Source organism: Gopherus flavomarginatus, chromosome 8 (genome assembly GCF_025201925.1).
Source record: "Gopherus flavomarginatus isolate rGopFla2 chromosome 8, rGopFla2.mat.asm, whole genome shotgun sequence".
In the NCBI taxonomy this organism is placed as follows: domain Eukaryota; kingdom Metazoa; phylum Chordata; order Testudines; family Testudinidae; genus Gopherus; species Gopherus flavomarginatus.
Genome location: NC_066624.1, coordinates 46,762,534 through 46,899,549, shown reverse-complemented (window position 1 = coordinate 46,899,549; position 137,016 = coordinate 46,762,534). Strand labels below are relative to the sequence as shown.

At 47.6% G+C, this 137,016-nt stretch overlaps 1 protein-coding gene, 1 long non-coding RNA gene, 1 other non-coding gene and 1 pseudogene across 8 annotated transcripts; 2 read left to right on the top strand and 2 right to left on the bottom strand.

Annotated features, from left to right (window-relative positions):
- Positions 1-32,068: 32,068 nt before the first annotated feature.
- On the bottom strand, positions 32,069-121,987 carry LOC127056901 (zinc finger protein 3-like; annotated as a pseudogene).
- Positions 45,105-58,865, bottom strand: LOC127056420 (uncharacterized). Of its 3 annotated transcripts, XM_050964235.1 has the most exons (5): positions 58,793-58,865; positions 58,647-58,701; positions 58,512-58,565; positions 58,097-58,195; positions 45,105-45,579 (listed from the first exon to the last, which is right to left on the bottom strand). In XM_050964235.1, exons 1-5 carry the CDS (start codon positions 58,808-58,810, stop codon positions 45,557-45,559), a joined length of 249 nt encoding a protein of 82 aa, XP_050820192.1. In that variant the 5' UTR covers positions 58,811-58,865; the 3' UTR covers positions 45,105-45,556. The 3 variants fall into 3 exon arrangements, with proteins under 3 accessions (XP_050820192.1, XP_050820190.1, XP_050820191.1); XM_050964233.1 differs by lacking the exon at positions 45,105-45,579 and having other exon boundaries at positions 56,513-58,195; XM_050964234.1 differs by lacking the exons at positions 45,105-45,579; positions 58,512-58,565 and having other exon boundaries at positions 56,513-58,195.
- Positions 59,450-62,022, top strand: LOC127056428 (uncharacterized). Of its 4 annotated transcripts, none has more exons than XR_007775806.1 (3): positions 59,450-59,464; positions 61,407-61,531; positions 61,880-62,022. It is a non-coding gene; the product is annotated as an uncharacterized LOC127056428 (long non-coding RNA). The 4 variants fall into 4 exon arrangements; XR_007775809.1 differs by lacking the exon at positions 59,450-59,464 and adding an exon at positions 59,914-59,928; XR_007775808.1 differs by lacking the exon at positions 59,450-59,464 and adding an exon at positions 60,377-60,391.
- Positions 109,139-109,211, top strand: TRNAK-UUU (transfer RNA lysine (anticodon UUU)). The gene has a single exon. It is a non-coding gene; the product is annotated as a tRNA-Lys (tRNA).
- Positions 121,988-137,016: the final 15,029 nt, after the last annotated feature.

The window sequence follows — 137,016 nt, the reverse complement described above, 5'->3', positions numbered from 1 at the left end:
CCCCTGCAGCAGCAGCTCCTAGGTGGGTGGGGCCAGGGGGTCTCCATGCGCTTCTGCCTTCAGGCGCTGCCCCCAGAGCTCCCATTGGCTGCAGTTCCTGGACAATGGGAGCTGTGGAGTTGGTACTCGGTGCAGAGGCAGCACATGGAGACACTCCCCCCGCCCCAGGGGATGCTGGGACATGCCAGCCACTTCTGGGAGCGGCATGCAGGGACGGAGGCAGAGTGGGCAGGGAGCCACCTAAGTGCTGCTGGCACATCTCTGCACACCCATGGGGGGAGGGGAGCAGAGGGCCTCCATGTGCTGCTTGGGGTAGGGGCAGAGCACAGAGCTGCCTCCCCTCCCGGGTCTCTTACAGGAGTGGGTGGGTGGGATCTTTTGGCCTGCAAAGTGCAGCAGGTCGGACTAGATGACCACACTGGTCCCTTCTGACCTTAAAGGCTCTGAGTCTAACAGGGAGAGGGAAGTAAAGGAAAAATTTTTAAAAAATAAACCAAACATTGTAATACCAGGATGACTCCAACTGCTCATTGTATAGTTCTGCCCCTTTTTTCCTCTGCTGGGTGTTTAATGACCTGCTGGGATTTGGGACACTGATTCTCTCATTCAATTGCTAAACTGATACAATGTGACTGAAATTAAACCAATTCCCAGGGGAGAAAGCATCACCTGATTGCATGGGCTGGGAATCCAACCCCAATCCACTCCTTGGAAGGCAGCTATGCGCACCACTATACCACCAAACATCTGCAAAAAGAACTTCTCCTATATGCCACTTATGCTTGTCAAATGAGGTTAGACCAGCATTGAGGAGATTTTCTACCTGATAAAGTATACTGGATTCTCATCACTGAAAAAAGAACACCTCCATCTTCACTTGGGTTTGAACCTCAGCCTTTCAATTAGCCACCAAAGTTGTTAATCACAGGGTATGTCTACACTACAGGATTATTCCGATTTTACAGAAACCGTTTTTTGAAAACAGATTGTATAAAGTCAAGGGCATGCACCCACACTAAGCACATTAATTCGGCAGTGTGCGTCCATGTACTAAGGCTAGCATCAATTTCCAGAGCGTTGCACTGTGGGTAACTATCCCATAGTTCTCACAGTCTCCCCTGCCCATTGGAATTCTGGGTTGAGATCTCAATGCCTGATGGGGCATAAACAGTGTCATGGGTGATTCTGGGTAAATGTGGTCACTCAGTCCTTCCTCCGTGAAAGCAATGGCAGGCAATCATTTCACGCCCTTTTCCCTGGATTGCCTGGGCAGACGTCATAGTACGGCAACCATGGAGCCCGTTCAGCCTTTTTTCACTGTCAGCGTATATCTACTGGATGGTACTGACAGTCGCAGTACTGCAACGCTACACAGCAGCATCCCTTTGCTTTTTACAAGTTAGCAAAGATGGTTACCAGCCCTACTGTATCATCTGCTGCTTTGCAAGTTGGCAATGACAGTTACCAGTTATACTGTACCGTCTGCTGCTGTCATTGGTGCTCCTGGCTGGCCTCAGTGATGTCAGCTGGGGGTGCATGGACAAAAATGGGAATGACTCCCCAGGTCGTTCCCTTCTTTAAGTTTTGTCTAATGGAGAGTCAGTTCTGTCTAGACTATCAGCCAAGCCCAGAGAGGCAAATGGCCACTCCGGGTCACAGCCCCAGAGATCCCACAGAAATGATGAGCTGCATGTCATTCTAGCCTCACTCATTGCTTCCCTTCCTCCCCTACCCCTCCTGGGCTACCATGGCAGTTATCCTCCCATTTGTGTGATGAAGTAATAAAGAATGCAGGAATTTCAAACAACACTGACTTTATTGCTTCTGCAAGCAGAGATCAAAGGGGGGAGGGGAGCGCAGCCTCCAGCTGCTAGGATAGTCCAGGCAGGACTGAATGTCCATTAGACAAAGCTTAAAGAAGAGAATGAGCTGGGAGTCATTCCCATTTTTGCCCAGGCACTTCTGGCCGACCTCACTGTGGCCAGCCAGGAGCACTCACGGGATGACAATGACAGATACCAGTCCTACTGTCGTGTCTGCCGTCTGCAAGGGAAGGGAAGGGAAGGGGATGCTGCTGTGTAGCGCTGTAGCACCATGTCTGCCAGCAGCATCCAGTAGACATACGGTGACATTGGAAAAAGGCAAGAAAGGATTTTTTTTTCTCTTTCCTTTCACGAGTGGAGGGAGGCAACGACATATACCCTGAACCACCCACGACAATGTTTTTGACCCTTCAGGCTTTGGGAGCTCAGACAAGAATTCAAACGGTTTTCGGAGAGTGCAGGAACTGTGGGATAGCTACAGTCGTCTGTCGCCCCTCCCACCGTGAGCATTCATTTTATTCTTTGGCTTTCTGGTACGCTTGTCTCAGTTCCTTAAGTTTCAGCACTGCATTGAGTCCCTGTTGTGGCCTCTGTCCATCATAGCCTTGGAGATTTTTTTCAAATGTTTTGGCATTTCGTCTTTTGGAACGGAGTTCTGATAGAACAGATTCATCTCCCCATACAGAGATCAGCTTCAGTATCTCCAGTACGGTCCATGCTGGAGCTCTTTTTTGATTCTAGGACTGTATGGACACCTGTACTGATCAGCACTCTACGCTGGGCAAACAGGAAATGAAATTCAAAATTCAAAAAGTTCGCAGGGCTTTTTCTGTATACCTAGCCAGTGCATCCAAGTTCAGATTGCTGTCCAGAGGGGTCACAATGGTGCACTGTGGGATAGTGCCCGGAGACCAATACCATCAAATTGCAGCCACATTAACCCTAATCCGACATAGCTATACCGATTTCAGCACTACTCATCATCAGGGAAGAGTACAGATACCGGTATTAAGAGCCCGTTATACTGATATAAAGGGCTTCGTTGTGTGGACGGGTGCAGGGTTAATGCGATTTAATGCTGCTAAATTGGATATAAATTCGTAGTGTTGACCACGCCAGAGATAGCAGCAGGTTTCCCCTATTGTTTCCTGCTCTTGTTTTCTTGACTAGTTTCTCTTCTGCACCAACTTACACTTTTACTTGGTGAGCCTGGCTAGTTCAGTTGGTAGCACAGCAGACTGATAATCTGAGGGTCCAGAGTTCAAGTTCCTAGTCAGGTGATAAACTGCTCACTATATCTTTAAAAATCTGTCTTTCTGGAGTCGTCTTTTATCTTGTTTTTCTCTTCAGGATTTTGCCTTTCCTAAGAAGGGCCTTTGTGGGGGTGGGGATTGAAGGGGCAACTTCCTGACATCCCCCCTGTCCTCACAGCCTGGAGGAATAAAGGCCTCTGAGCATATAGCATGTTTCTCCCCTGCACACATACACACAGAATATCCCTAAGGAATTAGAATTGCCTGCTGCCTTCTCCATTCTGCTGGATCCCCAAATGAGGATACTCTTCAGCCTAAACCCATATCCCCTCTATTCCCAATGCCCCCTCAGACCCAACCCTCAGTTCCTCCTATGCTCACTGCTCCTCACTCCCAACCAGAGCCTGCTCCTTTTCACCCTTCTCCTCTGCCCCAATCCACAGCCCCCTCCTATTCCCAGTGCCTCTCAATCCCAACCCACAGCCCCCTCCTATTCCCAGTGCCCCTCAATCCCAACCCGCAGCCCCCTCCTATTCCCAGTGCTCCTCAGACCCAGCCCACAGCTCCTTCCTTCCCTCCAGCAGCAGGTGCTTCAGACCCCCTCAGGAAGATTTTCTTGCAAGGTTTCATGTATGAGTCTTCATGTGGATTTTACAGTATGTTGGAAACATGTTGGGTTGCTTGCCAAAATGATCACTTTTGGCTGGTGTTGGATTCCCAGTCTCCTTGTTTTTGGGACAGGAGAAATAAAGGGTTGTTGTCCTTGTTGTGTGAATCGAGGGCAGCAGAACTGTGCTTGGCAGACCCCGATGGAGGGACTCACCCTCAATTCAATAGCACTCGCTAGGCAGGGGACATTGGTTCCAAAGCCAAGTGGGCTGGGGTCTGAGTCCTCATAGTAAAATTTAGGTATTAGACCAACTTTAGGACAGGGTGGCTGTGGAGGGGCGAGTGAGTCCCTAGACAACATAGTGAGTACGGTGCCTTCTTATTTTCCCGCTTTTCCACCCAGGATGGCAGATGAACTCTACAGAGGCACCTCTGGGCTTGCACTGACTAAGGACAACAGCTGTGAGTGGGGTGCAGAGAGGGAATGGCTCATGTTAAATGACTTTTGGTTGCTGGACTTACGAACCGTAGGGAAAAGGACAATGCCCAGCTTATTTGTGGGTGGATCTTTTCCTCGTGGTTTAGGTTTATGTGTTGGGGCTGCTGACATGACTTCTGCTAACCCTGGGCTTGCATTGCAATGTAGATATACCCTGAGAGTGCAGCTATACTGAGATAAAATCCCTGTGGCTCGGCTGGCCTGGATGATCTGATTTGGGCTCCTGGGGCTCAGGTTGTGAGGCTAAAAGCTGCAGTGTAGACATTTGGGCTCAGACTGGAGCCCAGGCTTGGAGACCCTCACCCCTCGTGGGGTCTCGGAGGCTGGGCTCAAGCGCAAGTGTCTACATTGTAATTTTATTACCCTGCAACACAAGCCCCACAAGCCTGAATCAGCTGACCCAGGGTTTGAGAATAGTGACTTGGGTGTGTTAATGGCAGTGTAGACGTAATGCTAGGCTATGTCCACAGTGTAATGAAACACCCAGAGCTGCCCCATGCCAGCTCAGGCTCCTGGGGCTTGGGCCGTGGGGTGGTAAATTTGCAGTGTAGACGTCTCGGCTCAGGCTCAATACCGGGGTCTGGGACCCCACAAGGTTGGGAGGGAGTTTTGCAAGCCAAAAAGGTAAAACGGCAGTGGAGTATTACCGTGGACTCAATGGCATTTCTCCACTGGTCTCTCTGCTTTGGGACAGGGACAATGACATGTCCTGCTGCATTTGTTATTTCAAAGGATGGTTTAGGATTTTCATTCTCAGACACTGGGCACAAAGCAGGACTCAATCCTCGATGCAAACTAAACGAGCTGCTCACAGATTCTGGCAGCCACAATGAGCATTTGGTGTGAGAGCTCAGATCTGCCCCTGTCCTAGAGGGAGGAGGTAATCTGCAAGGGGACTGGACCACTAAACTATCAGCTCCTAACTCCCAAACTTTCAGTAACTCTATTATCAGTGTCTGTGAGCATAATTTAAACCATAAGAAAAACCACACTGGGCTAGACCAAAGGCCCATCTAGCTCTGAATCTTGTTTTCTGACAGTAGCCAATACCGGGTGCCCTAAAAGCTACTCCCCAAGGCATTACTGGGAGTTGAACCCAGGATCCCCTGCTTATAAGGTAAGTGTTTTAACCAGCTGAGCCATGGTACCTGCATGGAGCTGAAACACAGTGTCTGACCACACCTGACTCACTGACATCTCCACCAGGCCCTGACAAGCTTTGTTTGTGTTTGGATTCTGCAAAGCAGAGGAGCAGATGAGGTTTTCCTTCCAAGCTGTGCGTGTGTGTGTGAATCTTTGGCCAGGTCTGCACTACAAAGTTATTTTAGCATCATCACATTGCTGAGGTGCGTGAAAAACACACAAGGCTCCCTCGGTCACCACCTTTTGGCTGGTGCACACACTGCAATGCCACGTCTGGCCACAAAACTGCCCTGTTTTGGTTACAAAATAAAACCACCTCGACGAGAGGCCTAGAGCTTTTTGCAGCAAACTTAAAGTGACAGAGTGCCAGTTTAGATGCTGCCGTTCATTATATAACCATAACTGGCCTCCAGCAGTATCCCACAATGCCATCTGTGAGCTCACCTGCCCTGCATTCTGCTACAGAGCCATGGGGCCCTCCCCTTTCATAGCTCCAGAAAGTTCTGACAGCTGAGCCTGCTGCTCTGCTCCGGCAGCCAGGAGCAAATCTCTGCCATGGATGCTGCTCATTCCCACCCTGCAAACATAGAGCAGGTGGGAGGAGCTTCCTTACAGTGGGGGCGGCGAAGCATTGGCATCTGAACTCTGACACCCCCATGACACCCCTTCCCTCGAGAAGGCTCTTACCTTCTAAACAGGGATGACTGTTTTCTAGTAAAATCACTAAAAGGGAAGGAGAAAACTTGAAAGAGGTTCCTCCTGGCGCTCACGTCCGTGAACCCGAATACTCTCTCAGTCCTCAAAGAAAGACCTGGAGAAGGAGACTTGCTGAAGCGAAGCAAAGCCACAGGGGTCTCTGAGAATTCCCTGGCCCCTTGCCCCGTCCTGCCTGGCTGATGTCAGCATCTCTCTGTGAGGTCACCATCTCCCCACCGCCTTGGACCAATAGTCTGAGGTCCTGCAAAAGGCCTTTATGATGTAACTGCCACACCCCTCCCTTTCTGTGCCAATGTCCTGCTCCTGGCCAGGCACTTTGGAGGTCTGAGCTACTCCCTACTCAAGGCAAGAAGTGTCTTCGGTGCCGCCTACCCCTGATCCATGTGTTAAAGCATTGAATACCTTATTTTTTACTGCATTTGTAGCTCATATCATGATTTCAATGCACAATCTGGACGCATGATTTTCTCGATCATATTAGACAATACATTTTCATGCTAGGATGTGTAAATCTGTATTTATTCATGCCATATATAAGAAAATAAAACAAATTCATTTCCTCTAAGCATATGGAAACTTTTTAATTTTCACAGTAACTGAAAAGTACAAACACCTAGAAATGGAACTGTCACCAGCACAGGATTGGCCAGTATTAAATAGTGTTACAGTAGGAGACAGCATTAGGATGTTAACCCCAGGCCTTTTGTTCAAAGGTTGTGTCTCTCGCCTTTCCCCCATGAACTGAAGTGCAGCATTCAATAGATCCAGAGACTAGCTGATGACATTTCTGAGTGCTAAAATAGCAAGCGCTGTCCTTCCTGCATTGGCCAGTGGTGACTGGAGAGCTGGTTTGTTGAAAATAAGCTTCAAGGTGAGAAGCAGCAGCCCAAAAGAGCTACCTACCGGTGCTAAAGTAGCTCAGTTGGGAGAGTGTTAGACTGAAGCTCTAAAGATCTGTGGTTCAATCCCAGGCGTCAGCAACCTCTTCCATCACTCTCGGTGTAGCTGTGGGCTGTTTCCTGACAACACAGCAGTCCCTTTACTTGATGCACGTTCTTTCTCTCAGGCTATGCAGCAGGAAAAGGCAGCATTGGCTTCTGCAGCCAGTTGGCCTTCCTGAACTTACTTTCTTCTCTTGCTCTTTCTCAGAAAGGGGAAGAAAAAGCAGCTCCCCCTCAAGCTGGAGTCACACGGGCGATGTAAGGACAACTTGCTGAGTGCCAGCTCCAGTCCTCTGCTCTGCCAGCTGACCCATCGAAGAGCTGCCGCCATTTTCTCCAGGTTCTCCCCTCAGTGTGTGCCAGGATGAGCACCACCAAAGTGCAGGGAATTTGAGGGCGGGGCAGGACAGGGCAGCGCACTGTGATGGAGTTTCTGTAGCGTGGTGGTTCTCACATTTGCCTAATCTGCAAAAGGGCCTCAGCCTAAAAACCAGGCAGAAACATAGTGGCTTCCTTTTCCCAGCTCCCCTTGCTGTCCAGCAAGGCCTCCTCCTTCTGCCACTGGCCTGTTCCTGGGATAACCCCAACCCCCGCACGATAGAGGGTGGTGATATCAGTGGAGAAAATACCTTGGCGTCAGCCTGGGGAAGCTGGAGGAATTAGGCCAGTCGAATCCATGGAAGTGCACTTGGCTGCTGGGAGGTAGAATCTTGTTTCTACCTCTTGGCATCCCAGGGGTGGCTACTTGCAGCCCAGGAAAAGATGTGGGGTTCTGGGTGGAAGGAAAACAAGTTAAGGGTTAATGTCTCTTTTACCTGTAAAGGGTTAACAAACAGGGACCCAAGCACCTGACCAGAGGACCAATCAGAAGAGAAGATACTTTCAAATCTCGTGTGGAGGGAAGCCTTTCTTTGTGGGTTTTGGGTTTGGCTTTGTTCTCTTTGGGTCCTGGACGGGGCTAGAGGTGCAACCAGGTTTCTGCCAATCTCCCTGCTACAGTCTCTTATCTATTCAGAACTGTAAGTAAGAAAAGGCGGCCATAGTCTTTTAATTTGTTTTTTTTCCATTTGCATATGTGTACTTGCTGGAATAGCTTAAATTGTGTTTCTGCTGGAGAAAGATTCTTGCTATTGTTTATAAGTTGAAAGACTCTGTAACTTTTTACCATCTAAAATGCAGAGATAAACCTTTTACTTTTTTTCTTTCTTTTTTATTAAAAGTTTTGCTTTTTAAGACCTGTTTGATATTTTTTTCCCAGTTGAGGCTCTAGGGAATTGAGTCTGTATATTCCAGGGAATTGGTGGGGAGAAGGGAAGGATAAATTTCCTCTTTGTGTTAGATTCACACAGCTTGAATCTGTATTGCCTCTGGGTGAGGGGGAAGCAGGGAGGGAAAGGTAAATTTCCTCTTTGTGTTAGATTCACGGAACTTGAATCTGTATTGCCTCTGGGAGAAGGGGAGAGAGAAACTTGATCTCTCTGTGTTGTGTTTCAAGGAATTGAATCACGGTATCTCCTCGTGTACCCAGGCAGGAAAGATCTGGGAGGAGGTAAAGAGGTGGGAGGGAATGGTTTATTTCCCTTTGTTGTGAGACTCAAGGAATCTGGGTCGTGGGGTCCCCTGGGAAGGTTTTGGGGGGACCAGAGAGTATCAGGCCCTAGAAATTCCTGATTGGTGGCAGCGCTACAGAATCTAAGCTGGTAATTACGCTTAGAGGACTTTATGCTAGTGCCCATATCGTGGACGCTAAGGTCCAGATTTGGGAATTATACTATGACACGAGTGGGCTGCTTTCTGGCAAGATGGTTTTCTGTTTTAGGCTTGGGAGAAGCCTGCGAGAGGAGTTGTTCCAGTGAGAACCGCTGCTCCTTTCTTGCCGACCTGGGGGTGCCAGTGACAGCTTGTGAGGGGGCAGGTGCTGGCTTGAGTGAATGGGATACAGGAAACCCCAGCCTGCCCCTCCAGGTCAAGTCCACTGCTTGGCTCCTGCGTTGTGACATCCAGATTTAAATCTTCCCAGCATGTGCTGTGGCTCGTGTATTAAGCCTTCCTGGTGGGCCTGGTCCTTGCCAAAGTAGCTCAGCTGGGAGTGCATCGGATTGAAGATCTAAAGGTTTCTGGTTTAATGCCAGGCGTTAGCACCCCCTTCACCCTGGGTGTATTGTGCTGGGCTTTCTTCTGGGTGTGCAGCTGTGCCCTGAACTCACCAGTGTTCCTAATTTCAGAGGCAACACTTGCAGAGGGCGTGTGTGGGGTCATGTGCCCCACCTGGGTTAGCTATCGCCTGCTGCATTATGTGGTGCTGCCAGGCCCCCTCCCTGCAAAGCAGCTGCTGCAGGGGTGAATGGAGAGAGGCTGCCTTTTCTGCTTCCTCTCCCTGCACTGTTCACAGCTGGGGGGGCTGTTGATTGCAAGGGGATGGGGCTGAACCTTGACATTGTGCCCCCCCCTCTTCAGGAGACACCAGTCTTCTGCACCTGGTTGGAAGCTCCGCAGCCAGAGGAAAAAGTGGTTTTCTGCACCAGAGCTGCCAGCTCTTACTTTCTTTCTCATGACGGGGAGGAAAAACAAATCTCTTTTTCAAAGCCCAGTCCTGCCATTGACCGAGGTCTGACTTTCTAAGTTCCTGCTAGAGTGGGGGATTTAGAGTTAGTGGGGTCCTGTGCACATAAAGTGCATTCAACAACCCCCCTTCCTCTGAGCTCTGCTATGTCTCCAGTAGCTGCTGTCCCCTGGTAGCAGGGAAGGACGTTTCTACCCATCCAGGAGATCCCAGCCTTGGACCAAAGGCAATTTCAGGCTTCTCCTCTCTCCTTTCTTGGAATCAAGTTCAGGTTTTTACCAGGAGTTAAAGCAGCCTGAAGCTGCAGAGTCTGGATCAAGGTCACAAGTTCCCAGTGTCTCTGTGGAAGGGAATTTGTTAAATCCCAGATGGGTGGAGTTAAATCAGTTCTCAACCTGAGTCCTTAGGTCTAAATCCTTAGGATATTGTCCCATCATGGGGCCATTTCCCACCTCTCTTTCATACCGAAGCACAATTTTCTTTGCACAGACACAGGAACAGCAGGATCTTTCTCTGTCCCTTCTGCAAAGCAGGTGGCCAAATTCCATGGAAACAATGGCCAAGCAGGGGGTCCTGGGCACATCCAACCCTGGCCGTGAGACGTTCCCTCCCCTCTTTCTTTATACTGCTGTTGTCATTTCATGGAATGTCTGGGATGGGGAAAAGCTGAGTTCACTCCAGCTGGAGGGAAAAAGACCCCTGAAAATCTCAGGCCCTCAGGGAAAACCCAACTTCTGCTACCAGGGTCACTGAGGTGCTGGGGATTTGCGTAGGAAAGGGACTGTCTGAATTTTCAAGGTGGGGAATGAATAACAAACTACAAGATCCACCTCATTAACCACCGACATAGGCTAATCCTGCTGCAGACAGAGAGGAAACTGGGAGCTATTCTTTGTTGTGCAACCATGGAAACACTGACCCAATTGCACTGCAGTGAATGTGCTGGGAAAAACCGTATTTTACAGGCAGGTGGAAATAATGGATCCTAGAAACACCTGGAGTCCCCCACACTGCGTCTGCCACCAGGGTTGGGTGTAGAGCTGCTCACAGAGTCCCGCACCAACATTACTTTCTAGCAGGGGATTGCAGCACCACTCACCCACCCAGAGCTGAAAGTAAGCCGGTCCAGTCTGGTATGGTGTACTGGCAAGAGCCAGTACGCCGTGTTGGACCACACTGGCATCCATGGCGGGCATTGAAAGGGCTCTGGACTGCCCACGGCCAGGGCTCAGAAGGCCAGGCTGGGGCCAGGATTTAAAGGGCTCGGGGCTCCCCTCAGCGGCAGGAGCTCTGGACCCTTTAAATCCCTGCCCCAGTCCCGCAAAGCTTGAGGTTCTCCTGGTGGCTGGATCCCTAGGCCCTTTAATTTGCCCCATGAGCCCCGGGGGGCTCCCAGCCCCCTCTTCAACTAGGAGCCTCTGGTTGATTTAAAGGCTCTGGGTCTCCCAGCCACAGCTGGTGCCCCAGGGCCTTTAACTCTTGAGATGCCACGCCTCTTCTGGATGAGGCCACGCCCCCTCAGGACTCCCGCAGTACCGGTAAGTCCTGTAAGTTACTCTCACCCCTGCACCCAGCCAATGCAGTATGAAGGCTGAGTCTTGTATCGCTGCACCCTGAGTCCAGGGTATGCAGTCTCTCTCCTCCTCTGCTGTATAGAATCCGGCCCTGCCGCAAAGTGTTTCCCATGAACCACCAACCTCCAGGACAGCAGGTTTGGCTCTCAGAGCAAAAACCAGAGCAAGGTGGGGTTGTAGCTCAGTGGTAAAGCACATGCTTTGCATGTATGAAGCCCTGGGTTCAATCCCCCACATCTCCAGGTTTCTTTTTCATCCTGCTGCTTTGCTCATGCTCAGAGGGGATGTGGCCCACCAGGCTCCTTGCCCGAGCTTCAATCCTGCTCACTGAGGGGCAAGGGACAATTGTATGGAAGGTCCTGGGGGAGTTTCTGCTCCTAAGTCACCTCGGTATGTTTAAGATTCCCACCCGCTGTGCTGCTTGGGACAATGGTAGATGAGAAGGGCGAATCCTCCAGCACTGGAGGGAAAGGTCCCATCTGCACAGCCCGAGAGGCAAGGAAACAGAGGGGCTGTCAGTGCTCAGAGAGGAGAGAGGTCAGTGATTTACACCCACCAGGGGACACTGACTTTTTGAGGCGGGTGCAGCTGGCTTGAGATGGTGCTGATGATGGATAGAAAAAAGGCTGGAGTCAGTGACAGATGGGACCACAGAACGGGAAGGGGAATGGCAGCCCCACAGAAGGTCCTGGGTGCTCAGATGCCCCAGTTATTGCACCCTGGCCTGTCCTAGAGAGAGAAAAGACCCAGAGGGACTCAGCCCCCCTACAGTGATCCCGTGGACAAGAACCTGGCTGGGAGTGGGGTGGTTTCCCTCTGGGCAAAGGGGAGCTGAAATCCCTCAGTGTCCTGGAATTTACGCAATGAAAGCTTCAAACCCTGCACGGGTGTGGGCTGAGGTGCATCAGCAGAAGGTTGGGTTGGACAGAGCTGGCAGGTTTGTATAATTTTTGGTGGTTCCCAGAATGGGACCAAGTCCTGCCCCACCCCACACCTGTGTGAGGCTCTGGGAGGGAGTTTGGGTGTGGGAGGGAGGTGTTGGGCTCTGGGAAAGACTTTGAGTGCAGGGTCTGGGCTCAGTCAGAGGGTTGGGGTGCAGGAGTGGGTATGGTGGGCAGCGTCTTGGAGGGAGTTTGGGTGCGGATATGGGGTTTGAGTTGGAGCAGGGTGTGAGGGGTGCAGGAGAGGGTGAGGGGTGCAGCATTTACCTCAAGCATTTCCCAAAAGCAAAGTGCACCTCTCTCTGGAAGCAGCCTCTAACCAGGAGGGCTGGGAGTGTCTCTGTGCACCACTGCCAGCAGACTCCACCCCACAGGTCCCATTGCCACAGTAGGCAGAGTTGGCACCCGGGGAGACCCCCCCCCACACACACCTCAGGGGCTACAGTGACGTGCCAGATGCTTCTGGGGGTGGCGTGCTACACGGAGCGAGGGTGAGCAGGAAACTGCCTTAGCCCCCTTGTGCAGGTGGTGGTGGCGGCGGCAGGGATCTCTGGGCCCTTTTAATTTCCCACAGGCAGCAGGCAGAACCAGAGGGGACACTCCCAAGGCCAAATATTGCTTTGCACAATGATAAATCTTGGAAGAGGACAGAAATGAAATGGCAGCAGAACCTAAGGAATGAAAAGACTCCGGATTCTTGTGTGTGCACTGACGCTGAAGAGAAACTGTAATTTGACTCGCTTTGTGTCTGCGGCCGGTAAAATATCAAGGTAAAATCATTCCAGTGATTGTGACACCGGGTTTGAGGAGGCTTTGGTCTTATTAAAATGTAACTAGCATGATAGGTCCTGTCTTGATCATGGGTGGGAAGATGTTCTTTTTCAGGGATCTCAGACAAGAACTGGGCCACAACACCGGGTTTGTTTAGGCCACAAAAACGGAGGCAGGAACCTCTTCTCTCCTGCTGGCAAAGAACCTCAGGTACCGAAAAGACAGGGACTCACATCCCTGAATGGGCTATTAAAAAGTTAGGGCCCGACCATTTCTTCTTTCCACAGACTAGACACTTTAGCAAACTTTAGAATTCCTTGGTGCTAAACACTGTGAAACTCCCCTTTCTCCATCACAGAGGGCTTTAACACCCGTTATATCACTCAGGCTCACAATTACCCAGAGTTCGAGAACTGTCCCTGTTCCCATTGGACAGACGGGGAGGAGCCTGAGGTACAGAGAAGGGAAGTGACGTACCCAAGGGCATACACAGAAAGGTGGTGGCAGAGCCAGAAAGAGAAGCCAGCGGTCCTGACTCCTGTTCTAACAGACAAACACTCCCTCTCCTCCTTAGAGGTAGGGATAGAGCCCAGGAATCGAGATGGTGAGGAAATTTCATTGAAACCATTTCTGTCAGAAAATCCCATTCAGACTAAATCAGTTTGTTTCTCAAAATCATAACAAGTGGGATGAAAGTTCTTTGCAAAAGTATTTTGTTGCAAAACAAAAGCATCTCCTCTTTGTCACAGTGTGTTAAATTGTCTCCTCGCACACAAAGAGGAGACACTTAGATCTCAAACTTTAGATAAGATGCTTCAGGCTCAGCTACGTCGTTGCTGCTTTTAACAATTTCAAAATAAAAACATACAAATCAAATAGACTATTTCAGCTATTCTTTAATGTGTTAATCTGCTCTGAGTAAATGTGATAGGACACCTTATATTATGCACTATTCCTAGTGACACTCTCCAATGGATCCCCATCCTCCACCCACCGTGAGGTAGGTAGAAGCAGATCATTACTATCCCTACTTGAAAGATGGAGAAGCTCAGGCTGAGAAAGAGAATTGACTTGTCTCAGGTCACACAGCCAGTCAGGCTGGGCTGGGGCGGCAGGAGGTGCGGGTGGTGGGGGCAGAGCCCAGGGCTGAGGCGGCAGGAGTGTGTGTGGGTGGGGGAGCACTGGAGGGGGGGAGAGGAGAGCCCAGAGCTGGGGCAGGACGGGGTGTGTGCGGGGGGAGAGCCCAGGGCTGGGACAGCAGGGGGATGCGGTTGGGGGGAGGCCCAGAGCTGGAGTGTCGGGGGTTCAGCTGGGGAGGGAAAGCCCAGGGCTTGGGCAGCAGGGGAGTGGGGGGGGCAGGGATGGGGTGGGGGCAGCCAAAACTTTTTTTTTTTGTTTTGGGCAGCAAAAGACCTAGAACCAGCCCTGCCTCCATGCACTATGAGGTAGGTAGGAGCGGATCATTATTATCCCTACTTGAAAGAGGGAGAAGCTCAGGCTGAGAAAGGAGAATTGACTTGTCTTAGGTCACACAGGCAGTCGGTGGCAGAGTTGGGAATAGGACACAAGAGCCCTAATTTTCAAAATAACCATCGGATCTTGAATTTCAGACATTGAATGACCTGAAAAAAGTGGTCTCAGATGAGCTCCAGACCAACAATAGTGACAGTAATTATTCAGCAAGTATTTGAGGAGAACTGCAATGTTAGAGAGAATCATGAACTGCTCAGAGACCATTAATGCAGAGAAGCAGCAAAATTCATCAAACATAGAACTGGTTCTGACTTATTTCCTTGGTCTTAAAAGAGAACAACAAGGATCTGGGTCTCCTCCCTGTCAATAACCCCCTGCTCAGCCAATCAGGGTAGAGACTGAGGATGGGAGGCTGAGGATGAGCCCAGAGAGCCCGAAGAATGGCCCAGGTGACTTCTGGGGATCACTGACCAAGCACTATTTCAGCCCCACATTTTTCGGTGAAAATCCCACAGTGGGAGCTACAGAGCACTGCCCCACAACACACACACACACACACACACAAGCATACCTCCTGGTGTTGGGAGGGGAATAGGAAAAAGGAGAAAAGAAGCAAGAGAAGAAGAGAAACGAGGGAGGGAGGGTGGATGGAGGAAAAGGTGAAACAAAAAGGACAAACCCTTATGTCCCCACTGATTCTAAGGGACAAAATCTCAGCTGTAGAATAAAATTCTGCCTCCTTAAGCTTGTGTTTTCCATGCCTAGAATTCAACTCTCACCAGATGGATCAGGCTGAACAGGTTTCAAACCTCCAGGAGGCTCTTACCTTCTAAACAGGGATGGTTGTTTTCTAGTAAAATCACTACAAGAGAAGGAGAAAACCCGAAAGAGGTTCCTCCTGGCGCTCACGTCAGTGACCCCGAATACTCTCTCAGTCCTCAAAGACAGACCTGGAGAAGGAGACTTGCTGAAGCAAAGCCACAGGGGTCTCTGAGGTTTCCCTGGCCCCTCGCCACTCTCCTGCCTGGATGATGTCAGAATCTCTCTGTGAGGTCACCACCTCCCCACCAATAGTCTTTGACCAATAATGTGAGGTCCTGTAAAAGGCCTTTGTGATGTCACTGCTACACCCCTCCCTTGCTGTGCCAATGTCCTGCCCCTGGCCAGGCACTTTGGAGGTTTGAGCTACTCCCTGTGAATCACCACACTCAAGGAGCGTTCGTTCTAGGAAGCAAGTTGGCTAGACAGTAAAACATCAGACGCTGCTCCCAATGCTACACTCAGTTTTTCAGAAATTGGTCGATTTTATGTCCAGAAGAGACCTTCAGAACATTTAATCATATAATCATAGAATATCAGGGTTGGAAGGGACCTCAGGAGGTATCTAGTCCAATCCACTGCTCAAGGCAGGACCAATCCCCAACTAAATCTTACCAGCCAGTGCTCTGTCAAGCCTGACCTTAAAAACCTCTAAGGAAGAAGATTTCACCACCTCCCTAGGTAACCCATTCCAGTCCTTCACCACCCTCCTTGTCAAAATTTTTTTTCCTAATATTCCACCTAAACCTTCCTCGTTGCAACTTGAGACCATTACTCCTTGTTCTGTCATCAGGTACCATAGAGAACAGTCTTGATCCATCCTCTTTGGAACCCCCTTTCAGGTACTTGAAAGCAGCTATCAAATCCCCCCTCAGTCTTCTCTTCTGCAGACTAAACAAGCCCAGTTTCCTCAACCTCTCCTCATAAGTCATGTGCTCCAGATTTCTAATCATTTTTGTTGCCCTTTGCTGGAATCTTTCCAAGGATTCCACATCTTTCGTGTAGTGTTGGGCCCAAAACTGGACACCGTACTCCAGACGGGGCTTCACCAATGTCGAATAGAGGGGAATGATCACATCCATCGATCTGCTGGCAATGCCTCTACTTATACAACGCAAAAAGCCGTTAGCCTTCTTGGCAACAAGGGCACACTGTTGACTCATAGCCAGCTTCTCGTCTACTGTAATCTCTAGGTCCTTTTCTGTAGAACCGCTTCCTAACCATTCGGTCCCTAGTCTGTAACAGCAAATGGGATTCTTCTGTCCTAAGTGCAGGATTCTGCACTTGTCCTCGTTGAACCTCATCAGGTTTCTTTTGCCCCAGTCCTCTAATTTGTCTATGTCCCTCTGTATCCTAACCCTACCCTCCAGCGTATCAACCACTCCTCCCAGTTTAGTGTCATCTGCAAACTTGATGAGGGTGCAGTCCACGCCATTCTCCAGATCATTAATGAAGATATTGAACAAAACTGGCCCCAGGAGCAACCCTTGGGGCACTCCGTTTGAAACTGGCTGCCAACTAGACATGGAGCCTTTGATCACTGCCCATTGAGTCTGACGATCTAGCCAGCTTTCTAACCACCTTACAGTCCATTCATCCAGCCCATACTTTAACTTGCTGGCAAGAATACTGTGGGAGACCACATCAAAAGCTTTGCTAAAGTCAAGGAATAACACATCCACTGCTTTCCCCTCATCCACAGACCCAGTTATCTCCTCATAGAAGGCAATTAGGTTAGTCAGGTATGACTTGCCCTTGGTGAATCCATGCTGACTGTTCCTGATCACTTTCCTCTCCTCTAAGTGCTTCAGAAGTGATTTCTTGAGGACCTGCTCCATGATTTTTCCAGGGATTGAGGTGAGACTGTCTGGCCTGTAGTTCCCTAAATCCTCCTTCTTCCCTTTTTTAAAGATGGGCACTACAGTAGCCTTTTTTCAGTCATCTGGGACCACCCCCGATCGCCATGAGTTTTCATAGATAATGGGTAATGGCTCTGCAATCACATCCGCCAACTCCTTTAGCACCCTCGGATGCAGCGCATCCAACCCCATGGACATGTGCTGGTCTCCAGTTTTTCTAAATAGTCTCGAACCATTTCTTTCTCCACAGAGGGCTGGTCACCTTCTCCCCACACTGTGCTGCCCAGTGCAGCAGTCTGGGAGCTGACCTTGTTTGTGAAGACAGAGACAAAAAAAGCATTGAGTACATTAGCTTTTTCCACATCCTCTGTCCACTAAGTTACCTCCTTCATTCAGTAAGAGCCCCACATTTTCCTTGACTTTCTTCATGTTACAAACATACCTGAAGAAACCCTTCTTCTTAATCTTAACATCTCTTGCTAGCTGCAACTCCGAGTGTGATTTGGCCTTCCTGACTTCACTCCTGCATGCCTGAGCAATATTTTTATACTCCTCTCTGATCATTTGTCCAATCTTCTACTTTTTGTAAGCTTCTCTTTAGCGTTTAAGATCAGCAAGGATTTCACTGTTAAGCCAAGCTGGCCGCCTGCCATATTTACTATTCTTTCTACACATCAGGATGGTTTTTTCCTGCAACCTCAAGAAGGATTCTTTAATCCTTTAGAGGATTTGAACTGATTTCAGTGGAGGCACATGTTTGCTAGGTTTGTATGCATTTGCACAGGAAGATATTGAGTGTTTGCATTCATTTCAGGGATCCCTACTCAGTGGAAATCGTGAATGTAACAGAAATGCAATTACTTTAGCTGAAGGAAGAGGTGTGTAAGGGGGCATTTGGATCTGAACCAAGGACTACTTGATTAGCAGTCAAACACTCTACCACTGAGCTATACCCCCATGACACCTATGAAAGAACCTCCTGAATGGACAGTAACTAATTGATCAAATATTGGTGGGTCTGCATTCCATATGGGTAACTGGTCATACTGGGCTGGATTAGAAGGAGTATTGGCAGCAGAAGTGACTATTACCCTCTATTCGGCATTGGTGAGGCCACATCTGGAGCATTGCGTCCAGTTTTCACCCTCCCACTAGAGAAACAAGTTAGAGAGAGTCTAGGGGAGGGCAACAAAAATGATTAGGAGGCAGGAGACTTACAAAGAGAGGCTGAGGACAGGGCCACCCAGAGGGGGAGCACGTGGGGCAATTTGCCCCAGGCCCTGCAGGGCCCCCATGAGAATATAGTATTCTAGAGTATTGCAACTTTTTTATGGAAGGGACCCCCAAAATTGTTTTGCCCCAGGCTCTGAATCCTTTGGGCGGCCCTGCCCACTCCACCCCCTGACTCATTCTCCTCCCTCTGAGTCCCCACCTATGCTCTGCCCTCACTCCCATTTGGCCACTTCCCACCCCTGCTCTTCCTCTTTGGCTGAGGCCTGCTGGTCCAACTTTCGCTTGCTCCTCTGCTGCCCGAAGGCCTCCTTTTGCCTCTCACCCCCTACCCCAAGGCCTGTCTGCTGCCCCCACCTCTCTGCCCTTCCCCTGAGACTCACCCTGCACAAACCTCTCTGCCCCCTCCCCTAAGACCAGCCCTGCCCACCACTTGTGCCTCTCTGCTTCTCCCCTGGGACTCACCCTGCCCAGCACTCACACCTCTCTATCCCCTCCTCTGACCTGCCCTGTCCACCACCCACACCTCTCTGCCCCTCCCCTAAGACCCGCCCTGTCCACCTCTTTCCTCTGTCATCTCTTGTTATTCATTGAAACATCAAGGATGGAATAAATAGCTGAGTTTACTCCAGGGTGAGGAAGAAAGGAGCCACCAATCCCCTAGCAAAGCTCAGTGCCCAGGAGAAAACCTACCCTCTGCTATTGCAATCCCTGATGTGCTGGGGATATGATGATAAAGGAACTGTCTGAATGATCAAGGCAGGAAATGGACAACAATCTACAGGAACGTCATTGACCACAAAAACACCCTCCTCATGCTCCAGCCAGAAGGGAAATGAGCAGGAATTCTTGCAGTTCAGCCATGGACACACTTCCACAACGGCACAGCAGTGTGTGTGTTGTGGAAGCTGGTCTGAGGGAACAACTGGAATTGATCACAGATTGAGAACAGAACTAGAGTGTAGTGAGAGACCCATCTCAAGCAATTAGTTATGGCCGAGTGGCTAAGGCGATGGACTAGCAATCCATTGGGGTTTCCTGGCACAGGTTCACATCCTATCAACTACAGGGGAAGTTGTGGTTCTTTAGTTTCAAGGGAACTGGGTCTTGTCTCCCTCTCAAGCTGTGGCTACACTATTGGGTAATGTGGCTTTAAAGTGTTTTAATTAAACAGCTGTTGCATATCCACACTATGCCCCTTGTGTCACCAGAGCACATCCAGGATAGAATCTTGTATGGCCACAGAGAGCTGTGCATTGTGGGTAGCTGTGCAACTGGCTGCAGGTGTTTTGGGAAGGGTTTGCAAGACCTCATGGCTAGTACAGCATCACATGATGCAGATTTGTCTATCCCATTGTTCCATGGGAATCCTACTAGATTGCCAGCTGCTTTTCAACTGCAATGTGCCTGGTGGGGTACAGAGTGTGTGTGTGTGTGGGGAGAGTGAGTGTGTGGGCACACTGTCTCTAAGTCCAGACAGCTGCTGCAAGCAACCAGTCCTGAGGCAGCGGGAGGGAGATGGCCCCAACATCAGCCCCTGCTTCCCTCACTGGCTCAGGTCAGCACAGCAGCCTCTGTCTCACTCACACACACACACACACACACACACACACACACACACACACACACACACACACGGCTGCCTGCTTAGTTCTGTGTCAGGGGTGCTGGAACAGGGGGTTAGAGGGCTGTGGCTCCACCATTGTTTACGAGCTGTTAGGACCAGTGATGGAGTGGGGGGAAGGGTGGAGTCTTAGGGGGGGAAGAGGCGTTCTGTGGGTGTGGCCTCGGGGGGAGGGGTGGTGTGAGTGTGGGTCCTTGAGGAAGGGGTGTCATGGGAGTGCCACAGTTCAGACAACGGTGCCCCCTCCCACTGTAAGGAAGCTCCCGCTGCCCCTGCTCTGTGTTCGTAGCGCAGGAGAGAGCAGCATCCACGGCAGTGATTTACTCCCCGGGGCTCCAGCAGGGGGGCTTTGGAGATGATTTAAAGGACCCGGGGCTCCAGCCACTGCAGGAAGCCCTGGGCCCTTTAAATCACCAGCCTGGGGAAGTCGGGCCGGTCTGGCACAGAGTACCCGCTCTTGCCGGTATCCCATACTGGACTGGACTGACTTACTTTCACCTCTGGAAGGTCCTCACATGGATCAATAACTGGTTAAAAGCTACGAGACAAAGGGTAGGAATTAATGATCAGTTTTCAGGATGCAAACAGGTAACGAGTGGTGACTGTACTGGGACCAGGACTAGTCAACATATTGATAAATGATCTGCTAAACAGCGAGGTGACAAAATTTGCAGATGATCCAAAACTACTGTGGATATTTAAGTAGCCTGTGAGGAGCTAAAAAGAGATTTCAGGAAACTGGGTGAAAGGGCAACAAAATGGCAGATGAAATTCAATGCTGATAAATGCAAAGTGATGCACATTGGCAAACATAATCCCAACTCTACATATAAAACGATGGGATGTCAAATAGCTGTTGCCACTCAAGTGAGAGATCTTGGAGTCATTGTGGATAGTTCTTTGCAAACATCCACTCAATGTGCAGCGGCCGGCAAAAAGGGAACAGAATGTTGGGAGTCATTAGGAAAGGGATAGAAAATAAGAGAGAAAATCTTATTGCCGCTGTATAAATCCATGGTACGCCCACATCTTGAATGCTGCATGCAGATGCGGTCACCAAATCTCAGAAAAGATGTATTGGTATTGGAAAAGGTTCAGAAAGGGGTATGGAGTGTCTGCCATCTGAGGAGAGAATAATAAGCCTGGGACTTTTCAGCTTGGAGAAAAGATGACTAAGGGAGGATATGATAGAAGTCTATAAAATCATGGCTGGTGTGGAGAAAGTAAATAAGCAAGTGTTACTTATTCCTTCTCATAACACAAGAACTTGGGGTCACCAAATGAAATTAATAGGCAGCACGTTTAAAACAAACAAAAGGAAGTATTTTTTCACACAATGCACAGTCAACCTGCGGAACTCCTTGCCAGAGGATGTTGTGAAGGTCAAGACTATAACAGGGCACAGAAAAAGAGCTAAATCGATTCATGGAGGACATGCTCTGAGCCAGGATGGGCAGGGAAGGTGTCCCTAGTCTCTGTTTGCTGGGAGCGGGTGACAGGGGATAGATCACTTGATGATTACCTGTTCTGTTCATTCTCTCTGGGGCACCTGGCTTTGGCCGCAATGGGAAGACAGGACACTGGGCGAGATGGACCCAGTCTGACCCAGCATCCTTATGCTCCTTTCATACAGATGCCTGGGATTCTGCCTGACAATGTGTCCCTGAGGTCTCAGCCAAAATGCCCAGACAGGCAAACACTCTGGGCTCCTGAAGCCTCTGCCCCCGACCTGGTGCCTATGGCTCATCCCTGCCCCTTGCTGCTGCTCCTTGCTGTAGAAGGTGAAAGGAGCGGAGGCAGCACAGGAGCCTTCTGGGGATGCAGATCTGAGGCTTTGGGAGAGACACCTTGTCTGAGACATCAGAGAGCTGTAAACCATGCAGCCACCCCCTTAGAACAGAATCTCAGGGGTCTGTTCCAGCCCTGAGTCTGGGTTACCGTCATCCCACCCACACAGCAGGGTGCCCACTGTTGTGTATTTGGTTGTCATGGTTTTTGTTCCCATGCAACTGAGTTAGATTATTAGGGGTTAGCCCAGCCAGCTTCAGCCGATTGGGTGAGCTCTGTGTCTGTAAATAAATGGTAGTTTTGTTAGCTGTCTGCTGTCTGGCCTCAAGTGATTTCTTCTTAAACCGGCTGCCCCCAAGGATATAACAAGTGGCGACGAGGATGGGATTCCGGTGCTGCTCCAGCAACACAAGGAAGTAGAAGTCAAGGTACAGAAAGTGAAACTAAAAATCATGGCTACTCTGACCAGGCCACTGGAACCTTTTGATGAGAATATGGAGCAGTGGCCTGCGTATACTGAGTGTTTTGAGCTTTTTGTTATTGCAAATGACATTCCAGAAGAGAAGAAGGTGCCCATATTCTTAAGTGTTGTAGGAGCTAAAACCTACTCCCTGTTACGCAGCTTACTATACCCTGTTAAGCCTGAGACTAAATCTTGCAGTGACATGGTGGAAATCCTGGAGTCCCATTTTTCCCCAAAACCACTGGTAGTTGCTGAAAGATATTGGTTTCACAAAAGAGACCAAAAAGAAGATGAAACAGTTGTACAATTTGTAGCAATTTTAAAAAAGCTAGCAGAACACTGTGAATTTAAAGAGATGTTAAATGATGCGCTGCGTGACAGGTTAGTGTGTCGCCTCTACAGAGAAGCTATACGGAAGAGGCTCAGCTTACATTACAGAAGGCTGTTGATATTGCTGTATCCATGGAACTGGCTACAAGGGAGGCGCAATACATCGGTGCATCCCCTAGGCTGCAAAAAGTGTCACAAGAACCTACCCACAAAACTGTGCAGAGTCAGGAATGTTACCGCTGTGGTAAGCCAGGTCACCAGGCATCAGAATGCTGATGTAAGGACCTGGTGTGTCGACACTGTGGCAAAAAGGGACACATTGAGTGTGCCTGTAAACAAAAGAACAAGAGGCCTGTGGTCTGGCCGACAAAAAGAGGAACCCTGCATACCCTAGAGCAGACCCAGGATGATCAAGGTGGCACCTCATCGCAAGCGGAAGTGCCACTGCATGTTTTGTCTTTGGCAGTGGGCTCACATGAATTCGGGATAACCCCGTTATTGGATGGCAAACCTATATGCATGGAACTGGACACCGGTGCAGCTGTCTCGCTGGTCTCCGAAACTGTGTATAAAGAAAAGCTACAGCCTCTTCCGCTTAAGGCAACAAAAACTGTTCTGAAGATGTATACGGGAGAAGCTGTGCCCATGTTGGGCACTATTGATGTTAAGGTGGAGCTCAATGGACGGGCTGCTAAATTGCCACTGTTTGTGGTGAGAGGTAACTACCCAGCCTTAATGGGTAGGTCTTGGCTTGGGCAGATTCAGCTGACCTGGGCAGAAGTGCACCGGATGACTAAAGAAGAAACCAGTCTAACCCCTATACTAAGGAAACATGCTGCTGTTTTTGGAGATGATTTGGGAAGTATGAAGGGAATCACTGTGACATTGAACATTAAACCTGATAGTCCACCAAAATATCTGAAAGCCTGTACTGTGCCATATGCCATCAGGCCAAAAGTCGAAACAGACCTGAAGCGCCTGGTCACCAATGGAGTCCTAACACCAGTTACCCATAGTTCATGGGCCACTCCTATCGCTCCAATAGTGAAGAAAGATGGCTCTCTCCGGATTTGCGGTGATTTTAAAGTCACTGTCAACCCAGTGTTGTGTGCAGAGCAATACCCTCTTCCCTGCATAGATGACCTCTTCGCAGGCCTGGCTCGGGGACAAAAGTTCAGTAAGATTGATCTGAGTCAAGCATATTTACAGATGCATGTCGATTATAAGTCCTAAGATCTGTTGACTATTGTGACTCATAAGGGGCTTTATCGATACTGTCGCCTACCCTTCGAAATAATGTCTGCTCCCGCCCTGTTCCAGAGGGCTATGGACCAGATCTTGTGTGGCTTGTCAGAAGTTCAGTGCTATCTGGATGATATCCTGGTCACTGGAAGGAATGAAGAGGATCACTTAAAGAATTTAGAGGCTACCCTACAAAGACTGGAAGAGTATGGCCTACGACTTCGCAAAGACAAGTGTGAATTCTTCAAGCTCTCTGTTGAATATTTGGGACACATCATTGATTCTGCAGGTCTTCATAAGGCCCCTGCAAAAGTTAAAGCTATGGTAGAGGCTCCCCCACCTTGAAATGTAAGCCAGCTGCACTCGTTTCTAGGACTACTGAACTATTATGGAAAGTTCATCTCACAGTTAGCCACGCTGCTAAAACCACTTCATGAGCTCCTGGGGCAGAACAAGGCCTGGAAGTGGACTGAAGCCTGTGATGTTGCATTTAACAAAGCTAAGGATGCACTGCTAAATTCTGAAGTTCTAATGCACTTTGATCCATCCTTACCCCTACAATTGGCTGCGATGCCTCCCCTTACGGAATGAGAGCAGTCGTGTCACACATTATCCCTTCTGGAGAAGAGAGACCTATTGCTTTTGCTTCATGCACTCTAAGCAAAGCAAAAACTAACTACTCCCAAATCGAACGTGAGGCATTAGGAATTGTTTCTGGAATTCGGAAGTTTCATCAGTACCTGTTTGGGCGAAAGTTTACTCTTCTCACAGACCATCGACCTCTGACGTCAATTTTTGGACCCTACACAGGCATTCCCCCATTAGCTGCTAGTTGTATGCAACGTTGGGCATTGTTACTTTCAGCACACACTTATAAAATTAAATATCGGAAATCCACTCTGCACGGCAATGCAGATGGCCTCTCAAGGTTGCCTTTGCCGATCAAACATCAAGATAGTGCCCAAAAGGAAATCTTCTACTTTGATCAGGTATAGAATACACCCATCACTGCTACTCAGATAAAGAAGGCAACTCGCGTTGGCCCAGTATTGTCCCAAGTTATGGACCTGGTGATGCATGGAAAATCTCGACAAACCTTTCCGGTCTCATCCGACTTTGTTACCTACATGTCCAGGAGGATGGAGTTATCGGTCCAATCCGGTTGTTTCTTGTGGGGGAGACGTGTTATTATTCCACCACCACTGAGATCACAGATGTTAGAACAGCTACATTCCAGTCACTGTGGAATAGTGCACATGAAGGAAATTGCACAAAGCTATTTTTGGTGGGCTGGATTGGACAGTGCTATTGAAGAGAAAGCAAAAGCTTGTATGTCATGTCAGGGTATGAGGAATGCACCCCAGTGGGCACCCCTACACCCATGAGACTGGCCTGAAAACCCGTGGCAACGTATTCACAATGACTTTGCTGGCCCCCTTGAAGGAAGCATGTTCTTGGTGGCAGTAGATGCCCATTCTAAATGGCCAGAAGCCTCTATAATGCAGTCCACTACTGCAGAGTACTGTCCAAAAACTACGGGGACTCTTTAGTCGTTTTGGTCTCCCAGAAGAACTTGTGAGCGACAACGGACTGCAGTTCGTCCCTCAGGAGTTTCAAAATTTTATGAAGGCAAATGGGATACACCACATCACGTCAGCACCATATCATCCATCTACCAATGGATTAGCTGAAAGATTTGTGCAGACAATGAAACACGCTTTGAAATCAGCAAGGGGACAACACTCCATTCAAAAGCGTCTGGATACCTTCTTACTTTCCTACAGAAACACACCTCATGCTACCACCCAGTCATCCCCGGCCTTTCTAATGATGGGACGACAGTTGCGCACTTGCTTTGATCTGCTGAAACCTTCTGAACCCTGACAAATTGTGCAACATCAGCAGCAACATCAAGTCATCAGACGTGCACCCAGAGCAAAAGACCGAACCTTTAGCCTGGGACAGCCAGTTTTGGCTCGGAATTATACTTCTGGAGCTAAATGGGTCCCTGCCACGATCATCACTCAAACAGGACCTGTTTCCTACACAGTTCGGACTGCAGAGAATCTTACCTGGCGGCGACATGTAGATCAGCTGTTGCCAGATCATGCCAGTCCTCAGACACATCTGCAGTTGAGTGGTGTGACTTCACCTCTTCTGGTCAGACACTGACTCACGAATCACCTATTCCTGACTGTTCTCCTCCCTTACTGCCAGCGGCTGAGATACCCCTTTGCCCAGCATGAGCTGATACCACCTCCTCACCTGTTCGTGCTGCAGACCCTAAGCCCATGGTACTTTTGGGTGCAACAACACCAGAAGTTTGCCGTAATCCACCTAGAGACAGAAGGCCTCCTCATCGGCTGGATCTTTAGCTAGAGTGAACCCACAGTTATGGGACAAAATAATCCCCGGGGTTTAGCCTGGAATGGAGGCAGTCTACCCTCCTTCTCTAGTCTAGTATCAGAGGGGTAGCCATGTTAGTCTGGATCTGTAAAAGCAGCAAAGAATCCTGTGCCACCTTATAGACTAAAAGACGTTTTGGAGCATGAGCTTTCGTGGGTGAATACCCACTTCGTCAGATGCATGTAGTGGAAAGTTCCAGGGGCAGGTATATATATGCAGGCAAGCTAGAGATAATGAGGCAGTTCAATCAGGGTGGATGAGGCCCTGTTCTAGCAGTTGAGGTGTAAAACCAAGGGAGGAGAAACTGGTTTTGTAATTGGCAAGCCATTCACAGTCTTTGTTTAATCCTGAGCTGATGGTGTCAAATTTGCAGATGAACTGAAGATCAGCAGTTTCTCTGCTGTACCCAGCAGCCTCCTACTGCAAGACAAACCCAAGAAAGAAACCAGCAGGACTCCACTGGCCATCACATACAGTCCCCAGCTAAAACCTCTCTGACGCATCATCAGGGATCTACAACCCATCCTGGACAATGATCGCACACTTTCACAGGCCTTGGGTGGCAGGCCAGTCCTCGCTCACAGGCAACCTTCCAACCTGAAACATATTCTCACCAGTAACTGCACACTGCTCCATAGTAACTCTAGCTCAGGAACCAATCCATGCAACAAACCTCAATGCCAACTCTGCCCACATATCTACACCAGTGACACCATCACAGGACCTAACCAGATCAGCCACACCATCACCGGTTCATTCACCTGCCATCATATGCCAGCAATGCCCCTCTGCTATGTACATAGGCCAAACTGGACAGTCGCTATGGAAAAGGGTGAACGGACACAAATCAGATATTAGGAATGGCAATATACAAAAACCTGTAGGAGAGCACTTCAACCTCCCTGGCCACACTATAGCAGACCTTAAGGTGGCCATCCTGCAGCAAAAAAACTTCAGGACCAGACTTCAAAGAGAAACTGCTGAGCTTCAGTTCATCTGCAAATTTGACACCATCAGCTCAGGATTAAACAAAGACTGTGAATGGCTTGCCAATTACAAAACCAGTTTCTCCTCCCTTGGTTTTCACACCTCAACTGCTAGAACAGGGCCTCATCCTCCCTGATTGAACTGCCTCATTATCTCTAGCTTGCCTGCATATATATACCTGCCCCTGGAACTTTCCACTACATGCATCTGATGAAGTGGGTATTCACCCACGAAAGCTTATGCTCCAAAACGTCTGTTAGTCTATAAGGTGCCACAGGATTCTTTGATGCCTCTAGTCTAGTGTGTGTTTTATTTAGGGGAGGTGTTCTTATTAGTGGGGGAGGAAAATGTTGTGTATTTGGTTGTCATGGCTTTTATTCCTATGGCAACTGAATTAGATTATTAGGGGATAGTCCAGCCAGCTTCAGCCTGTTAGGCGAGCTCTGTGTCTGTAAATAAATGGTAGTTTTGTTAACTGTCTGCTGTCTGGCCTCAAGTGATTTCTTCCTAAACTGGCTGCCCCCAAGGATATAACACCAACCCAGCGTGGCTTCTCCTCCTCTTCCTCAGCTTGGTGCTTCTCCCCTTCCCTCCCCCAGCTGCAGCTCCTGCAGGGGTCCAGGGCTTCTCCTTCCCCCTCCCCTCCCCAGCGTGGCTCCAGTCCAGTCCGGGGCTTTTCCTTCCTCACTCCAGCTCCGCTTCTCTCCCCTCCCCCGCCCCTTCTGCCACTATCTGGAGCTTCCTCTTCCCCTAACCTTCCACTGCCCCCAGCCCCAGCCTAGCTGGGCTCCCTGGGGCACCCGATGCTGCTGTGGCTGAAGCCGAGCCTGGCGGGCAGGGAGCAGCGATTCATGAGGATGCCATGGCAGAGCCATCAGCCCGAGAGGTGCGGGGCAGCCCCAGGGAAGCGGGGCGGGCTGTGCTGCTGCTGGCCCCGCACCTCCGCCCACCCCGACCCCTGAGGCTCTTTGGGGGGGGACTCACTCAGCCCCCGCAGGAGCAGGGAGGGGGAAGCAGCTGACCTAACATCCCACTGCCCCCAGAGCCCCGCCTCCAGGAGCTGCCCCACCCATTGCCTGTGCCAGAGCCCCACCCCAAGGAGCTGCCCTGCCCCAGGCAGTGCCAGAGCCCCTCCCCCAGGCTCTGGGATTTGTTCTCCTGCCTCCTTCTTCCCAGTACCCCCCACTCCCAGCTGCTCCCTCCCTGTGTCTGCAAACACTGCCCCGGGCGGGTCGCTGGGGCTGACTCTGCTGGCTGAAGTAGCCTCCATCTCTGCTCACCTCGTGGGGAGAGGAGGGACGAAGAGAGGAGATGGTCCCAGGGTGTGAAAGCAAAATTAGGGGGCAGGGAAAGGAGGACTGTTTGGAAAGGTGGGTTTTTTGTGGGGGCGGGGGGTGAGCCAGAGGGAGTCAGAAGAAGTTGGGCAGCAGAGGCTCATGGAAATTGAGGGGAACCCCCTGGGTGTCCCAGTGTTGGCCAGGGATTGTACAGCACCTAGTGCAACGTGGGGTCCTGATCTCAGTCATGGTCTGTGCAGCACCTGGGAGCCCTGATGTCTATTTCCTGATCACAGGCACTGGGAATGGACAGAGGGAAAACCTCAGCACCTGAAGGGTTAATGCAGCCCTGTGTGGAACCCCTGCTGGGTGGTCCTGCTGCTCTCATGAGGGGTTGGCTTAGTAGACCAACAACACAATCCCAGTCCCATGTGGTCTAGTGATCTGCCTTCCTGGTTTTCACCCAGGTGGCCTAGGGTTCAATTCCTAGTGTGGGAATAGTGCAGAGCTTTTGCTCAGAGGGGAGGAAGGGCAAGGGGGAGGGATCCTAGAAGTAGGGCATTTGGACAGTGTGGGGAGGGGATCCCAGAAGTGGGGGTTGGGGGCAGAGGTCTGAGGGGAGATCAGGGATGGATCCCAACATTGCGGAAAGTGGGCAGCATGGAGAGTCCAGGCCTGGCATGGGGACGGGGAAGAGTGACTCTGTCCTTCTAAACTCAGCACTGGCAGACTAGGCAGACTTGGAAGAATTACTTATTTGTTAGTAAATGTCAATTTCTGTGTAAACACACAACCCAATGGCAAAATATTTCCATTGATAATCATCAAAATTGACAGATGGGCAAAGTAAGAAACATGCTGCTTGAGAATTTATTCTGTTCTAATCCTATAGGGGTCCCTTCTGCCTTAGATGCCACCATGTGGGTGTTTCATTTCCCTCCCCATTTTCACACAGAGACACAATTTCCTTTGCATGGATCCATGAACAGTAAAATCTTCCAGTGTCACTTGTCTGAGCCAGGGCATTCAATTCCACTGAAACCTTCTCTCCTGCAATGGCAATGGTCAAACAGAGGGGACGTGGCCACCTTCACCCCTGGCAGTGAGATATTCCCTCTCCTCTTTCTTCAGGCTGCTGCTGTTATTCCATGAATCATCAAGGATGGAATAAAAAGCTGAGTTTACTCCAGGAAGAGGAAAGAAAGGAGCCACCAACTCCTTGAAAAATCTCAGTGCCCAGAGAATACCTGCCGCTGTTATTGGAATCCCTGATGTGTTGGTAGCTTGTTTATTTACACTGAGGATTGAGTCCTACTTTGTGCACCATGTTTGAGAATGAAAATCCTAACCCACCCTTTGAAATAACGACTGCAGCAGGACATGTTTATGTCCCTCTCCCAAAGCAGACAGACCGATGGAGAAATGCCATGAGTCCAGGGTAATACTTCACTGCGGTTTTACCATTTCCACTGGCTAAACTTCCTCCCAACCTTCTGGGCTCCTAGAGCAGGGTACAGAGCCTGAGCCGAGATACGTATAATGCAACTTCACAGACCAAGCCGCATGACCCTGATTAATCTGACATGGGCCAGCCATGGTGTTTCATTGCACTGTAGATGCATGCTAATGTTATGTCTACACTGTGATTAAAACACGCAGGGCACCTGTCTCAAAGCCTGGCCAGCTGACTCGGGGTTATGGGGTTTGGCTGCAAGACTATAACATTACAGTGCAGACAGATGGGCTTGAGCCCAACCTCAGAGACCCCAGGAGGGTGAGGGTTTCTGAACCCAGGCTTCAGCGTGAACACAAATATCTGCACCACAGTTTTTAGCCCCTCAGCGTTAGCTCCATGAGCCCAAGTCAGATGACCCAGGCCAGCCATGCTGCCATCTTTATCCTAGCAGAGATGGACTCTACGGGTACATCTCCATTGCAATGTCAGCCCAGATGTGGCACGCTGTGCTCAGAGTAGCACCTTGAAGCCCCATATTCACCACTCTCATATAATGATGATACGGTTTGTACAAAGTCTGCCTGGTGAGGTATCATTTCAAAAGTCTTGATCTGTTGAACATTAATATTGTGTTGGTCTGTGTGTGTAGCATTGGCTGGGAAGTTATGAAGTTTGCTCTGTGTGTGTTACTGAGATATGTTATGAGGTTGGGAAATGCCCACCACCAGCCTTTCAGGTGTGACAATGGAGGAACCAGACTCGCTGCTGGCCCATGAAAGGGATCCACACTCCCAAGGACTATCCCAGGAACCGTGTACAATGCAGACTTCTCCGAGATAACACAGCAACACTGGGCACTGCTTGACTCACATCCTAGCAAAGGAGCTTTCTAGAAAGTTGGAAGGAACTATGAAAGAGGGGTAGAGACATCATGACTTGGCCTCTCTCCCCACAACTCAACAGCTGGAAACACACCTGGATGACAAAACTGATTCAGAAATCAGAAGAGAATAATAATAATGCATTCAAACCAAAGTCCCCAAACAGACTAGTATTGGTTTTTCAGTAGAAAATTTTCAGTTTGGGGGATTTTCTTTTCCCAGTCAGACTTTGCCAAGGGAAGCAGAGAGAAAATGTTTGAGTTGCCTCCTTCAGAACAGCTTGGCCTAGACACTAGCTCTGGTTCACTGTTGAGGCCTTGCTCAGGATGGGAGTATTTTAAGAATTTGGGCAGGTCCCAGGGTGTTTGGGGGAGATTATGAGGATGTTACCTTTTGAGAGAAAAGCTAAGAAATACAGGACTAGAAAAAAACATTTTAGAAATGTGGGACTTTGACATTTTATTTACAGCAATGGGGGGTCTGAATTTCTCAGAAGGTTTTTGTTTGTAGGAAGCAACATTGCTAGAGCTGTTATTGTACCAAAGGGGGAGATGGTTGTCTATAAAGGAAGGGTGAAGACCAAATGCCTCCAATGAGGATGGGATTCAAAGCCATGCGTGCAGAGCACAATGGATTAGCAGTTCATCACCTTAACCACTCGGTCACCTCACCTGAGCTGTCAGGATATAGACAGGAAGAGAAATTTAAGGCCAGCAGAGATAGGGATATGATGGAGTTTTTAAATACTAAGCGTAAGCAGGGGCTGAATGAGCTCCCCACTCACATCTAGTGAGGAACTGGGGGACAAGACTTCAGGAACAGACCCTGTTTGCATAGACACACCTACTCTGCCTAGGTATGCAGCATGATGGGGTCGCTTTGCCAAAATGACCAGTTTGGGATGGTGGTGGATTACAAATCACTTTAGGATTGAGTGGAATGAAATATTATTCTCCTTCCTGTATGAGTGAAGGGCAGCAGAACATACCTATTGCGTCCTGATGGAGGGGTAGGCACCTCAGGGCCTGAGCCAGCCCCTATGGAGGGCAGAGAGGGAGCACTACTCAGCAGCACTCTGTCCCAGCTCTTCCCCAACCCCACCCTCAGCCTGAGACTCTGGCTCCCAGCCCGGCATCGACCCCTTTACCACTGTCCACACCCCTCTCCCCAGCAAGCAACAGCCCCACTCCCAGCCCCAGTTCTCGACTGTGGCTTCTGAGGGGCCACAGCCATGGATAAGAGGGCACAGTGTGAAATGTCTGGGGACCACTGGTTTAGGGTGACATCCTCAATCACTTCTCTGCCACCACGGGCAGCCCAGAGCCCTTTGAATACCGGCAGCGGCTGAGATTTAAAGGGCTTAGAGATCCCTGTGGCTGCAGGCAGCCCAGAGCCCTTTCTATCCCGGCCACAGCTAAAGCGGATGGAGTGGGGCTGGGATTTCAAGGGCTTAGGCTCCTCTCAGCAAAAGCTCTGGGCCCTTTAAATCGCTGCCCCAGCCCCACAAAGCTCTGGGTTCCCCCAGCCACCGAGCCCCAGGCCCTTTAATTTGACTCTGAGGGCTCCCAGGCACCTCTTCAGCTGGGAGCCCCTGGTTGATTTAAAATCAAGTATCACCACCCCACCCCCAACCTTCCTTTTTGACTCATAGCTGTTTTGGTGGGGTGGTGCTGGGGAAGGAGGGTTTGTTTCTGCAGGGCTGGGCGGGGTGTTTCCACCGGGCCGGGAAGTCCTGAGGTGGGGGTGGTTCCACAGGGCAGGGGGGTTTCCGCCCTTAGCTGTTTTCTTTAGAGTAATTGGCCCTCGCCGCTTTACGAGTTGTGCAGGCAGGCTGACGGCATTCGCTGGGCCTTTCGCTTGTGTGGATTCTCTGATGGGTAATAATGTTTGAGCTGCGATTGAAGGTTTTCCCACACTCGCAGCATGCGCAGGGCCTGTGTGTCGTGTCTCCTCCCCACCCGTCGGTGAATTCTCTGATGCCTAATAAAGTATGAGCTGCATTTGAAGGTTGTCCCATACTCACGGCATTCGTAAGGCTTGTCTCCTGTGTGGATTCTCTGATGCCTAATAAGGGCTGATCTGTTACTGAAGCATTTCCCACACTCACGGCATTCATACGGCCGCTCCCCTGTGTGGATTCTCTGATGCCTAATGAGGGCTGATCTTTGAATGAAGAGTTTTCCACACTCACGGCATTCATAGGGCCTCTCTCCTGTGTGGATTCTCTGATGTTGAGAAAGGCGTGATCCGTAAGTGAAGTTTTTCTCACACTCAGCGCATGTATTTTTTTGCTTTTCCCTGCAGATTTCCTGCTGTATTCTGGTTTCTTTAAGGCCCTTCTGAGTTCCCTGACAGGAAATAAATTTATCCATTTTCTCCCCTGGCTGGTTTCCCTGCTCTTTTTCTGGTCTTTGCTGAACCTCACAGGATCTTCCCTGCTCGTGACTGCTGGACACATTCCTTTTCATTCTTTGCGATAATGCTCTGTGTTTATCCACTTGCTCAACATTTCCCTGCTGAGAATTCTGCTTCTCTTTCTCACACGTCATTGCATCACCTGCTGTGATAGAGACAGAAACCTCAAACAGGGATGGAAAGGGGAAGGCCAAACCAAAACAAGTGCTGGAGAGAGGTCAAATAAAAATCAGGAAATCAGCTCCCCCCAACAGGAAAGAGGAGGGGATCGATTCAGCCTTCACATCCCATCCAACTTTGCAGGGGGAAGGGAGAAAGCTACTGCCCGGTGTCTGCTAGGATCTATAGGAAGCCTTGAGCTATATTTACCCTGCCGATGCGACCCCTGCTATGGACAATAATGAACTGAGAGACTTCCCAAGACCTTTGTAGGGCATCCCAGATGTTTCCTTCAGGCACTTACAGATTCTGAGTTGGTTTAATGTTTCCTCATCTGTGCGGGGAGATCTCAGGATCTCTCTTTCCTCTGAACCCTGCAGCTCTGGGAGCCATGGCTCTTCCCCTTGTTCCAGCTGGGAGATCACGGCACGTTGGAAAACCAGAAACCCTGCTGAGATGAAAGAAAACAAAGGAGTTTAGTTGATTTCATAAAACTTAATCGTTAAAAACATTCTATTAATTTATCTTCAGTGCTTACTGTGACCTGGTGTGCCTGGGGCAGTCCTCACTGAAAATGCCAAGGTCAGAGCAGGCTGAAAAAGGGAGAGCAGATGCTCCCCAAACTGGTGGTTAATACTGAAGTTAAACTCACTGACCAGTCACAAACTGTGCTTCTGATCCCACACACCGGTTAACGAGACTCTGAAAAAAGAAATCACATGGCCCCCTTTATTGCATGACAGTTTTCTGACTCCTAATCAGCAACTAGGTTCCGTACAGTGAGAGTTATTTAAAAACTCTGCTCACTGTGATAGAGCATGGCCAGAGGGCAGCAGGAGAGTGATTCTAATTGGATCCAGGAAGTGGGTGGGTGGAAGGTTAGCCACATTACCCAGTCACTATAGGTTTGGATCTCATCCAAAGTACCATGCTGACAGACAATCCTTTAGCAGTTAAACTAAATGTTTAGAAGAAAGAACGAATGAAAGAATGAAGTTAAATTCCATCCTTCCAGACTATTCTTTAGCATCTAAACTAAAGATTTAAACGAAAGAAAGACAGAAAGAAGTTAAATGGAAAAGCAGTCAGATACATTCCAAAATGGATATATCAGGTTCTTAGCAGTATTGGTGAGTTGCTGGCTTGAAAGTCTGTCTGGAACGCATCCACAGCTTGGATGGGTCATTCAGTCCTTTGTTCCAGGGTTCAATTTGTAGAGAAGTTGCTCCAGAGGTAGGAAGGGGGATTGAAGACAAGATGGAGATGATGCAGCTGCACTTTATATTCCTTTTGCCATGTGGCTTGTACTTCCTGTGTCCCAAACACAAGCTTCACAGCACATGGCATGGAAAAGCTTTGGAGGTCTCATTACACAGGCATACCCCAGCATGTCTTGCTGACTCAATAGGTGTATCCCCTTGGTCTATGGGCTCATTGTACAGCTGATGACCCTCAATGGGCCATCAAACAGGCTAGGCAGTGTTGATCCCAATATGTCTGGGGGTGTCACCCAGAAACACTGCACAAGTCTGGAAATACAGATATACCCTACATATCTGTAACTCACAATACAAGGGTGATAGAAACATAGAAACAAAATTATCATATTTGGCAAATCATAACACTTTCATTGCCACTTTACATGGCATACCTAGCATGATTCATTGTAATTTTATCAGATTATATTATTTTATTATTAATACCAAAGGGTCTCACAATTTCATGCAGTCTCACACTTGCTAAACTAGTGAATTCCCAGGACCAGTTCCCCAGGTCCTTGAAGATGCCAAACATTGTGCTTATGAGGGATTGAAATACCCACATAGCTGATGGGAACACACACAGAGACACTGTGTCAGTCTATACCCCTGTGTTCACTCTTCTAGAAAATTATGAGCAATTTTGTACCCAGTATGGCTTGTGAGGTATCATTAGAAAACGCATAACCTACTGAATATTATCCTCCTGTTAAAATGTGTAGTAACACTGTATGTAAAATTGTGAGATTTTACAGTATGATATTACTGAAAAAGTTTCAGTTCTGGGGAACACCCACAGACCAGTTCCTCAGAGACAGCAAGGCAAACAGCTGGTCCAATAGCCATTCTCCTGCAGGGGGAAGGTGTGAAGACATTAAGGGCTGATCTACAGTACGGGGGGAAATCGATCTTAGATATGCAACGTCAGCTAAGTGAATAAAGTAGCTGAAGTAGAATATCTAAGATCGGATTAATCACCCATCCTCACCGCGCGGGATCGATGTCCGCGGCTCCCCCTGTCGAATCCGCAACTCGGTTGGGGTTGGTGGAGTTCCGGAATCGATATAAGCGTGCTCGGGGATCGATATATTCCGTCTAGATGAGACGCGATATATCTATCCCTGAGCAATTGATTTTAACCAGCCGATACTGTGGGTAGTCTAGACGTAGCATTACATTCCATCACAGGGACCTATTAAGGCTGTTGTGGAAAACAACCACAGGACTGATTTTGAATTAGCTCAGCCTGAGGCTCTTTTCTTGGTTACAAGGACGCAGGGGGCGACAGCTATTGGAATACTGTCCCCGAGCAAAAAATCACACAAACCTTTTACAACTTAAAACCACAAACAATGACACATACGTTGCACATTAATTTCCTTATTTGGAATATATTGCAAAATATGATGCAGGTCAAAAGCAAGCTGAACAATCAGTTTTCCATATTTGGCCTTTCCTGTTATTTTTATTACACCTGGTGATATGGGAGCTAGACTCTCCATGTCTCAAGAAATGTCACTACCAACCTAGGTCGTTTTCACATGGTAGGGTACAATCTAGATCAGTGAGGAGTTGTGTCATCTGTAATCCTGGGTGAGATTCAGAGTTCTGCTGCTGGAGCTCCCCTGTCTGGATACTCCCAGCCAGTGTTCAAAGACGCACTGAGTGTCTGTATGATAAGTAACCCTGGACCGGCAGCTGTGATTCCAGCCGCCTGCTTGTTACACCCCAAGCACATTCTGGTTTGGGTAGAGAAGGCTCAGGGTTTGAGAGAAGGCTGGGGGTAGGAACCTTCTGTTCATTATGCTGGACCTAACCCCCAGTTTTACTTGAGTAAAGAGGAGATATTTGACATTGTATGATACTGCTCCTGTGCTCTGTTCCCAAAGTGTTCTGCAGCAGAGGAGGGTCTCCGGTAGTATGTGTGTCACTGGCCTATTGGGGTGATGCTGAAACAGGACAGGGTACAGATGGCATTGTGGGGGTGGCATGAACCTTCACTCTTCATTTCCCCTTCCAAGAACAGAAGGGACAGGAATCCTGACCCAGCAAGACCATCGTCTCAAAGTTCTCCTGCATGACATCCCTGTAGAGGGCTCTCTGAGTGGGGTCCAGCAGAGTCCCCTCTTCCCTGGAGAAATACACAGCCACCTCATCGAAGGTCACCGGCCCCTGAAACAGCAAGAGTCCAACACTCAGTACCTGCTGACCCACTCACAACCCCACTAGTCACGCAACAGCAGCACCAAGGAAATGGAAGCTCCGGAAGGCACATGTTAAAAGAGTCCCATTCCACCTTGCTTACAGCAGCCAGGAGGCATCAGAGGGTACAAAGAGAGAACCTTTGTGTCTCCCAGCTGACAGATAGAAGCAGGGTCTTCACATTTATCACATAGCTACTAGCCAGAGCTAAATATAGGAGATGGGGCTGTCTCTGGACCCTGTTAGTGGCTCCCTGGTAGGAATCCCAGCACTCTCCAAAAAAAATATATGGAAGAAAGGGGAAGTCAATACTAAAGAATAGAAGTTAGAAGGTCAGAATTATAGTACCCATTAACAAAGGTTTAGAGAAAATAGAGCCTATCAAACTAACGAGATATCCTTATTGGATGAGACCAAAAGTTTAGTTGCCACAAATAGTATTGATGTAATATACCTAAACTTCTGTAAGGGACATGACTTGATCACCACAATATTTTTACTAAAAAAACTAGAATGATACAAAATAAACATGGCATACATTAAATAGATTAAAAACTCTGATAGTAAATGGGGAACCATGGTCGAGTGGATTTCTTTCTAGCAGGTTCCTGCAGGGAATTGGTTCTTGCCCTGTGCTATTTAACATTCTTATCCATGACTAAGAAGAGAGTACAAAATCATCACTGATAAAGTTTACAGTTGCCACAAAGATTGGGGTTGGTGGTAATTAATGAAATGCCAGGAGATTCAGGCTCCATCACTGGGAGTCGGGGAAGTTGTCCCAGCCCTCGCTGGAGGGTTATTTCCTGTTCCACAAAGAAGGGAAGTTCCATTCCCAACTCCTGTGCCTTGAAATTAGGACCTATCTGACACTACACCCCCATATTCATCATAGTGGTATGATTATAATATGATTAGGACATAATTATGATCTATTTTGTAGAAGATGCATCATGTGTGGTGTCACTGGAAAAGTTCTGATTTGCTGAATATGATTATCCTATTTGTGTGCACATATCATGTTCGTATCTGAAGTTATGGATATTGACTCTGTATCTGTATTTCAAATGTGTTTACTCTGGGTAACACCCACAACGAGCCTTTCAGGTACAACAATGAAGAAGCCAGACAGCGCTGATGGCTCAACAAAGACAATGGACTGTGGAAGAACTTAGCCTTCCTGTGAATGTTTCAGCCAGCCTAGGAGTCATGGCTACTATGACTCAGCAGGGCCTGTGACCAGACCACATGACACTAAACTCCATTTTAGTACCTGTATTTTTCCACAAACTGAACTAGGAACTGAGTTTGGAACAAAAGGTTCCCACCATATGGAAAAGCTACATAAGGTGGGGTGTGACATCATCTCTTGGCCTCATTCCCCACACAAGAGAACTCCTCGAAACACCTGAGAAACAAAAACGGATGTGGGGGAAGTGCTGCTCCCAGGATCAAGAGATTTCTAGCTTGTGTATGGAAACTTGGGGGACTGCTTGTACCATCAGTCAGGGTGAGAAATTGCTAATTCAAATTCTATCCATCTAGTATGTTAGGCTTAGTCTGAGTTTTGGTTATTTGCTAAATAATCTGCTTTGATCTGTTTGTTATCACTTGTAATCACTTAATCTATCTTTCTGCAGTTAATCAACTTGTTTGATGCTTTATCTTAACCAGCGTATTTTGAGTGAAGTGTCTGGGGAAAATCTCAGCTTGTTGTGCACATCTGTCCCATATCGAGGGGAAGGGGAACTATATTAATGAGCTTGCATTATAGAGATCCCCGTGCACTATAAGATGGTATAATTCTGGATTTATACTACAGCAAGTGTGCAAGGTGGGGGAGTGGGAAATTGGCTCTTGTCTTCTATCTGTCCTTGAGTGGCTTAGGTAGAGCACTCAGGTAGCTTAGTTGGCAGCATGGCGCCATTTGCTGTTGTGTTGGATTATAACAGGCCCTGGAGAGGCTGGTGAAATCTCCAGCAAAGCAGTGTGAGAAGGGCCAGCCCAGCGTGAGGGTTAGAGGACACAGTAGTTCCCAGAAGCTCCACAAACTGCCGCCTGGGGGTGACAACCCATCACACACTACACTACAGAAGTCTCAGCAGGTTTGTCACATGCTGTCCCCTCCCTTTCTCCACCCGAGATATTTACTGCTTCCCACCACCTCTAGCAATTCCCACCCTCTTATGCATTTACTGCTCCTCAACCTCCAAGCAGAGCCCACCACCACCTCCCTGATAATCTCTTACCTGAGCCAGCTCCATTGCAGCCATTTCCTTGCCCCTGGGAGGACGAGATGATCTGCAGCGAAACATGGATGTTATTCTCTGGCTTGCCGGGGTGAAAAGGGCAAGGTGTGAGAATTCAGACTAGGCTTTTGTCCATTCCACAAGCCGATTCCCCCCAGCTTTTCCCCTGCTAATGCATATTCTAGGTTCTGACACACTGTGAAGCACAGAGTGACCTTATTCCAGTACAGGCCTAGCCCCCTCCCACCAGGGTGTAACCCTCTGACACATGGGAAAACCCTCCCAGTAACAGTCTCTCTCTTACACGTATCAAGTTTGTGGACAACCAAGATGGGAGGGGTTTTAAGTGCTTTGGAGGATTGGATTAAAATTCAAAATGATCTGGACAAACGGGAGAAATGATCTGAAGTAAATAGGATGAAATTCAGTAGAGACAAGTGCAAAGTACGCCACGTTGGAAGGAACAATCGGAGGCCAGAGAAGAGCAGAAACAAAGGAGTCACTTTGGGGGATTCTCCCTGTCATTGTCCCCAAGGCAGCTGTCTCAGGTTTACAAAGGTGTTTCATGTTCCAGCCTTTGTACAGTCTCTCCTGGGAGTGCCCCTTTCATGGACTGGGCCTAGTTTTAGTTTTTGGTAGTTAACAATCTTGGTTTATTGTTCATCTAACCAGTATGTGTGGATTGAAGTGTGTTGGAAACTCTGTTTGGGATAACAAGCTGGTGCATGTCATTTTCCAATAATGAAATGACAGACTTCATATGAGCTTGCGTCATTCAGTAGCGTGCTGGACAGTGCAAGATGCACATTTCTGGGGGAAAGTTGGGCACTTGAGAATTTGCTGGTTTTCTCCAGAGGTGTAATTCATGAGTGGCTGTCTAGCAGCACTCAATACTGTGTAGCTGGGAGTGAGTTACATGCTGGAGACTGTGTGTTAAGTGGCCAAGAGGGGCTGTTCTCGCGGGAAAACAGTGGAAAAGGCACCCTAGGTCGGAGAACTGAGGGGACACAGCTATTTAACAGTCCAGATTGTACTCAGGGTAACGTCACAGACACTCACTATGACAGAGCCTCTTACAACACAGAGAAAGTAAATCCATGTCCCAGAAATCGAAGACCCAGACAGAGAGCAAGTGTCCCTGGCACTGCTTCTTGCTGACAGAGAGGTTCAGAGACAGTGTGAGAATCCTGGGGAAGCTGGGAACAGGAAGCATGGGCTGGCGGGGTTCGGTGGAGAAAGGGAACAGGAAGAGCAGGGATATTACTGAATCCAGGATCTCAGCAGTGCTAGATGACAGGATAGCACATAGTGCAGCCCATTGGAAAACACAATCCCAACTATACATACAAAATGATGGGGTCTAAATTAGTTGTTTCCACTCAAGAGATGGATCTTGGAGTCACTGTGGATAGTTCTCTGAAAACATCCACTCAATGTGCAGCAGCAGTGAAAAAAAGTGAACAATGTAGGAAATAATTAAGAAAGGGATAGATATGACAATATCTCATAGATCATATTTGTAAAAACAGCAAATAAATCCATGATACACCCACATCTTGAATACTGCATGCAGATGTTGTCACCCCATCTCAAAAATAGATATATTGGAATTGGAAAAGGTTCAGAAATGGGCTACAAAAATAATTAGGGGTATGGGACAGTTATGCCAGACCTAACCCCCAGTTTCACTTCAGCAAACAGGAGATATTTGACACTGTGCAATACGGCTCCTGTGCTCTGTTCCCAAAGTGTTCTGCAGCAGAGGAGGGTCTCCGGTAGTATGTGTGTCACTGGCCTATTGGGGTGATGCTGAAACAGGACAGGGTACAGATGGCATTGTGCGGGTGGCATGAACCTTCACTCTTCATTTCCCCTTCCAAGAACAGAAGGGACAGGAACCCTTACCCAGCAAGACCACCATCTCATAGTTCTCCTGCATGACATCCCAGTAGAGGGCTCTCTGAACGGGGTCCAGCAAAGCCCACTCTTCCCTGGTGAAATACACAGCCACCTCCTCAAAGGTCACCGGCCCCTGAAAGAGCAAGAGTCCAACACTAAGGACTTGCTGCCCCACTCACAGCCCCACTATTTGTGGCAGAGAGGAGTGAATCAAATGGAAGCTCTGGGTGGATCGTAGTCAGGAGAGTCCCACCTCGACCTTGCTCAGAGTATCCAGCAAATACCAGGGTGAGGGGATGAAGAGAGAGCCCCTTGTCTCTCCCAGCAGATTCATCACCCCACTATTAGCCACTGACTGATACAGGAGATGGAACCCCCAGCAGGGTCCAGGGAGAGCTCGCTGGTAGAACGCCCAACACCCTACTCATTGTGAGGAGCGGGATATGAAGGGAGAGGCAGCTCCAATAAGCCTGACTCATGGGTGCCCCCTTCATATCTCACAGCAGCTGCTGGTTAGTGAGGTCAGGCTCCAGCACTAGGAGTCTGGTCAGTTTGACTAGCTCCATGTAGGTGGGCTATTTTCTTTCTTCACAAATTAGGGCATTTCCACCTCCAAACCTCCTGGGTCTGTTCCTAGAATCTAGGCCACTTATTAAATAACTCCCAGCAGGTTTTCCACACAATGGCCTCCTCCTTTCCCCACGCTGTGAATTTCCTGCCCCGCTCCAACCTCCAAACCAGACTCTGCAAACCTTCCCACCTCTGGTGTATTTGCTCTCCCTTTCCTCCAGTAGGAACCCACCAGCAACCCCCCGATAATCTCTACCTGGACTGACTCCACTGCAGCAATTTCTCTTCCCTGTCCCACGCCAGGCTGTGATGAGCTGGAGCAAAACATGGACGTCATTCTGCAGCCTTTCTAGGGGAGAAGGGCAGTTGTGGGCGTTTCAGAACCGGTTTTAGTTAATTTCACATCATAATTCCCCCAGGCCCTTTCCCTGCAGGCAGACACCCTAGATTCTGTCATGCTGGGAAATGCTCAATCTGTTTATTACAATTTAGACCTGGCCCCTCCTGCCAGGCTAAGTCCACAGACACATTTTTAACCTCCCTTCTCCCTTCCCTCATCTCTTCTCTGAACACAAGGCTAGAAAAGAGCAGAACCAAAGGAGTCACTGTGGGGGATTCCCTCAGACACTGACCTCACTGCAGCCACACCCCAGCAGGGGGAATATGGAGTCAGGAACTGGCTTTTGCTCTGTCTGATCCTTGTTTTGTTCACTGGAAAGTGGTTCTGCCCAGGGATGCAGTAATACATGTGTCTGGGTGGACTAGAAAGCTGGAAATCTCTCCCCCACATTCATTTCTCCCACTACCCCTTTCAGTCTCTCCTTCCCCTGTTCTCCCTCCCTGCCCCTCTGGCTGGGACAGTCCCATTCCTGGGGGCTTTGCTCTCCCATGGCTGGATTTCCTCCTCTCAACCACTAGTGGGAGGAGAAATGAGGCGGGGTTGTTTGTGCAGTCACTTTCTTGCCAGACCCTAGGACATTCCCTGAGGTCTTTCAGTTACCTGGAGACTCTGGCTCAGAATTTAGTAGTAACAGGGCCCAGGGCTGCCCTAGGGGGCTAGGACCAGCTGCAGAAAGTCATCCCTTGGGCCGGGCAGAGAAGAAGCTTTAATTAAGGTCACTTCCCAGCACAGAGCCCCACTGGGGGAGCAGCAGCTGCCAAGCCTGATCTCCCAGATCACAATGGAGGCTGCAGTCTCTGACCCAGGAAGCTGAACCCCAATATCCTGAGCAGAGAGGGACAGCGCGTTTGAGCAGCTTCCCTCCTTTAGCTCTCTGGGGAGAGCAGCTAATGGGAGCCCCTCCTCACAGGGAGAATGGCTGATCTCATTTGACCCACTGTCCATCTGGAATCACTCCTTGTCTTTCCATACAGTGACTCTGGATTAACAATGGTCTCAATGACACCAGATTACAGAAAGAATGAGTCCAGAACGCCGTGGAAGAGACAATCGTGTGGCAGTGCTGACTCCCTTCCCACCTCCCTCACCCCCGCAGATCTAGGACAAGGACTGGGGGCACAAATTTTCCAAATGGAACCGAAAGTTTCTGCAGTTTTCAAAAGAGAAGAAAAGCAAAATCTGTGATTTCACACTAACAGTGTTTGCTACGTGGACAGAAAGTTATCCCAGTGACAGAGCACGTGACTGGGGAATGAACTTGGTGACCTGGTGACTTGGAGTCAGGACTCTGGCACAAGTTGACCAGAGAGAAGGATCATGGTTAGCAGCAGCCCCCAGACACCCCCTAGTACCCAGAGCCCAGACCCAAAAGCCAGGGGCCCCAGACACGCCCCAGTCAGGATCCCATCAGATATTTCCTGGGACGCAGACCCCAGAGTCCCTGGCCAGGGACTCCAGATACCCCTCAAAGCCCCACCGGCCAGAGAACCCCCACCACATCGTGATTGCCAGGTTGGGAATCCCAAAGGGTTCCCCCCACCAAGAGCCCCCAGCAGCCAGGGACCCCCTCAAGGGACCCTCCCACTGGGAACTCAGTCCCTCACTGCCTGCCTAGGAACTTCCCCACCCTCCAGAACGATCTACCCTGACATTTGCCTGGGACCCCCTCCTCTGCCCAGTGTGACCCCCTGATGCTTTACAGTGTGACCCATCACTCTGCTTCACTGGCATGCCCTCACCTAGTGCCAGGGATCCTCTCCCCCAGCTCTGTGCACTGGGCATGGCAACAAAACCAGGATCCAGCAGGGGAAGGACAGACAGAGCCCCTGGCACAGGACCAGGCTCCCTCTAACCCTCTGTCCCGCCTCCCCAAGAGACACCCACCCCCACTGTTCTGCAGCCACCAGGTCCCCAGCGATATCCACCTCCAGGACCCATAGCCTCAGGGATGGGCACATCAGAACCACCACCCCTGAAAACCGCAAACCTCCACAACCCACCAACCTGACTAGGGTACCCCCTGCCCAGCCGCCCAGAGGCCTCCTCATACCACAATGCCCCTTCAGCTGCAATGTCCCTACACAGACACCTTCCCTGCCCCTGCAAGTGTTACCTCACAGAGTGTGAGAAGTGGCTAGAAAGTTACCACCACCTCCTGCTGGCCAGGCACACAGGCAGAGGAAGCCTGGGGAGTGCTTCTTTAACAGCAGAATGGAAGGCCTGGAGGGCAAGAAAGGTCCACGGGCTGTCACTAGCAAATAATGGCCACCATGGATCCACCCCAGAGGCGGCTGCATCTTAGCACATTGGGAAACAACCCATCATATTCAATTAGAAATAACACAACTAGAGAGAAGTGGGGCAAATGTTTGGGGTAAGTAGTAATAAGCTCGATAGTATTCATCACCATGCAATTTTGACAGGTTTCCACGCCCCTTTTAGGGCTTTTGTCCCGCCTTCCCACCCCCCGTTTTGGTTGGCGCTGTCGGCCATTTTGAAAAAATGTGTGTGTGTGTTTGACTAGGGGAAGTGTATTTAATATCAGGGTGGATTAAGAGAAAAGTTAAATAATATTGAAGACTAGGTTTATAAAGGGTATTTACTACGGCAAAACCTGTTTGTTAAGCACCGAATAAAAAAGCATTGAATGTATTCAATACCAATGTAGGTTAAGAAAAAAACATTATAAACTAAGTTTAAAAGGATAATTAAGTGAAGCAAAACCTGTTTTGTAAGGACATAAGCAAAAACTATAAGGAAATACTTAAAAAGTAGGTTTAAAAAAATTAACCAAGGCAAAGCCTGTTTGGGGTGCCCTGGGTAAAAAAGGGATTGAAACTTTTGACTGCCAACATAGGTTATAAAAAGCTTTTTAATATTATTAAGTAATATTAAAAACAATACAGCTAGGTTTAAAAGGGGAATTGACTGAAGCAAAACCTGTTAAGTAAGCACATGGCCAAAAACTATAAAGGGGTCCTAAGAAAAAGGCTTTTAAAAACATTAAAAACTAGGTTTAAAAGAAAATGTACTAAGGCAGTGTAATAAAAGTGAAACAAACGTATTAAAACTAGTCAAAACCAATGTAGGTTAAGAAAAAACGAGGTTTAAAAGGAAAATTGACAAAGAGAAAGCCTGTTTTGTAAGCACAGGGTAAAAACTCTATAAAAAAGTGGCTAAGAAAAATACAATAAAGCTCAGGGTAAAATTAAAAAATGTTTACCTTTGCAGTCTTTTTGTAAAACGAGGCAGCTTTTCTGGTTTAAACCCTAGTAAATAAAACACATTAAAACTAGTGAATGCCAATGCAGGTTAAGAAAAAACGAGTTTTAAAAGGAAAATTGACCAAGGGAAAGCCTGTTTGGTAAGCCCGGGGTAAAAAAGCATTCAATATCAGTGTAGATTAATTAAAAAGAGCAAAGATAGAGAGCACGCGGCGGAATCAGAATGAGACAGAGAGAGAAGCAGGCAGAGTCTGTTTAGTAAGCACAGGGTAAAAAAGCATTCAGAATCAGGGCGGGTTACAAGACAAGAAAAGCGAGGAGAGAGTCCGCTTTGGAAAGAGCAACGATAGAGAGCACAGGGTAGGATTAAAGAGAAAGAGAAAGAATTGTTACCTTTGCCCGTCTTTCTGTAGAATGAGGGAGATTTCCTGCTTCTGACACTCTCCAGCTTGTTATCACCGCTTTTGGATCGGCCCAATCAGAGGTGGTTTTACAACAGCGTCATAGAATTCATTTTCCTGAACCAACCAATCCTAGTGTTTCAAGAGTTTAAGCAAGAGCCTTTTAAAAACCGGTTATTGTCTACCAATCAGCATGTGTTTTTGTGTATAAAAACACGTGGTTTTGCGAGCGGGTTTTTCAACACAGAGAAACTAACTAAACACAAAGGCATGTCCCTGTACAAAACACCTACAGAAGCCAAGAAGCCGGAATTGCCCCTGGGTGCGCCAGACCGTGTTCAGAAAAGAAGGCTCCTTTACAGTTGTTTTGCCAACGAGAAAGGCTTGTTGTCGAGCCCTGTGTTTTATTCTGAAAGAGAACTGAAAAAAGAGGAGCCACAGCCGTTTGTAAAAAATCAAGTGCGAAAAAATTTGTTGTCAGATTTGGAAAAAACAGAATTAAAGGCAGAAGTAAATCTTTTTTTTTGTAACAAATTACAAAATGTTTTATAAAAATAAAGGGTTAAATCTTTTTCTTTTTATAGGGGAGAATGGAAGAAGAGCCTATATATGAGGACATGGCAACCGAGGAACAGCCGCAGGATAGCGATGTTGAAAACCAACCTATAGACCCCGAGTTGTGGAAAGATGGCGATATTGTTACGGTATAAGCTTTATTAGTTGTAAAAAAAAAAATAAAAAATTATTGTATTTACACTTTTAGAAAATGACTTTTGATTTTTAACAGATAACCAAGCCTGGGCCGTACAAGATTACTGCTTTGGTGTGTAACAAACTGCCAACAGTTGCAGAGACAGAAACACCCGAGGAGGTAAAGACAGCTTAACTTATTTGAAATATATATATATATATATATATATATATATATATATATATATATATATATATATATATATGTGCATGACACTAATTAAGCGTTAATATACGGTTGGTTTAATAATAGGCTGCTGAAACTATGATTGACGAAGGTGATTCAGAAACAAAGGACACAAACGAGGTGTCAATAGTAAAACCCAAAGAACACTACAAGGTAAAAATTACTTAAATAATTTAAAAAATATATAAATATAAACATATATAAGAGTGGTAAAATAAAACTATATGTTTTGTGTTTAATAACAGGAAGATGATATGGGGTTCAACGGTGCGACAGTCGAGGATGATGATAATTCAGAATCAGACGAGGGTACGACCGAGGTAGCACAAATAAACTCTAGGCTTTTTTATTTTAAAATTTTTGCATCAAAAAACTTAAAATATGTTTTTACAATGTTTTTAACAGACATCTTCAGAGGATGAAAAGAGGCGGTCTCTAAGTAGAACAGCCGTAATATGTACCTGTTGTTTTTGTGTGAAGCAAGATGTTAAAAAAAAGTCTGTAAAAAGTGAAGAGAGTGACCAGAAAAGCGGTGAAGAAAAAGAGGATCCAGTTATGGTTGATATTGTTAGAGCTGTTGTAGTAAAAGCCTTTTACCACTGTTTGAAAAAAACAACTTTTGGAAAACTGTGCAGCCTGCGCTGTAAATAAGTCCAACCCTTTTAGTCACCCTTGTATTTTTTGGGATCGCTCAGAAGTATTTTACCAGCTTAGACGTATTTCTTCTAAACTGAACGCGGCCCAGCTGGTAAATGTAATTATAGCTGAAGGCTACAAACTAAAAAAGCTTAACATAACCACTGAAACTATAACCAAAGTTGTTAAAATGATTAGGGAGGTTGGAAAATCATCTGACCCGGTGGCCTTGCTGGTAGATCTGTCAAAAGAGGTGGCCCCCTATATTGGCCGAGCGGTGTGTAGCAGGGTTCGCCAAATGGATTATAAAACTTTTTACATGCAAGGTTGTGACCCTAGAGGCTTAAAAAATATATATTAATTAAAAATGCATTGTTAAAAGAAACTGTATCACAGTTTTTATATTATTTTGCTTAACCGTTAAAAATGTATGTAATTGTATCGTATTACTTTACTGCCGCTTTAAAAGTTAAATGTGTATAAACGTTGTTGTGTTAAATAAAAACAAAAGCAGAAACAAACTTTTGTGTATACAGTGTTTTAAAGCAAGACGGGGTAAGCATGGCAAAGCTGCTAAAGAAAATTTATTACTCACCCGAAAAAGTTGGTAGTTTTGGGGGCATAACACCCTTATTTCAGGCCGCTAAAAGACACCGTAAAAGCTTAAGCAAAAAGCAGGTTTCCGCTTGGCTTACGGATCAAGATGCTTACGCTTTACATAAACCTGCAAGGCTTAAATTTAAAAGAAATAAAACAGTGGTGTCTAATGTGGATACACAATGGCAGGCAGATTTGGTTGATATGGCCGCCTATTCTAAAGACAATGACAACCGTAAATATATTTTAACAGTGATAGATATTTTGTCTAAATACGCCTGGGCGGTAACCCTAAAAAATAAAACAGGAAAAGAGGTGGCAGAGGCGTTTAAAGCTATTTTTTCAAAGGGGCGCGTGCCTCAAAAATTACAAACAGACCGAGGAAAAGAGTTTTTAAACAAAGCTTTAAAAAATTTGTTTAAGCAATATGGAGTACACCATTTTGTTACCAATAACGAAGTTAAAGCGGGAATTGTGGAGAGGTTTAACAGAACTTTAAAATAAAAAATGTGGAGGTATTTTACCGCCCGTAACACCTTTCGCTACATTGATGTGCTGCAGGCCTTCATAGACGGTTACAACAGAAGTTATCACAGAACTATTAGAGGGCGCCCAATTGACGTGACAGAAGCTAATGCGCTAAGCGTGTGGAAAACCGTCTACGGGGGTAGTTTTAAAATAAAGAGGCAACGTGTGGTTTTTAAAAAAGGGGATCACGTAAGAGTATCTAAAACGAAGGGCACTTTTGAAAAGGGCTATCAGCAAACCTTTACCGATGAAATATTTATCGTGTCAGGGGTTTTATTAAGAGGCCAAAGACCGGTGTATGCATTACAAGATTATGAAGGGGAGGAAGTTGTGGGGTCTTTTTATCCTGAAGAATTACAAAAAGTAAACCCTAACCAGGACCGAGTTTACAAGGTAGAAAAAATTTTTAAAAAAAAAGGTCGGGGAAGAAACAAATATTTCTTTGTAAAATGGAAAGGTTGGCCTAAAAAATTTAATAGTTGGGTTAAAGCGTCTCAAGTGCAGGACCTTTAATAAAAAAATGACTGAACAAAGTTTTTATATGACATTACCAAGCAACGCCTCAGCGGGGGCTTTTCCTCAAAATACTAGTTCCAATTTTACAATACAACTAGCCAAGCCTTTAAATTTAATAGGGCGGTGGGATGTCGCTTTATTGGAAATTCATTATTGTCACTCTTGGAACACGCTTCTTTTCGATACAGCATTTACGTTAGCATCGGAAAAAAAAATTCGAACCTACTACATGGATGCCGGCTATTATTCGAGCATTCACCATTTAATAGAAGTCATCAACAAGAATATAGACAAAGATGCCGAAAAACCAAATGCCTACGTTATTTACAACCCTGTGACTAGAAGGGTTCAGCTAAAACCAAACGATGGAAAGTACTTTTTTTTCCACAGGTGGTAAATTGGCAACAATACTGGGAATGCTTTCAAATCATCCGTGTAGGATTGCACCGTACCCCGCAGACATTACGGGGGGTTTTAACTCTTTATACGTGTACACCGACATAGTGGAACATCAGTTAGTGGGGGACTACTATGTGCCGCTGTTGCGCTGCGTTCCCATCCGCGGTAGCAACAACGAATTTGTTACAATAACGTATGACAAACCGCATTACGTCCCCGTAAGTAAGCAGCACATCGGAACCATTACTATTGAAATAAAAACGGATCAAAATAAACACGTTTCATTTAGTTTTGGAAAGGTAATTGTTAAACTACATTTGCGTCCCAAAAAAGCTGAAGAATGGTAACTATGAAAAACTACGGGGACCCCTTTTTGTATAGAAACTACTACAAGGCCCAGGCTGGCTATGGCTTACCAGGATATCAAGGATTACCCGTTATGTACGGGGCAGGTTTAGGAGGAATATTTCGCAGCCTTTTTAGAAAAGCCGTGCCACTTTTAAAAAGAGGTTTTGACATTATTAAACCCCACATGAAAACAGCCGCGAAAAATATAACCAGAGACGTCGTAAACCACGTATCTAGCGCAGTTATAAACAAAATAGGAGCACAGGAAGGTTCCGGTTTAGTGGTAATGAGAAGAAAAAGAGCAGCGTTGCGCCAGCCCTTTAAAGGTACACCTAGACCCTTAAAAAAAAAAAAAGCTGTGAGAAGAGGGCTTAGCCATATACCAAAAAGGCGTCCTAAGAAGAGGAAGCGTCGCGCTACCAGCGATAAAAGGGATATATTTTAAAATGGCTTTTATTCATTGTGGCTCTGACGAATGCACCAAATCGGAGCTGGATTTATTTCAAATAGCCCCCACACAAACCAGTATTGAAAATAGCTTTTATGTAGAGGTGCCTCCTTTGGCCGCTTTAACGGTAAACGCCCCTCTTGAATTTTTTATTTCGGGACATGGGGATCATTACTTAGACCTTAACAACACGCTGCTGTACGTGTGCTGCAAGGTGACAAAAGAAGACGGATCAGACATTGATGATGATGCCCGGGTGGCCCTAACAAACTACCCCATCGCCACGCTTTTTAACCAGCTGGATGTTACTTTAGGCGATCGTCTTATTAGCCAGAGCAACAATTGTTACCCTTACAGAGCCTTAATAGAGCTAATTTTAAACTACAGCCACGACACCCTCGCTACTCAGTTTTCGACAGGCGGATTTTATAAAGACACGGCAGGGGGCCACGAAAGCACCCTTTTGGTCGGCCAGGCCAATGAGGGGTTTATACGCAGGGCCGAACTAACGGCCGGCAGCAGGAAACTGGATTTGTTGGGACCTTTACACAGCGATTTGTTTTTTCAAGAAAAACTACTGCTAAACGGCGTGGATTTAAAAATCAAACTAACACGTAGCAAAGATGTTTTTTGCCTCATGAGCGGCACTGCCAACGAGAATTATAAAGTAAACATTATTTCGGCGTCCCTGTTTGTAAAACGTGTAAAAGTAACCCCGGGGGTTCGTTTGGGGCACGCTGAAGCTTTAATGACCGCCAACGCTAAGTACCCCGTAGACCGGGTAAGCATAAAGGTGTTTAGCATACCGGCCGGCAGTCGTGTCAGTAACCAGGAAAACCTTTTTTTGGGGCAGCTACCCAAGCAGCTAGTAATCGGTTTTATAGATAACGATGCCTTCAGCGGCAGCTACGTTAAAAACCCTTTTAACTTTAAACATTATAACATTAATTTTGTGGCCTTGTATGTGGATGGTGAACAGGTGCCAGCAAAACCCCTACAACCCGATTTTGAAAATGGAAACTGCGTGAGGGAGTACATGCAGCTCGTGCAGGCTACTGGAAAATATGTAAAAGATCGATCGCTCTTAATTAACCGCGATGAATTTGCCCAGGGCTATACGCTGTACGCCTTTGATTTGACCCCGGATCAGGAGTGCGCCGACCATTATTCTTTAATTAAAACTGGAAACCTGAGAGCGGAAATTCGGTTTGCAACGGCTTTGCCCTCTACGGTTAACATGATAGTGTATGGGGTTTTTGATAACGTGCTCGAAGTAAATCATAGAAGAAACGTTCTGTTTGACTATATGTAATCATGAACACCGTGCAGCTACGAGATATTTTATCAAAGGACCCTTCTTTTTTAGATGTTTTTTCTAGCGATTTGCTTCCGAAAAGTTTTGTGTCCGGAAGACCTTTGGGGCTTATTGTTAACACCCACCCCCATAAGTTACCCAGGGAACATTGGCTGGCCCTTTATTTACCAAAACGGGGGCCCGGCGAGTTTTTTGACTCCTACGGTTTTTCCCCAGACAGTAACTTTTTCCCTAAGTCTATTATGACTTTTTTAAACCGTAACTGTGATAAGGTTGTGTTTCATCAGAGACAACTACAGGACCCCCTAGCTGTAACCTGCGGTTATCATTGTATTTTTTTTTAAAACAACGTAATAAGGGTTTATCTTTTGATTGTATTTTAAAATTGTACTCCGATGATTTAGCAGAAAATGACCGCTTGGTGGTGCGATTTGTAAAAGGAAAAAGACCCGGCATGCCCAGACCTGTTTTAAGCATGTTTCAACATGTTCAAACGTGTTTATCTTGTCGTGTGTTTAAAGAGCTGCATCAATAAAACACAATTTTTAATTTTGTTTACGTTTTTTATTTTACATTGTTAACCAGTCAATTTTTCGTTTTTTAACAGGGACGCTTTTAAAAGAGGCGGTGTTACTTGTGGCCTTGACCGGCTTTAGCCCTATTTTTAGACGCTCTAAAAATTGTTTATTGGTAACATGCCCTACGACAGTCGTAGGCACGTTTAGCTCTGCCAAGGCTTTCATAAAAACATGCCACCCTTTAGGAGCCCTCTTGTTAGCGAAAGAATAAGAGCCGGTTACCCCCCTGACTAAATCAAGCATGTGAGACCCCTCAATCGCCTTCCCCCGGTACACAAAACGGCCATTATCAGCCCAAGAAGACACATCTTTACGTTGTTTAAGCTTATTTAACAATATTTCAGCTTTTTTTTTATAGCGAGGATTTACCCCCTCCAACACCTCCTGAATAACAAAGTCCGATACATCCCCCTGAACGTTAGGAGGTTGAAACTCCTCTTGCTCTTGCTCTTGCTCTTGCTCAGGGGAAAAAAAAAGGTTTATTTTAGTCTTTTCCATTTCACCACGCTTGGCCAATACCAGGTATTTTTGCAGGACCGCCTCGTAGAGTTTAGCCTTTTCGTAGTCGGATAAACCGGTTCTTTGAAGAATGTCTTTCATTTCTGAATCCAACTGGCGAGTGGTTGTGGTTCTGATATTTTCTTCACTGCTAGAAGCCCGCTTTATTTGTTCTAACTGGTGGCTAGGAACAAGGTACATTTTTTCGGCGTATTCCATTATCTGTTAATTAAAAGGCTTGACAGCAGGGGGAGTGCAAAGCTTAGCAAAGGGCCAATAAAGCCACCAGTTTGTTTTACAATAACCTTTTTTCTTTTTAGGGATAGCTTTTTATCGCTTAGCTTTTTAATAATTTTTCGGTTTTTTTTAAGGATGCTTATTTGTCGAGGTTTTAAAGGAATGTTTCCTTTTAAAGTGTTAAGCGCTATTTCTGAGATGGCCGCTACTAGGTCGTCAGACGCCGTACAGAGAATAGCCTTTCTTTGTGGCGGCTTGGCTTTGATAAGAAATTTTAAAAGAGCCAGGTTTTTTTTGCACACGGTAAGACATGTTTGTTCGGGAGGTGATTTTTTTTAAAATGGAGGATTAATAAAAAATAACTATTTTTTATGGGTTTTTTTAAAGGTGTATGCACAGGGCCAGTCTGGGGGGAAAAGACCTGTTCTTAACCTGAGGTTTTCGGGCGTTGAAGCATTTAAATCCACCAGCAGATACCCGTAGGGGTTTTTGGTAGCGTCCTCAAAAGCCTCCAAAAAAAATTGTGTTTTACCAGGGTACATTTGCCGGGCCAAAGTGGTGACTTGTAGTTTATCGCGGGGGTTTTTAAAAAGAACCATATATTTAGTATTTAAATTAATTGTACGGCTTTTTTTTCCCTGACAAAACATATTTTGCACAATGTACATAATACTTAAGTTTTTGTGGTGTACGTATTTTGTAAAGGTTTTTTCAATTTCACCACTGTCAGAAGCAGACTCCATTAGATCATCTATAATAACCATATTCACTTTATTACTAGGAAATAAATGTTCATCATTAAAAGTATTAGGTAAACCTTCCAAAAATGTAATACATGAAAATTTTTGCAGCAACTCTGTATACAGCGGTTGCCAACAGCTATAACACCACACAATATTTTCAGGCATACATGATAACAGTTTATGACCATTTTCTAACAACTGTTTTATAAAATATGATTTTCCAGAATTTGAGGGCCCACAAAGCAAACAGGAAAAGGGATGAACAAACTGAACGTGGTTTTTCATAATAATTAATACCCGTACGGCAAAGTTTTAAAAGCCTCCTCGAGGGCTCTTTTGTCGTAAATGACTTTTTGGGTTTTTTTTAGAGTTCTTGTTTCTATTAACCAGTGTTTTTTTACCCTTACGATTCCTGGCTGCTGTATTACGATTTCTTTTGGGTCCTCTCCCGCGGGGTAATCCCAGACGAGTTCTTTTAAGCTTTCAAAATTAATTTTTTCACTGTTTCCTGAGTTAAGTGTGATTCCTTTTAATTTCATACAGGTTTTACCGCTGGACAGTTTGTACCCGTATGTTTTAGGTCCCGCGGACACAAACTCCACAATGTGTTCATCTGGGGGTATTTCGCTAGTTAAATCTCCTAAATAATCCCCTAGGGGGGGATTCCACTCCCCTTCTTTACTTACAAAAATTACAGAATCCGTATCATGATAAAGACACCGGTGCTGTAAACGATCTAACAAGCGGTAGAGCTCTAACCGAGCATAAGCGGTGGTAAAGCACGCTATAAACACGTTAGTGTTGCTGGAATGGGTGCAGTGTTCTTTTGCGTACTTCCAAGACACTACGGCTGTATCATCATCGATAAACTCGCACGATGACACATCGTAATAAGGTACAAAAACGTACTTAAAGAGCTCGTCCGGGTCCGTTACTATACTAGTGTTAGTCAAATTTGTTCGCTGACCAAATTTTCCCCACAAGGAATTTAAAAACAGCTTTGAAATTTGTCTTTTGGCGGGGTTTACATTAATTTTGTTTAGACGCAGACACACACCTTCTTTTTCACGGTACTCTTTAACGTACTGTTCTTTTTTAAGCTTGTCCGTACACCAGTGAGGAAACCCCGAGGCCTCTTGTTTTTGTCTTAGGTGTGTTTTAATATAGTCTGAAAACAGGGCATCTGAAGAGCGGTTAAAATGCCAGACTTCATAAATTTCAGCGATTTTGTACCCTTTGTTTAAAGCCTCCACCAACTCTATTGTGCACCAAGTCCCTGTTAAAGCCCTCTCCTCCTGACTGTGCCCGCAGGGATCCTTTTGTTTTGTTTCTGCACAAAGGGCGCACAGGGGAAACATTAGTTTACCATCAACCCTGTATGGTAACACGGGAAAATACAAACCTCTTGGAGGGTACACTTTAACCTTGGCTATGCCAAAGTACTGGCCGATATCCCCAAAACCCTCATACACAATAACGGGATGTCCCACCGGGTACTGTTTAGTTTTGTTAACAAATGGGTAGAGGCTGGTAAAATCGTAGTAATGAACCTGCTCCCCGGGCTGCGGTTTGTAATAAAGGCAAATGGCGTTTGTTCTACCACCGTAAAGGGCGTCTCTAGGAACCAGAGGCTGTGGCAGCTTTTTTTCTCGTAAAAAATTTTCCACCCGGTTATCGTTTGCTAGCATGGCCTGCCACTCGTGTTCCCACACGGTCCTTACCTCAAACCCCTGGCTTTTTAAAAATTCAGCCTTAATAATGGTTCGGTTGTACAGCTGTCCGTAGGTTGCCTTAAGCAACGGGTTGTAATCATTTTCGCAATAGCAAATGGGGCACCCGTGAAAAAAACACCCGTTAAATTCAAAGGCCGTGGGTTTACCAGCTATAATGGCGTAACCGTCCAAAAAATAGGACCCAGTTTTAAACTCGCCACCCTGCAAAGCGTGTTGAATGTAAATATTTTCAGTGTGGGCTACGTACATCAACCACTGAATGGCCGGCGTGGAATATCTCTTCTGCTGTTTGTGGTAATTGTCTAACGGCAAAAGCGCTATGGTTTGCGGCTTTAAAAAATTAAACCGGTACATGGCCATGCAAATCGAGGCCAATGTGAGGTGCTGAAAGGGATCTATACACTTAGTAACCACTTCCTCATTATCCTTTCCGGGGTTTTTAACAATTTGCTTTTCGGTCATTTTTATAACTTCGTTTCTGAACCGGTCGCAAGCCTCTCGCAAAATTTCAACATCTTTTTGACAATAATAGCGTAGTTCTTTTTGAAGATCAAAGCTGTTTTGGCGATTGTGCTGGTACCAGTTTAAAAATTCTTTTTTTTCTTCAGGCATCATGTAGTCTACTCCAAAGTACTCTATTTCGGGCATAGGTCCCACATAGTTTTGATTTTTAACGGTGTTAAAAAAGTGTGGAAAGTACCCCTTCGCTTCCTCAAACCCCATAGCTTTGGGTAACTTGCTAATTTTCATGGGGAGAAAATTTAAAAAATCTATAAATTTAATGGCTAAGTTTACCACCGTCACGCAAATAAGTTTTCCCCCTTGCGTTACGGTGCTAACAGCCATTTTTTCTTTAATTAACTGCCTTAGAATAAAATAACTATCGTAACCTTTAGCGTTATGAGCAATAAAAGTGTATCCCTTAAAGCGCTTGTCTATAAAGGTTAAAACAAACTCGCTAATGCATTCTTCCCCCTTAAATTCCCAGCTAGTTTTTTTATTTAAATGCAAAGCATAAATATAATTTGGCACGTGTACCCCCGTTTCCTGCATACATTCAAAATCATAAAACACATAATCCTTTCCCTCTTCTGGAGACCAAATATTACGCATATAACACTCGTGACCCTCTATGTTGTCTGTTTTTTGATGGCACTGGGGACACTTTTTGCTTCTACACTGGTGATTTTTAACCGTGTAGAAGCCGCATTTATCGCAAAAAATTCTGTTTTTACAATCAACTTTACCGCTGGTAGCCAAAGCGCTGTGCCTTTCTAAACAGTCGTCAGACCTGCAAAACAGCTTACAGCTGGGGCATCTTTTTTTTTCACCGGCCACTTCGAGGCACTCGGCGCTATTACACGTACGGCAGTGGTTTTTACAGGCGTGCTGGTGTTTGTGGCTATAGGGAGCGTAACAGTAGTTGCACAAATACGGGGCGCCTATAAAGGCTTTAATATTTAAAATACCGTAAAAATGTTTGTTATGTAACAAAACAAAAACAGTTTGGAAACGCTGTACACCCCCAGTTGTAAAAAAACACCATTTCCATTTTCATAATACAAAACGGTAATAGCTACCCCCAAGCGCTCTTCGAAAGAGCTCACGTCTGTCAAGCTAATCATTTTTTGGTCCGAAAACCCCAACTCCTGATGAAGGTGTTTGGCCCCCTCTAACAATTGGGCATCTGTAAGTTTTTTATCTGATAAAAGACCCAGCACGCTACCGGCAAAACATAAGTTGTTACCCTGATTATTTAAATCAATTAAATGTTTTCTTTTTTTTTCAATAATTTTACTGTACGTAATAGTTTTTAGGGGTCTTACAGACCCAACTCCACCAAGCCTGTTTCTAATAATTGTAACAACCAGGCGTAAAGTTCCGGACCCCACAATCTCTGCATTACTTTGCAACACATTAACGATGTTATTTAAAAAATCTATGGCGTTTAAATTTTCCCAAGGCCTCCGTAAAGAAAAGAGCGGGTGATTTAGCCCCGGGGCATCTAAGCGTAGCTGTACAAAATCTTCAGGACCCACCTGATTATTAATATCATCTAGCAAATTTTGAATAGCAATGTCGATGGCCGCCATGGCTTCTGTGAACCCCGTTACTCTGTCCAAATTAGCAAAACGAAATTCCTGAAAATATTCATATGCGTTAAACTCTCTTCGGGGTCTTATCCAGTGTCTTACACGCTCCAAATACACCTGTGGTGGTGTATCAGGAGCGGGGGAATCTGGACCTTCAGAAGAAGAAGAAGGGGTGGGAGGGTCTATTTCCCTTTCTTGGTTGGGGGGTTGTTTTTTTAAAATAGCTTTGGCTTTTTTTATTCTTTTTGCCAAAAGCCTTCTTAACATTTTAGATTTTTTCCATTTTTTTTTCCAACCCCTTTTTACATTTTTAGGTTTCATGTGTAGTCACCCTCTTCCTTCCCCCTTTAACGCGCTTTCGACCTTTTCAATTAGTGCCCGGGTGTCTGCTATTTTTTGGTCTAAAACAACCCTTTCTTCTGGAAAATTTTGTTTTTGAAATACCTCAAGAATTAGCTTTGAAAACTTTTTATCTATTAAACGCTTTAAAGATGAACAAACACTAAACAGCTCGTTACAAGCAGCAACTGATGCGGCCAGCCCCACAGGAAGATTGTTATTTGTAGCAGGGGTTTTGCGGGTTCCGAAAGCTTGGGGGTTAACTTCTTCACCCTGCTCGAACCCACCCCTAGACACGGTTCCTTCTACAGAGTTGTTTATTTTTAAAGCTGATTGGGTCGGGGAGGCATAGGTCTGTTGAAAACGAGGGGCTTTACCGCCTCTGCCTCGCTTACCATGGTTTTTGAAAGTTGTAGAGGTAGCTTTGGGCGGTTCAAAAGCGGGGGGTCTGAGCCCCTTTCCCCCCGCCCTGAAAACGGATGCTGTTTTAGAGGTAGACTTTTTGGCCTTTTTTAATGCCGGCTGGTTTTGTTCAATAAGGGATTTAGACGTACAGGGCTGTTCAAAATCGGTGTGCTTAATACCCTTGCTTCCGACTGCAGCTGCCTCAGAGGGAAATTTTTTGCCCCTCTTTAAAGGTTGCGGGTTTTGGGCAATGAGGGATTTGGACGTGCAGGGCTGTTCAAAATCGGTGTGCTTAATACCCTTGCTTCCAACTGCAGCTGCCTCAGAGGGAAATTTCTTGGCCCCTTTAAGCGCTCTTCCCTTCAACATTTCTTCTTGAGGAATAACGCTTGATAAGTCTGCCGATACACATAAAAATGTTTTTTAGCACGGGGTTTGTTTGTTTTTTTACTAACAACAAACATGTCCCCCAAATATATATATTTTAAAAACGTTTTTGCAATAAGGGGGCTAAAAACCGCGTTTAAGTATAATGTACAAAATAAAGCGCTCTTTTAGTTTACCCCCCCCCCTTTGGGGCTGTACAACGGCAGCTTTTGTACAGTAAAACCTTTAAAAGTTTTTTTTCCTAACAATAACAAACAAACCCCTAAAATGCACACTATTTCCAACGTCAATTTTTAAAAAACCACATATTTAAAAAACAGTTCACACCTTCCTCTGTAATTTCAGGAAAACCTATTGGGTGGTTTTGACTTCCATCTTGTTCTAAATTAAAAAAATAAAATTTTTTAAAACCTTTTTTTCTTAAAAATAAATTATACTTGTGTAGCATATTAATTGGCTTACCAAAATTTAAAGCTTCTAGCGCGGCATCTGGAATGTCAAGAAAAAAGTTCTCGTCCTATTCAAAAGAAAAAATGTTGGCTTTTAACTAAGCATAACGCTGTTATAATATCTTGGCGGCCCATACAAATTATAGTAAGGTTTCTTACCATGTTGTTGCTTCCCATAACGGTAGAAGTCTTGTATTAGCAATATTTCTTTAACAGCCTTGTTTAGTTTTTTGTTCCCCTATTTATAGGTTTAAACCTGCTTTTTTAAAAAAAAAAGGTTTTGCCCCCCACACCCAAAATTCTTTAAAAAAAACAGGGTGTGTAAAGGGCACTTTTCTAGGAAAAAAGGCGGGTGCAGTTTTGGGGGGCGCCAAATACTTTAGCTTTAATGGCTAACAATGTTGTTTTTTATAGTAAATGTGTTTAAACAGTTAATAAAAAGCCTTTGTAAATGGTAATATACCTATTTACAGCTTTGTAACCAAAAAGTTTTTAAAAACTGCAACCTGTATTTTTTAAATTTGTTATATGGCCTTGGTTTTTAAAACAAAACTGCTAATTTAAAAATAAACCACCTTGAACTTTTACAAAACTTATTTTACATTGTTAGTAAGTTAAAAAATTAGGTATTACTTTAAAAACACATTTTAAAACGGAATATAGCTTTTGTTACAGGGTTAAAAAAAAAAGCCGAAGGCTCTGGCTGTTTAGATAAGGGCGGAGGGAGGGGGGGAGTGGTTGTCTTAGTCGGTTTTTTAAAAAAGGCGGGAAGGTTTTTGGCTACACACTTTAGCTTTTAAACTTTAATGGTTAAAAAGCTTAGTTTTAATAGTAAGTAAGTTAGTATGCTTTTTAATACCTGATCTGGCTAGTTTTTGCTTTAAAAGAAGACCTTCTTATGTTTTGTTCTTTTTATTTTTAATTTACTGACTTACAGAGGCTGTTTTTGCTGACAGCCGCTCTGCTGCAAAAGCCTGCTGTTTTTACTTTAAAATGTGCTAACTTAAAAATAAACCACGTTAAACTTTTACAAAACTTATTTTACATTGTTAGTAAGTTAAAAAATTAGGTATTACTTTAAAAACACATTTTAAAACGGTAATTAGCTTTTGTTACAGGGTTAAAAAAAAAGCCGAAGGCTCTGGCTGTTTAGATAAGGGCGGGAGGAGGGGGGGGAGGGGGGAGGGGGAAGGGGGGGGTGGTTGTCTTAGTCGGTTTTTTAAAAAAGGCGGGAAGGTTTTTGGCTACACACTTTAGCTTTTAAACTTTAATGGTTAAAAAGCTTAGTTTTAATAGTAAGTAAGTTAGTATGCTTTTTAATACCTGATCTGGCTAGTTTTTGCTTTAAAAGAAGACCTTCTTATGTTTTGTTCTTTTTATTTTTAATTTACTGACTTACAGAGGCTGTTTTTGCTGACAGCCGCTCTGCTGCAAAAGCCTGCTGTTTTTACTTTAAAATGTGCTAACTTAAAAATAAACCACGTTAAACTTTTACAAAACTTATTTTACATTGTTAGTAAGTTAAAAAATTAGGTATTACTTTAAAAACACATTTTAAAACGGTAATTAGCTTTTGTTACAGGGTTAAAAAAAAAGCCGAAGGCTCTGGCTGTTTAGATAAGGGCGGGAGGAGGGGGGGAGGGGGGAGGGGGAAGGGGGGGGTGGTTGTCTTAGTCGGTTTTTTAAAAAAGGCGGGAAGGTTTTTGGCTACACACTTTAGCTTTTAAACTTTAATGGTTAAAAAGCTTAGTTTTAATAGTAAGTAAGTTAGTATGCTTTTTAATACCTGATCTGGCTAGTTTTTGCTTTAAAAGAAGACCTTCTTATGTTTTGTTCTTTTTATTTTTAATTTACTGACTTACAGAGGCTGCTTTTGCTGACAGCCGCTCTGCTGCAAAAGCCTGCTGTTTTTACTTTAAAATGGTTTGCATTAGCCTAAAATTAAAAAAAACAAACCTTTTTTTGTTACAACACGTTAGTTTTATAGCCCTAAACTGTTTTTGCACACTTACCTGTTATTAAAACACCTGTGCCTAAACAAAGGCTATGGGTCTGCAGGTTTCCTTTTCACTTTTATTTGTTAAATAGTAAAAAAAGCAATCTTTTCTCTAATCCACTAACTCACAAATACTGCTTAGCTAACAGGCGCTTTGCTTCTTTGTCTTTTTAATTTACTGGTTTACAAAATAAGGGATATATAAACCGCCTGTTACTAAAAAACCTAGGGTGCTTCTGTATAATTTTTTATTACAACACATACAAAAAATTGTTTTTTCGAGTCCTTATCCTTTTGCAAAACTTAATGTAATTGTAACTTCTGTTTGTTAAAAAGCACGAAAAAGAAGCAGCCTTCTTATCTCTGATTCACTAACTCACAGAGGCTGCTTTGCTAACAGGCGCATTGCTTCTTTGTCTTCCTAATTTAATGGTTTACAAAATAAAAAATATATATACCGCCTGTTACTAAAAAACCTAGGGTGCTTCTGCATACTTTTTATTACAACACATACAAAGGGGGTGTTTTTTTTATTCCTTTGCAAAACTTAAGGTAATTTTAACATGTGTTAAAAATGGTGTATTAGTAAAAGCTTATGGTTTTAACTTTTATAAAAACTCTTTGTAAAAGGGCTACATGGTGGGAAAATGCTAGGGGTCTGTTTCTTTAGATAAGAAAAAAAACAGTTAAAAGGGCGGGGGGAGAGAGAAGGGGAGGGGGAAAGGAGGGGGCTGGCTCTTGCTTAAACTCTTGAAACACTAGGATTGGTTGGTTCAGGAAAATGAATTCTATGACGCTGTTGTAAAACCACCTCTGATTGGGCCGATCCAAAAGCGGTGATAACAAGCTGGAGAGTGTCAGAAGCAGGAAATCTCCCTCATTCTACAGAAAGACGGGCAAAGGTAACAATTCTCTCTCTTTCTCTTTAATCCTACCCTGTGCTCTCTATCGTTGCTCTTTCCAAAGCGGACTCTCTCCTCGCTTTTCTTGTCTTGTAACCCGCCCTGATTCTGAATGCTTTTTTACCCTGTGCTTACTAAACAGACTCTGCCTGCTTCTCTCTCTGTCTCATTCTGATTCCGCCGCGTGCTCTCTATCTTTGCTCTTTTTAATTAATCTACACTGATATTGAATGCTTTTTTACCCCGGGCTTACCAAACAGGCTTTCCCTTGGTCAATTTTCCTTTTAAAACTCGTTTTTTCTTAACCTGCATTGGCATTCACTAGTTTTAATGTGTTTTATTTACTAGGGTTAAACCAGAAAAGCTGCCTCGTTTTACAAAAAGACTGCAAAGGTAAACATTTTTTAATTTTACCCTGAGCTTTATTGTATTTTTCTTAGCCACTTTTTTATAGAGTTTTTACCCTGTGCTTACAAAACAGGCTTTCTCTTTGTCAATTTTCCTTTTAAACCTCGTTTTTTCTTAACCTACATTGGTTTTGACTAGTTTTAATACGTTTGTTTCACTTTTATTACACTGCCTTAGTACATTTTCTTTTAAACCTAGTTTTTAATGTTTTTAAAAGCCTTTTTCTTAGGACCCCTTTATAGTTTTTGGCCATGTGCTTACTTAACAGGTTTTGCTTCAGTCAATTCCCCTTTTAAACCTAGCTGTATTGTTTTTAATATTACTTAATAATATTAAAAAGCTTTTTATAACCTATGTTGGCAGTCAAAAGTTTCAATCCCTTTTTTACCCAGGGCACCCCAAACAGGCTTTGCCTTGGTTAATTTTTTTAAACCTACTTTTTAAGTATTTCCTTATAGTTTTTGCTTATGTCCTTACAAAACAGGTTTTGCTTCACTTAATTATCCTTTTAAACTTAGTTTATAATGTTTTTTTCTTAACCTACATTGGTATTGAATACATTCAATGCTTTTTTATTCGGTGCTTAACAAACAGGTTTTGCCGTAGTAAATACCCTTTATAAACCTAGTCTTCAATATTATTTAACTTTTCTCTTAATCCACCCTGATATTAAATACACTTCCCCTAGTCAAACACACACACACATTTTTTCAAAATGGCCGACAGCGCCAACCAAAACGGGGGGTGGGAAGGCGGGACAAAAGCCCTAAAAGGGGCGTGGAAACCTGTCAAAATTGCATGGTGATGAATACTATCGAGCTTATTACTACTGGGGTATTTTATATCAATCTTTGAGACACGCAGAGAGAACCTGTCACAAAAGACATTTGATAACATGAGAGAAAACCACCAAGAACGGAGGGGATTTGATGTTGCTATTAAATAACTAGTGGAAAAGGGGGACTGTTGGATTGGATTTTATATGACTGTCCAATACATGAACAGAATGTGATGGTCCCCGGCAACCATTCACGTGAGCAGCTCAGAGCCCTTTGAGGAGCTGATTTAAGGGGGGGGCGGGAGCTGGAAGGCTCTCTGGACAATGGAAGGGGGCAGCAGGGGGATTGGGAAATGGGGTCTGGGCAGTCTCCATGGCGGATGTACTCCTCCCTTCCCTGCCCTGGCAGAGAACGGGCACCTCATCCCATCCCATCCCAACTCCAGTGGGAGCCATGTTCTGGGGAATGACCCAGGGCAACAATTTCCCACCTAAACAAGGGCAAATCGCTGCAGGTAAAATGGGTGGGAAAATCCACCCCCCATCGGAGAGATTTTAAATTGACATTTGAGAAGTATGGAGAGAAAAGGGAAAATCAGAGGCAATTAGAGAGCTGATCATTGAGGGGAGGGGAGGAGAATCTCCCTGGATTTTATAGCCACGTGTGATAATGAGAGAGAAAAGGGGAAATCTTGAGAGAATGTGTGTGTGGGAGGAAGTGGCAAAAACAGGGACAGGATCCAGTTAACTCATCTCCCCCGCACCCCGGGAAAGTCCTGGCTGCCCAGAGACAGTTCTTACCCCGCACCCCAGTGACCTCCCCCTCCCTGCAACTCCGGCTTCTCCTCCCCGCCCCAACACCTCCGCCCTCACACCAAAGGGGGGGGCTCTGCCAGCGCTTCCCCCTGAGCTCAACTCCTGCTCCTCCCCCCAGCCCGGATTGTGCCATTTAGCCCCCTCGGAACCCTGCCTCCAGCTGCCTGACCCCCCACAGCCCATCAATTTCCTGCTCAGCGCCTGCCCCCCTCCACGCTCCCTGTTACTCCCTTGCCCCGCTCCAGCCACGCCCCCAGCGCCCGGCGGAACGTTACGGCTGGTCCGGGCAGGGGGAAGGGCAGCGGCTTCAGCGGCTGTTACTGGGCATGCGCAGTGCCCAGGAGTAGCACATTGCTATGGGGAGTGATTTAATACACCGCCCCCCACCCGCCGGGCCCCAGGCTCCGCCCCCTCGCCGGGCCTCGGGCTCTGCACCAGGCTCCGCCCCCCCTGGGCCGGGCCCGGGGTCCGCCCCTCCCCCCCACACGATGGCCGGGCTCCGGCCCCCCAATCCCAGCGAGGCGGGCGGATCCTCCTGCAGCTCCACTGGGGCCGAGGCGGCTCCAAGGTTTCTCCCAGGCTCCCTGGGGCAGAGTCACTTTCCCGCCCCCCCAGCGCCTCTCACTCCTCGGGGGCTCTGGGTCACAATGTCCCACTGCCCTTCCCCTACCTGCAGCTCCGGCTTCTCCCCTCCCGCCCCCGCCAGCCACACCAAGGGGAACCCCCGGACCCCAGTCTCTGTCCCCACCTGGATCCCAGTGGGGCCGGGGGCAGATCCCGGCTGCAGCTGAGAACAGCGGCTCCGCTCCGGCTCGGGCAGCTCCAGCTCTGCTGGAAGCACGTGGAGAACCAGGGAGCAGCTCCTCAGCCCGGGCTCCGTCACAATGTGCCAGAGCCACACCCCTGAGCTGAGCCAGAGCCCCGCCCCCAGGAGCTGCCGCGCCTCCGGGTTGTGCCATAGCCCCGCCCCCAGGAGCTGCCCCGCCCCTGATCTGAGCCAGAGCCCCACCCCAGGAGCTGCCCCGCCCCCGAGCTGAGCCAGAGCCCCGCCCCCTGGAATTTCCCAATGTTTGGTCTTTGAGCTTTGTTCTCGTGAAGCCTTCTTCCCAGGACCCCCTGCTCCCTTCCTGTGTCTGCAAACACTCCTCCTCCCCCGGGGCCGGCTGCAGTGCTCGCTGAGGCTGACTCCAGTGGCTGAAGTTGCCTCCATCTCTGCTTCACCTGGAGGGGGAGAGACAAAGAGAGGAGATGGTCCCAGGGTGTGAAACCAGAATCAGGGGGCAAGGAAAGAAGGACTGTTTGGAAACGTGGGTTTTTTTGTGGGGGGGGGGTGAGCCAGAGGGATTCAGAAGAAATTGGGCAGCAGAGGCCCAGGGAAATTGAGGGGAACTCCCTGGGTGTCTCAGTGTTGGCCAGGGTTTGTACAGCACCTTGCATAATATGGGGTCTGATCTCAGTCATGGGCTGTGCAGCACCTGGGAGCCCTGATGTCTGTTTCCTGATCACAGGCTCTGGGAATGCAGAGAGGGAAACCTTAGCACCTGAAGGTTAATGCAGCCCTGTGTGCAACCCCTGCTAGGGTGATCCGACAGCAAATGTGAAAAATTGGGACGGGGGTGGGGTTAATAGGCACCTATATAAGAAAAAGACCCAAAAATCGGGACATCTAGTCATGCTAGTCCCTGCTGTTCTCATAAGGGGTCGGCTTAGAGAGAGTTTGGCTACACTTGCAGCTGTACAGCGCTGGGAGTTAAAGCTGTCTTCCTACAGCTGTTTAGGGAAAGCGCTGCAGTGTGGACACACTGACAGCTACCAGCACTCTGTCATGGCCACATTTGCAGCGCTGTTGGAAGTGGTGCATTATGGGCAGCTATCCCAGCATTCAAGTGGCTGCAATGTGCTTTTCAAAAGAGCAGGGTGGGGTGGAGTGTGACACGGAGTGTGGGGGAGACAGAGCAAGTAGGTTTTTGGAGCTGACACTGTGTCAGCTCCCTGCCTGGCAAGTTCAAGCCTTCTCCCCCACCCCTCTCTCATTCACTAAATGCAAATAGCCGCCTTTGTTTTTTTCGTCACAGACCAGATAAGCCGCTGATCCAAAACAGACTCCCCCCCCGTGCCCACCCGGCTGCTTCTCTCCTCAAGCAAACACCAGCTGTGGGTGTTCCAAAGGGATCCCCCTGCCTCTGCTCATTCACTGCAAACAGTAACTGTGTTTGGTTTTTAGATAAGCAGCTCCGGGAGCCTTGAGCTCACAGCAAAACAAACAGAGGCATCACAGCAAAACAAAGAGCGTTATCTCTACTTAAAAGCATTATGGGAAGGTTCTGGAGGTCAGTGACAGCGTAGTAAGATTAATCACTGTTTACACTGGCACCCCAGCTCTGCATCACCAGCTCTGTTCTCTTTATTCCTCTCGTTGAGGTGGAGCACATGCAGCACTGTAGCCAGGGAGATACAGCGCTGTATGTGCCTTTCCAGTGTGGACGGGGAGTAAGTTACAGCGCTGTAAAGCCACCACCTGCACTGTAACTCTCCAGTGTAGCCAAGGCCTGAGTTGTAGTAATAATAGCAGCCAAGAATCCGGTGGCACCTTATAGACTAACAGATGTATTGGAGCATGAGCTGTCGTGGGTGAATACCCACTTCGTCAGATGCAACAATAGTCCCATAAGGGCTAGTGGTCAGGATTCCTGGTTTTCACCCAGGTGACCTGGGTTCAACTTCTGGTGTGGGAAGAGTACAGAGCTTTTGCCCAGAGTGGAGGCAGGAAATGAAAGGAACAGGAAGGGATCCTGCCAGCAGTGGAGTTAGACAGTGTAGGGAGGGGACCCCAGAAGTGCGGGTGGGGCAGTGGTTTGGGGGGAGATGAAGGAAGGATCCCAGCAGTGCGGGAAGTTGACAACCTGGAGAGCAGAGGCCTGGCATGGGGACCTGGAAGAGTGAATGTGTCCCTCTAAACCCATCAACTGCAGACTAGGCAGGCTTGGAAGAATTGCGTATTTGTTGGTAAATGTCAATTTCTGTGTAAACACAACCCAATGGCAAAATATTTCCATCCATAATCATCAAAATTGACAGATGGGCAAAGTAAGAAACATGCTGCTTGAGAACTTATCATGTTGTAGGAGCAGCAGTGATCTGTATGCTCTGTATAACCTGTATGCTCAAAAGGTCTGTTAAACTCCCCCAGCTTGTGTCCTTTCCGTCTTTGAATGCCTATGAAGTGGCTTTCCCACTCTCCTTTGTACCTCCAGTGAATGCCCTTCACCCGGCCCATCTGGCCAGTGGTTCGCTGTGTTACATTCTATTGCACCTCAGGGAGACTGATCTTCATCGCACCATCCATCGCTGCGCTGTGGGACACTTACCTTAAAGGATCCTGACATCTCCACTGCCTGGCCTGTCCTGGGAGCGTGAGTATGAGTGTGACACCCTCCCCCATCCCTTCTTTTGAGCTTAGCTATCAAGCTAATAAATGTGCTGCTTTCTGCCAAACTCTGGGGGGGAGGGGCATTATTAGTCCTCTCTAAACTTACTAACTGACCCAATTTTGGGTAACACAAGCAACATTGTTTGATCTGTTATTGTACCAAAGGGGGAGATGGTTGTCTATAAAGGAGGGTGAAGACTAAATGCCTCTAATGAGAATGGGATTTGAACCCATGCAGGCAGAGCATAATGGGCTGGGAGTCCATCACCTTAACCACTCGGTCACCTCAGATGAGCTGTCAAAAAAACGGACAGGAGGAGAAATCTAAGGCCGGCAGAGATAGGTACACTAATGAGTTTTTAAATACTAAGCGTAAGCAGGGTCTGAATGAGCTCCCCTCTCTCACCTAGTGAGGAGCTGGGGAAAGACTTCAGGAACAGACCGTGTTTGCATAGTCACACCTACTCTGCCTAGCTATACAGCATGATGGGGCCGCTTCCCCAAAATGACTAGTTTGGGATGGTCTTGGGTTACAAATCACTTTAGGATTGAGTGGAATGAAATGTTATTCTCCTTCCTGTATGAGTGAAGGGCAGCAGAACATACCTAGTCCATCCTGATGGAGGGGTAGGTGAGTGAGGAATAGATTTTATTGGACTGCAGAGAAGTGATTGAGGACGTCACCCTAAACCAGTGGTCCCCAAACATTTCACATTGTGCCCTCTTAGCCATGGCTGTGGCCCCTCGGAAGCCACGGTCAAGAACTGGGGCTGGGAGGAGTGGGGCTGTTGCTTGCTGGGGAGAGGGGTGCGGACAGGGGTAAAGGTGTTGACACCGGGCTGGGAGCCAGAGTCTCAGGCTGAGGGTGGGGTTGGGGAAGAGCTGTGGCAGAGTGGTGTTCCCTCCCTGCCCTATATGTGGGCTGGCTCAGGTCCTGAGGTGCCCCCATGAATGTTCCTCTGTGTCCCCCTAGGAGTCGCACCCCACATTATGGGGACCACTGAACCCTACTCGCTAAGCCGGGGCTAGTGATGCCAAACCCCCGGGAAAGGAAGAACAAGTGTGGGGGCCCCAGCACCAGAACCATGCCCCTACCTTCTGTCTGTGGCTCTACCCCCTTCCACCCATGGCCCCATCCACTGTCACTTCTGTTCCACCCCTTCCCCCACCAGCCCCACCCTATCACTCCTTTACCCCTGCCCCGCTGTGGCCCTGAGACCAGAGAAGCTCTGTGCCCCTGCTGCAGCCCCCGGGCTGTAGCAGGGAGTGGGAGCTCCTCCAGCCCTGGAACTGACATAGGGGAGACTTTTCCAGGGGGACCTAACTTGGCCAGGGCCCCTGATCATGGGCCCCACTGTCCCCTTGGCAGTGCAAGGTTTGGGGAGGCTGAGCCCCCTTGTCATAAACAGATAGCTAAGGGTTAATGTTCTTTTACCTATAAAGGGGTAACACCAGTAACCTAAAACACCTGACCAGAGGACCAATCAGGAAACAAGACTTTTTCAAATCTGGGTGGAGGGAAGTTTGTGTGTGAGTTCTTTGTTCTTTGTCTTGTGTCTGTGGCGTCTCGCTTATGAGAGTGATTTTTCTATCTCCTGCCTTTCTAATCTTCTGTTTCCAAGTTGTAAGTACAAAGATAATAAGACAATAAGTTTATATTGTTTTTTTTTTTGTATTTACATGTGTGTAGTTGCTGGAATGTTTAAATTGTATTCTTTTTGGATAAGGCTGTTTATTCATTTTTTTCTTTTAAGCAAATAACCCTGTATTTGTCACCTTAATACAGAGAGACCATTTTTATGTCCTTTTCTTTCTTTTTATATAAAGCTTTCTTTTTAAGACCTGTTGGACTTTTTCTTTAGTGGGGACTCCAGGGAATTGAGTCTGCAGCTCACCAGGGAATTGGTGGGAGGAAGAAGTCAGGGGGAAAATCTCGTTGTGTTAGATTTACTAGCCTGACTTTGCATACCCTCTGGGTGAGGGGGAAGAGAGATTAGCTATCTTGGTACTTCTATTTCCAGGACTGGAAACAGGGAGGGGGGAGTCCCTCTGTTTAGATTCACGGAGCTTGCTTCTGTATATCTCTCCAGGAACCCAGGGAGGGAACACCTGGAGGGGAGGAGGGGGAAGGGAAATGGTTTATTCCCCTTTGTTGTGAGACTCAAGGCATCTGAGTCTGGGGGTCCCCCGGGGAAGGTTTTGGGGAGACCACAGTGAGCCAGGCACTGTATAAATCCCTGGCTGGTGGCAGCTTTACCAGGTCCAAGCTGGTAACTAAGCTTGGAGGTTTTCATGCTAACGCCCATATTTTGGACGCTAAGGTCCAAATCTGGGAAAAAATGTTATGACACCCCTCCCTCCTGAGCCTCCATTACCAGCCGCCCAGGCTACCACTGCTCAGTGTGTGGCCAGTCTCTGTGTTTTCTGCTGCTCTTTCTGGGGAGCCTGGCCGGCCTTAGGGGTGGTGCCCCCCGATAGCCGCCCAGGGCTCCAGGGGTCAAAGGGCACCGTGTGGCAGTGCAAAGGTGCTCACTGCTCTCCCCTGCCCCAATGCTCCTCCATGGGTCCATAGAGGTTTGAGGGGAGTAAGGAGCAACCCTATGTGCTCCATGCGTCCTGGTCACTTTTCCCACTTGGGCTGTGCTGTGAAGGGAGCATCAGAAGCTGCTGCTCTCTGCCCTCCCGCTGTGCAGCCCGGCTGAGGAAAGTGACCTGGATGCAGGGAGCTCGGATGATCTCACTTCTTGCCCCCACATCCCACAGCCCCTAGGGGTGCCCAGATGAGCAGTGTTCCAGGGAGGAGTGGGGGGCAGCAATGCCAGCTGCTCCATACACACAGGTCAGTCTCCCCACATGGGTGCAGGAGGGGGTGCAGGGGTTTCTGTGATGCCTATTCTATCAATATCGTCACTCAATACCAGGCACTCAAATTCACCAGTCTTAGTACTTAGACATTTAGCGTTTGTATTTAAGCACTTCTAAAATGTGTCCCATTTTACCTGTCTGCTATTACATGATGTAATTGAGGGAGACTCTTTCATTTCACTGTTTCTCATCAGAACCTACCTGTACATTATCATCTTCCATCCTCTCCACCTTACTAGGCTATAGAGAATCCCTGTGAATAGTTCCTCTCCTACCGGATGTCTCTGTCTGAACCCTGTGCTCCTCTGCGCCTGTCGGTTTTCCCCAGCTCTGAGGCTGTGTCTACACTGCGCACCTTACCACGGTGCAGCTGTGCCACTCTAACCATGCCATTGTAAGGTGCACTGTGTGGCCGTCCTTATCGCTGGAAGAGAGCTTCCCCGGCAACAAAGCCAAACTACCTACAATGAGGGACAGGAGCTTCATCACCGGGAGCACAGCTCCACCTATGAAGTGCTGTTCACACTGCCGCCTTTCATGGCTCAAATTTTGGCATTCGGGGAGTGTTTTTTCTCATCACAGAGAGACAAAATTTTTAGCAACAAAAGCCGAAATTAAAAAAAAACTCCTCTGCAACCTATTTAACTTTACCTTTATACAACCTTTATACTGCCTCGAGTTCTGGTGTCCTCATGTGAAAAAGATGTTGTGAAATTGGAGCTAGGGCAGCAAAGAGCCACCAGATGTTCTGAGGGCTGGAGAAAAATGCCTTCCAGTGAGCTATTGAAAGAGCTCAACCTGTTTAGCTTCTCAAAAGAAGATTGAAAGGTGATTTCATTGAAGTGTTGAAGTGCCTTAATGGAGAGAAAAGATTCGGTATTTACGGGCTCTTGAATGGAGCACAGAAAGGCATAACAAGACCCAATGGCTGGAAAGTGAAAAAAGACAAATTCATATTACAACTAAGGCACAAGAGTCAACAGCGAGAATGATTCACCACAGGAGCAAGCTACCAAGTAAAGTGGTGGATTCACCATCTCCTGATGTCATTTAATGAAGACTAGATGCCTTTCTGGAATGTGTTTGCCCCCAAAGTAGCTGTTGTGTCATACAAGAGGCCTGTAATATGCAGGTTAGACGCTCTAATGGTTTCTTCTGACCATGAAGTCGACTAATTTCTGAAAAACTGAGTGTAGCATTGGGAGCAGCATCTGATGTTTTCCTATCTAGCCGGCTTGCTGCCTAGAACGAACGCTCCTTGAGCTACTCCACAGGGAGTAGCTCAAACCTCCAAAGGGCCTGGCCAGGGGCAGGACATTAGCCCAGCAAGGGAGGGGTGTGGCAGTGACATCACAAAGGCCTTTTGCAGTACTTCAGACTATTGGTCAAAGGTGGTAGGGAGGTGGTGACCTCACAGAGAGATGCTGACATCAGCCAGGCAGGACAGGGGCGAGGGGCCAGGGAAACCTCAGAGACCTCTGTGGCTTTGCTTCAGCACGTTCCCTTCTCCAGGTCCCTCTTTGAGGACTGAGAGATTATTTCGGGTCATGGACGTGAGCGCCAGGAGGAACCTCTTTCGAGTTTCCTCCTTCCCTTTTAGTGATATTACTAGAAAACAGCCGTCCCTATTTAGAAGGTAAGAGCCTCCTGGAGGTTTGAAACCTGTTCAGTCTGATCTATCTGGTGACAAGTGAATTCTAGGCATGGAAAACACGAGCTTAAGGAGGCAGAATTTTATTGCGCACCTGGGATTTTGTCCGTTAGAATCACTGGGGACATTAGGGTTTGTCCTTTTTGTTTCACCTCTTCCTCCATCCCTCCCTCCTCTTCTTCTCTTGTTTCTTTTGTCCTTTCTCCTATTCCCTTCCCAACAACAGGACGGATGGGTGTGTGTGTGTGTTGCAGGGAAGTCCTCTGCAGCTCCCACTATGGAAGGTCCACCCAAAAATGTGGGACTGAAATAGTGCTCGGGCAGTGATCCCCACCGGTGACCTGGGCCATCCTTTGGGCTCTCTGGTGAGAACCCTCAGCCTCCAGTCCTCAGTCCCTACCCTGATTGGCTGAGCAGGGGGTTATTGACAGGAAGGAGACTCAGGTCCTTGTTGTTCTCTTTTAAAATCGAGTAAATAAGTCAGAACCAGTTCTATCTTAGATTAATTTTGCTGCTTCTCTGCATTAATTGTCTCTGAGCAGTTGATGATTCCCTCTAACATTGCAGTTCTCCTCAAATACTTGCTGAATAATTACTGTCACTGTTGTTGGTCTGGAGCTCATCTGAGAGCACAGTATTCAGGTCATTCAATGTCTGAAATTCAAGATTCGATGGTTTGTTTGAAAATCAGGGCTCTTCGGTCCTATTCCCAACATTGCCTCTGACGGGCTGTGTGACCTAAGACAAGTCAATTCTCCTTTCTCATCCTTAGCTTCTCCGTCTTTCAAGTAGGGATAATAATGATCCGCTCTTACCTACCTCATGGTGGGTGAAGGATGCGGATCCATTTGGGAGTGTCACTAGAAGTAGCGCATAATATGAAGTTTCCCATCATGTTTACTCAGAGCAGATTATGACATAATAGATTAGCTGAAATCGTCTATTTTATTTGTATTTTTTTATTTTGAAATTGTTAGTAGTAGAAACGACTTAGCTCAGATTGAAGCATCTTATCTAATGGTTGAGATGTAAGTGTCTCCTCTTTGTGTGCGAGGAGACAATTTAACACACTCTGACAAAGAGGAGATTCTTTTGTTTTGCAACAAAATATTTTTGCAAAGATCTTTCATCCCGCTTGTTATTATTTTGAGAAACAAACTGGTTTAGTATAAATGGGATTTTCGGACAGAAACGGTTTGAATGAAATTTTCCCACCACCTGGATTCCTGGGCTTTGGGGTGTTTTCATCTGTTAGAACAGAAGTCAGAACTGGTTGCTTCTCTTTCTGGCTCTGCCATCGCCTTGTTGTGTAGGCCTTGGGTAGGTCACTTCCCTTCTCCCATCTGTCCAATGGGAACAGGAACAGTTCTCGAACTATGGGCAGTTTAGAGCCCAAGTGAGGTAAGGGGCGTTAAAGCCCTCTGTGAAGGAGAAAGGGGAGTTTCACAGTGTTTAGCACCAAGGAATTCTAAAGTTTGCTAAAATGTCTAGTCTGTGGAAACAAGAAATGGTTGGGGCCAAACTTATTAACCACTGCCTTTTTAAAGCCCATTCAAAGATGTGAGTCTCTATCTTTTAGGTACCTGTGGTTCTTTGCCAGCAGCAGAGAAGAGGCTCCTGCCGTCGTTTTTGTGGCCTTAAGAAACCAGGTGTTGTGCCCCAGTTCTCGTCTGAGATCCCTGAAAAAGAACATCTTCCCATCCATGAACAAGACAGGACCTATCTTTCAAAGGGGAACAAAAAGACCCCTGGGACTTACAGACTAGCTAGACTGACTGCCATAGCTGGAGAGATCCTGCAATACATTCTTAAACACTCAGTTTGTCAGCAGCACCTACAGGATAATTTGGTTCTTATGACTAGTGAGCATGGATTTGTCAAGAACAAATCATTCCAAACCAATCCTCTTTCCTTCTTTGGCAGGGTTCTGGACCTGGTAGAGGTGAGTAAACAATAGATGGGATCTAGCTTGGTGTTACTAAGGCTTTTGACACAGTCCCGTAGGACATTCTCAGAAGCGAACGAGGGAAATGTAGTCCAGCTGCAATCAGTGTAATGTAGGTGCAGATCTGGTTGAAAGCCAAGACTCCAGGAGCCCTTCTCCATGTTTAGCTGCCCAACGGGGAGGGTGAACCTAGTGGGTCTGGCAGGGATCAGTCCGGTGTCAGGTACTATTCTATATTTTCATGGATGATTTGGAAAATGGAGTGGAGAGCATGCTCCTAAAATTTACAACTGACACCAAGTACTTTGGAGCACAGGATTGAAATTCAAAACACCCTTAACAAATTGGAGACTTGGTCTTCTTGAGCCAAACTCCATGGTTAGGGCTCTCTCTCTACACTGGGCTGAAGTGAAACCCCAGAGCCAAGCACTCCTCCTGGGCAGTGAGCTCCGATCTTGATTGGTCAGATGCTGCTTAGCACTGTCAGAGCAGCTTTTGCTGGGGGATTCTCCCAGCACTTTCCAATAGCGGGAAAGTATGAAATCCCCATTTGACTGCTGGGGACAGAGCCCGAGAGTGGGGAGCAACTTGCCCAAAGTCCCCAGGAAAAGGAAAACAACCAGCAGTGGAACCAATAGGAAACCCAGCAATGGAACTCAGGAGTCCTGGGGGTGTGCTATGGTGACCAGATGTCCCAATTTTATAGGGACAGTCCGAATTTTGGTGTCTTTTTCTTATCTAGGATCCTATTACCCCCCACGCCGTCCCGATTTTTCACACTTGCTGTCTGGTCACCCTAGGGTGTGCACATGTGTGGGTCCCAGCTGCTACCTGCCCCCCTCATTGAAGCAGATGTGCAGGGTTACTCCCCTGGGAAGTGCAGGGCACCAGTGGATGTGGGGTTGGCTGGAGGTAGGGTCTGGCTTCAGGCAGGGCAAGGGCTGCGGGGCTGGCTGGCTTCAGGCAGGGGGGTGCATCAGGGGTTGGTTGGAGACAGGGCAGGGAGGATGCGGCTGGTGCAGGCAAAGCAGAAGGTGCAGGGCTGACTGGAGACAGAGGCTGAATGCTGGCAGGGCAGGGCAGGGGTTTCAGGGCTGGCTGCAGGCAGGGCGTGGGGCAGGGCCGGTGCAAGGATGTTTCATGCCATAGGCGAAACTTCCACCTTGCACCCTCCTCCCCCCGCACCCTTGCCCTGAGGCGTCCCACCCGTGGCAGCTCCCCCCTCCACCCTGAGGCTCCCCTCTTGTGGCAACTCCCCTGCTCTGCCCTGCGGCACACCCCTCGCCCCAGCTCACCCCTGCTCTGAGCACGAGCACCCCGAGTATGCCGTGGCCGCTTCACTTCTCCCACCTCCAAGGCTTGTGGCGCCTAAGCCTTCCAGGCAGTCAAGCACCCTCCTCTGAGCCACAGCAGCCCTGACAGTTGACAATACAGGCACCTTAACCCCTGAGTTCCTTCAATGTGTCCCCCTCGGGGGTCCAGCTCCGATCACCAGATACTCGGGGTATGTCTATACCACCTGCCGAATCGGTGGGCAGCGATCGATACAGCGGGGGTCGATATATCGCGTCGAATGTAGATGCAATACATTGAGTGCTCTTCCCTCACCTGCTGTACTCCAGCTCGGTGAGAGGCACAGGTAGAGTCTACGGGGAGCTGCAGCAGTCAACTCACCGTGACTGTGACATTATAAGTATAATCTAATATCTCATTGAAAGGTGACAGGGCCAGAAAGAGTTAATTAACTCACCTCACCGACTGACCTGACCAGTGGGTGAACCTTAAAAAGTGGTTAACAAGATATGTAAATGAACAGAGCTTTGAAATGCAAGTCTGCAGTGTTAGAGGTAGAAGGGGAGGTGTTTGCTCAGGTCTTGTGAAGTCAGGAAACAAGTCTTGTCTATTGCTATAGTTTTAATTCAAAGAGCAAAAAAGGAATATTAACATATTTGATGATACTTGAGAGAAATAGTTTTATTGTCTGTGTCTCTTTGAAGGTTGTGGTAATCTGTATCTGAACTGTTTGATGGATGTATTAATTGCCAGGATGTCTGGAAGAAGAGTTAAGCCTATCGTTTTCTCAGGCTGAAAGGCTGCTGGAAATGTATAAGAACCTGGGACACGATCCTTCTTCATCTCAGATCTACTTTGGGTTTCAAGAGGGGGAAACCTTAAGCCACAAGGATTGAGATCCCCAGTCATTGACTGGAGCCACCCTGAATATGGACATTGGATTATAACCTATGGACTATTTCTAAAAGGACTTTTGGCAACTACAAGCTCATCTCTACTTTATATCTGAACCTCAAAAATTGAATTCAAGTCTATATGTCCATTAATCTTTTAACCAACACTCACTCTCTCTCTTTTCTTTTCTAATAAATTTTAGCTTAGTTAATAAGAATTGGCTATAGCATGTATTTTAGGTAAAATCTAAGTTATAATTGAACCTGGTTATGTGGCTGATCCTTTGGGATCGGAAGAATCTTTTCTTTTATATGATGAAGTAAGATTTTCAGGAATCATCATCATATCTAACAAGTGTGTCTGAACGGAGGCCTGAGGCTGGGTACTTTAAGGGAACTGCGTGGTTTAAACTTCTAAGTAACCAGTGAGGTACTACAGAAGCTGTTTTGTGCTGGCTTAGTAAATCTAAGTATTGAAATAACCAGCAGCGTTTGGGATTTGTGTGCCCTGTTTTGTTTGCAATTCACTCTGATTTAGTGAGCTGAGCTTGCTCCCACGGGCAGCACCATCACACCTACATCCAGGCTGCAGCGGTCCGGGGGATCTTAGGGGCCTTGAGGTGCACAGATACCTACGTCCAGGCCATAGGGGTCCCTGGGGGGCTTAGAGAGTTTGGGGGGACACAGATACCAATCTCCATGCTCTAGGGGTCCCAGGGGGGCTTAGAGGGTTCGTGGGGTGCACATATTCCTACATCCAGGCTGTAGGGCTACCAGGGGGGCTTAGGGGGTTAGTGAGGGGCAAAGATACCTACGTCCAGGCTGGAGGCATCCTGGGAGTCTTAGGGGATTTGTGGGGGCCAAAGACACCTATGTCCAGGCTGTAGGGGTACAAGTGGGTTTTAGGGCTTCTGGTGGGCACAGATATGTATGTCCAGGCTGTATCGTTCCCAGGGGGGGTTAGAGGTTTCTTGAGGGGCACAGATATCTGCATCCAGATTGTAGATGTCCCGGGGGGGGGTTAGGGGGGTTGTGGGAGTGCAAATACCTACGTCCAAGCTGTAGGGGTTCCTGGAGGCTTAGAGGGTTTCTGAGGGGCACATATACCTACGTGCACACTGGAGCGTCCCAGGGGGCTTATGGAGTCTATATGGGGTACAGATACCAATGTTCTGGCTGTATAGGTCCCTCGGGGGCTTAGAGGGTTTGTGGGGGGCACAGATACCTAAGTTCAGGCTGAAGGGGTCTCTGAGTGTCTTAAGTGTTTGGTGGGAGGCACTGATACCTACGTCCAGGCTGCAGGGGTCTCGGAGGGGCTTAGGGTCTGTCACAGAGTGTGGGGGAGTCCGGTCCTGCACCCCTCTTCCTGGGACTCACAGTGACTCTCAGCCAGCCAGTAAAACAGAAGGTTTATTGGACAACAGGAGCGAAGGATACAGCAGAGCTTGGAGGCACAAGCAGGACCCCACAATCAAGTCCTTCTAGGGGTTCAGGAAACTTAGTTCTCAGTTTGGGAATCCCTGAATTCCAACCACCGAGACTAAAACTGAAACTGAACTAACCCAACTCCCTCCAGCTGGCCATTTCCTGTGTCCAGCTTCCCAGGCAAAGGTGCTGATCCCTCCCGTCGCCTAGCTCAGGTTACAGGCTGAGCACGTGTCCAGTCCTAAAGTCACCCCCTGCTCTCCCATCCCCGACACAGACAGTCCCTACTCCATCACAGTAATGCACAGAGCATTTCCCGCATGGAGCAACAGTGGCACTGTGTGGCCAGGCAGGGTAATGCACAGAGCATTTCCCTCATGGAGCAACATTGACACCTTGTGACCACACCAGGTAATGCACAGAGCATTTCCTGCATGGAGCAACAGTGACACCATGTGGCCATGCAGGGAAATGCACAGAGCATTTTCTGGATGGAGCAACAGTGATTCTATGTGGCCACGCAGGGTAATGCACAGAGCATTTCTCTCATAGAGGAACAGTGACACGATGTGGCCACACACATATATCGAGGCTGTAGGGGTCCTGGGGTTGCTTTGGGGCATTTTGGGGTACAGATACCTACTTCCATGCTGTAGGGGTCGCTGGGAGGATCAGTGGTTTCGTGAGGGTGCACAGATATCTACGTCCTGGCTATAGGGATCCGCTTAGGGGTTTGTAAGGGGCACAGATACATTCATCCAGGCAAGAGGGGTCCTAGGGACCTTAGGTGGTTCATGCTGGGCACAGATACCTGCGTCTAGGCTGGAGGGGTTTCGGGGGTCTTAGGAGGGTTGTGTGAGCACAGATACCTATGTCGATGCTGGAGAGGTCCTGTCATGTCTTAGTGGATTCGTGGGGTCAGAGATACCTACATCTAGGCTGTAGGGGTTCCGGGGGGATTAGGTGTGTTTGGGGGGGGAACAGATACCTACATCCTGATAGTAGGTGGCCCTGGGTAGCTTAGGCGGTTTTTGTCTGTCAGAGATACAAACATCCATGCTGTAGGGGTCCAGAGGGACTTTGTGGGGCTCTAGGGGTCACAGATACCTACCTACAGTCTGGAAGGGTCCTGTGGGTATTAGCGGGTGTGTGGGGCATACAGATGCCTACATCTGGGCTTGTGGGTTCCCTGGGGGGCTTAGATGTTTGTGGAGAGCACAGATACCATTATCCAGGCTAGATGGGTCCTGGTGGGATTAGAGGGTTGTGGGGGGCACAGATACCTTTGTAAGCAGAATCAAGATGAACTCTACCCTGACATCTGGTGGTGAATTATGGCAAATGTGGAAAAGGATTTCAGGATCTGATCATGTTTGCATAGACACACCCACCGTGCCTGACATGGCCACGGCAGCCTGGGATGGTTACTTTGACAGCTATGGTATCCCCAGTTTATTTGTTGTTGGGGTGTGAGATGTGGAGTGTTGTCACTCTGATTGTGTGTATGAGGAACTGTGAAACAGCTTTGAGACAGGGATTCTCACCATCAGTTGAGTGGCACTCACTAGACAAGGGAGTGGGCTCCTTGGGTGAGCCAGAAACACCAATTACATTTTTTTCTTTTTTAACAGTTGAATAGTAGAGCTGGTTGTCGAATTTCTTAATAACTGAAAATCCAGATTTCTGAGCTGGAGTCATTGAAGTGCTGTGTTAACTAGGGGGAGAATTAGAAAATATATTGCAGAACAGCTGATGGAGAAGAGCAGTTTGTGGAACACTTGAAATGGCTCACAGAGTGAAGTAAGCTAAGCAGTTTTTGGAGACTGCTGGAGCAGAGCAGCTGGTGGACTGAGCTGAGCAGTTTGTGGGGAAGGTAGAAGCAGAATCCCACGGAGAAGCAGGGCAGTCAGCAGTGGACCACGTAAGGTGCCCATTTCTACCCAGGCTGGCAGGGGGGGAAACCCAGCAGATAGACTCTTGAACTCTGGGGCTGCTGGACTGTAGGTGATTATGGGGTTGCTTGAGTCTTCAAATATTTGAGGTATTGTACTTTTGAGTCTTGGGGTGATTTGGGGATTGCTAGACTCTAGAGCCCAGGGAAAAGGACACGGTCTAGTTGAGGTGTTTTCCCAATTTAATGCTGTGTTGTTTATCTCACGTTATTAAACATTTTCTGCTATACCCAGATTCTATGATTGCGAGAGGGGAAGTATTGCCTCTTTGAGGCACCTAGGGGTGCATATGTAAAATTTTCCCATGTCACTGGGTGAGGGCTCGAGCTGGTTTGCATTACGTAATAGGGAAGGGACCACTATGTATTGAAACCAGTCCTTGCTGCTATCAATTCATCCTGCCAGATGGGTTCCACCTATGTCCAGGCTGAAGAGGTCCCTGGGGGTTTTAGGGGGTTCCTGGGGGGCACAGAGATCTAGGTCCAGGCTGTAGGGGTCCCTGGTTGGCTCAGGGGTTTGGTGGGGGGCACAGATACCTACGTCCCAGCTGCACGGGCCCCAGAGGGGCTTAGGGTGTGTCACGGAGTGTGGTGGAATCTGGCCCTGCACGCCTCTTCCAGGGACACACAGTGATTCAGCCAGCCAGTAAAAGAGAGGGTTGTTTTGGCGAACAGGAACGAAGGATATAGCACGGCTTTGGGGCACAACCAGGACCCATCAGACGAGTCCTTCTAGGGGTTCAGGAAGCTTAGTTCCCAGTTTGGGATTCTCTGAATTCCAACTACCCAGCTCCAAACCAAAACTGAACTAACTCCCTCCAGCCGACCCCTTCTTGTGTCCAGCTTCCCGGGCAAAGGTGGCCACCCTCTCAGCCCTGCCTAGCTCGAGTTACAGGCTTAGGTCCTGTCCCTCACCTAAAGTCACCCCCTGATCTCCCATCCCCCACACAGACAGTCCCCACTCCACCACAGTAAAGCCCAGAGCATTTCCCGCATGGAGCAACAGTGACACCAGGTGGCCACGCTGGGTAATGCACAGAGCATTTCCCTGCATGGAGCAAGAGTGATACTGTGTGGTCACAGAGGCTAACGCACAGAGCATTTCCTGCATGGAGCAACAGTGACACCATGTGGACACACATGGTAATGCACAGAGCATTTCCTGCATGGAGCAACAGTGACACCGTGTGGATACACAGGGTAATGCACAGAGCATTTCCCTGCATGGAGCAAGAGTAATACTGTGTGGCCTCACAGGGTAATGCACAGAGCATTTCCTGCATGGAGCAACAGTGGCACCGTGTGGCCAAGCAGGGTAATACACAGAGCATTTCCTTCATGGAGCAACAGTGACACCATGTGGTCACGCAGGGTAATGCACAGAGCATTTCCTGCATGGAGCAACAGTGACACCATGTGGCCAAACAGGCTAATGCAGAGAGCATCACACCTACGTGGAGGCTGTAGAGATGCCTCGAGGGCTAACGGGGGTTTGTAGGGTCAAAGATACCTGCATCCAGTATGGGCTGGACCCTGGGAGAGTTAGGGGGGCTGTGAGGGGCATAGGTACTTGCGTCTAGGCTGTAGAGGTCGTGGTGGGGATTAAGTGCTTCGTGGAGGACACCAATATCTACGTCTGGGCTGAAGGGGTCCCTGGACGGCTTAGGGGGTTGTGGTGAGCACAGTGATCCCTGCGGGTATAGGGACTTGGTGAGGGGCACAGATACCTATGTATGTCCTGGAGGGGTCCCTGGGGGGGGGCTTAGTGGTATTGTAGGAGACACAGATACCTACGTCCAGGCTATAGGCATTCTGGGGTTGCTTAGGGCTTTGAGGGGGCACAGATACCTACGTTCAGGCTGGAGGGGTCCCGGGGGTCTTAGGTGGTTTGTGGGAAGGGGCACAGATATGTACATCCAGGATGGAGAGGTTCTGGAGAGGATTAGGGGTTTTTGCGGATGGCAGAGATACCTATCTCCATACTCTAGGGGTCCCGGGGGGCTTAGGGTTTTTTGGTAGGCACAGATATCTATGTCCAGGTTTTAGTGGTTCCTGGGGGTTTAGGGAGTTCCTGGGGGGCACAGATACCTAGGTCCATGCTGTAGGGGTCCCTGGGTGGATTAGGGGTTTTCTGGGTGGCAGAGATACCTACGTCTAGGCTGTAAGGGTCCCTGGGAGGCTTAGGGGGTTTGTGGAGGGCAGAGATACCTACTTCCAGGCAATAGGGCTTCCAGGGGGAATTAGTGTGTTGGGGGGCACCCCACGAACCCATAAGCACCTGTAGGGACGCCTACAGTATAGACTTAGGTATCTGGGGCCCCTCAAAACCCCCTAAGCCCACCAGGGACCCCTATAGCCTAGAGATAAGCATCTGTGCTCGCTGAACCCCATAAGCCCCCCCGACCCATCCAGCCTGGACTTAGGTATCTGTGTCCCCCCATCTCCAGGGGCCCAACCGTAGCTCCAGGGGCCCAACTCCTGCGGGCCCCAACCCCAACAATAGGGGCTCAGGCTTGGGGGCCCCAACCCGAGCTCCAGGGGCCCAACCCCTAGGAGCCCCAACCGTAGCTCCAGGTGCCCAAACCCTGGGGGCCCGAACTCCAGCAATAGGGGCCCAGCCCCTGGGGGCCCCAACTCCAGCTCCAGGGTCCCAACCCCTGGGGCCCCAACCCTAGCTCCAGGGGCGCAACCCCTGGGGGTCCCAACCGTAGCTCAAGGGCCCCAACCCCTGGAGCTGCAACCCCAGCTCCAGGGGCCAAACCCCTGTGGCCCTCAACCCCAGCTCCAGGGGCCCAACCCCTGGGGGCCCCAACCCCAGCAATAGGGGACCAGCCCCTGTGGGCCCCAACCCCAGCTCCAGGGGCCCAAACCCTGGGGCCCTCAACCCCAGCTCCAGGGGCCGAGGGGGGGGTTGGGATTTCATGAGGGGCACAGATACGAACCTCCAGGCTGTAGGAGTCCAAGGGGGTCTGTGGGGGTACAGATGCCTACATCTTGTCTGGAGGGGTCCTGAGGGTTATAGGGGGTTTGTGGGGTGCACAGATACCTAGGTGCAGGCTGTCGGTGTCCTGAGGAGATTAGGCGGTTCACTGGGGGCTCAGATACATCCAGGATGGATGTGTCCCGAGGAGCTTAGGGGATTTGTGGGGTGCTCAGACACCTGTGTCCAGGCTGTAGGGATCCCTGGGGGGTTAGAGGTTCGTGGGGGTCACAGATAGGGGCTTCCAGGCTGAAGATGTCGCTGGGACGTTTAGGGGGTTTGTGGGAGCACAGATACCTACGTCCAGGCTAAAGGGGTAATGGGGGTGCTTAAGGGATCGGGGCGGACACAGATACCTATGTCCAGGGTCTAGAGGTCCCGAGGTGATTGGGGGTTGAGGGGGGAACAGATGCCTACGTCCTAGCTGAAGGGGTCCTGGGTGGTTTAGGAGGTTCGTTGGAGTCACAGATACCTAAGTCCAGGCTGTAGGGGTTCCTGGGGCATTCGGGGATTTCTGGGGGTCACAGATACATACGTTCAGACTGGAAGGGTTCCAGAGGGCTTCGGAGATTTATGGGGGGACAGATACCAACATCCTGGCTGTAAGGGTTCCCGTGGGGATTAGGTGGTTTATGGGGGGCACAGATACCAATGTCCTGGCTGTAGATGTTCCTCCACGGTGGCCCCAGGGCTGGAAGAGCTCCCACTCCCTTCTGTTACCTGGGGGCTGCAGCAGGGGCACAGAGCTTCTCTGGTCTCACTCCTTTACCCCTGCCCCGCTGTGGCCCTGACACCAGAGAAGCTCTGTGCCCCTGCTGCAGCCTCTGGGCCATATCAGGGAGTGGGAGCTCCTCCAGCCCTGGGGCCACCGTGAGGGAGACTTTTCCAGGGGGACCCAATTTGGCCAGGGGCCCCCGGGAACCCTACAGCCTGGATGTAGGGTTATGTGCGACCACAGCCCCTCTATGTACCCCAGGAACATCTACAGCCAGGACATTGGTATCTGTGCCTCCCGAACCCGCAAAGCCCCCCAGGGACCTTTACAGCCAGTATGTTGGTATCTGTGCCCCCCATAAATCTCCTAAGCGCTCCAGGACCCCTCCAGTCTGCATGTAGGTATCTGTGACCCCCATAATTCTCCTAAGCCCTCTGGGACCCCTCTAGTCTGCACGTAGGTATCTGTGACCCCCAGAAATCCCTGAATGCCCCAGGAACCCCTACAGCCTGGACTTAGGTATCTGTGACTCCAACGAACCTCCTAAACCACCCAAGACCCCTCCAGCTATGACGTAGGTATCTGTTCCCCCCTCAACCCCCAATCCCTCTGGACCCCTAGACCCTGGACATAGGTATCTGTGTCAGTCCCGATCCCTTAAGCACTCCCATTACCCTTTTAGCCTGGACTTAGGTATCTGTGCTCCCACAATCACCCTAAACGTCCCAGTGACCCCTTCAGCCTGGACGTAACTACCTGTGACCCCTCCAGCCTAGATGTAGGTATCTGTACCCTCACAGCCCCCCTGGGACTCCTACAGCCTGGAGGTTCGTATCTGTGCCCCCCATGAAACCCCAGACCCCCCCTGCCCCCTCCAGCCTGGACATAAGTATCTGTGCATCCCATGAACCCATAAGCACCTGTAGGGATGCCTACAGCAAGGACTTAGGTATCTGGGGCCCCCCAAAACTCCCTAAGCCCCCCAGGGACCCCTACAGCCTAGAGATAAGTATCTGTGCCCCCTGAACCCCATAAGCCCCCCCCGGATCCCTCCAGCCTGGATTTAGGTATCTGTGCCCCCTGCGAACCCGCTAAGCTCCCCAGGGACCCTCCAGCCTGGACGGAGGTATCTGTGCCCCCCCAAAATCCCTAAGTGCCGAGACACCCCTCCAGCCTGGAGGTAGGTATCTTTGCCGAACACAAACTGCCTAAGCCCCCCGCCAGTGGGAACCCTTCAGCCTGGATCTAGGTATCTGTGCCCCCACAACACACTAATTCCCCCTGGAAGCCCTATTGCCTGGACTTAGGTATTGCTGACCCCCCACAAACCCCCTAAGACTCCCAGGGACCCCTACAGTCTAGATGTATGTATCTGTACCCCTCAGAAAACTCCTAATCCACCCGGGGACCCCTACAGCATGGACCTAGGTATCTGTGCCCCCCAGGAACCTCCTAACCCCCCCAGGAACCACTCCAACCTGGACATAGTTATCTGTGCCTCCCAAAAAAACCCTAAGCCCCCCAGGGACCCCTAGATCCTGGACATAAGTATCTCTGCTGTCCACAAAAATTCCTTATACTCCCTGGAACCTCTCCAGCCTGGACGTACATACCTGTGCCCCCCACAACCCCCCTAAGCCCCCAGGGACCCCTCCAGCCTGGATGTAGGTATTTGTGCCCCCCCAAAGCCCTAAGCCACCCCAGAATGCCTATAGCCTGGACTTAGGTATCTGTGTCCCCTACAATACCACTAAGCCCCCCCCAGGGACCCTTCCAGGACATACATAGGTATCTGTGCCCCTCACCAAGTCCCTATACCCTCAGGGATCACTGTGCTCACCACAACCCCCTAAGCCGTCCAGGGACCTCTCCATCCCGGACATAGATATTGGTGTCCTCCAGGAAGCCCTTAATCCCCACCAGGACCTCTACACCCTGGACGCAAGTGCCTATGCCCCCCACAACGCCCCTAACTCCCCCAGAGTCCCGACCATCCTGGACGTAGGTATCTGTGACCCTACGAACCCCCTTAAGCCCCCCAGAATGCCTCCAGCCTAGACGTAGCTATCTGTGCCCCCCATGACCCCTAAGACCCCAGGGATCTCTAAAGCATCTACGTAGGTGTGATGCTCTGTGCATTACCCTGAGTGGCCACACGGTGTCACTGTTGCTCCATGCAGGAAATGCTCTGTGCATTACCCTGCGTGGCCACATGGTGTCACTGTTGCACCATGAGGGAAATGCTCTGTGTACTACCCTGCGTCTCCACATGATGTCACTGTTGCTCCATGCAGGAAGTGATCTGTGCACTACCCTGTGTGGCCACACGGTGTCACTGTTGCTCCATGCAGGAAATGCTCTGTGCATTACCCTATATGGCCACATGGTGTCACTGTTGCTCTGTGAGGGAAATGATCTGTGCATTACCCTGCATGGCCACATGGTGTCACCGTTGCTCCATGCAGGAAAAGCTCTGTGCATTACCCTGCGTGGCCACACAGTGTCACTGTTGCTCCATGCCGGAAATGCTCTTTGCATTACCCTATATGGCTACATGATGTCATTGTTGCTCTGTGAGGGAAATGCTCTGTGCATTATCCTGCGTGGCCACACGGTGTCACTGTTGCTCCATGCGGGAAATGCTCTGTGCATTACTGTGATGGAGTAGGGACTGTCTGTGTGGGAGATGGGAGAGCAGCAGGTGACCTTAAGTCCGGACACGTGCTCAGCCTGTAACCTGAGCTAGGCAGGAGGGAGAGGGTCAGCACCTTTGCCCGGGAAGCTGGACAAAAGAAGGGGCTGGCTGGAGAGAGTTGGGTTAGTTCAGTTTCGGTTTTGGTCTGGGTGGTTGGAATTCAGGGAATCCCAAACTGGGAACTAAGTTTCCTGAAGCCCCAGAAGGACTCGATTGCGGGATCCTGCTTGTGCCTTCATGTTCTGCTGTATCTTTCGCTCCTATTGTCCAATAAACTTTCTGTTTTACTGGCTGGCTGAGAGTCACTTTGAGTCCCAGGAAGAGAGGTGCAGGACTGGACTCCCCTACACTCTGTGACAGACCCTAAGCCCCTCAAGAACCCCTGCAGCCTGGATGTAGGTATCTGTGCCCCCCACCAAATACCTAAGACCCCCGGAGACCCCTCCAGCCTGAACGTAGGTATCGTTGCCCCCCACAAGCCCCCTAAGCCCCCCAGGTACCTATACAGCCAGGACATTTGTATCTGTGCTCTATAGGGACTCCATAAGCCCCCCGGGACACTCCAGTCTGCACGTAGGTATATGTGCCCCTCAGAAACCCCCTCACCCCCAGGAACCCCTACTGCCTGGACGTAGGTATTTGTACCCCCACAACCCTCCTAAACCCCCCGGGACAGCTACAATCTGGACGTAGATTCTGTGCCCCTCATGAAACCTCTGACCCCCCTCCGGGACTGATATCTATGCCCCCCACTAACCCTCTAAGACCCCTGGTACCACTAAAACCTGGATGTACGAATATGTGCCCCCCAGGAACTCCCTAAGCCCCCCTGGGACCCCTAGAGCCTGGAGATTGGTATCTGTGCCCTCCCCCAAAACTCTCTTAGCCCCCCAGGACCCCTACAGCCTGGATGTAGGTGTGATGGTGCTGCTCGTGGGAGCCAGCTGAGGTCACTCAATCAGGGTGAACCACAAACAAAACAGGACAGACAAATTCCAAAAACTGCTGGTTATTCCGGTACTTAGATTTACCAAGCCAACACAAAACAGCTTCTGTAGTACCTCACTGGTTACTTAGAAGTTTAAGCCACGCAGTTCCCTTAAAGTACCCAGCATCAGGCCTCCGTCCAGACACACCTGTCAGATATGATGATGATTCCTGAAAATCTTACGTCATCATGTTAAAGAAAAGATTCTTCTGATCCCAAAGGATCAGCTACCTACCCAGGTTCAATTATAACTTTTTTTCTTACCTGAAATACATGCTATAGCCAATTCTTATTAACTAAACTAAAATTCATTAGGAAAGAGACAGAGTGTTGATTAAAAGATTGATAGACATATCGACCTGAATTCAATTCTTGAGGTTCAGATACATAGTAGAGGTGAGCTTGTAGTTGCCAAAAGTTCTTTTAGAAATAGTCCATAGGTTATAGTCCAATTTCCATATTCAGGGTGGCTCCAGTCAATGACTGGGGATCTCAATCCTTGTGGCTTAAGGTTTCCCCCTCTTGAAACCCAAAGCAGATCTGAGAAGAAGAAGGATCGTGTCCCAGGGTTCTTATACATTTCCAGCAGCCTTTCGGCCTCAGAAGACAATAGGCTTAATTCTCCTTTCAAGCATCCTGGCAATTAGTACAGAGTAATTTATTCATTAAACAGTTCAGATTCAGGTTACCACAACCTTCAAAGAGACAGATAGACAATAATACTATTTCACTCAAGTATCATCATTAATGTTAATATTCCTTTTTTGCTCTTTGAATTAAAACTGTAGCAATAGACAAGACTTGTTTGCCTACATCACAAGACCTGAGCAAACATCTCCCCTTCTACCTCTAACAATGCAGACTTGCATTTCAAAGCTCTGTTCATTCACATATCTTGCTAACCAGTTCTTAAGGTTCACCCATGGGTCAGCTAACTCGGTGAGGTGAGTTAATTAACTCTTTCTGGCCCTGTCACGTTTCAATGAGATATTATATTATTCTTATAATGTCACAGTCGCGGTGAGTCGACTGCTGCAGCTCCCCGTAGACTCTGTCTTTGTCTCTTACCTAGCTGGAATACAGTAGTCGAGGGGAGAGCACTCGATGTGTTGCATCTACACTAGACGCGATATATCGACCCCCGCTGGATCGATCGCTGCCCACCAATTCGGCAGGTGGTATAGACATACCCCAAGTATTTCGTGATCGGAGCTGGACCCCGGAGGGGGACACATTGAAGGAACTCAGGAGCTAAGGTGCCTCTATTGTCAACTCTCAGGGCTGCTGTGGCTCAGAGGAGGGTACTTGACTGCCTGGCAGGCTTAGGCGCCACAAGCCTGGGAGGCAGGAGAAGTGAAGCGGCCATGGTGTGCTCAGGGTGCTCGTGCTTGGAGCAGGGGTGAGCTGGGGCGAGGGGGGGGTGCCGCAGGGCAGAGCGGGGGAGTTGCCACAAGAGGGGAGCCTCAGGGTGGAGGGGAGGAGCTGCCACGGGTGGGGAACCTCAGGGTGGGGACGCAGGGGGAGAGGGTGCAAGGTAGAAGTTTCGCCTAGGGAGTGAAACATCCTTGCACCGGCCCTGCCCCATGCCCTACCTGCAGCCAGCCCTGCACCCCCTGCCCTGCCCTGCCCGCAGCCATCCTCTGTCTGCAGACAGCCCTGCACCTTCTGCCCTGCCCACACCAGCCGCATCCTCCCTGCCCTACTTGCAGCCAGCCCTGCAGCAAAGCCCCTGACAAACCCCCAGCCCTGTCTCCAGCCATCTCCTGCCACACCCCCCTGTGGCCCTGCCCAAAGCCAACCAGCCCCTCCACACACTCAGCCTGCACCAGCCCTGCACCCCCTGTCTGCAGCCAGCCCTCTATCCCCTGCCCTGTCTCCAGCCAACCCAATGCACGCCCCTGCCTGAAGCCAGCCAGCCCCGCACCCCTTACCCTGCCTGCAGCAAGACCCTACCTCCAGCCAGCCCCATGTCCACAGGTGCCCTGCAGTACCCAGGGCAGTAACCCTGTACTTCTGCTTCAATGAGGGGGGCAGGGAGAAGCTGGGACCCACACATGTGCATACCCTAGGGTGACCAGACAGCAAGTGTGAAAAATCGGGACAGGAGGTGGGAGGTAATAGGATCCTAGATAAGAAAAAGACCCCAAAATTCGGACTGTCCCTATAAAATAAGGACATCTGGTCACCCTAGCACACCCCCTGGACTCCTGAGTTCCATTGCTGGGTTTCCTGTTGGTTCCACTGCTGGTTCTTTTCCTTTTCCTGGGGGACTTTGGGCAAGTTGCTCCCCCCTCTAGGGCTCTGTCCCCAGCAGTGAAATGGGGATTTCGTACTTTCCCGCTATTGGAAAGTGCTGGGAGAATCTCCCAGCAAAAGTTGCTCTGACAGTGCTAAGCAGCATCTGACCATTCAAGGTCAGAGCACACTGCCCAGGAGGAGTGTTTGGCTCTGAGGTTTCACTTCAGCCCAGTGTAGAGAGAGGGGCCCAGCCATGGAGTTTGGCTCAAGAAGACCAATCTCCAATTTGTTAAGGACGTTTTGAATTTCAATCCTGTGCTTCAAAGTGATTGATGTCAGTTGCAAATTTTAGAAGCATGGTCTCCACTCTATTTTCCAAATCATTCATGAAAATATTGTATAGTACCGGACTCTGGACTGATGCCTGCCAGACCCACTAGGTACACCCTCTCCATTGGACAGCCAAATATGGAGAAGGGCTCCTGGAGTCTGGGCTTTCAACCAGCTCTGCACCCACATTACACTGATTGCAGCTGGACTGCATTTCCCTCGTTTGCTTGTGAGAATGTCCTACGAGACAGTGTCAAAAGCCTTAGTAACTGCAAGCTAGATCCCATCTACTGTTTACCCACCTACACCAGGCCCGGAACCCTGCCGAAGAAGGAAAGAGAATTGGTTTGGAATGATTTGTTCTTGACAAATCCATGCTCACTCGTCCTAAGAACCAAATTATCCTGTAGGTGCTGCTGACAAACTGAGTGTTTAAGAATGTATTCCAGTATCTCTCCAGCTATGGCAGTCAGGCTAGCTAGTCTGTAAGTCCCAGAGGTCTTTTTGTTCCCCTTTGAAAGATAGGTCCTGTCTTGTTCATGGATGGGAAGATGTTCTTTTTCAGGGATCTCAGACGAGAACTGGGGCACAACACCTGGTTTGTTAAGGCCACAAAAAAGGAGGCAGGAACCTCTTCTCTCCTGCTGGCAAAGAACCCCAGGTACCTAAAATATAGGGACTCACTTGTCTATTGCTACAGTTTTAATTCAAAGAGCAAAAAAGGTACCTAAAAGATAGGGACTCACATTCTTGAAAGGGCTTTAAAAAGGCAGTAGTTAAAAAGTTTGGCCCCGACCATTTCTTGTTTCCACAGACTAGACACTTTAGCAAACTTTAGAATTCCTTGGTGCTAAAACACCGTGAAACTCCCCTTTCTTCTTCACAGAGGGCTTCAACACCCCTTCTCTCACTCAGGCTCACAACTGCCCAGAATTCGAGAACTGTCCCTGTTCCCATTGGACAAATGGGAGGAACCTGAGGGTACAGAGAAGGGAGGTGACCTACCCAAGGGCCTACACAGCAAGGCGGTGGCAGAGCCAGAAAGAGAAGCCGCCAGTCAGACTCCTGTTCTAACAGACAACAAATCCCCCGAGAGGCAGGGATAGAGCTCAGGAATTGAGATGGTGGAAAATTTCATTCTAACCGTTTCTGTCCGAAAATCCCATTCAGACTAAACCAGTTTGTTTCTCAGAATCATAAGTGAGATGGAAGTTCTTTGCAAAAAGATTTTGTTGCAAAACAAAAGCATCTCCTATTTGTCACAGTGTGTTAAATTGTGTCATCACACACAAGGAGGAGACACTTAGATCTTGAAAATTAGATAAGATGCTTCAGTCTGAGCTAAGTCGTTGCTGCTTTTAACAATTCCAAAATAAAAAAATACAAATAAAAAAGACTGTTTCAGCTAATCTATTATGTCATAATCTGCTCTGAGTAAACATGATGGGACACCTCATATTATGCACTACTCTTAGTGACACTCTCCAATGGATCCCCATCCTCCACCCACCATGAGGTAGGTAAGAGTGGATCATTATTATCCCTACTTGAAAGAGGGAGAAGCTAAAGCTGAGAAAGGAAAACTGACTTGTCTTAGGTCACACAGCCAGGCAGTGGCAGAGTTGGGAATAGGATCCAAGAGCCCTGATTTTCAAACCAACCATCGGATCTTGAATTTCAGACATTGAATGACCTGAATAACGTGCTCTCAGATGACCTCCAGACCAATAACAGTGCACAGTAATTATTCAGCAAGTATTTCAGGAGAACTGCAATGTTAGAGAGAATCATGAACTGCTCAGAGACAATTAATGCAGAGAAGCAGCAAAATTTGTCAAACATAGAACTGGTTCTGATTTATTTCCTTGTTTTTAAAAGAGAACAACATGGACCTGAGTCTCCTCCCTGTCAATAACCCCCTGCTCAGCCAATCAGGGTAGAGACTGAGGAGGGGAGGCTGAGGATTCTTACCAGAGAGCCCAAAAGATGGCCCAGGTGACTGCTGGGGATCACTGCCCAAGCACTATTTCAGTCCCACATTTTTGGGTGGATCTCTCACAGTGGGAGCTGCAGAGCACTCCCCCGCAACACACACACACACACACACACACACACACACAGAAGCACACCTGCTGGTGTTGAGAGGGGAATAGGAAAAAGGAGATAAGAAGCAAGAGAAGAAAAGAAAGGAGGGAAGGATGGATGGAGGAAAAGCTGAAACAAAAAGGACAAACCCTTATGTCCGCACTGATTCTAAGGGACAAAATCCCAGGTGTGCAATAAAATTCTGCCTCCTTAAGCTCGTGTTTTCCATGTCTAGAATTCAACTCTCACCAGATGGATCAGACTGAACAGGTTTCAAACCTCCAGGAGGCTCTTACCTTCTAAACAGGGACGGCTGTTTTCTAGAAAAATCACTACAAGGGAAGGAGAAAACTCGAAAGAGGTTCCTCCTGGTGCTCCCATCTGTGAACCCGAATACTTTATCAGTCCTCAAGGAGAGACCTGGGGAAGGAGACTTGCTGACGCAAAGCCACAGGGGTCTCTGAGGTTTCCCTGGCCCCTCGCCCCTGTCCTGCCTGGCTGATGTCAGCATCTCTCTGTGAGGTCACCACCTCCCCACCACCTTTGACCAATAGTCTGAGGTCCTGCAAAAGGCCTTTGTGATGTCACTGCCACACCCCTCCCTTGCTGTGCTAATGTCCTACCCCAGACCAGGCACTTTGGAGGATCACCCCACACAAGGAGTGTTCGTTCTAGGCAGCAAGTTGGCTAGACAGTAAAACATCAGATGCTGCTCCCAATGCTACGCTCCGTTTTTCAGAAATTAGTTGACTTTATGGCCAGAAGAGACCATTAGAGCATCTAATCATATAATCATAGAATATTAGGGTTGGAAGGGACCTCAGGAAGTCATCTAGTCCAATCCACTGCTCAAAGCAGGACCAATCCCAAACTAATTCATCCCAGCCAGGGCTTTGTCAAGCCTGCCCTTAAAAACCTCTAAGGAAGGAGATTCTACCACCTCCCTAGCCATCCCATTCCAGTGCTTCACCACCCTCCTAGTGAAAAAGTTTTTTCCTAATATCCAGCCTAAACCTCCCCCACTGCAACTTGAGACCCTTACTCCTTGTTCTCTCATCTGCTACCACTGAGAACAGTCTAGGTCCATCCTCTTTGGAACCCTCTTTCAGGTACTTAAAAGCAGCTATCAAATCCCCCCTCAGTCTTCTCTTCTTCAGCTTAAACAAGCCCAGTTCCCTTAGCCTTTCCTCATTAGTCATGCGCTTCAGACCCCTGATCATTTTTGTTGCCCTCTGCTGGACTGTTTCCAATTTTTCCACATCCTTCTTGTAGTGTCGGGCCCCAAACTGGACACAGTACACCAGATGAGGCTTCACCAATGCCGAATAGAGAGGAATGATCACATCCCTCGATCTGCTGGCAATGCCCCTACTTATACAGCCCAGAATGCCGTTAGCCTTCTTGGCAACAAGCGCACACTGTTGACTCATAGCCAGCTTCTCGTCTAGTGTAACACCTAGGTCCTTTTCTGCAGAACTGCTTCCTAGCCATTTGGTCCCTAGTCTGTAACAGTGAATGGGATTCTTCCGTCCTAAGTGCAGGACTCAGCACTTGTCCTTGTTGAACCTCATCAGGTTTCTTTTGGCCCAGTTCTCTAATTTGTCTAGGTCCCTCTGTATCCTATCCCTACCCTCCAGTGTATCTACCACTCCTCCAAGTTTAGGGTCATCTGCAAACTTGTTGAGGGTGCAATCCACACCATCCTCCAGATCATCAATGAAGATATTGAACAAAACCAGCCCTAGGACCGACGCTTGGGGCACTGCGCTTGAAACCGGCTGCCAACTAGACATGGAGCCGTTGATCACTACACATTGAGCCTGACGATCTAGCCAGCTTTCTATCCACCTTACAGTCCATTCATCCAGCACACACTTCTTTAACTTGCTGGCAAGAATACTATGGGAGATCATATCAAAAGCTTTGCTAAAGTCAAGGATGACTTGCCCTTGTTGAATCCATGCTGACTGTTCCTGATCACTTTCCTCTCCTCTAAGTGCTTCAGAATTGATTCCTTGAGGACCTGCTCCATGATTTTTCCAGGGACTGAGGTGAGACTGACTGGTCTGTAGTTCCCTGGATCCTCCTTCTTCCCTTTTTATAGATGGGCACTACAGTAGCCTTTTTCCAGTCATCCGGGACCACCCCTGATCACCATGAGTTTTCAAAGATAATGGCCAATGGCTCTGCAATCACATCCGCCAACTCCTTTAGCACCCTCGGATGCAGCGCATCCAGCCCCATGGAAATTTGCTCGTCTCCAGTTTTTCTAAATAGTCCCGAACCACTTCTTTCTCCACAGAGGGCTGGTCAGCTTCTCCCCAAGCTGTGCTGCCCAGTGCAGCAATCTGGGAGCTGACCTTGTTTGTGAAGACAGAGGCAAAAAAAGCATTGAGTACATTAGCTTTTTCCACTTCCTCTGTCCACTAAGTTACCTCCCTCATTCAGTAAGGGGCCCACACTTAAACTTATAGATATATGGGGACACCACTGCTTGCACACTCACCCCCATAGCTTCCCCCAGTGACATAGCTACCACCTCTCGGGGAGATGGATTAACTACACGGACGGGACAGCTCTCTCCCCTCTGCTTAGAGCATCTTCATTCTTTATGAATAGGTAGGAAAGAACCTCCTGAATGGACAGTAACCAATTGATCAAATATTGCTGGGTCTGCATTCAATATGGGTAACTGGTCGTATTGGGCTGGATTAATAGGAGCATTTCCAGCAGATTGAGAGAAGTGATTATTCCCCTCTATTCAGCACTGGTGAGGCCACATCTGGAGCATTGTGTCCAGTTTTTGCCCTCCCACCACAGAAACAAATTGGAGAGAGTCTTGGGGAGGGCAACAAAAATGATTAGGGGTCAGTGGACTTACGAGGAGAGGCTGAGGCCACGGTCACCCGGGGGGGGGGCAAGTGGGGCAATTTACCCCAGGCCCTGCAGGGATCCCATGAGAATATAGTATTCTATAGTATTGCAACTTTTTTTTATGGAAGGGGCACCCAAAATTGTTTTGCCTCAGGCCCCCTGAATCCTCTGGGCAGTTCTGTCCACTCCACCCCCTTGATTCTTTCTCCTCCCTCTGAAGCCCCACCTGTGCTCTGCTCTCACTCCCATTTGGCCACTTCCCACTCCTGCTCTTTCTCTTTGGCTGAGGCCTGCTGGTCCACCTTTTGCTTGCTCGTCTCCTCCCAGAAGGCCTCCTTGTGTCTCTCCACCCCCGCCCCCAAGGTCTGCCTGCTGCCCCCACCTCTCTGCCCTTCCCCTGAGACTCACCCTGCCCAGCACTCACACCTCTCTGCCTCTCCTGAGACCCACCTTGCCCAGCACTCACATCTCTCTATCCCCTCCCCTGACCTGCCCTGTCCACCACCCACACCTCTTTGCCCCACCCATAAGACTGGCCCTGCCCACCACTTGCACCTCTCTTCTCCTCACCTGAGACCCACCCTGTCCACCTCTTTCCTTGGTCATCTCTTGTTATTCCTTGAAACATCAAGGATGGAATAAAAAGCTGAGTTTACTCCAGGGTGAGGAAGGAAAGGAACCACCAACCCCCTGGCAAAGCTCAGTGCCCCAGAGAAAACCTGCCCCCTGCTATTGCAATCCCTGAGGTGCTGGGGATATGATGGTAAGGGAACTGTCTGAATGATCAAGGCAGGAAATGGACAACAATCTACAGGAACGTCATTGACCACAAACACACTCTCCTCATGCTCCAGCCAGAAGGGAAATGAGCAGGAATTCTTGCAGTTCAGCCAGGGACACACTTACACAATGGCACAGCAGTGTGTGTGTTTTGGAAGCTGGTCTGAGGGAACAATTGGAATTGATCACTCAGTGAGAACAGAACTGGAGTGTAGTGAGAGACACATCTCAAGCAAGTAGTTGTGGCTGAGTGGTTAAGGTGATGGGCTAGAAATCTATTGGGGTCTCCCTGAACAGGTTCAAATCCTGCCAGCTACAGAGGAATTTATGGTTCTTCAGTTTCAACAGAGCTGGGTATTGTCTCACTCTCAAGCTATATCTACACTATTGGGTAATGTGGCTTTAAAGTGTTTCAATTAAACAGCTGTTGCACGTCCACACTATGCCCCTTGTGTCACCAGAGCACATCCAGGCTAGGCTCTTGGATGGCCACAGAGAGCAGTGCATTGTAGAGAGAAGTGCATTGTGGGTAGCTGTGCAACTGGCTGCGGGTGCTTTGGGAAGGGTTTGCAAAGCCTCATGGGCTGGTACAGCATCACATGATGCAGGTTTCTCTATCCCATTGTTCCATGGGAATCCTACTAGATTGCCAGCTGCTTTTCAACTGCAATGTGCCTGGTGGGGTACAGAGTGTGTGTGTGTGGGGAGAGGGATTGTGTGGCACACTGTCTCTAAGTTCAGACAGCTGCTGCAAGCAACCAGTCCTGAGGCAGGGGGAGGGGGACAGCCCCAACATCAGCCCCTGTTTCCCTCACTGGCTCAGCTCAGCACAGCAGCATCTGTGACACACACACACTGCTGCCTGCTTAGCTCTGTGTCAGGGGTGCTGGAACGAGGGGGTAGAGGGCCATGGCCCCACCACTCTTTACTGGCTGTTAGGACAAATGATGGAGTGGGGGGAAGGGAGGAGTCTTGGGGAGAAGAGGCGTTCTCTGGTTGTGGCCGCGGGGGAGGGGTGGTGTGAATGTGGGTCCCTGGGGAAGGGGTGTCATGGGAGCACCATAGTTCAGAGAACAGTGCCCCCCCACACACTGTAAGGAAGCTCCCGTCGCCCCTGCTCTGTGTTCGTGGCGCAGGAGAGAGCAGCGTTCCACGGCAGTGCTTTGCTCCCCAGGGCTCCGGCAGGGGGGCTCAGGCAGCGATTTAAAGGGCCCGGGGCTCTGGCCTCTGCAGGGAGCCCTGGGTCCTTTAAATCACCAGCTTGGGGAAGCTGGGCCGGGCTAGCACAGCGTACTCGCTCTTGCCAGTACCCCATATCAGACCGGACCGGCTAACTTTCACCTCTGGAAGGTCCTCACCTGGATCAATAACTGGTTAAAAGCTAGGAAACAAAGGGTAGGAATAAATGGTCAGTTTTCAGGATGCAAACAGGTAACTAGTGATGTCTGTACTGGGACTATTCAACATATTGATAAACGATCTGCTAAACAGCGAGGTGACAAATTTTGGAGATGATCCCAAACTACAGAGGATAGTTAAGTGCGAAGCAGCCTGTGAAGAGCTAAAAAGAGATTTCACAAAACTGGGTGAAAGGGCAACAAAATGGCAGATGAAATTCAATGTTGATAAATGCAAAGTGATGCACATTGGCAAACATAATCCCAACTCTACATATAAAAAGATGGGATGTAAAATAGCTATTGCAACTCAAGTGAGAGATCTTGGAATCACTGTGGATAGTTCTCTGCAAACATCTACTCAATGTGCAGCGGCCGACAAAAAGCAGGGAAGGTGTCCCTAGTCTCTGTTTGCTGGGAGCGGATGACAGGGGATAGATCACTTGATGATTACCTGTTCTGTTCATTCCCTCTGGGGCACCTGGCTTTGGCCGCTATGGGAAGACAGGACACTGGGCAAAATGGACCCAGTCTGACCTAGTCTGGCTGCTCTAAAGTCCCTATGCTCCTTTCATACAGATGCCTGGGATTCTGCCTCACAATGTGTCCCTGAGGTCTCAGCCAAAATGCCCAGACTGGCAAACACTCTGGGCTCCTGAAGCCTCTGCCACCCACCTAGTGCCTATGGCTCATGCCTGACCCTTGCTGCTGTTCCTTGCTGTAGAAGATGAAAGGAGCGGAGGCAGCACAGGAGCCTTCTGGGAACGCAGATCTGAGGCTTTGGGAGAGACACATTGTCTGAGACATCGGAGCGTTGTAAACCATGCAGCCACCCCCTCAATCAGGGCCTGTTCCAGCCCTGAGTCTGGGCTACCACGATCCCTCCTGCAGAGCAGGGTGCCCACAGATTACAGCCTGAAAATAGGCATGTGACACTAATTCCTGTTCTCCCTGGCAGGGTCTGACCTAGACCAAGTGGCACCCCAGGCAAGATGTTACAAATTTTAAGTATCTTATTTTTCATTGCATTTGTAGCTCAGTACATGATTTTGATGTACAATTTCGATGCATGATTTTCTCTGTCATATAAGATGCTAAATTTGCAGGCTAGGTTCTGTAAACCTGTATTTATTCATTCCATATATAAGCAAATAAAACAAATGCATTTTCTTTAAGCATATAGAAACTTTTTAATTTTAACGGTAACTGAAACGTACTAACATCTAGAAATGGAACTGTCACCAGCACAAGGCTGTCCAGGATTAAATAGTGTTACAGTAGGAGACAGCGTTAGGATGTTAACCCCAGGCCATTAGTTGAAAGGTGGTTTCTCTCACCTTTCCCCCATGAACTGAAGCGCAGCATTAAAGAGATCCAAAGATTGGCCAATGGCATTTTCAAGTTCTAAAATAGCAAGCGATGTCGCTCTCTCATTGGCCATCAGTGACTGAAGATGTGGTTTAATGAGCCAAAAAGAAACCTAGCAGCTGCTGAAGTAGTTCAGTTGGGAGCGTGCTAGACTAGCAGGCTATTCTATCCAGCTTTGTGCACAGGTCGGATGTTTTCTGAAAGGTGTAGCAGTTCCTTTAACTGCCACAAGTCCCTCATTTCAGGCTATGCAGCAGGAAAAGACAGCATGGGCTTCTGCACCGAGTTGGCCCACCTGACCTTTCATTCTTCTCTTGCTCTTTGTCAGCAAGGAGAAAAAGAAGAAGCTCTCCCTCAAGCTGGAGTCACATGGATGAGGTAAGGACGACTTCCTGAGTGCCGGCTCCAGTCCTCTGCTCTGCCAGCTGACCTATTGAAGGGCTGCCACCACTTTCTCTAGGTTTGTCCATCGGTCTGTGGAAGGGTGAGCAACAGCCAAGCAGATGGAGTTTCTGTAGTGTAGTGGTAATCACATTTGCCTAACACGCAAAAGGTCCCTGATTCAAGCCAGGCAGAAACATGCTGGTTTCCTTTTCCCAGATCCCCTTACTGTTCAGGAAGGCGCTTCTCCTTCTGCCACTGGCCTGTCCCTGGGATAACTCCAACCCCTGCATGACAGAATGTGCTGAAAGCAGTGGAGAAAGCACCTTGGTGTCAGGCTGGAGAACCTAGAGGAGTTAGTCATGTTACCTTTCAGAGACTTGTGGCTTGGCCTCCTCTGCCCTTGAAGATTGGCAGGTGGACGCCGGCTCTTCCTGCTGGCCTTCTTTGCCTGACTTTCAAAAGAAGGAAGTGAGGCAGGAATGGGGAAAAAGAGGAAAGTCAAGCTGATAAAGGCAGGGCAGAAACTAAGCACATCATTGTGGCTAAGTGGGGTTAGTAGAGCACCATCATTCATTCTGCAAAGCCTGGGGAGGTGTGGTTGGCTGCTGGGAGGCAGAATCCTGCGCCTGCCTCTTGGCTTCCCAGGGATGGCTACTTGCAGCCCAGGAGAAGAAGGGGGGTTCTGGGTCAAAGGAAAACAAGCAAAACAGAGACCAAGTGGAGAATTGCTGCTCCTTTATGGCCAACCTGGGGGCATGACTGATGGTTTTAGAGGTGGAGGCTGGGCTGGCTGTGAGCATCTGGGATCCAGGAAACCCCCACCTGCCCTTCTGAGAGCCAAACCATGGAGGTGCGGTTGGCTGCTGGGAGATAGACCCCTGTGGCTGGCTGTTGGCATCCCAGGGATGGCTCCCTGCAGCCCAGGAGAAGCGGGGTTCTGGGGGGAAGGAAAATAAGCAATGACGAGGCTGAGTAGGCTCCTTTCTGGCCAAGATGATGGGCTGTGGTGGGTCTGGGTGTTACCTGTAAGCCATAAGTGGACTTGGTGCAGTGAAAACGGCTGCTCCATTCTGGCTGACCTGGGGGTGCCATGGACGACTTGGGAGTGGGGGCAGGGTCCTGGCTGTGAGCAAATGAGATCCAGGAAGCCCATCCTGCCCCTCCAGGGGCCGAGACTTCTTTTTCTCTCCTGCCATGGGGACTCTGGCCTCAAGCCTGCCCAGCATGTGCTGTAGCTCGAGCATTAAGCCTTCCTGTGTGGCCTGTGCTGGAGCTGACCCTGGACCCTTGTGGGGCACTGTTGGAGGAAATCCTGACTGCTGGTCACTTTGGGAGCTGTGCTGCCCGAGGTAAGCACCTCCCCTCCGACCACCTCCTGCACCCTTACCCCTGCCACAGCACAGAGTCTCTCTGTGTCTTGAACAAGCACTGTCAAGGATTGGCCAAGAACTTCTGCTCTGTTTATGTGAAAGAGACACAAAAAAGGGAGCCCAGCGGACAAGTTTAATTCACAAGCACAAACTGGCCAGCCAAGCCAGGATCTCTCAGTTACTCAGAAGGCTCTTCAGCCAGCTCTTCCCAAAGACCAGTCTCTGCGGGCTTTTGTGACATGATGTACCTCAAAATAGCCCCCTGTAGCTCACATATTCATCATTCATATATGACTGTGATATCTCATACAAACAATTCCATGTCAGTTATCACATGAAAAGTCATGATCTGCTAAAATCGGTTACTCTGTCCAAATATGTATAGCATGAGGGTGTATGAAGTTATGCATTTTGCTGTATGGTTGTTACTGAAATATGCTATAATTTTGCTAGTGACCCCTGCCAAGGAGGGAGTTCAACAACCATGAATCAGCAGAGGAATTGTAATTAAGGGATTTCCAATTCAATGACAGATGCCCAAACACAACACTCTGGGGACTGCTCAAGTCTATGAGTCAGTTGCACAAGACCACACCAGGAGGATTCCCCAACCTAGTGACTCAGCAGAGCCCACCCGGACACGTCTGGGCAAGTGTCTTCTAGACACTTGAACTAAAGATATAAAATAGGAGACTGTGGCATCATGTTTTTGCCTTTCTCCTCCCCCACCTATGTTGGAAGCAGCAGGAATCCTGAGAAAATGAAGGGAGGAATTCTATGTATTAAGGAGGGTAACATCCAGTGGGGTGAGAAAAATACTTGACCTAACTACTGCCTAGTGTAATAAGGTGTAAAGTTTAGATTTTGCTGTGGTCATACAGTGCTTAGTGCTCTGCGTTGTGGCCCCAAGAGCCATGGATGCAAGTTGAGTTACGATGACCTTTTCCTTGTCTCCACATTTCTCAGGTGCCTCCTTCAAACACTGCTCAGAAAAAACGACTGGTTTCTTTTGGAAGTATTTGCATTGCAAGGCAGAGGCAGTCTTCTCTGTTTCCTCAGAAGATTGACCAAAAGATGGGAAGAGCAGACACATTTGGCAAGGCACCACTGGGCGCTGCATCCCTAAATCCACTTTCCCTGGCAGGTGAGTCAGCCAGCTTAGCCACGATGCCACTCTCTGGAACTTTTCTCCCAACTGCTCCATTTTTTATCAGTGACTATCTAAAGGAAGGTGACATGACATCTGCATGTGGACATCCCCAGTGAATCACAAGGACGTGTGGCGCAGGCTCTCACGTTGCAGCTATTGCAGTCAAAGCAACCACCATGCTAATGCCAGTCACAGCAGCCTTTTCATCAACTCCAGGCTTGTGATTTGATTCTTTCCAATGCTTCTCTACAAAGAAGCCTTTTCCTTAGGAAGCAATGACTTGACTACCAAGGGAGGTCTCTTCTGTTTCCTAGGAAGATACAGGAAAATGTGAGCAGAGGAGACAAAAGCCATACACAAAGGCAACACTGGGAGCTGAACCCAGGATCTCTTGTTTAGGAAACAGGTGCTTTAGCCAGCTAAGCCATGGTGCCTGCCTCCAGAAAGTGTTTGCAACAGTTCCATTTGATGGCCCAGGACAACACCTGCAAATTCTAAAGTACAGACATTCCACATTTCCCTCAAGACCTGCAGACCTTGAGGTGTCTGGCTCTCCGTGCACAGAAAGCCACAGCTGAGATGACAGAGGGCTTCTAACATGTGCTTCTCCCGCCAGCCACTGTGATCATATAGCGGTTAGTGATCTGTGTTTCAGTCGCAGCAACCTGGGCTCAGTTCTCAATCATGGTAACCTTTCCACCAGCTGTAAGCTTCTCATTTGCCATTTTCCAAGTGTGGGGAGCTGTCTGCCCCCAACCAAGCAGGAGAAAGATTAAGGCAGCCTTGCAGAGGCTGCGCAGAACCCGGCCTATCAGGAAAGGGCTTATTGGCAGAGCCAGTCAGGAGAAGGCTTGCTGGAGCAGCCCATATATAAAGGGCTGCTCAGCACAGCAAGAGAGTCACTGCTTGGAGTTTGAGGAGGGAGGTTTGGCTGGGGCTGGGGCTGAGGCTGGGTGAGCACCCTTATGAGAGTAGTGCTGGGTGGGTAAGGGGAGCATGAGTGACCTTCTGGCCGAATTCTGCCAGACTGAGGCCCTAATACAAAGTCAGAGGAAGGTGCTGGGGCTGTGGGGAAGTGGTCCAGGGAAACAGATGCAGGGTTGGACGTTCACGACTTTTGCCTCCATAGTGGCTGACACATGTGACTACACCCTGGACTGCAGCCAGCGACTGAGGCAAGTGTCCAGGTTCAGAACAGCTGCCCCCGGGAAGGGGGGATAGAACTGAGTGGGGCACAGCCAGAGGGCTGTGTCCATAAGAGGACACTGAAGTCCTGAGAGCGCCATGGGTCCTAATGATAAAACAGATGCAGCCAGATGCCACTAGATGAAGGCGCACCGGTGAACCAGAACTTATTACCAGGATGGCCAGTAAGAGGCACCACAGTAATGAGGCATGCCCCATGGCACCAAGACTTAGCCGCAAGGAAGGCTCTCTCTGTCTTGAACAAGCACTTAGAAGGATTCTGCTGATAGGTCTTTTCTTTTTTTGAAAAGAGAGACAAAAAAGGAGCCAACAGACACACTAGGTTCAGCAAGGAAGAACTGGCAGGCCAAGCCAGGCTCTTCTGGTTAGTAGGAAGGCTCTTCAGCCAGCTCTTCCCAAAGATCACTATCTAGAGACGTTTTAACAGCCACTGCAGATGCTGACCACAAAACAGGCAAAGAGATGCCAAAATAGAGTTCTCCACTGCCTGCAGCCATCACGCTACCAGGAGTTCTGTGCACAGAGAGGCCCCTGCTGGGGGGAAGAGGCCTTGTTAGAGACTCTTCTGACCCCAGCCGTTCTCAAATAGTGTTTAGTGTTCTGTGTTGTGACTTCAGCATCCACAGATGCCAGTTCAGTTGGGGGACATTTTTCCTGTCTCCACATTTGTCTAGTGCCTCCTTTCAACACTTGTCACCAAAAAGACCTGTTTCTTTTGCAAGCAATGTACAGCTAGGCAAAGGCAGTCTTCTCCATTTCCTCAAAACATCACCAAGCTGTGAGGAGAGGACACACATTCAGCCTGGCTGGATCCTGAATCTTCCCTTTATTCAGCAGGTGTCCGAGAAAGACACAAATCTACACCATGTAGAGGTCAAAAATAGGAGCTTATGACACACAGTGCTGGCGGAGTGTCACCTTGCTTATTAGGCTCAGAGACATTGTTAATTAATTAATTGCAATGGAATACATAGATTTTTCACAAGCAGGGGAAAGTGACGGGGTAGGCAGTTCCACACCCCGGGATAGGTTTTGCAGCAAGACAAGATAAGCACATTAGCCAATAGTTAACAGATTACATAATGTCTCCACGCATGGTCTCAAGTTAGCAAGTTAACATTTCATTAATACTTTGATAAAATGTTGTTAGTATAAAATATCTATGTTGAATTCTGTTTTGGGGTCCATAGGAATGGAGCAACTCCTTTGATTGTCCAACAGGTACATTCCTAGGGGTTAAAGCAAAGAAACAGTGAAAGTATATGGCAATAAAGATTTTCTGTGAGTCTAAAGGCAGGCATTGGTCCCTGGGAAGGGACGTGGAAGGATGACATATCTTATACTGACATGTGACAACTTTTCATAAACTCAAGACTGGATCTCTGGGAAGAACGTCTCCCTACAGAAGAAACAAACACAATAGGAACAGGGATTCTTTGTTCAATCTCCATCTCTGAATAAGACACAATTCTTTAGTTCTTAGCTCCAACACCTGGCAATTTGCTGACCAGGCCTATCTTAGCAAGCAAGGCTTTCTGTTTACCCCAGCTTTCTCTTAGCTTATCACTATTTGCTAGGCCTCTGGTCCTTGACCATACTCTGGACTTTGAGTCTGGAAAAGAGCTGGCACAATCCATGCAGAAGGTTGCTACATAAACAGCAAATAGATTTTTAATCCTTCACATGAAGTAATGGGAAAGCTCTTCGTTCAGGCTTGTAGCAGCTATGGAATAAACTGCAGGTTCAAATCAAGTCTCTGGAGTCCATCCACAACTGGGATGGGGCATTCAGTCCTTTGTACAGAGCTGAAGCTTGTTTGTAGCAAAGTCCCTCCAGAGGTATGAAGCAGGACTGAAGACAAGATGGAGATGAGGCATCAGCCTTTTATAGTCTCTTGCCACGTGGTCTTTGCTTTCTTTGTCCCAAGGACACTCTATCCAGCACGTGGCATAGAAAAACCTTTGAGTTCTGTCCACAGGCAGGTCCCTGCATACCTTGCTGAGTCACAAGGTGTATCTGGCTTCTCTCAATGGGTCGATTGTATAACTGATGGTCCTTAGTGGGCCATCAAGCAGGCTAGGCAGAACTGACACCAATTTGTCTTGAGTGTTCCCCAGAAGCAGAGCACGAGTTTGAAATATTGACAGCATAGAACCAATATTCATAATGTCAACTACAAAAATGATACACATCTAGAGATAGCAGCATTATAATCAGCCAATCATAACCTCTTCACAGACCCCTTACATGGCAACTTTTCTACAATATTGGCTGCAAATATAGAACAGTGGTCGCAATGGTGATCTATACAGTTACAGATTAAGTCATTAATGTCACAGGAGGTGACATGGTATCAGTGAGACTGATATTGGAATGCTGCCTCCAGTTTTGGTGTCCTTGGTTGAAAAAGGTGATGTGAAATTGGAGCTGGGGCAGCAAAAAGCCACAAAATGTTCTGAGGGCTGGAGAAAAATGCCTTCTAGTAAGCTATTGAAAGAGCTCAGTCTGTTTAACTTATCAAAAGAAGATTGAAAGGTGACTTCACTGAAGTGTTGAAGGGCCTTAATGGAGAGAAAGTATTGGGTGTTAGAGGGCTTTTTAATTGAGCAGAGAAAGGCATAACAAGACCCAATGGCTGGAAGGTAAAAAGAGACAAATTCATATTACAACTAAGGCACAAATGTTCAACAGCGAGGATGATTCACCACAGGAACAGGCTACCAAGGAAAGTGGTGGATTTGCGATCTCCTGATGTCATTTAATGAAGACTAGATGCCTTTCTGGAATGTGTTTGCCCCCAAAGTAGCTCTTTTGTCATACAGGAGGCCTGCGATATGAAGGGGGTCAGATTAGAAGCTCTAATGGTCTCTTCTCGCCATAAAGTCGACTAATTTCTGAAAAACTGAGTGTAGCATTGGCAGCAGCATCTGATATTTTCCTGTCTAGCCGGCTTGCTTCCTAGAACGAACGCTCCTTGAGTGTGGTGATCCACAGGGAGTAGCTTAAACCTGCAAAGAGCCTGGCCAGGGGCAGGACATTAACACAGCAAGGGAGGGGTGTGGCAGTGACATCACAAAGGCCTTTTTCAGCACCTCAGACTATTGGTCAAAGGTGGTGGGGAGGTGGTGACATCAGCCAGGCAGGACAGAGGCGAGGGGCCAGGGAAACCTCAGAGACCCCTGTGGCTTTGCTTCAGCAAGTCTCCTTCTCCATGTCTCTTTGAGGACTGACAGAGTATTCGGGTTCACGGATGTGAGTGCCAGGAGGAACCTCTTTCGAATTTTCTCCTTCCCTTGTAGTGATTTTACTAGAAAACAGCCATCCTTGTTTAGAAGGCCAGAGCCTCCTGGAGGTCTGAAACCTGTTCAGTCTGATCCATCTGGTGAGAGTTGAATTCTAGGCATTGAAAACACGAGCTTAAGGAGGCAGAATTTTATTCCATGCCTGGGATTTTGTCCCTTCGAATCACTGGGGACATTAGGGTTTGTCCTTTTTGTTTCACCTTTCCCTCCATCCATCCCTCCCTCCTTTCTCTTTGTCTCTTGCTTCTTTTGTCCTTTCTCCTGTTCCCCTCCCAACACCAGTGTGTGTGTGTGTGTGTGTGTGTGTGTGTGTGTGTGTTGCAGGGGAGTGCTCTGCAGCTCCCACTGTGGGTGATCCATCCAAAACTGTGGGGCTGAAATAGTGCTCTGACAGTGATCCTCACTGGTGACCTGGCCCATCCCTTGTGCTCTCTGGTGAGAACCCTCAGCCTTCCCTCCTCAGTCTCTACCCTGATTGGCAGGGAGGAGACTCAGGTCCTTGTTGTTCTCTTTTAAGATCAAGGAAATAAGTCAGAACCAGTTCTATGTTGGACAAATTTTGCTGCTTCTCTACATTAATTGTCTCTGAGCAGTTCATGATTCTGAGCAGTTCATTGCAGTTCTCAAATACTTGCTGAATAATTCCTGTGCACTGTTGTTGGTCTGGAGCTCATCTGAGAGCACTTTATTCAGGTCATTCAATGTCTGAAATTCAAGTTCCGATGGTTAGTTTGAAAATCAGGGTTCTTGGGTCCAATTCCCAACTCTGCCACTTACTTGCTGTGTGACATAAGACAAGTCCATTCTCCTTTTTCAGCCTTACCTTCTCCCTTTTTCAAGTAGAGATAATAATGATCTGCTCCTACCTACCTCACAGTGGGTGGAGGATGGGGATCCATTTGAGAGTGTCACTCGGAGTAGGGCATAGTATGAGGTGTTCTTTCACGTTTACTCAGAGCAGATTAACACATAATAGAATAGCTGAAATAGTCTATTTGATTTGTATGCTTTTATTTTGAAATTGATAAGAGCAGCAATGACTTAGCTCAGACTGAAGCATCTTATCTAATGTTTGAGATCTAAGTGTCTCCTCTTGTGTGCGACAAGACAATTTAACACACTGTGACAGACAGGAGATGCTTTTGTTTTGCAACAAAATATTTTAGCAAAGAACTTTTATCCCACTTGTTATGATTTCGAGAAACAAACTGGTTTAGTCTGAATGGGATTTTCTGACAGAAACAGTTTGAATGACATTTCCCCACCATCTCGATTCCTGGGCTCTATCCCTGCCTCTAGGGGGTTTGTTGTCCATTAGAACAGGAGTCGGAACTGGTGGCTTTTCTTTCTGGCTCTGCCACCGCTTTGCTTTGTAGGCCCTTGGGTAAGTCACTTCCCTTCTCTGGACCTCAGGCTCCCCTCATCTGTCCAATGGGAACAGGGACAGTTCTTGAACTCTGGGTGGTTGTGAGCCTGAGTGAGACAAGGGGCGTTAAAGCCCTCTGTGAAGGAGAAAAGGGAACTTCTCAGTGACTGGGGCTCCTCTCTGTATGGCCCCAATGGGGAAGGAAAGAGGTGGTGTGGGGGAGAAGACAGGCAGAAGGGGTCAAATGGGGCTAAACCAGAAATGAGGAGATTTTCTTCCTGTTAAAATATCCTGGAGTCTCATGGCTGAAAAGTCGCATCTTTAGTTAGGTATGAACCAGCAGCCTTTCAATTACCAGGCAAAGGTGTGAACCACAGAGACTGATAATTGCCTGCTTCCCAGCTTTGCCTAGGAAGCAACTGCAGTGGTGCTACTGGTTAGTGCAAAACGGGCTACTGCTGGGCTTAAGATTTCGAGCCTTACATTGAATACTGGTTTCTATTACCCCTGTAGCTTCCCCAACTTGTTTTGCCCAATTCACATGGAAAGTACCCTACTAGGAAAAGGAGAATAAGTTCTGAAATGTGGAAGCTGATGCTCAGCTTGGAAATATCCACCCTCTGCTGCTATGAATTCCAGTAGATTGTTCACTGTCAGGGAAAATTGATCTATTAGCTGCCAGGAAAGGTGTCTGGGCACCATATCCCCCTGCTTCTTCCAGTGCACCCCTGGCTCAGTCACGGCTGCAGAAGGATTCTACATGCATTGAGTCTAAATCTTTTCCAAGTCTTCTTAGCACTGCTGGTAGTGTCTCAGTTTCATAAGCTGAAGGCTTTGAGTTCAAACCTCTCAGAAGACAATGGTTTTTGCTCCCTGCTTCAAATTTTCTAAAGGAAATCAGAGAAAAGAGACTACAGGACAGGGTTTTCTAGACACCTTCGCATCCATCTAACACACACACACACAGAATCTTCTAAGGCATTAACTTTTCCTTCTCTATAGAGTTTGTATTCTCCATAGAGCAAAATATATCAAAAACATGCAAGTCTAAACCTAATACAATATGAAACTCAATACAGATAAAATCTCACCCTCAGAGATCTTCCAATAAGCTTCTTTTGCAGACTAGGCTTATTTCTAGTCTGGGCCCAATCTTTTCACCTGGCATAATCCTTGTTCCAGCTCAGGTGGTAGCTAGGGGATTTCTTATGACTGCAGCCACCTTTCTTCTGTTCTATCCCCTTATATAACTTTGGTACAAGGCAGGAATCTTTTATCTCTCTCCTGGGGAAAAGCCCAAGGTTTAAGATGGATTCCTGTACCAGGTGACATGCTCACATGTCCTGTGAGACCCCAAGTCTTCATTCTTCCTGGCCTGACTCACAGATGGTGCAGGACAGAGCCATCTACAGTCAATTGTCCTGGTTAATGGGAGCCATCAAGAGTCCAAACCACTATTAGTGGCCCACACTTTGCATCATTACAACAAGACCTCAGAGTTATTGTTCATATTTCTAGTTTCAGATACAAGAATGATCGGTTCATACACATACGATGAACACACACAGTCGATTATAAACTTTGTAATGCTACCTTACATGCATAAAGCATATTCCAGTTACATTATATTCACACTCATTAGAATATTTTAATAAAATCATATGGAGTGCAACGTCATAGCAGGGAAAGGGTTTTACTGCAGCACCTGGGAGTAGTTGAGTTTCATGTTCAGGCTGTGGTATGAGTTTCTCCAGGTTTCTCGTAAGCACACAGGGCCCTTAGCAGGTGCTCTCGATACAGGAATGTCCCAGACATGATAAATTGATGGGAATTGCGTTTTCCTTTTTAATTTTTGTATTTCCAATGACATTTCTGTTTGTGATTTCGTTTTGCTTTGTATAACTGTGTTTTCTCCTGGATTTGCTATTTAACTAAAAAAAGAATAAGGCCTCAGGGGGCCGGGTGGAGGAGCAGGCTGGGGCTAGGACTGCTAAGAGAGTGAAAGCATCAGGTTTTCTGTATTGTTTTCTGCCCTCATTTTCTGACCAGTTTTTCTTCAGCATCAAATTTGCTCAGTTGGTAGAACCTCAGACTTTTAATCTGAGGGTCCAGGGTTCAAGTCCCTGGTCAGATAGAAAGACAATTCCCCAAGATTTTCAGAAGGCATCTCTTGAGGACTCTCTTTGACTTCAGTTTTTTCTTTTCAGAACTTGGCCTTTCCTAGGAAGGGCTCTTTACTGCTTGGGACTGAAAGTGCTACTTCCTCACCTGTCCACTGGCATTACAGTCTGGAGGAAGAAAGGCCTCTGGGCCTGCAACAAAGTGCTGTGTGCTGATTTTTTGAGCAAATGTAGGGCTGGCCAGAAAGGCATGTTCCCACTAGGTATTTCCTAACTGAAAAAATTGTCCCCACAGAGTCTTTCATGCCAGAAGTCAAACTCTCTTGATACGTCCCCTGCTGGTCCCATGGTGTAAGGGCTAGTATTCAGAGCTGTGAATCGTGAAATCAAAGTTCAAGCTCCTGTAGAATTGTGGGGTCCTTTCATTGCCAGCTAATTATTCTGGGATTTCCAAAGCTTCCTCTTGCTCTCTCCAATGACATGGTAGCCTGTCTCTTGCCTGCTAGCTGTTGTGACTCGCACAAGAGGGCATGTTTGATCCCAAAGCAAGGCCCTCCCTTAGGCTCAGTCTGAATAGAAGTCAATGTAGCACTGCATGAGACAGGTCAATTTTATTTTCCTTTGTATATCTGTGTTTTCTCCTGGATCTGATATTTAACTAAAAAAGAAGAATGTCTCTGGGTGCCACATGGAGAAGCAAGATGGGCATAGGGCTGCTAAAGAAGCAAGAGTAGTAAATTTTCTGCCCTCTTTTTCTTGACTAGTTTCCCTTCTGCATCAAACTTGCCCTTTTTCTTCCTATGAGCCTGGCTAGCTCAGTTGGTAGAGCATCAGACTTTTAATCTGACGGTCCAGAGTTCAAATCCCTGGTTAAGTGAAAAGGGAGCATTTCCCCATATGGTACTCCTCCAACAACTGAAAAAGGCATCTCCTCAGCATGTTATTTCAGAACAGTCATTTCTCCTCCAAGACTTGGTCTTTCCTAGAAAGGGCCATGTACTGCCTAGGATGGAAGGGGCAGTTTCCTCACATGGCCACTGGCCTCTCAGTCTGGATTAAGAAAGGTCTCTGGGAATTGCAGCAAACTGTTACATGGCAACTTGGTGAGCAAATGCAGGGCTGCACCCGCAGGGTCATCCACACCAGAACTCAGCAGAGATCTGGGGGTTCCCTATTGGTCCCATGGTGTAAGAGCAGCCCTCAGGACTTTGAATCCTGCAATCTGAATTGAAGTCTCAGTAGGATCTGAGGACAATTCCTGTGCGACCTAATCCTGCTGGGTCTTCCAAGCCTCTGTCTTGCTCTCTCAAATGATATGAAAGCCTGCCTTTTGCCTGCTAGCTGTTGTGACTTGAGCACAAGAGGGGATGTTTGATCCAGAAGGCTGGTCGTGCTTGGAGTCCTGTAGGTAGGGATGGGAGCTCCATTTCCTCTGATTCCTGAAGCTGGGCTGCAGCCTGGCCTAGGAGGCAGCCCTATTGGTTGACCAACTGGCCCAAAGTCACTTGGGCGGTGTTGGTGTTCCCCAGAAATGCTGAAAGGCCTAAGGGAGGGAGGCTTAATACTCCTCCCTATCAGTCAGTGTGGAAGAGGAGGGCTGCAAGAGTGGGCAGGTTGCTGAGCTGGGCCTTCTAGCATTTAGTTGGGTACATGGTGAGGAACGCAAACTGGGAGAAGGAGTTGCTGGCCTGTGAGGAATGGCTCAGCCGGTGGCGTAAGTAGACCTTGTAATTACCTACAAAGCTGTGATGCTCAAGACCTATCTTTCGGCTACAGGGAATTTCCTCAGCCATGTATTTCCCCCTGCTCCATGAGTACTGCTGAGGCTGAACATGATGGCCTTCCACTTCTTGTGGGGCAATAGGATATCCCTACCTAGACAGGAGACGTGTGGCTTTTCTGCCATATTAGAAGAGAGGTTGGGCCTGGTGGGCTTTGAAGTCTTTTATGGCTTTACTTTTTTGTTTTTACATTTTCAGTGGGTGGCTCCCAAGCAAGTGTTGACTCACCTGATCTTTCTTTCTTCTCCTGCTCTTTCTCAGCAAGGGGAAGAAAAAGGAGCTCTCCTTCAAGCTGGAGTCAGAAGGACAACATAAGGATGACTTCCTGAGTTCCAGCTCCAGTCCTTTGCTCTGCCAGCTGACCCATCAAAGGGCTGCCATCACTTTCTCCAGGTTCGGCCATCGGTGTGTTCAGAATGGAGAGGGGTGACTAGTGGCGTTCCCCAATGGTGAGTCCTAGAACCAATCCTATTCAACTTAGTCATAAATGATCTGGAGAAAGTGGTAAACAGTGAGGTGGCAAAGTTTGCAGATGATACTAAACTGCTCAAGATAGTTAAGACCAACGCAGACTGTGAAAGATTTTCAAAGGGACCTCACAAAACTAAGTGATTGAGCAAAAAAATGGCAAATGAGATGTAATGTGGATAAATGTAAAGTAATGCACATTTGGAAAAATAACCCCAACTATACATACAATATGATGGGGGCTAATTTAGTTACAGTTAATCAGGAAAGATATCTTGGAGTCGTCGTGGATAGTTCTCTGAAGACGACCATGCAGTGTTCAGCAGCAGTCAAAAAAGCAAACAGGATGTTAGGAATCATTTAAAAAGGGATAGAGAATAAGACAGAGAATTTTTGCCCTTATATAAATCCATGGTACACCCACATCTTGAATACTGTGTATAGATGTGGTCTCCACATTTCAAAAAAGATATACTGGCACTAGAAAAGGTTCAGAGAAGGGCAACTAAAATGATTAGGGTTTGGAATGGGTCCCATATGAGGCGAGATTAAAGAGACTAGGACTTTTCATTTTTGAAAAGAGGAGACTAAGGGGGGATATGATAAAGGTATATAAAATCATGAAGGATGAGAAGAAAGTGAATAAGGAAAAATTATTTACTTGTTCCCATAATATAAGAACTAGGGGCCACCAAATGAAATTAATGCACAGCAGGTTTTAAACAAATAAAAGGAAGTTCTTCTTCACACAGTGCACGGTCAACATGTTGAACTCCTTGCCTGAGGTGGCTTTGAAGGCTAGGACTATAAGAAGGTTTAAAAGAGAACTAGATAAATTAATGGAGGTTAAGTCATGAATGGCTATTGTCCCTGCCTGCAGGTATATGGGATCTTGGGGAGCAATTACCACACAGGTGGGGTGCAAAATAAACTTTATTAAGAAAATGAAAAAACAGGGAAAATTTAATAGTGAGGGGTATGCGGTTTGTTAAGGTAGGCAATTGGGGAGGGAGTTCTTTTAGTATGGTATAGGGGGTTTCAATAGTGGGGTACAATACAGTGGGGTACAATACAGTTGGTAACCAACTAACACTGAAGTATAAATGTAACAGGTAACTAACAATTTCTAGGTAAAGGGTGTGTCACAGCAGCATATAACCAACTAACAGTTATGGGTAAAATGTGTTAAATAACCAACAACTCTAGGTAAAAATGTGTCACAGTGGTGTAAATATAAAATGTGAGGTGTGTGAGAGAGAAAAAGGGTAACCAATGGGGTTTTATGCTAGACTTCAGTAATACAATTGAGGTTTGGCAGCAGTAGGAGCGGGGTGAACACGTGGGGGAAGGGATTAAAAGAGAGAGAGAGAGAGAGAGAGAGAAGCAGTGGTAGAGGAATGAGGTTAGGGGATGGGGGAAGAGGAGCACGTGGTGGAGCAGAAACCAAAGATAGAGGCGCTACAGAGGGAGATTTAAACTCAGGAAGACACAGAGAGCAGACAGGCTGCAAGTTTAAACAGCAGAGAGACTGCAATGAGTGACTGGGGAGCTCGGGGGGGGGGATTGGGGCAGTGGGAAGACAAATTCAAATAGTAAAAACCTTATCTATCCACTAACTTAATCAAACTTATATAAAATGACAAGCAGCTACAGAATACAACCAGGCAATGATTTTCTAAACTTATCTTAACCAACAATTAGGCAACACAACAAATATCACAGAAACTTACAAGCTCTACAATCTTAACAAACTATGACTTATTAAATTAAAAAAAAACAAGACCTATGGTGCACCTTATGCTATGGGGAGGTTACAGAGGGCAGAGTGGTATGTATCCAGGACCCAGCTCCCAAGGAAGCCAAGGGATGGTGTCTACAGCGGTGGATACAGCTGAAAGCAGAGAGCCCCAAGGCAAAGCCCACAGGAGCAGAGCTTAGCAGTGGCAAAGAGCCCTGTAGTTTAAGAGAGGTTTTAAGACACAGACCAAGGTTTAGCTTGAGTCTGTGTGCTGGGGAAACAGAGCCAGCAGCTAAAATAATAAAATAAAAGTATAGAAAGTTTTACAGAGGGATTCTTACCAGTCCCCAAGGCAGCAGCAAAGGCAGAAGAGGCAAGGAGGGTTCGGTACAGTCTCAATAATCAGGAGATCTCTCAGGTAGCAATTCGTTCTTCGTGGGGGGGAGGCGTTCAAAAAACGGGGGTATGCTCAAAAATAAAACGAGAGCGGAGAAAGGACCCCCCAGAACCCCTGGCTGATCAGACCAGGCAGCAATGCAGGAACCTTTCTGAGGTGTGTTTCAAAAATGTATGGTTTTAAAGGCAAACTTGGGCAGTTTCCCACCAGTAATCCTGATAGGCTCCCTCTGTCACAGGGGAGGGGGCACAGGGGAAAAACTGAAGGTAAGCCCAGAGACATGCCTGGACATAGTCCTGTGCAATAGGTGACTCAAGAGCACATGAGACTATGACTCATGCCCAGGATCTTAAAACCACAATAGGCCTTGCAGCTCTGGACATTGCCTACCCTACACCAAGCCCAGGTTCAACGAGGTGATAACAGGACTAACCCTTTGAAAAGGGCAGTGGTCCCACTTAGCATGCAGCACAAGTGGCCATCCCTTTGAGAAGGGCAATGGCTCTTGTTAAACAACTTAAGGGGCCTTCCCTTTGAGAAGGGCAGTGGCCCTGGTAAACAACTTAACAGCCAGGGAAGGGCGGCCACAGGAGAACAGAAAACAAAATGGAGTCTGGGGAAACAAAATGGAATAGGGGAATAGCTGTAACGGACAGCTATTAGCCAGGATGGGTAAGGAATGGTGTCCCTAGCCTCTGCTTGTCAGAGGATGGAGATGGATGGCAGGAGAGAGATCACTTGATCATTGCCTGTTAGGTTCACGCCCTCTGGGGCACCTGGCATTGGCCACTGTTGGCAGAGAGTACACTGGGCCGGATGGACCTTTGGTCTGACCCAGTATAGCCATTCTTATACTCTTATGAAGGGAGGGGCAGAGTCCTCTGACAGAGTTTCTGTAGTGTAGTGGTTCTCACATTTGCCTAACATGCAAAAGGTCCCTGGTTCAAAGCCAACCAGAAATAAAATTGCTTAGTTTTCCCAGCTTCTCTGGCTGTCTAGCAAAGTTCCTACTGCTAGCACTGGCATGTACCTGTGATAAACCCAACCCCTGCAGGACAGAGGCTGGGGAAATGAGCTGAGAAAGAGCCTTGTCATCAGCAGAGGAAAGCTAGAGCATCTGGGTCAGTCACCTTTTGGAGCCTTGTGGCTTGGTCTTCTCTGCCCTGGGAGGTTGGCTGGTGGAGACCAGCTCTTCCTGCTGGCCTCCATTGTGTGACTTGCCAAAGGAGGAAGTGAGGCAAGAATGGGGCAAAAGAGGAAAGTCGAGCTGAGGAAGGCAGGGCAGAAGCTAAGCCCCTCAGTGCGGCTAAGTGGGGTTAGTAGAGCACCACCATTCATTCTGCAAAGTCTGGGGATGTGCAGTTGGCTGCTGGGAGGTAGGATCCTGTGCCTGCCTCGTGGCTTCCCAAGGATGGCTACTTGCAACCCAGGAGAGGAAGGATCGTTCTGGGTGAAAGGAAGACAAGCAAAGCTCTGGGAGGAAATTTGGGTGCGGGGTGCGGGCTTTCTGCTTGGGATTGAGGTGCAGGAGGGGGTGGTGCTTACCTCGGGCACTGCAATTCCCGAAGTGACCAGTACACACAACCCTGTGACAGCAGCTCTCAGATCAGCGGGGACAGTGAGTCTCCATGTGCCGCTACCTGCAGGTGCGGCCCCCAGAGCTCCCATTGGCTGCAGTTCCTGGCCAATGGGAGCTGTGGAGTTGGTTCTTGGGGCAGAGGCAGCACATGGAGACATTCCCCCCACCCCAGGGGATGCTGGGAAATGCCAGACACTTCTGGAAGCGGCACGGAGGGACAGAGGCAGAGTGTGCGGGGAGCCACCTTCGTGCTGCTGGAACATCTCTGCACACCCATTGTGGGAGGGGGGCAGAGGGCCTCCATGTGCTGCCTGGAGTAGGGGCAGAGCACAGAGCTGCCTCCCCTCTCAGGTCTATTACAGGAGTGGGTGAGTGGGCTCTTTTGGCCCGCAAGGTGCAGCAGGTCAGACTAGATGATCACACTGGTCCCTTCTAACCTTAAATGCTCTGAGTCTAAAAGGGAGAGAGAAGTAAAGAAAAAAAAACCCAAACACTGTAATACCAGGGTGACTCCACCTGCTCACTGTATAGTCCTGCCCCTTTCTTCCTTCACTGGGTGTTTAATGACCTGCAGGACATTGATTCTCTCATTACATTGATAAACTGATACAACGTGATGGAAATTAAACTAGTTTCCAGCTGAGAAAACAGCACTTCAGTGTGGTGGCTGGGAATTGAACCTAGGTCAACTGCTCAAAATGCAGTTATGCTCACCCCTATACCACCAACACATCTGATGAAATTGCTTCTTATGCTTGCCCAATGAGGCTAGGCCAGAATTTAGGCATTTTCCTGCCTGTTAAAATGTACTGGATTCTCTTCACAAAAACGCCAAACACCTCGATCTTCACCTGGGTTTGAACCATCAGCCTTTCAACTAGCCACCAACTTTGTTAATCACAGACACAGGTAACTTCTTACTTCCCAGGCTTGTGTATAAAGCACCTACAGGGTTACAACTGGTTAGTGAGGGAGGTGCACTGCTGGGGTTATGAGTTCAGGCCTCACCCAACACACCGGTTTTCATTAGCCACAGAGCTTCCCCCATTGCTTTGTCTCATTCACATGGAAAGTGCTATACGAGGGTGATGAGAGTAAATTCTAAACTCTGAAATGTGGCAGTGGCCCAGAGATTAGGATAAGGGGGTTTGAAGAGAAAAAGCTCTAGAAGTATAAAACCACACAGTGTCCAGGGGCAGGTATGGTACAATGCCTCAACAGGGAGCCATGAGGCGGGGTTCCACTCTCTCTGTGAAATGTCCTGAGAGGTATTTGAAGATGAAGGTAATGCCATGGCTAACAAGTGACTGGCACGTCCTGGGTTTAAGAAAGGAAGGGACTTGGGTTAATTGTCTGAAGATTTGCGTTACCATCACTGTCTGACCCCCCTTCAGCTCGGAGCAGGTTTGTACGTTGCTGGGTGGAACACACAGACTCCTGGAGAGCAGGGGCAGCTGTTTCCATGGCAGAGAGCCTGACACTTAGGAGACTTTCTATACTTGCTGTTTTGAAGCAATTCAATAAAATAACGGTGGATCTACAATGTCCAGTCCAATATTTCAGCCCCCTGCTGCAAAAACGCTATTTTAGAATCTATACAGGAGGCTTCCAGTGCTAGGACACCTGACCAGAGAGCTCAGTGGGGGTATAACAGCTGCTGACTCTGAGGATCCTGGGCTAAATCCACTTGCTGGTGAAAGTGTTTTGATTTATTTGATTGATAATGAGCACCAGCTACCAGGGGAGAAGCCCTGTGAGTCGCTGCCACTGGGAAAGGGCAGGGGGAGAGGGAACAAGAGGAGAAAGGCAGAGACATTGGATACGAGGAATTGCGGGGAGAAGAAAGAGAGAACAGAGAGACAATACATGATTGAAGCAGAACCGGTGTCCCAACTCGATTTTGTTCATCACAGGTGTTCAGAGAGACAGGTAGTTGCAGGTTTTCCAGTGTCAAGTCTGAACTTTGATTCTAACAATGTGAGTTCAAATATCAAGGGGATCTCCACAGACCTGATCTCTTCCCCTTTTCCCTTTTAGTATTTTTATTTTGATGTATTTGGCTTAACCGTGATCTTCTCTTTCCCCACCTGTATTGCAATTTGGGGATTATTTTTATTTTGCCTCCCTTTTGTTCATGTCATTATAATTGTAACTGCAAAGGAATCTGCAGGAGCAAAAACTGACTCAATACTTTATTTCCCCATCATGCCGGAACATCATACAAACAGCTCACACAGCTGGAATCATAACACGGAAGGCCAGGGGATGGGAGATGCAGGTTTCCAAGTGTTCTGTCTTTCTCAGATGAAAACATTCCAGCCCCTTGTGTGCCTCCATCGTGTATGACCTGCTTGACTTTGACACACTTATTGTCTCATACTATGGATGTGATTGTAACACAATGTGACTGAAATTAAACCACTTCCAGACGAGGAGACAGGAGAGAAAAAGCCATTATTGCACTGGCTGGGACTCAAACCCATATCAACTGTTTGGACAGCACCTATGCACAACACTATAGCACCAATGCATCTAGTATGAGTAACTTTCCTGCAGGCTCTGTGTGCTGGCAAAGGGGGTGATATATGACCATGGAATTAATGAGCAGGGTGGATGGGCTGGAAGTTGTCTGACGGCAGGGAGCAGAGTTTGGATCCCAGAGTGACTGAAAGCGGGCAAAGATGAAATCAGAGCTCATTAGGAGCTGGCCCCACCCCAGGAGAAGGGAACTGACACTCAACTTCACTCATTGAAAAATCTTCCCTGAGAAGGAAGGGAACAGCTTGTTTTAAAGACAAGGTTTATGTTTGTTCCTGCTACATATGGAGGGGCTGGGTAGTTCTGATTCCAGCCCCCCAGACTCTGGGAGGATAAGGAACAAATTCAGGCTGCCAGTCACCTGCAGGAGCGAGATGATTTTTTGATAGTGAGGGATGTCTCGTCCTAAAGGCCTTTGTCTGCCCCCTTCTAGTGACTGTTTGGTACCGGAATGCAGCCACCACTCCTGGGTCTCTGCTGGGGAAATAATGTTTCTGTGCAAAACACCAAAGCTTTTAACAGAAAGAAAGAAAAGGAGATGGCAACACAATGGGACTAGCACGTAAGGAATGAAACACAAGATGCTTCTCCCACGTGCATTGACTTTTAACCTTGGTTGCAGTGTTGTTGTATCCATGTTGGTCCCATGGGTCCTCTGGGGGGCGCCTGACATTGGAGATTTTCAGAAGATTGGACAGTGGGCTAGATGAACTGGTCTGACTCAGTATGGCTGTTCTTATGTTCTAACTGCTGTTTAGGAAAGAGACGATCTTTCAGGCTACACAAAACTGAAGCAGGGTGCTGAGTTAGCTCCAAAGCTTGTCTCTTTCACCAACAGAGGTTGGTCCTCTACAAGCTCTTACCCTCACTCGCCTTGTCTCTCTTTGCCTCTGAAAAGTGTTTTCTCTCCACTCCCTTTGCAGAGAAGTTAAGTTTCCCTTTGGGCAACTATCAGGCAGAAGCAATTGTATTGACCGTGATACTAGAATTGAAGATTTAATATTATAAACAAATGAGTCTAAACCTGAGGTTCTGGTTTCCACATTGGTTTTTCTAACTCAGTTCCCAATTCTCTTCTAGAAAGGCTTCCAGGCTGACTGCCCAGCCCAACAAAAGTGGCTAGGAGAGAGTCCACAATCCTGCTCTTTCAGGTAGTGGAAGGCTGCTATCAAATCCCCCCTCACTCAGTCAGTCCCCAGCCTGTGGCAGTGCATAGGATTCTTCCGTTCTAAGTGCAGGACTCTGCACTTCTCCTTGTTGAACTTCCTCAGATTTCTTTTGGCCCAATCCTCCAATTTGTCTAGGTCACTCTGGACCCAAACCCTGTCCTGCAGCGCTTGGATTCTTTACATGCTTTCACAGAGCGAAGTGCACATGTTCCATGATTTCATAGGGCAGACTTTTGTGCTATTGGGAGCTTTCCCTGTGTGAATTTGACAGGTGGATCAACATAGAGACACACTGTGACCTTTCTCAGGGTACTGAGGACTGTGAGTCTCCTTGTTGCCACCTGCCACAAGGAAGAGGGAGTTTTGCATTTGGCAGCTGGATGTTAGTGACCAAACTCACCAGCCTGCTGGAACTCAAGGACCCTCCTCTGAGTTACAGCGGCCACCCTAACCCCTGAGTTCCTTCAGTGTGTCCACCAGATATTTGGTGAAATCCCAGATCCTCTCTTACTGAAGTATCCCAAGATACAGTAGCAAGGGTCCACAGTAAAACTAGTATCTCACGCAGCACTTGAGTACAGTTATTGAACAAGCAAAAAAATTATTTAACGGATAGAGATTTAAACAAGCAAATGTGAGTGATGGATACCAACTGTTATCAACTAAACAAAGGCAGAAAATGATAGAAGAGAAAGGCCAGCACAAAAAACAGAGAGAGGAACAATAAGATACTAAAAGGACAATGGTTGGAACTCTCCATTTCTCTCAGTCTTTGGATTGATGGGTACTAGAGCTGTAGCAACAGTTGAGGAACCAGAGTAAATTAAATCAAATTAACTTTTCAAGATTAGCCATCATTTCCTGTATGACTAACAAAAACAAGACAACTTTCAGTTTTCCAAAATAATTCAGATTATCACACAGTCTCTTACTCTTTAACCAATAACTTCACCTATAATTTCATTTTAATTGGTAACAACAACATATTCAAAGATCACAAATTGTTGTCATATGTTACTTTTCTTTTAATCCCCATTGCCAACAACTGAACCCTGGTTCTTATTGTGGTTTGTCCCAATGTAGGACCCAACCACTTCTGTGAGTTCATATATCTCAGGATCTTCTGCCATACGTGTTGGTAGAAGGGGTCTTCTAAGTCGGAATCTTTGCATCATGGAGGAAAATACCTCTCTTTTCACACTTTCTAATCTTTCAAAGTAGGAGGAGGTAGAGAAGTAATGTAAATGCATAAAGCACAAGAGAAACCTCTCTGATCTTCACTACAGACATTTATTGGGATAACTATATTACTTAGGGGTGTGAAAAATCCACACACCTGAGCAACGTAGTTACACAGCCCTAACCCCCTGTATAGATAGTGCTACATGAGCGGGAGAGCTTCTCCTGCCAAAAAAGCCACCGCTGCTTGCGGGGGCTGGACTAATCCAGTCCGATGGGAGAAATCTCTCCCATTGGCTTAGAGCATCTGTAATAGCAGTGCTACAGCAGCGCAGCTACATTGGTGCAGCTGTGCCAACATCAGCTTAATTGTGTAGCCACAGCGTCAGACACAAAGCCATAGTATCAGGACTCAACATGCGAGTATCCGGAAGTCTGAAATTGGAGGCTGACAAATTCGTTGCCTCATTGGTTACCATCATTTCTACAGCCTGAAAGTCCTTGTTACCCAGCCAGGCAGCCAGTTTGGGATCCACAGGGAAGGAATGTCCTATGAAGCACTCTCTCTTTGCATCCAAACAGTGAAGGATGACTCTTCTCAGTCTAACCCTGGCATACTTTGGAAGTGTAATCAGGGACACTGAAGTAGGAAGTGGAGTTGTACAAACAATTTTCCTTGGGTCACCATAGCTTCCTTTACTGAGGTGGAAACCAAGAACTGAGTGTGGACTCTTTCAACCTCAGCTCTTTCCAAATCCTTGGTCTTGGATAGGGGAAATTTACACTTCTCTGAAGTAGAATCCTTTACAAAACCACGTAAAATCTCAGCAGTGTTAATGAGGAATGGCTTCCTGAAACATACCTAGTTTTTCTTTAATTCAGTGGCACAGGTCCAGGAAAGGGACTGGATACAGGCCTGGATCAGAATCTTCGTTAGTTACCACAGCTGGAGATTCTATTAAAAAATGGGCATTTTTCTGAAGATATTACATTTTCAACACTGGTTTTATTTTATACACATCTTTAGAACCTACAAAGGATAAATTCGACAAGAACTCCACTTCTATTTCCTCAACATCTGTGTCATGAACGGCTGCATTTCCCATACCATAGGATTAGCTAGGAGAGATCTTCTGTAGGGCCTGGGTTACAAACGCTTTGGGAACCAAACACATGAGCATTTTGCCTAGTTCAAAATCACTTACCATGGAATTCTCTTCCCAGATCATCGGAGACAATATTGCCTTAAACAACTGAAATACACTGTGATCATATGCACTTCCTTCAGTTAGTTGGGGTTGTGCTGTTGTTCACCATTTCTGAGTGGAGATTTTAAATCACTGCTGTTTCCTTGTTAGCCTGTCCAGTAAAAGAGAGAGTTCACTCCTTTTGATAGAACTGCACTTCAACTTTCTCCATCTCATCATGGAGGGATGGGGAAAAAGCAAAGCTGAAATCATAAATGCGGACTTAGCAAAGGGTCATTGTATCAAATTCTTCAATAAATCTCAGCTACATCCTATCAAAATGAACTAATATCCAATTGGGTGACCAAGCACAGCCTTCAGGAAAGATAGAAACTCACATCACAGAGAGAAAATACATTACAAAGAATGTGTCAAGTGAAATTCTGGAGCAGGTTACATCTGATTATTCAGAACCGGGACAAGAGATTCTCCCACCACATTGTCCTCTGATCCATTCAAACCTGCTTCCCTCATCCCTCTGTCCATAGTCGTTTATGTTATTTACAAATTTTTTACTATTCTAGCATCCCCATAATAAGGGAAAAACAGCCATCTTCCCAGAAGTGGCTTTACAATAGATGGAAGCTGGGATTTAAACTCTAAATTATCACACTCTATTTGGAATCCATTTGAATTCCCCTCCCAGGACTTTTGACACTCATCTCCAGTCACAGAGATTCTGATATAGGATTAAAGTAGTAAAAACATCATCTGCAAACACAGACAACAGAGAATGCTTCATCACATGACACTTTGAGAAGTGGATGGATAGAATGTGATGAACATAAACTCTGCATGGCCCAGGCAAAAGGTAACAGTTCTGCAGTGAAGGAGAAGGAGGGAATCTTTGAGTCACCCCATCTCCTTCCAGTGTCACGAAAGCTGAAATGACACTTTTTTCCTACCCCTGCTCCTCTTTATTTACATCTAATTTGAAAAATTCCCAATATAATTGCTCTTCAGCACAACCCAGAGCAACGTGAGAACAACTGGCAATGATACAATCTGTATCACTGGTGACTGACAATAACTTTACAATAGGAGGAATGGTACAAATGTGACGTTCCCTGGTTCCTCATAGGAAGGGCACACTCAAATTACTTGTGGGACAATAGAAAGGACAAATAGGTCCATCTCAAAAGAGGGCGAACTGCAAAAGGCAAAAATGGGCCACTCATCTGGACAAGCTGAGGAATAATGGTGCTGCAAACAGTCCAAAGAGCTTTAAAAGTTACTATGTGGGTGGGAATCAGGAACAGTGTTAAAGAAAAGAAAGTCTTGATAGCCCTAGAGATTGTTACAATGTTGATCTCCGTGGCAGATTCTCCTTTGGCTAACATGGGCTGAGAGCCAAGAGAAGGTTTTCCCACACTCACAGCATTCGTAGGGCCTCTCCCCTGTGTGGATTCTCTGATGCTCAGAAAGGGCCGAACTCTTAATGAAGCATTTTCCACACTCACAGCATGTATACGGCCTCTCCCCTGTGTGAATTCTTTGATGGGTAATAAGGTTTCAGCTGCGATTGAAGGTTTTCCCACACTCACTGCATTCATAGGGTCTTTCACCTGTGTGGATCCTCTGATGTCTAGAAAGGGCTGAACCATCAGTGAAGCTTTTCCCACACTCACTGCATTCATAGGGCCTCTCCCCTGTGTGGATTCTCTGATGCTCTAAGAGGGCTGATCTGTGAGTGAAGCATTTTCCACACTCACAGCATTTATATGGCCTCTCCTTATGTGAATTCTTTGATGGGTAATAAGGTTTGAGCTGTGATTGAAGGTTTTCCCACACTCACTGCATACATAGGGCCTGTCCCCTGTGTGGATCCTCTGATGTCTAGAAAGGGCTGAGCTAGTAATAAAGCTTTCCCCACACTCACGGCATTCATAGGGCCTCTCATCTGTGTGGATTCTATGATGAAGAGAAAGGCCTGATCTGCAAGTAAAGGTTTTCCCACACTCACAACATTTATACGGCCTTTCCCTTCTGTGAATTCTTTGATGGGTAATCAGGTTTGAGCTGTTATTGAAGGTTTTCCCACACTCACTGCATTCATAGGGTGTTTCACCTGTGTGGATCCTCTGATGTCTAGAAAGGGCTGATCTGTGAGTGAAGCTTTTCCTACACTCACGGCATTCATTTGGCCTCTCATCTGTGTGGATTTTCTGATGCACAGAAAGAGTTGATCTGTGAGTGAAGGTTTTCCCACAATCACTGCATTCATAGGGCCTGTCCACTGTGTGGATTCTCCGATGTTTAGAAAGGTCTGAGCTGCTATTGAAGATCTTCCCACACTCACGGCATTCGTAGGGCCTCTCCCCTGTGTGGATACTCAGATGAACAGAAAGGCTTGATCTGTGAATGAAGTTTTTCTCACACTTAGTGCATGTATTTTTTCTCTTTTGCCTAAGGATTTCCTGTTGTGTTGTGGTTTCCATGAGGACCTTCTGAGTTTCCCGAGAGGAAATACATTTACCCAATTTCTCCCCTGCCTGGTTTCCTTGCTCTCTTTCTGGTCTGTGCTGAATCTCAAAAGAGTTTCCCTCCTCATTACTCCTGGACACATTTCTTTTCGAACTTTGAGATAATGCTCTGTGTTTATCCACTTGCTCAACATTTCCCTGCTGATAATTCTGCTCCTCTTTCTCACATGTCATTGCATCACCTGCTGCGATAGAGACAAAAACCTCAAAACAGGGATGGAAAGGGGAAGACCAAACCAAAACAGGCGCTGAAGACAGGTCAAATAAAAATCAGGAACTGAACTCCCCCAAACTTTTCCCCTAAATAGGACAGAGGAGGGGGATGAATTCAGCCTTCACATCCTATCCAAATACGCAGGGGGAAGGGAAGAAGCTAATACCTGGTGTCTCCTAGGATCTACAGGAAGCTATGAGCTATATTTACCCTGAGGATACAACCCCTGCTAGGCACAATAATGAACTGAGAGACCTCCCAAGGGCTTTGCTGGGCATACCAGATGTTTCCTTCAGGCACTTACAGATTCTGAGTTGATTTAATGTTTTCTCACCTGTGCGGGGAGCTCTCAGGATCTCTCTTTCCTCAGAGCCCTGGAGGTCTGGGACCTATGGCTCTTCTCCTTGTTCCAGCTGGGAGATCATATCAGGCTGGGTAAGAGGAAATCTTGCTGAGATGAAAGAAAACAAAGGAGTTCAGTTGATTTCATAATACTTTGTCATAAAAAAAATTCTGTTTATTTAACTTCAGTGCTTAGTGTGACCTGGTGGGCCAGAGGCAGTTCTCACTGAAAATGCCAAGATCGGGGCAGGCTGAAAAAGAGATCACCCACACAGGCTATCGAGAAGCTGAAAAAAGAAATCACACAGTCCCCTTCATTGCATTCCAGTTCTCTGACTCCCAGTCAGCACCTAGATCCAGCACAGTGAGAGGTTATTTAAAAACTGCTCACATAAACAAAATGATCTTCTGACCCCAAAGGTCAGCCACGTTACCAGGTCAGTATAGGTTTGGATCTTACCCAAAATACCACACTCCCAGCCAATCCTTTAGCATCTAAACTAAAGATTTAAACGAAATAAGATAGAATGAAGTTAAATGGGAAAGCAGTCAGATACATTCCAAAATGGATAGATCAGGTTTTTAGCAGTATTAGTGCGTTGCCGGTGTGAAAGTCTGTCGGGAACACATCCACAGCTTGGATGGGTCATTCAGTCCTTTGTTCCAGGGTTCAGTTTGTAGAGAAGTTGCTCCAGAGGTAGGAAGGAGGATTGATGACAAAACGGAGATGATGCAGCTGTGCTTTATATTCCTTTTGCTATGTGACTTGTTCTTCCTGTGTCACAAACACAAGATTCACAGCACATGGCATGGAAAAGCCTTGGAGTTCTCATTACACAGGCTTACCCGGGAATGTCTTACTGACTCAATAGGTGTATCCCCTTAGTCCTTTTCATGGGCTCATTGTACAGCTGATGACCCTCAATGGGCCATCAAACAGGCTAGGCAGTGTTGATGCCAGTATGTCTGGAGGTGTCACCCAGAAACACTGCCCAAGTCTGGAAATACAGATATACCCTACATATCTATAACTCACAATACAAAGGTGATCGAAACATAGAAACAAAATGATCATACTTGGAAAATCATAACATTTTCACTGACACCTTTCATGGCATATCTAGCTCAATTCATTGCAATTTTATCAGATTTTATTATTTTATTATTAATACCAAAGTGTCTCACAATTCCATACAGTGTCACACTTGGAAACCAGTGAATTTCCAGGTCCATGAAGATGCCGAACACTATGCTTAGAGGGATTGAAATTCCCACAAAGCTGATGGGAACACAAACACAGACACTGTGTCAATCTGTACCACTGTGTTCGCTCTTCTAGAAAATTATGATCAATTTTGTACCCAGTATGGCTTGTGAGGTATCATTTGAAAACCTATAACCTACGGAATATTATCCTCCTGTTAAAATGTGTAGTAACACTGTATGTAAAGTTATGAGATTCTACAGTATGATATTACTGAAAACGTTACAGTTCTGGCCAACACCCACAGACCATTTCCTCAGAGACCGCAAGGCAAACAGCTGGTCAAAAAGCCATTCTCCTGCAGGAGGAAGGTGTGAAGAAGACATTTACATTCCATCACAGGGACCTCTTGAAGCTGTTGTGGAAAATGACCACACGACTGATTTTGAATCAGCTCAGCCTGAGGCTCTTTTCTTGGTTACAAGCATGCAGGGGTGGACAGCTATTGAAATGCTGTCCCACTGAGCTAAAAATCACACAAGCCTTTTAAAGCTTAAAATCACAAACATATAGGTTGCACATTAATTACCTTATTTGGAATATATTGCAAAATATGATGCAGGTCAAAAACAAGCTGAACAATCATTTTTCCATATTCGGCCTATCCTCTTATTGTTATTCTTACTCTAGTTTGTAGTTTGACTTTTCTAACACTTCCACTTTGGTTATGTTTCACAATCTCGGTTATTGCAAATCAGTGTGTTTGGGGACTTTCCATTTCACCTACTTAGGCCCCTTCGGCACACTAAGCCATTGTTCCCCAATTTTGGGGACTTTCCATTCCACTTTGCCTTTCTCTGCCCTTTACACAGAGAAACAAGCTCAGCTAATACTTTAGGCCTACTAGCTTGACCAAAGCTCCAAAACGCTTTCTGTGGACTTTCCCGCACAATTCTCACATCTCCAACAGACAGCCTGTCTCCGTGACTGAGATGAGAACTGAAGTGGTTTCTAGTACAAAGGACTGAATTCTAAAAACAGGTGAGGAAAATGCTTGAGACTCTCTCTCTCTGCCTTCTCCCTCTGCTCATGACAACTGCTGAAGAACTGAACACTGGCGGCAGGGGTGGGTTAGGCCGAGTCCTGTCTGAAAGGAAAACCAGCCTGTTTCAGCACAGGGTGAGAAAAACATTTGCCTTGAATCCGTTTCAGCTTGTTAACTTAGACATTAGTTTGTGTTTTATCTTGCATTTCTTTTGTAAACAATTCTGAGCTTTATGCCTTATTATCTGTATCTTAACATTTTTTTTTATAGTTAACAATCTTGTTTTATTCTTTATCTAACCAGTGTGTTTGTATTAAAGTGTTTTGGAAACTCCATTTGGGATAACAAGGCTGGAGCATGTCATTTTCCACTGATGAAATGACAGACTTCATATGAGCTTGCGTTGTTCAGGAGTGTGCTGGACAGGGAAAGATGCACATTTCTGGTGAAAGTCAGGGAGCAGAGAATTTTCTGGGGTTCTCCTGTGAGTTACTGTAATTTGTGAGTCACTGACTAGCAGCAGTCAAAACTGTGTAGCTGGGAGTGAGTTACATGCTGGAGGCTGTGTATGAACTGCCCAGGAGTGGCTGCTCTCAGAGTAGAGCAGTGGAAAAGGCACCCCAGCTTGAGAACTGAGGGGACAGAGCTGTTCAACAGTCCAGGTTGCACTGTGGTTAATATCACAGACACTCAATTTCAAAGAGTCTCCTAAAACACAGAGAAGGTAAATCCATGTCCCAGAAATCAAAGACTCCAGAGAGAGGGCAAGTCTCCCTGGCACTGCTTCTTGCTGACAGAAAGGTCCAGAGACAGAGACAAAGAGAGAGTCCTGGGGAAGCTGGGAACAGGAAGCATGGGCTGGTGGAGTTCGGTGGAGAAAGGGAACAGGAAGGGCAGGGATATCACTGAATTCAGGATCTCAGCAGTACTAGATGTCAGCATAACACATACTGCAGCCCATTGGAAAACATAATCGCAACTATATATACAGAATGATGGGGTCTAAATTAGCTGTTTCCACTCAACAGAGAGACCTTGGAGTCACTGTGGATAGTTCTCTGCAAACATCCACTCAATGTGCAGCAGCAGTGAAAAAAAGTGAACAGAATGTTGGGAATCATTAAGAAAGGGATAGATAATAAAACAGAAAATCTCCTATTGCTTCAATATAAACTCATGGTACGCCCACATCTCGAATACTCCATGCAGATATGGTCATCCCATCTCAAAGAAGTTCCCTTGAGCAAACAGGAGCTATTTGAAACTGTGCGATATGGCTCCTGTGCTCTGTTCCCAAAATGTTCTGCAGCAGGGGAGGACATGTGGCAGTATGTGTGTGTGTCACTGGCATATTGGGGTGATGCTGAAACAGGGCAGAGTAGAGGTGGCATTGTGGGGTTGGCATGAACCTTATCTCTTCATTTCCTATTCCAAGAACCGAGGGGACGGGAATCCTTACCCAACGAGGTCACATTCTCATAGTTCTCCTGCATGACATCTCTGTAGAGGGCTCTCTGAGTGGGGTCCAGCAGAGCCCACTCTTCCCTGGTGAAATACACAGCCACCTCCTCGAAGGTCACCGGTCCCTGAAAGAGTAAGAGTCCAACACTCAGTACGTGATGTCCCACTCTCAGTCCCACTCTTTGTGGGGGAGAGGAGCCAATCAAATGCAAGCTCTGGGTGGATCATAGTTAACAGAGTCCCACCCCCACCCTGCAACGAGCGTCCTGGAAACACCACGTTAAGGGGACCAAGAGAGAGCCCCTTGTCTTTCTCAGCAGATCCATCACCCCCCTACTAACCACCGACCGATATAGGAGATGGAGGTCCGAGCAGGGTCAAGGGAGAGCTCCCTGGTAGGAACCCCAATAACCTCATCGTGAGGAGCTGGATATGAAGGGAGAGGCAGCTCCCCTAAACCTCACTGATGGGTTCCCCCTTCATATCTCACAGCAGCCGCTGGTTAGTCAGGTCGGGCTCCAGCACTGGGGGTATGGTCAGTTTGACTAGCTCTATGAAGGTGGGTTATTCTCAGTTTCACAAATTAGGGTATTTCCACCACCTAATTTCATGGGCCTGTTCCTAGAATCTAGACCACTTAATAAACAACTCCCAGCAGGTTTATCTCAAGCTGTCCTCCGCCCTTCCCCACCCTGTGCATTTCCTGCCCCGCTCCAACCTCCAAACCAGACTGTGCAAATCTTCCCATCTCTGGTGTATTTGCTGTCCCTCTCCCGCCCTGCAGGAGCCCACCAGCAACCTCCCGATAATCCCTACCTTAACAGGCTCCCCTGCACCCATTTCTCTTCCCTCTCCCATAGGAGGATGGGATGAGCTGGAGCAAAAAAAGGACGTCATTCTACAACCTGTCTGGGTGAGAAGGGCAGTTGTGGGGGTTTCAGAACAGGCTTTAGTTAATTTCACCAGAAGATTCTCCCAGGCCCTTTCCCTGCAGACAGACACCCTAGATTCTGCCATGCTGAGAAAGAGATCGAGCATATTATTACACTGTAGACCTGGCCCCTGCTGCCAGGCTAAGCCCACAGAGAGGTTTTTAACCTCCCTTCTCCCTCCCCTGACCTCATAACAAAGTCTCTGAACACAATGTTAGAAAAGAGCAGAACCAAAGGAGTCACTGTGGGGGATACCCTCGGACACTGACCCCACGGCAGCCACACCCCAGCAGGGGAATATGGAGTCAGGACCTGGCTTTTCCTCTCTCTGACCCTTGTTTTGTTCACTGGAAAGTGGTTCTGCCCAGGGATGCAGCAATACATGTGTCTGGGTGGACTAGAGAGCTGGAAATCTCTCCCTCCACTCATTTCTCCCACTGCCCCTTTCAGTCTCTCCTTCCCCTGTCCTCTCTCCCTGCCCCTCTGGCTGGGAAAGTCCCATTCCTGGGGGTTTTGCTCTCCTATGGCTGGATTTTCTCCTGGCAATTGCTAATGGGAGGAGAAACGAGGAAGGGCTGTTTGTGCAGAGTCACTTTCTTGCTAGTCCCCAGCACTTTCCCTGAGGTCTTTCAGTTACCTGGAGTCTGTGGTAGAATTGGTATTAACAGGGCCCAGGTCTCCCACAAGGGGCTAGTACGAGTTGGAGAAAGTCATCACCTGGGCTGGGCAGAAAAGAAGCTTTAACTAAGGTCACTTGCCAGCACAGAACCCCACTGGGGGAGCAGCAGCTGCCAAGCCTGGTCTCCCAGGTCACAATGGAGGCTACAGCATCTCACCCAGGAAGCTGAACCCCAATATTCTGAGTAGAGAGGGACAGAGCATCTAAGCAGCTTCCCTCCTTTAGCTCTCTGGGGAGAGCAGCTAATGAGAACCCCTCCTCACAGGGAGAATTGCTGCTCTCATTTGCCCCACTGTCCATCTGGAGTCACTCCTTGTCTTTCCATACAGTGACTCTGGATTAACAATGGTCTCAATCACACCAAATTTCAGAAATGAGTCTAGAATGCTGTGGAAGAGACCATTGTGTGGCAGTGCTGACCCTCTTCCCACCTCCCTCACCCCCAGATCTAGGATAAGGGCTGGGGGGGAGGGAATGAATATTCCCAATGGAACTGGAAGTTCCTGCAGTTTTCAAGAGAGGAGAAAAGAAACATCAGTGATTTCACCTCACAGTGTTTGTCAAGTGGATAGAAAGTTATGACAGTAACTGGGCCTGGCCGGGGACTGCCTGACAGTGCTTGGAGCCAGGATTCTGGCGTAAACTGATCAGGGAAAAGGATCAGGGTTAGTAATGGCCCCCAGACACCCCCCAGTACCCAGAGCCCAGTCCCCCCAGCCAGGGTCCCCATGTCATAACCTTAGTCCCAGATTTGGACCTTAGCGTCCAAAATATGGGGGTTAGCATGAAAACCTCCAAGCTTAGTTACCAGCTTGGACCTGGTACCTGCTGCCACCACCCAAAAAATTAGAGTGTTTTGGGGCACTCTGGTCCCTCTGAGAAACCTTCCCTGGGGACCCCAAGACCCAAATCCCTTGAGTCTCACAACAAAGGGAAATAATCCTTTTTCCCTTCCCCCCTCCAGGTGCTTCTGGAGAGATACACAGACACAAACTCTGTGAATCCAAACAGAGCGAATCTCCCTCTCTGTTCCCAATCCTGGAAACAAAAAGTACTTTCCTATTCCCCCAGAGGGAATGCAAAGTCAGGCTAGCAATCCAACACACAGATCTCCCCGATTCCTTCCTCCCACCAATTCCCTGGTGAGTACAGACTCAATTTCCCTGAAGTAAAGAAAAACTTCAACAGGTCTTAAAAGAAAGCTTTATATAAAAAGAAAGAAAAATACAAATGGGCTCTCTGTATTAAGATGATACAATACAGGGTCGATTGCTTAAAAGAATATTGAATAAACAGCCTTATTTAAAAAGAATACAAATCAAAGCACTCCAGCACTTATATTCATGCAAATACCAAAGAAAAGAAACCATAGAACTTACTATCTGATCTCTTTGTCCTTACACTTAGAACAGAAGACTAGAAAGTAGAAAGTACTTCTCCAAAGCTCAGAGAAAGCAGGCAGACTCACCAAAGACTTAGACACTCAATTCCCTCCACCCAAAGTTGAAAAAATCCGGTTTCCTGATTGGTCCTCTGGTCAGGTGCTTCAGGTGAAAGAGACATTAACCCTTAGCTATCTGTTTATGACACCCCAGACACCCCCTCAAACACAGCCAGGAGCCCACCAGATACTCCCTGGCACCCAGTCCGCAGAGTCCCTGGCCAGGGATCCCAGATACCCCTCAGAACCCCACCAGCCACAATGAGAGCTGGACACTGGCGAAATGGAGAGAAAATGGGGCACAATGGGGGGAGGGGAACAGGGAACTTCTCAGGGATTTGAGGGAAGGGGAGGTCACCCTGGGTGTTGCTCGTTGCTCTCTAGGGAGAAAGAGGGCAGGAACTAAGGAAACCATCTGTGCTCCTGAGTAGAAGTGAGGGAAGAGAGAGGGCAGCGGCGACAGCAAAGGTTACTATGCATGCTCAATTCATGTGTGCATGCTCAGTGCAGCCAAAGTGGGGAATCTGGAGCGGTAACTGATTCTGTCATTACACCGGCATCTCGCAGCGCGGGGATCTGCTCCCGGGGGGGGCAGCGCCCGCGCGGGGCTCGGAACTGCTGTCCCCGCAGGAGCCCTGTGCCCCCTGGGCCCGGCCAGGCTCTGCCCTGGGGCCCCGCTGTGGGGTAGCGGGGGGAGGGGCCCGGTCCCACTGGGGTCCCTGCATGGGGCCGCGCGGGGGCTGAGGGGTGAGACCGGGCTGGGGGGCTGGAAAAGGGGCGGGTGGGAAATGTCTGCGAAGCCCGGACATGGCCGGGGGGAGAAGAGCAGGTGACCCCGAGGAACGGGGAGAGAAAGGGGGGGCTGAGATCCCCTCGGATTTACCGCTGCCTCCTCCCATGGGGACCCTCCTCCTCTCCTGTCCTGCCACCTTTCTCCCTAGAGAGCAAAGAGCAACACCCAGGGTGACCCCCCCTTCCCTCAAACCCCTGAGAAGTTCCCTGTTCCCCTCCCCTCATTGTGCCCCATTTTCTCCCCATTTTGCCGGTGTCCAGCTCTCACTGTGGCTGGTGAGGGGTTGAGGCTTATCTGGGATCCCTGGCCAGGGACTCTGCGGACTGGGTGCCAGGGAATATCTGGTGGGACCCTGGCTGGGGCGTCTGCGCTCTGGATACTGGGGGATGCTGAGGGGCTGCTACTAACCACGATCCTGAAAGACTGACAGTGGGAGAAATGAGTGGAGGGAGAGATTTCCAGCTCTCTAGTCCACCCAGACACATGTATTGCTGCATCCCTGGGCAGAACCACTTTCCAGTGAACAAAACAAGGATCAGAGAGAGGAAAAGCCAGGTCCTGACTCCATATTCCCCTGCTGGGGTGTGGCTTCCGTGGGGTCAGTGTCCGAGGGATCCCCCACAGTGACTCATTTGGTTCCGCTCTTTTCTAGCCTTGTGTTCAGAGACTGTGTTACGAGGTGAGGGGAGGGAGAAGAGAGGTTAAAAATCTCTCTGTGGGCTTAGCCTGGCAGCAGGGGCCAGGTCTACAGTGTAATAACATGCTTGATCTCTTTCTCAGCATGGCAGAATCTAGGGTGTCTGTCTGCAGGGAAAGGGCCTGGGAGAATCATCTGGTGAAATTAACTAAAGCCTGTTCTGAAACCCCCACAACTGTCCTTCTCACCCAGACAGGTGATAGAATGACGTCCTTTTTTTGCTCCAGCTCATCCCATCCTCCCATGGGAGAGGGAAGAGAAATGAGTGCAGGGGAGCCTGTTAAGGTAGGGATTATCAGGAGGTTGCTAGTGGGTTCCTGCAGGGCGGGAGAGGAACAGCAAATATACCAGAGATTTGAAGATTTGCACAGTCTGGTTTGGAGGTTGGAGCGGGGCAGGAAATGCACAGGGTGGGGAAGGGAGGAGGACAGATTGAGATAAACCTGCTGGGAGTTGTTTATTAATTGGCCTAGATTCTAGGAACAGGCCCATGAGATTAGGTGGTGGAAATACCCTAATTTGTGAAACTGAGAATAACCCTCCTTCATAGAGCTAGTCAAACTGACCATACCCCCAGTGCTGGAGCCCGACCTGACTAACCAGTGGCTGCTGTGAGATATGAAGGGGGCATCCATCAGTGAGGTTTAGGGGAGCTGCCCCGCCCTTCATATCCAGCTCCTCATGATGAGGTTATTGGGTTTCCTACCAGGGAGCTCTCTCTGGACCCTGCTAGTGCCTCCATCTCCTATATCGATTGGTGGCTAGTAGGGGTTTTATGGATCTGCTGAGAGAGACAAGGGGCTCTCTCTTGGTCCCCTTAACGTGGTGTTTCCAGGATGCTCTTTGCAGGGTGGGGGTGGGACTCTGTTAACTATGATCCACCCAGAGCTTGCATTTGATTGGCTCCTCTCCCCCACAAAGAGTGGGGCTGAGATTGGGACATCACATACAGAGTGTTGGACTCTTACTCTTTCAGGGACCGGTGACCTTCGAGGAGGTGGCAGGGTATTTCACCAGGGAAGAGTGGGCTCTGCTGGACCGCACTCAGAGAGCCCTCTACAGAGATGTCATGCAGGAGAATTATGAGAATGTGACCTCGTTGGGAAAGGATTCCCGTCCCCTCGGTTCTTGGAATAGGAAATGAAGAGATAAGGTTCATGCCAACGCCACAATGCCACCTCTACTCTGCCCTGTTTCAGCATCACCCCAATATGCCAGTGACACACACACATACTGCCACATGTCCTCCCCTGCTGCAGAACATTTTGGGAACAGAGCACAGGAGCCATATCGCACAGTTTCAAATAGCTCCTGTTTGCTCAAGGGAACTTCTTTGAGATGGGATGACCATATCTGCATGGAGTATTCGAGATGTGGGCGTACCATGAGTTTATATAGAGGCAACAGGAGATTTTCTGTTTTATTATCTATCCCTTTCTTAATGATTCCCAACATTCTGTTCACTTTTTTTCACTGCTGCTGCAGATTGAGTGGATGTTTGCAAAGAACTATCCACAGTGACTCCAAGGTCTCTCTGTTGAGTGGAAACAGCTAATTTAGACCCCATCATTCTGTATATATAGTTGGGATTATGTTTTCCAATGGGCTGCAGTATGTGTTAACCTGACTTCTAGTACTGCTGAGATCCTGAATTCAGTGATATCCCTGCCCTTCCTGTTCCCTTTCTCCACCGAACCCCACCAGCCCATGCTTCCTGTTCCCAGCTTCCCCAGGACTCTTTCTCTTTGTCTCTGTCTCTGGACCTCTCTGTCAGCAAAGATGCAGTGCCAGGGAGACTTGCCTTCTCTCTGGAGTCTTTGATTTCTGGGACATAGATTTACTTTCTCTGTGTTTTAGGAAACTCTTTGAAATTGAGTGTCTGTGATATTAACCAAAGTGCAACCTGGACTGTTGAACAGCTCTGTCCCCTCAGTTCTCAAGCTGGGGTGCCTTTTCCACTGCTCTACTGTGAGAGCAGCCACTCATGGGTACTTCAGACACGGTCTCCAGCATGTAACTCACTCCCAACTACACAGTTTTGAGTGCTGCTAGTCAGTGACTCACAAATTACAGTACCCCACAGGAGAACCCCAGAAAATTCTCTGCTCCCAAACTTCCCCCAGAAATGTGCATCTTTCCCTGTCCACACACTCCTGAACAATGCAAGCTCATATGAAGTCTGTCATTTCATCAGAGTAAAATGACATGTGCCTGCCTTGTTATCCCAGATGGAGTTTCCAACACACTTTAATACAAACACACTGGTTAGATAAAGAATAAAACAAGATTGTTAACTATCAAAAAACATATTTTAAGATACTGATAATGAGGCATAAAGCTCAGAATTGTTTACAAAAGAAATGCAAGATAAAACACAAACTAATGTCTAAGTTAACAAGCTGAAACGGATTCAAGGCAAATGTTTCTCTCACCCTGTGCTGAGACAGGCTGGTTTTCCTTTCAGACAGGACTCGGCCTAACCCACCCCTGCCGCCCACATTCAGTTCTTCAGGAGTTGTTATGAGCAGAGGGCAAGGGCAGAGAGAGAGAGTCTCAAGCATTTTCCTCACCTGTTTTTAGAATTCAGTCCTTTGTACTAGAAACCACTTCAGTTCTCAGCTCAGTCACGGTGGCAGGCTGTCTGTTGGAGATGTGAGTATTGTGCGGGAAAGTCTACAGAAAGAGCTTTGGAGCTTTGGTCAAGTTAGTAGGCCTAAAGTATTAGCTGAGCTTGTTTCTCTGTGTAAAGGACAGAGAAAGGCAAAGTGGAATGGAAAGTCCCCAAAATTGGGGAACAATGGCTTAGTGTGCCGAAGCGGCCTAAGTAGGTGAAGTGGAATGTCCCCAAACACACTGATTTGCAATAACCGAGATTGTGAAACATAACCACAGTGGAAGTGTTAGAAAAGTCAAACCACAAACTAGATTAGGAATAACAATAAGAGGAGAGGCCGGATGTGGAAAACTGATTGTTCAGCTTGTTTTTGACCTGCATCATATTTTGCAATATATTCCAAATAAGGTAATTAATGTGCAACCTATGTGTCATTGTTTGTGGTTTTAAGCTTTAAAAGGCTTATGTGATTTCTAGCTCAGGGGGAGAGTATTCCAATAGCTGTCACCCCCTGCACGCTTGTAACCAAGAAAAGAGCCTCAGTTTGAGCTGATTCAAAATCAATCCTGTGGTCGTTTTCCACAACAGCTTCAAGAGGTCCCTGTGATGGAATGTAAATGTCTTCTTCACACCTTCCCCCTGCAGGAGAATGGCTGTTTGACCAGCTGTTTGCCTTGCTGTCTCTGAGGAACTGGTCTGTGGGTGTTCCCCAGAACTGTAACTTTTTCAGTAATATCATACTGTAAAATCTCATAACTTTACATACAGTCTTACAGCACATTTTAACAGGAGGATAATATCCAGTAGGCTATGGGTTTTCAAATGATACCTCAGAAGCCATACTGTGTACAAAATTGATCATAATTTTCTAGAAGAGTGAACACAGGGGTACAGACTGACACAGTGTCTGTGTGTGTGTTCCCAGCAGATATGTGGGTATTTCAATCCCTCTAAGCATAGTTTTTGGCATCTTCACGGACCTGGAAATTCACTGGTTTCCAAGTGTGACACTGTATGGAATTGTGAGACACTTTGGTATTAATAATAAAATAATAAAATCTGATAAAATTGCAATGAATTGAGCTAGATATGCCATGAAAGGTGTCAGTGAAAATGTTATGATTTTCCAAGTATGATCATTTTATTTCTATGTTTCGATCACCTTTGTATTGTGAGTTATAGATATGTAGGGTATATCTGTATTTCCAGACTTGGGCAGTGTTTCTGGGTGACACCTCCAGACATATTGGCATCAACACTGCCTAGCCTGTTTGATGGCCCATTGAGGGTCATCAGCTGTACAATGAGCCCATGGAAAGGACTAAGGGGATACACCTATTGAGTCAGTAAGACATTCCCGGGTAAGCCTGTGTAATGAGAACTCCAAGGCTTTTCCATGCCATGTGCTGTGAATCTTGTGTTTGGGACACAGGAAGAACAAGTCACATAGCAAAAGGAATATAAAGCGCAGCTGCATCATCTCCGTTTTGTCATCAATCCTTCTTCCTGCCTCTGGAGCAACTTCTCTACAAACTGAACCCTGGAACAAAGTACTGAATGACCCATCCAAGCTGTGGATGTGTTCCCGACAGACTTTCACACCGGCAACTCACTAATACTGCTAAGAACCTGATCTATCCATTTTGGAATGTATCTGACTGCTTTCCCATTTAACTTCATTCTATCCTATTTCGTTTAAATCTTTAGTTTAGATGCTAAAGGATTGGCTGGGAGTGTGGTATTTTGGGAAAGATCCAAACCTATACTGACCTGGTAACGTGGCTGACCTTTGGGGTCAGAAGATCATTTTGTTTATGTGAGCAGTTTTTAAATAACCTCTCACTGTGCTGGATCTAGGTGCTGACTGGGAGTCAGAGAACTGGGATGCAATAAAGGGGGCTTTGTGATTTCTTTTTTCATCTTCTCAATAGCCTGTGTGGGTGATCTCTTTTTCAGCCTGCCCTGACCTTGGCATTTTCAGTGAGAACTAGCCCAGGCACACCAGGTCACACTAAGTATTACAGTTAATTTAATAGAATGTTTTTTATGAAAAAGTTTGATGAAATTAACCGAACTCCTTTGTTTTCTTTCATCTGAGCAGAGTTCCTAGTTTCCAAACCTGATGTGATCTCCCAGCTGGAACAAGGGGTAGGGCCATGGGTCCCAGACCTCCAGGGCTCTGAGGAAAGAGAGATCCTGAGAGCTCTCCGCACAGGTGAGAAAACATTAAACCAACTCAGAATCTGTAAGTGCCTGAAGGAAACATCTGGTATGCCCAGCAAAGCCCTTGGGAGGTCTCTCAGTTCATTATTGTCTCTATCAGGGGTCGTATCCTCAGGGTAAATATAGCTCATGGCTTCCTGTAGATCCTAGGAGGCACCAGGCATTAGCTTCTTCCCTTCCCCCTGCGTATTTGGATAGGATGTGAAGGCTGAATTCATCCCCCTCCTCTGTCCTATTTAGGGGAAATTTTGGGGGAGTTCAGATCCTGATTTGTATTTAACCTGTCTTCAGCACTTGTTTTGGTTTGGTCTTCCCCTTTCAATCCCTGTTTTGAGGTTTCTGTCTCTATCGCAGCAGGTGATGCAATGACATGTGAGAAAGAGGAGCAGAATTATCAGCAGGGAAATGTTGAGCAAGTGGATAAACACAGAGCATTATCGCAAAGATCGGAAAGGAAG

Coding starts and splice junctions, on each gene's coding strand:
- LOC127056420 (XM_050964233.1), bottom strand. Junction 58,566..58,646: donor GCTAGAAGCTTTAAATTTTG/GTAAGCCAATTA, acceptor TTTTTAATTTAG/AACAAGATGGAAGTCAAAAC. Junction 58,196..58,511: donor TCCTGAAATTACAGAGGAAG/GTGTGAACTGTT, acceptor GTGTATCGGCAG/ACTTATCAAGCGTTATTCCT.